This window comes from Alligator mississippiensis, chromosome 5 (assembly GCF_030867095.1).
Source record: "Alligator mississippiensis isolate rAllMis1 chromosome 5, rAllMis1, whole genome shotgun sequence".
NCBI classification, from domain to species: domain Eukaryota; kingdom Metazoa; phylum Chordata; order Crocodylia; family Alligatoridae; genus Alligator; species Alligator mississippiensis.
The window spans coordinates 9432291-9533949 of record NC_081828.1 but is presented as its reverse complement, the minus strand read 5'-3'; the positions used below and the strand labels follow the sequence as shown (position 1 = coordinate 9533949).

At 45.6% G+C, this 101659-nt stretch overlaps 2 protein-coding genes across 6 annotated transcripts; both read right to left on the bottom strand.

Moving 5' to 3' along the window:
• Positions 1-720: 720 nt before the first annotated feature.
• PODN (podocan) lies at positions 721-33573 on the bottom strand. The gene is made up of 11 exons (XM_006267748.4): positions 32948-33573; positions 29115-29377; positions 26020-26113; positions 22735-22799; positions 16404-16513; positions 14118-14274; positions 12080-12195; positions 9549-10206; positions 6161-6309; positions 2620-2809; positions 721-1437 (listed from the first exon to the last, which is right to left on the bottom strand). Exons 1-10 carry the CDS (start codon positions 32982-32984, stop codon positions 2656-2658), a joined length of 1803 nt encoding a protein of 600 aa, XP_006267810.1. The 5' UTR covers positions 32985-33573; the 3' UTR covers positions 721-1437; positions 2620-2655.
• Positions 33574-40128: 6555 nt separating this feature from the next.
• Positions 40129-96517, bottom strand: SCP2 (sterol carrier protein 2). Of its 5 annotated transcripts, XM_014598696.3 has the most exons (16): positions 96365-96517; positions 90842-90899; positions 87313-87384; positions 86497-86628; positions 85776-85840; positions 76739-76865; positions 75548-75611; positions 75182-75268; positions 74295-74445; positions 73329-73476; positions 68230-68337; positions 57134-57287; positions 51492-51585; positions 49281-49410; positions 43017-43096; positions 40129-41108 (listed from the first exon to the last, which is right to left on the bottom strand). In XM_014598696.3, the coding sequence occupies exons 1-16, from the start codon at positions 96500-96502 to the stop codon at positions 41013-41015; spliced, it is 1704 nt and encodes a 567-aa protein (XP_014454182.3). In that variant the 5' UTR covers positions 96503-96517; the 3' UTR covers positions 40129-41012. The 5 variants fall into 5 exon arrangements, 4 of the variants coding, with proteins under 4 accessions (XP_014454182.3, XP_059583823.1, XP_059583824.1 ...); XM_059727840.1 differs by lacking the exon at positions 90842-90899 and having other exon boundaries at positions 96365-96446; XR_009462315.1 differs by lacking the exons at positions 40129-41108; positions 57134-57287 and having other exon boundaries at positions 43031-43096; positions 96365-96479.
• Between the last annotated feature and the right edge of the window lie 5142 nt (positions 96518-101659).

The window sequence follows — 101659 nt, the reverse complement described above, 5'->3', positions numbered from 1 at the left end:
TTCCCCCCCCACCCCGGAAGCTCATGTTTATAGTCTTTGTTAACATTTAGTTTGGGGTTTTTGTTCCATTCTGGAAGTAATTTTTCCTTGGATGACTTGTGGCCATGGTGAATTGTCCCAGGTGGGAACTGGCCAAAGCCTTGGAAGAGCTGTCATGTGCTAGAGAAACCAAAAGGGAGAATGTATAAGTAGACCTTCCCCAGTAGGGAAAACAGCTGGTGAAGAACCAAGCCAACGCGGTCTGAAAACAAATCCTAGAAACGCAGTCTGCAAAACAACGTGTCCTCAATCAGAAAGCCTCAACAGAACGGACAGCTTCCTCGACCTGGCTCAGATGAATGACATGAAAACCACTTGAACGCCTCGTAGCACTTACCCTTCGCCTTGTGTGTTGGTTTATGTTCTGCGACGTCAGTAGAAATTAAGGACACACCATATTGCACCACGCAGCATCTTAAACAGAACGGCAGAGATGGGCCCCAGGTCTCCCTCCTCCTCCTTACCTGGGTCTCAGGCTCTGCTGCCGCCGAGATCCACAACTCTCTCCTGTTTCAGCAGTTACAGCATCAGGCTCTTATTGCAGATAACAGGTAACATGCAGCTAACTGAGAATAAGTACTACCGTCCATCTTTTACACATTGCTCGGTCCCTTCAACTGGTCCCTGCTCCAGGGTATTTGCAGAAGCGCCGCGTGGACAAAGAACAAGCCAGACAGAAGCTTTAACAAAGCTCTAAACGGCAGATATAAACTTCTTTATAGATATATCTATATATTCACGTGAGTGAGTGATTTGATCTTAAAACTTTCTAAAATAGGCATATACTGTAGGCTTTTACACAGTGGGGATAAAATATTATGGGATCCAGCCTTAATTTGCTTTTCTCATCCAAATATACACATTATACTAAACAGAGGAATGGATTCATCCAGTCTGGTGGTGATTATTGCTGCTCAATGACCCAGCTGCCTCATGTCCTGCTCCACACATGAAACTACTGTAAAAATCCATCCCACCCGATCAAACAACAGCCTTTTTGGGTAGTGTGGGGGGAGAGAAGGAGCATGTACATGGTTCACTTAAAAATGGAGCGACAAAAGCAGAGTTTGAAGGCATAAATTCAGAACAGCCCCGTATTGTTATTACAGATGGAAACAGTGAGGGAAGAAACAGAAAAAACAAAAGCCAGCTTTTGTGAGTTCCCAAGCAATCCCATATGATCCCATCCAGGGTCTTGTACGTGATGTTTTGGGAGTTTTGGAATGACATTCAGGGTCTCCCTGAATAAGGCACTGAAATGAGCCATCTTCCTCAAGCCTGGCCAAGCGCCATGATAAACAGTCTGTGTGTAATTCATTGCACATTTTGCAAAGTGTTCTCTATATATCTCTGTAGATATATAAATATAGCAATACATGCCACTTTCCATATGTCGGCCTGCAAAACATATCAGAAAGACAAAAATCAAGACTTACATAACATTGAACACGTGACTCAACATACAGTCAGCTTAAATGTATGCCAACTGAAGTCACAGGCGTGTCCCAGGCCAAACCCGAGATGTGTTGACTACAGGATTGAACGAATTCTAAATTACGTTGGAGGCAGAAGAGACTGAGGTGGCGGCGGCAGCGGTGAAGAGAAGCCACAGGGCAGCCCAGTCGCGGGCTCCGGGCGGCTGCAGCAAAAAGCACCTGGCAGCAACAAGGGGGAGGCTACTTTTCCCCTGCGCCAAACGGCAGTTTCTGCCCAGCTGCTGGGGGGGGCTCTCGTCTCTTATGGAGGAGCTCAGCCCTCCTGAGCCCCTCCACAATTTGAACCCTGGTACCAACAAAGATCTCTACTGCCCAGCCATAGCCACAGTGCATATAAAGCCCCCTACGGCTGAAGCCCCCTGCTAGTGATTGCTGCCAAAGGTCCCTGGGTCTGCAGGCCAGATCCAATGGCCTCTGAACACATCTAAGAGGGTGAGGCCACATCTTTGTTTTCACAATTGATCAAAACTTCAGTTTGAGCTTGGGTCTCCAGAGATGAAAAGCTAGCATTTTGACCCTCCCCCTCACCTGTGCAATTCTTTTAAGAAGAGCACTCTACAAAGCAAACCCAAATCCATGCTCTCCAGATAGTGCTCATTTTCCACTATCTTCTACAGTAGGAGAGGAGATGGCTAATCAAATGGTGAGGAAAAAGAGAGCTCTTCATTTCCAGCTCATCTCAGATGCTGGGATCTGGAATTACGTGGAGTGACCCTACTTGAAGTGAATGCTGGTGGACCAGACCACAGCTGCGGTACGGAAGAGGAATAAAGTATAAAAAGCAAGTCCTGCTGCCACTGCTGCTGCAGACATTGCTGCTCCTTCTACCAGAAGAGGCTTTTAGGATTAGCCCGGCACATTTGATAAGCACCAGATTGACATCTGTTACTCTATTTTAAAGTGAGATTCTTCTACCAAGCTGATGCCATCTTTGCCCTGGTATGGTTTTAAGAGGAGATTTTGAGCCCAGTGCATCAGCTTTTCGTTTTCTCCAAGTCATCCCACCAATTCAATGGAGTGCCTTTGTGAACTAAAGTTTACTTAGGTGGGGTCCCCAAGTGGGCAGAGTAGGATGGCTACCTACCACAAGATGTGCTTTTGTTTGTTCACATTTTAATTTTCATTCTTCCTCCTCTTCCTCCTCCTCTTCTGAATTGTCCTTGTTCTTTGAAGTGTTGCTGAATTCAAGGTTCCCCTCAATGTCCAGCACCTGCAAATGCTTTAGGCTTTGGAAGATACTTTCCTTCAGCGATCCAACTGCAATCTTATTAAACCTTCAAAACAAAACATAGAACCGCTGGTTTTAAAATAACTCCTTGATGCAGCTTTGTTAGATCCCAATTCTGAACTTTGTTAGGACGTGTGATCTGCAGGGAGGCTAAATACCCTTCATTTCTAAAGCCAGCACAGGAGTGTTTGAAGACTGCCCAAGTACTAACATATCCTACCCTTGCATTGGCACAAAGTACCATCCCAGGTAGTACAGGGCCAGCCTACAGACCTGAACTGCTGACAATATGAACACTCACAGGCCTGACTCTGCTGCTGACAGGCTATTTCTAAAGTGTCTCCTTAACATAGAAACAGAAGTATCCCAGATTCAACAGCCTAATGGGAAATGGTGCATCTAAGTCCAAGCGTACATTGGTTTTCACTGGGAGCGATGCCAGCTGACCCCAGGGAGAGCTCTGGATAGGAAGACAACAGAGAAATAAGGTAGGGATCTACAAGCAGCCAAGTGGAGTGATAATTTACACATCCTGCTGACTTCTATGGCAGACAAAGGACCTTATAGCAGGAAAAGACGATGACTATCTGAACATGCACAGAATTCACCGATTCCAGCTGATCTGGCTCTCGGAAAGACTCTCAGTCCAAATCCCATCTCTCACCCTGCCTTCAGCCTCAACAGCTGTATACAACAGGCAAAAACTTTATTGGAATTCCTCCTTCATAAATCCTTAATCCTGGCACGCTGCCCTTTCCATCCTACATGCAAATGTTACCAGGCCCTTCAAAGCTTAGTTTGCTTTTCTCTGATTTTTTTAGATTCCTCCCCTTTCAATATTAGATCAAAGTCTCCCTGTATAAACAGGAAAATTCAACAGTTGTTTATCTGTCATTTTTGTTTCCCAAGGGTAAGCACACTAATCTGTAATTTAATAATCCTTTACATGTATTGCATGGCTCACCACTCTTGAATATGATCACTGCTATATCCTTCTGAATACCCCCAGATGTACATGTCACTCTTTTGTAATGGCACAGTGACTGTTGCGAAATAAAACTCATCTGGTTTTGCAAATTGTGTGTGCGCACCTGGACGCACATATTTCTATAAAATGACCAGTCTGTATCAAAAGTGCCTACTGCGTTCTTCTAGACCGAACCTGGTGGATTCTACTTAAGCCAGACTTTTTAATCTTATGTGCTCAGTATGCCTTGTTTCATCCAGAAAGAAATAGTGCAGCATTTTCTTAGATACACAGGGCAGAGTAGGTGCATATGGAGGGAAAAAAGCTTAGAAGGCATACATTTCATTGTGCTATGCACACTGTCAGTTTTGAATGCATTAACATGGGGGGAAAACTGAGACTAACCAAATATTACACACTCTTGTGGGGAAGAGAAGTTAACAAATCTAATCTGAGCTGTATTGTTGGAAGCACTTAAAAATGAACATATTTCCAAGACTAGATCCTGATTTTACTTGCACTGACAAATCCTGCATAACTCAATTTAAATTGTTTGCATTTGTCTGGATTTATGCTAGGCGTAACTGAGATTAATTATTAATTCTTTATATGTATAGAGTACATAGTTAAAAAACACAACCCCAAACAACCCACACTCCTTATTAGGTGGCATACCATGCCGAAGCGTGGCAATTTAGCCTTCTCTCTCACAAGACTCAGCTGCCACAGTGTAACTGCCACCTAGCACCAGGTAAAACCGTGCACCTGGGCACTTACGACAGAACAGTTGATGCCCAGTGACACTTCACCCCCTTTTGCATTACGGCAATTATTGGAGAAGGCAAATCCTCAGTCATTTTGGTTTCCAGGGCTCCATGCCCTTTGAATTGTGACTCGGAGCAAAGCTCAGGTGCTGCAATAATTCAATCCAAATCTCATATATAACTAGTTCTTCGCGCAGGTGTCCAGACAGCAGAGTGCCCCCAGCCCAGGTTTTGGCTTCACCATGAAAACTGGTGAGTTTGAGGTTTCATTCTGGAAGTTTCACCAAGTTTTAACCTCAGGTTGGAATTAAGCTAAGTCGTCAAATATCAGGCTGTGGGATAGATTCAGCCCCTCTGGACCTCCCTCTGCCACTTGGAGGGCACTCTCTTCTGCAGATGGATTTTCAGTGCAAACAACAGCAGGGATGCGTCAGAGAGTCACATCCGAAAATCACAGAAAAAGTAGGCTGGAAGGCACCTGCATTGGCAGCGGGTTAGTTCCAGCAGCCCAGAAGCTGCTCTGACTTACACCACTAGTGCACTGAATTCAAAGACCGAGTCCAGAAGAGACTGTCCTGACCGCAGTGTGACCATCTGCATAAACACAAGCCACAGGAGTATACTGAACAGTTCTCATCATAACTTCTGGCTGAGCTAGGGCATATCCTTTAGAAGCAGCCAGGATGATGTACGTCACTCTGAAGTGACCATATGGAAATGGAAGATTAGAAGAGCAGGGATCACCCTGGCATGCTCCCTTGCTGGGAGAGCAAGATGCAGCAGCTAATTTCCTTGGCTTTACACAAGCTACAGGCACTCTCAGCAAGCCAGTCAGTTATGGCTCCGGTGCGCTGCCTAAGGAACCAAGGTCACAGAGGAGGATGTCGGCTTCCATGTTTACATACAGTAGAAGTGACCACATGACGACGATTTGCTGCAATACTGATAATTGATGCCCCTGGCTCTCTCCTTCACCAAATACCCCAGTCCCAGCTTTCACTTTTCCTGTAATGATCAGAGTCTGAAAAAGCTGAAAAAGTGTATCATGTTATGCATGTCCCCAGTGTCATGGGCTCTGCAGTTTCATGAAAGAGGCTGCAAATCAGATTGAATTTGTTAGCAAAGGGTTTAAAATTCTCTTTCCCTAAAGATCCCTAGGGCACAGTTTATTAAAAATCAACAATTTCCCATCTTCTGGACAAAAAGATCAATCTGCAATAACTGCAGTGACCGATTACAATCTAAGCACCAGGATTATCACAGCAGCCTGCTCTCATCCCTCTTCTACGCAATTGTCTAGGCAACCCCCCTCCCCTCCCAGTTAGGGTCATGCATGCCCCACTAACAGGTGTCCTTTTGGTCGTGCATGACCTACTAACACGTGTCCTTTTGATACACTGGACATATTCAGAACTGAAAAACACTAGCAAGGCTGAAGGGCTTATAAATAAGCCTAACTTTTAGCTTCTGGCTACATGTGGGTACATGCAACCGGCACATGCACTGGCTTCCTAGCCTGACCCATTCTTACAAGCACTACAGTTTGAAAGGATACCGCCCTCCAGGCAGAGAGAGCATGTGATGAGCACACTCCCTCTTTCACTGCATGTAGAGCTGGCTGTACCCCGAGCTCCCCATGAGAGGCGAGGATTTCAGATTCACTTACCTGAGATAAATTCCCTTTATGTTGGGCGTGGATTCAAAAGCACGCTCCGACACGGTTGTGATCTTGTTGTTCTGCAGGTACAGGTACTCCAGAGATGCTGGCAGGCCTGGCGGAATATAAATCAGCTGATTGCCGGCCATGTCCAATAACTGAGAAAGAAGAGATAGACAGCAAGGAGTTAACTGAAGAAATGAGTTCAGATCCATAGCAGCACCAAGCACGATTTATCACTCGGAGCACGATTTCTCACTTGTCATTGGGGACCGAGGCTAGCAATGGGTGAGCTTTAAAAGTGTAGCACAGATAACTATCAGCCCAGCAAACTCTTCAGAAGTTAGGTGTCTGTGCAAAGTTTAACCAGGCTTTTGGGGTTTCATATCACTGGATACAGGCTTCCTCGCCTCTCCCATGGGACTGCCATGTGTCTGCTTGTGCGCTGGGTACTTCCAGGCGAGTCAGCAAAATGGCTAACAGCGCTTGCTGCAGAAGTGTAATGGCTATTCCCAAGCCCGTACAGAAGTTCAGGTCGAGTTCACCGTGAGGAAGGGAAGGGATTTGTGTTGTTTTCTAAACCGGTTTTAGCCAACTTAACTCACGTCACAGTCAGCAGAGCCAGGGGGGATTCCAGGCAAGCAAACAAAGCCATAAGGGATCTGCCCTCCCACACGTGAGATGTGCTGTCTGGCACCAGAGCCCCTGTCCTTCTCTCCCTGGCCTCAGGGCTTAGTCCAGCCCTGTTTGAAATGAACAAAAAGCAGCCCGGGTTTCAAATCTGCAGGAGGGATTCCTGCAATGTTGCTCACAAACACTTCGGGGAAACAGGCAGTTACTTTTAACGTGGCATGAATTTTTTCTTCTACAGGTCAGCCTATTCAATGAGTTCAGACTTGATGCCCCAACCCTCACTTACCGGAGCGAGCAGTCCCACAGAAGGAAACGGGTCAGACTCGTTCTCTGTCTGCCGTTGCTAGTACTTGTCCGGCACCGAACAGCCACCGGATCTAAGCCCTGCTCCCAGTTACTTGCCCGCACATCTGGAATAACTCCCGTCACTCTGGTGACACGCTTGGATTCAAGACCCAATTTTGCAAATGCCTAACTTTATACATTGGGGTAGTTTTTCACGACTTCAAGGGGGCTAGTTCTTTATGCCAAGTAAAGTATATTTGAAGTTATGATATGTCAAATCCCTCCAGTGCACCTACGCATCCAAGAGCTGAATAGCCAAGCCCCTAATGATATAGAAATGAATAGATAGAGTAAGGGAGATAATTGAGCAATGACAGCCACTCAGAATGCCTTGCCCAAATGTGCTCTAGAGTAGCTTCCCCAGCATTTACTTGAAAACACAAAACAAAACAGGCCTATTTTAGTAACCTCGTTCTTATCCAAACAGACTTTACAGCACAGCTGCATACAGCTGAACGCTTGGGTCTGATTCTGCACTACATTTTTCTGGTCTGATATCGACTTCTGTGTTGTGGCAGTAAGGGAAAGCCAAAACGATGCCAGTGTGAGCAGCAGAAGCTTGCTTCCTTCCAGATTAAGCCTTCCAAGTTCAGATGAGCATTTGCTTGCATCTAAAAGCAGAAGCAGGGACAAGCGAGATTTCATGGGACTGTTACAGCGAACCAATCCGATCGGCTGTAATCCCCCTCGCTCACCAGCATCTTCCCTCTGACTGAAGCAGCGTCGTTGTACTGCTGACATACCTGCACCATGTCTGGGTTTATCCCCCTGCATTTAAAGCACCAAGGTAACAAGCACATATAAAAGGTATGAAAGAGGTATGAGCAAGAGCTTCAGCTGGTGCACAATGCCACAGCTCCGGTGACTGCTGCTTTACACCAGCAAAAAATACAACCTGCTGTTTTCTTGGGGAGGCTTTGAGAGCAGAGCTGCCGTCTAAACAGCGGGACTGTTTGAGGCCCTTGCAGTGGAGACCAGCACGACATGTTCTGCATCCCTTATCCCTGAGCTGCTTTCAGGTACAGAATCTCCCACCCGAAAAGTGCCCTCATGTATGTACAATAGATAGCAGCCACATGACAGGGTAATGCCTTTTACTGCAGGGAAGGGGCTGCTGCCTACAAGGAAATGCAGACAAATCTGTCAGCTAGCACACGAGCTGAAAAGTCACTTTGCACAGCACAAACGGGATCGTTCTTGCCTGCCTTATGTTTCATGTTCAGCTTTCCCCGACAATTAAGCAAATGACAAGGCTGCTGATTAAATCCAGACTCCCCAACTGTTGTCGAGGTGCCTCAGCCAGCCTCTGCTGAATCCTACAGCTTGGCTCGGGTGACAACACGCTGCTGTGGATGTTTTGTACATGAAGTGCATTTTTGTTTGCACACTCCCATCCTCCCGGAGACCCTCCCTTCTGAGCTCTGAACAAAAAGCAGATTTAAAACACTCTGCAGAGATGAGGGGCATTGCTAGGAGTGTCAGCTGAACATGCAAATACAGGAGAGCTTACCACCAGTGACCTACTGGCATGGAGCAAGGGTGTCAGCTCTTTTGGTCCCACAGGCTGGATGAGTGACCCAGGGTCACTCCACAGGCTGGATCAGGCCAATAGGCCCCAGAGCCCCTCCACACCCCCCATGCTGGATCCAGCGCCTGCTCTGGGATCTGTGCTGCATGCGGTGAGTGTCCTGGAGTGGCACCATGTGTGGCATGGCCGTTGCACTACATGTGGTGTCACACATGGCACCCCTAGCAGCTAGCCCAGTACTGCACGGCACATGGCGTCTGCCCCAGCTGGCTTGGGACCTGTGCTACACATGGGCTTCACGTGCTGTGCTTGTCCTGGACTCGCTAGACCAGGCACCGTGTGCAGCCCATGTCCCAGAGCTCCTGGGGTGAGCACCATGTACGGTGCAGATCCTGGAGGGGCTGGAACGGGTGCCAGCATGCAGTACACTTCCTAGGCACTGCTCAGAGCCAGGCAGGGTCAATTCAGACCCAGGGACTGCACTAGGGAACAGATCATGGGACTCCACAGGCTGGACCCAGTCCCAGGTCGTATTTGACACCCCTAGCATACAGGACTCCAAAGGGACTTCTTGACTATCAAACCTAGACCCCTGCTATTACAACTAACCACATCCTACAAGCCCTACATCAGCTCAGTTCAAAAGCTAGCCTTTATGCATCGTCTAAGAACAGAACGATGGAGAACACGTCTATTCTGCGGTGGATGGATACATCTACCACAAGTGTTTGCAAAACCGGGTAGGAGACCCTTTCCACCCTCGAGCCAGGAGGTCCCACCCTTTAAGTGCACGTCTAGAGAATAATAACCAATGCAAACCTAGCATTTTAACTGGCTCAAGCAGACAGATACAGCACATCCAAACAGAAGGAGAGAAGGTGATGTTTCTACCTGGAGACTGCTCAGTTCTCTCCACACTCCCACGTAAATGGAGGAGACTTTCAGTTTATTGTGGCTCAAGAAGAGCTCCCGCAGCTTGGTCATCCCAGCCAGGGTTCCCTTCGGGATGGAGCTGATCTCATTCTCCTTCAGCTTCAGGATCTGCAAGTTCTTGGGAAAGCCAAAGGGCACCGTGTGGAGATTATTTCCAGAAAGATCCAGTGACTTCAGCAGCCTCAGTTTACGAAAGGCCTCGCGATGGATCTGGGGACTCGTGACCTTATTGTAGCTCAGGTTGAGCTCCTCCAAGAAGTACGTGTTGGCAAAGTCATTCCTGTTAATCTCCAAGATCTGGTTATGAAGCAGCATAAGTGTTTTCACGCGCCGGGGCAGCCCGCTGGGAATCCTTTCCAGCATGTTGTTGTACAGGTGGACCGTGTGCAGCTTCTTCAGACCCTGGAAGGCGGACGGGTGGATCCCTCGGGCCTTGAGCTTGTTGTTGTGCAGCAGCAGGTACTCGAGGTTCTTGACTTGGGGCAAGACATCCCTGGCAATCGTCTTAATGGCGTTCTTCTCCAGGTGAAGGAGGACAATCTTTCGAGGTAAACCGCTTGGGATTTGCGACAGGTTATTGCTGGACAAATCCAGATATTCTAGGCTAGACAGTTTCCTTGGGAAAGAAAACAGATAGACTCTCTCCATTTACTTATTGCCAGGTGAAACCGTAAGCTAGCTCCCTGGCAGCTTCAGACTCTTTCCCCAGCACAGCCCCTCTGGTACTTCCCATCCAGTCTGGTGCAAAAGCCCTGCTGGGGCGTACAGAACATGTGGGCATCTCGCTGGCTATTCAGAGACAGCCAGTGCCATTAGCCACACCACCGGGACAGCCACCTGGGCTCATTAAGCTTTGAGAATGTGTCACCTGCCGAGGGCTGAGGTCGGCTTTGCAGCTTGGCATTTCCCTCATTGACACCTCAAACCAAGCAATATGGCAGAACAACCAAAGTGACTGCAGAGAAAGGCAGGCAGAGATGCAAGGGAAGCCCAAACAATATGCACTAGCTCCCGGGTCATTTGCAAGTTAGCACAGCCTAACAAACAGCAACTCCTGTCTCCCTTTTCAAATTAAAGAGCTTTTTTCACACTGGAAATCAAATTTTGCCTTTGAAATGGTGCTGCATTATACTTACAGAAGGGAGAAACACAAGCTTGGAGGCTTTTTCCAAAATAATGAACTTCCTGTGACCTTCCAGGATTATGGAAGTGATTTAGGGCCAGATCTGCTTTGTGTAAGCCATTCACACTGGATACCAAGGTCTCAATTGAAACAAAACGAATCCTCAGCCCATCCACTTACACCAACTGGGCGCAGATCAGTGGTAGCATTTACCGGCCCCAAGGACTCTCAGCTTCTGTGTCTCGGGGCACGTATTTCTAGGGCTGGAGAAGTTCAAATGACATGCTGGAGGGTGCTGCATTGCCTATTTTCAATAGACACAATGTCTTTGGGTGATATGGCTTTGTAGGTTAATTTAGAGCAACTATTGACAACCAAGTGCAAAAATCCCCACCCATCCCCACTGCAGAATGGGATCTGTGCCTTAGCCAGAGCAGCCATGCTTGCTCATCCAGCCGTCATCAGAAATGTTACAATCAACAAATTAACATAGCAAAATCAAATATAAGTTCCTAGGCAACTGTGAGGCTGCCAAATGGTCTGGAGGTTGAAAGGTGAAGGTCAGAGAGACTGAGAAGTTAAGAGAGTCCATAGGAGCTTACAGGCAGGACAAATCATGTCAGCCAGATTCTCAGTACAGCCAGCGTAATGCTCAGCATAACTGGAGGCAAAGGTAGTGTTTTGACTCACTGATCCCCAGGGTCATGAGGGATCAAACTCTCCTGGCATGACCTGGAGCAGCCAAAGGACTACTCTAAGTTGTACCAACTTTTGTGGGCCCATTTGGCTTGTGGGAAGGACCAAAGTCCAGCTGCCTCCAGCTCCATGCCTCCCTCCCCAGCGCTCCTCCTACACTTGGGTGGACCCCTACCCAGCTAATCTTCAACTGCACATCAAGGGCAGCTTGCTAGCCCCTGTGTGACACAGAAGCAGCATAAAGGGCACCTGTCAGCATTGAGCATCTGACCTTGATGTTCAGACAACTGCACTTGGATCTGGAAGGCGCCAAGTGAAACAATTTCCTACCGGGAGCTGGGCCATGACAGTCCTCAACTTCAGCAGGACTAAACGGTGGTAAGGCACTTGGTACATTGCATTAGCAGGCTTGTAGCTACCAGGGAGATGACATAATTTGACATGAAATAGGGTATCCCTTAAGGACACCGTGTGATGCCAACTCAGACTGCTCACCTATATCCTCATCTTTGGTTAGCAGCATCTGCATCTAGGTCTTTTCATCCTGACCCAGTAAATGAATGCATGTGTTATACATGGAGCCTCTGTACCTCATGGTACATGTACTGCACCCAGGAAAAGAGCCCACTATCCCCCACCCCAGCCCACCCACCAAAGGACACATCCTCACCAGAAAGTTTCATTGTCCATCCCTTCATTAGACAGGTAGTTGTTCTGCAAATACAGCTCTCGAAGGCCTGAGAGTTCACTGAAGGCTCCTTTGGGAATTTTCTCCAGCTTGTTGTTCTGCAGCCACAGGAAGCACATGATTAAGCTAGAGGGTCCTCGGGCACAATGACGAGCAGTTTGTATTGTAGGCTTCACGTTCACAGACATAAGGGGCGCCTATAAACAAGCAGCGAGGCTGCGCCAATGCGCTGTAATTACAGCACGTTGGAGCAGACTCGATTAATGGAGACTGCGTGCTCCAGCAGACTCCAATGTCTTGTGTATCAGCATTACTGTGCTTAAAAATGGTGGCGGGGGCACTGTAAAGCACCCCGGCACCATTTTTAAGCACAGGGATGCTTATACACGAGACACTCTGGGTGCTTTAATTAGAGCTGCTCTTGGAGCCACTCTAATTAAAGCACCTCCCCAGAGCATGTATATAAACACCCAAGGAGTAACAAAATATCAGTAGGGGCAACAGCTGAGATGACACAAAGATGGTCATTGGGTCTGTCAGAGGAATAAACCCATACCCCACTGGGCTTGCACTCTTCTTGCCACCTCCTCTGGCATACTTCCCTGAGCGAGGGGAACCACAAGATTTGGCTCATTAATGGGGCCTAATTAAGTCTATAGGTTCATATTCCCTCCACCTGTATGTAAGTCTATCAAAAAGGCACCTCAAGAAAGCCCAGCCCAAGACTCCAGATCCTGCAAGCCAGATTTCACTGGAAAAGCAGAATTCCAGCTGAAGGTGTACCAGCCAGTCCTGCTGCATTACCAATACCCACGTGCTCCCAAAGGGCATGCCGTCTAGCCAGTATCCCTAAAGATGCTCTTCCTTTCATGCAGTTCCTGAGTAGCCAGCAGGCAGCAACAGGTGAAACCTTGCTGTTGCTCTCAGCCAACAGTAAAATGTCACCTCATGTATACTCCATTTACAAGCAGAAATAATAAGTTGACCTTAGTATGTGTATGTTCTCCTAAGGGAATTAATGCTTAATAGAGCAGACACAGAAACATTCAAGTACACTATATTAAATAATCTCATGTATCATCTTAATCAACTTGCCTGTACCAACAAGGGCTCAACATCCAAGATATTCAAGAATGAAGAGACAGACATGACTGTATTGCATTAAAACTAACTCAGCCTCTCCCTTTGGCCTTCTAGCTCATTGATTCATTACTCTGCTCCTATTATCAAGGGGCTGATAATATGTTATCAGCCTCTTCCACTCTAAGGAACATCAGCAATAGAAATGGCTGGGCCCAGGATTTTCTGCCACTCAACCTGAATGTTAGCAATGATGAGAGCACCGGTGTAAACGTGGTACAGGTGTTTTTACCAGAATTGGATTACATGGAGGTAAGAATACCAGAGTCCAGCAGAGCTCGGAAACAGAATTATAGACAGGGTGAGATACTAGGTTAATAGCAATTAAAAGTGAAGAGTCTTATGTGCAATGAGCTGGCAGGCAAACAGAGTACCTACTGGAAAATCAATTATGTTGGGAAAAAGCCCACCGCAACTGGTCTCCTTGCTGAGCCTGCCAGATTTGGAGCCTTAAGAGATTTATCTACCTTCTCATCCCTATGTGTGATCCCTCCAGATCAGAGTAGTGTGAGAACACTTGCGCTGCCCCTATCCAAGGTTTTCCTGGCGTTTGGGTACATGCAGGAGTGAGACCAGCAAGCCTGCCAGCCAGCATCTGCAATAAACTCCCTTGGAAACACAGAAAAGACATTTTGTTCCCTGCAAACAGCAGCTTGCTGCACTGCAAAAGTACCATCACTTCCCATGTGGTAAGTACAGGGGAGATCAGCTGCCCTCAGCCTTGCTTTTCATACAGCCCAAATTTAGCAAGTCAATTATAACAATGGGCCTGGGAGTTTTTCCAAGTGAACTGAAAGGGGCTGGCTCAGCAGTTTGGATTTTGGACACACGTGGGTCTGTGCCCCAGATGGAAGAAAACACGTGACGCTGGTTGCATTACCTTTAAATGTAGTTTATACAGAGCGGGGGGAAGATTCTTCGGCACGTACTTGAGGAAGTTGCTGGACATGATCAGTATCTCCACATTGTTAGAGCCATTGAACATGTTATCAGGTAACCCCGCATCCGAAAGTTTGTTGTTATGAAGATATACGGATCTGCCAGAAAGAAAGAAAGCTTGAGTCAAGCAGTGGGGTCTGCTTTCCTAGACTTACCCAGGGCATCCCTCTGGAAACTACATCTCAATCTCATCCCCCTCTCCACCCCCCATTTTAGGGGATACACATATCTATATTTTAAATGTAGATGGGGTATTCAGAAAACATCTAGACTGACTTATTTACTGAAATGCTGGGGTCCAACAGATTTCATTGCCTGAAGTGCCATTAGGTGTGTTTCTTTGCTAGCAGACTTGTGTTTTTGTGGGCATCTGTGCAGGAAGAACTTGTGCCAGGACATGTCCACGGGAGTCGGTCATTATAAAAGTTGAAAAATGGAGAAGCATGAAATCCATGGTGAGGAAGCACCTCCATAAGAAGGGGTTTGACCCCAAAAGAAATCCATGAGGACAGGTGGCAACATTGATGGATGATATCCCTTCACATACCACACTAAAACACTAGGCAGCTGACTTTAAGCAAGAGAAGATCAGCAATGAGGATTAGCTAAGGTCAGGATGTCCCTGAGAGATCACCAAAACAAGCGGATGCAGTCCACAAGAGGGTAACAGGGGACCCCTGTGATCAGTTGGACACAAGCTGAGACACGTGGCATCAGCACAGTTTCAATGCATGCCATCCTCAGTGAAGACTTGGCCCTGAGAAAAGGGTCAGCAAGGTGAGCCGCTAGCTAGGATTTTGTGTACTGAAAATAATGAAAACACAAGTTGCAAAGAGCCTCTGGCATAGTTTCAAGCCAACACAGAAAAAAAAATCCTGCGCAGGATTATGAATCATCATCAGGATGATGCATGACTTCACTGCTTTAATCCTGAGATTCAACAGTATAGTATGTGCACAGTCTTGGTCTCCCAGGGAATTCAAGAAGATTGTGTCCATTGGTTAGGTCAAGGAAAGGATAACTGACCTTGACTGACTACCTTTCAAAAGGCAAGATCAGAAAGTGGAGAATACTATGCTAGCAATCTGCTATGCTTTCAAACCCATCAGAGAAGGTCACTAGAAAATAGAATCAAGTTTTGTTTCACCTGGACAATGTATCCCCCCCATACACGACCCCAGTCACGGAGACCACAATGAGCACATGAGGCTTTGAACTACTCCCCTTCCAGCCTGTTCACCAGACTTCCTTTAATTTGGGGGACATGTAGAAGATCTTTATGGGAAGAGGTTTTTTTTATAGTAATGAGATGATTGCAGCAGTCGAAGGGTCGCTGGACAAGCAGGGCAAGGCCTTCCACAAGATGGGCAGTCAAGCTGCGGCTGCACTGACCCAAGCGCATAAATGTCAAGTGGGATTACATTGAAATACAAACAATGGCAGAATCTAATTCCTGGTCCTTTCTTTGTCAAGCCATAGTCAGAAAGTGTATGCCACATGCAACAAGAGAAACACTGCCAAACTAAAGCTCTGGGCTCTAATACTCTCTGAAATGTTGAGCTGTTCGAAGTCAAGACTTGAACCTGAATTTCACAGACTCTCTCACCTTAACAAAAGGCTGAACAAAAAGCCTGAGATCTGTGTCCGTTCAAAATCTCTGTCTGGATTTAGTGGTTTGAGCTCAGCTTTGTGTTTGGCTAAAAGGCAAAAGGAATCTTTTGGCGTTCTAGCCAAGCCTCAAAACTCTTGGCATGTGGTTAAGGAGACAATCCCCAAGGTTTGGTTGCAAACCTCAGCTTCTCAAGATTGCAAAGCAGGGCTGTAAACATCTTGAGGAAGAATCATCTCCCTCCTTTCTGTTTCCACAAGGGGTGGAGATAACTCAAGAACAGCTTCCAAAGAGCAGCCAAAAGCTGCTGCCAATTTAGCAGCAGCTATGACAGCGTTAAACCTTTAGCTTTGCAGCAGAGAGGGTGAGCGATGCCAAGAACTGGACTCCTCCCCTCCTGCATGTGCTGGGGAAGGGAGCACAGGCCCCAGCAGCCATTTAGTGGCCCCATGTTTCAACCTGGTGCAAAAATCAAGTTCCTTGCTTAAAACACACACTCCAATTCTGACTGGTGAATTTTTGGGAAAGTGATGGGGATAGTATGCAAGTAAATATGGCAATTTGTCCCACTCACACATTGGCTCCCAGCAACTACAAAACATGATCATTTCACCTTACCTCAGGTTTGGCTTCTGTCCAAATGTGAGCCCATAAATCTTAGTGAGATAGTTGGCTGCAAAATCTGCACTGATCAAGGTATTTGGTAGAAATTTTGGAGCCACAGTTAACTGAAAAACAAATATTAGAAAGAGACTATTTAAATGCAGCAGGTGTGGTACTAACCCAAGCTACTTCCAAGCCAGTTTCTTTGAAGAGACAGACTAGCACAAAGTGTCTAAATAAAAACAGCAAAGTTTACTGTCTTCACTAAATAATCTCTATAGGAAAAAGGTAGATTCCCACCCCCCTCCCCAGTGTTTGGACTGGATCAGAGTAGGGCTGGAAGGGACCTCCAGAGGTCATCTAATCGAACCCCCTACCTGAGGCAGGATCAGCCCCATCCACACTACTGCACATAAACCATAATCTAAAAACCTAACTAAGACTACCATCAACCCTGACGCAACACAGACCTAGCACCATACCCTGCTGCAGGTACAGCAAGGGGACCCGCAGCAGCCAATATCCTGTTTCTAAGAAATGCTGTCAATATACACTCAAAAGATCCCATGTAGAGAGTCACGCACGCTCCCTGCTACAGAGGAAGATAAAAAAAATCCCCACCGTCTATACCAATCTTACCATGGTGTAAAAGTCCTTTCTGAGCCCAAATATTGCGACTGATTTAATCCTGAGCGGAGGGACAAGACCCCCTACCCAGCAACTTCTGGCTTTGGTCCCAATAGGAACATACCCAGTCACACCCCAGTCACAATCCCCAGCCCTGGCTATAGCCAACCCCCAAAGCCTGAGGAAGGTTCAAACACACTCTGCCAAGTAGCAAAAAGGAGGGGGTGGGGGCAACCAGCAAGGCCCAGAAGCATGGGAACTACCCATGGAGGAACAGGGGCATCGCTACGCCTAGACCAGCCCTGCCCAGTGGCTGTCCAGCCTCTTCTTGAACACCTCCGGTGATGGAGAGCCCACAACTTCCCTAGGCCTCTATTCCACGGCCTCGCTATTCCAACCATGGAGACGTTTTGAAGGATGCCCAATCTGAACCTACTCTGCTGCAACTTCAAGCCATTGGTCCACATCCTCCTCTCTGCAGCAATAGAGAAAAAGGTGCTTTCCCTCTTCTTTATGGAAGCCTTTCAAGTCCCCGAAGACTGCTACCATGTCCCCTCTTAAGCACCTTTTCTGCAAGATGAACATGCCTAGTTCCTTCAGGACTCTCCTCATATGACTTGCTTTCCAAGCCCTTTATCATCTTTGTTGCCTGCCTCTGGACCCTCTCTAATTTCTCCATGTCCTTCTTAAAATGTGAAGCCCAGAACCGCACACAATACTCCTGATGAGGCCTAACCAGTACTGGCTCGAGAGGCACTATCACCTGCTGTGACTTGCACCTAATGCTTCTACTGATGCATCCCAAAAACAACTTGGCTTTTGTTTAAGAAGAAATCACCAAGAGACAGGAGACCTTCAAGTAGCCACAGGAGCAAGGAGCTCATGAATATTATTATTAGCTCTTATTTATTCAAGTCAAATAAGGTGCTGGTGTTTTTGTAGCAAGGAGTTTATACTTCAAACAAAGATTAGTGGAGGGTTTTGTTCTTTTGACCCGACGCTCTTCACCATTATCAATTACCTGGGAAAATATATAAAAAAAGATTCTGGGTAAAGCCTGCAGATGGCGATCGGTAGAACGGTAGTTAACTATTAAGACAGGTAAGTTCTAGAGAGTGATCTGGTTTATATGATAACCTGGGATCACCAATTAACAGCTACAGATAGGGTTGTCGATCTAGAAGCCAAGAATGCAGTTCACATTCACAGGATGGAGGACTGTATTTCAGAAGAAGCTGTGCTTCAGAAAAAGATTTAGGAATCAAAGTGAAACCACAACTGGACCAAGCCTCTCCTGTGATGCTTTGGTTAAGAAAAATCGATGCAGCCTTCGGCTGGAAAGCTGAATAGAGGCGTTATCACCCGGGTATACAGCACTGTTGACACCACTACCAGAATAACAAGCCCATGCTTTTAAAAAAGGAAGTTTAAAAAAGAGCTACAAGAATTAAGCCTGCCCTGCACAGACAGACTACGGAAGTTCAGCCTATATTAGGTTATCCAAGAGCAGGCTAAGCAATAACTTGATCACAGCCTAATCACCACTACGAGGAACTGAGAGCAGAGGGCTCCATAAGCAGGACACAAAAGGCAGAGTAGACTCCATCCACTGGAAGCTGAAGTTAGACGAATTCAAGCAAATAGTAAAAGGTGCAATGTTTTGGTGAAGCTGGAACAACTTGCTAGGATGGATGAATTCCTTTGTCACTGGAAGCCCTAAAATTGAGAATGGTTATCTTTCTAAGAGACGCTGTTGCTCAGCTAGAAGCTGTGGCCTGATACAGAAGTCACTTGCTGCTATTCTGTGGTTTGGGTTATACAAGAAATCAACCTTCTTGATCCTAATGGCTCCTCCTGGTCTTCAATGCCTTGAATCTGCGAAAGCACCTCATACACCATTACCACACCAGTACTTTCCATCAACTGTTGATTTCCACTGGTATAATTATCAAGAGAGCCAGGCCACAGGGTAGACGAGACATGACAGCCCAAATCAAGGGATGGCAAGGACTTAAATGGTTTACAAATTACTATTAAGATGAACACATCATGCAGGCTTTGGGGGAGAGCAGTTATTTCACCGGAGCGTGGCCTGCCTTTACACTTTAAATAAGAAAAGAGACTATTTGAGCTTCTCTCCCTGGTGGTGTCAAGCACAGGCTGGTCAGAGGTGGGTTTCTGTCACTTTGTAACGTGCCAGACTTGCAATTCAGACTTTCTTTTATGAAACTGAAAATAATTCAGATTCATTTTTCTGTAGCTGCCTCCTGTGATCGAGTTGGTGGGCTTACCTTGCCTGAAATTGTTCAACGGGCACCAGTGCAAGCCAGAAGACACCTCCTAGGGATGTTACCTCCTCTGAGCCTTTCCCCAATATCACCAAGAATGGGTGAAAAGCAGAGACCATTTGCTAGCAACCAAAACTGAAAGCACATGGCCTTCAGCTCTGTATGTGTCCTCTCACTTGCTGATCAGACGGGGGTGATCATTGGGAGGAGTAGATGCAACGCATCGGGAAAACTGTTTCTACCGTGGCATAATTCACAGGAATCAAATAGGCAGAACATCTGTTTTATGGACAATGGTAGGCTCAAGCTTTCCTCCGAGTGCAGTCAGTTGGGTCATCTCTCTTATATAAAACACAAGGGTATTGCTTACTCGGGTGGGACACAGAGAAACATTACACCTGCTGAAAGTGGAACAGGAAGGAACGGGAAAGGAGGTTTTCTTTGTTTAAGAAGAAAACAGTTTCTAGCTGCTCTGCCTGGCTATCTGCCAGCGTCCTCTCCACCCAGGGCTGGTAACAGTCTGTGTCCTAAATACAGCTCGCCTCAGTTATTGGGGATTGTACTGCTGGCAATGGCTGGGAAGATCGGAGGACTCAGAAGGCATGGCCTGATATGTCAGAGAGAAACAGGAGGCCTTCTCCAAATCCATTTCATCACTGGATGTCAGCTGCAACAGGAAGGCCAATGCAGATAGAAGTGACATAGCAAAAACTGTCCCATCGTGAAAACTTTCCCCCATGAACTTGTATAGTAATTGATGGGAACACAAGAGTCAGATATCTGAAGATAGATGAGGAGTCCCAGGATCTCTGTGCATGTTTCCAGTGATTCATTAGGACAGGAACGTCAATACTGCACCTTCCCATCACCCACTGCCTCCTAGCCTCTTGATAGCAGCTGACATCAGAAAAATATGGCTGCTCCCAAAAGCCTATAAAACAAATTATTCTGATGCTTAGCATGTTCCTCTCATCTGCCTCAGGCACATTAGAAGCCTGTCCAGAAAAAGGACAGATCTCTGAAGAGAAATCCCATTCACTTACTAGAAATGGAAAATACGTTCAGTGGAGGGTACATTGCCGTTCTGTTTTCACCTGCTATCACCATCACCAATCCACAAATCCTCCTTCCAGCCATGTGCTCATCTCCCAGATGTTGCCCATTAGAGGGGGGAGGAAAAAAAACTGCTCTCAGTGCAGAAGCTGCTGCGGAGTGACATCAGAGCATTTGGCTCGAGACACGTTTGCTATATCTGCTTCTGCGGAGCGCGCTGAACTTGCCAAACCTTTTGCTGCTTCCAAGGGAGTTCAGAGGATGGATGGTGTACTGGATGTACTGTTTTGGGGTGGATGCTATAGCAATGAATGATGATTTCAACAGGTTTGATCTTTGGACGACTAATGCTGGGGTTTTCATAAAGTTAAGCAGATTCAGTCCTGAGACGACCCGTATTTTACTTGCCTAAACAACAATAGACTGACTTCCAAAGGTTGGGTTTTTTTTTTGAAGTCTTGTTGCTGGACTCCCCTTTATGCTGCCGATTTCTTTTCTCCGTGGTTAACTGACAGATTAACCAATAAACCCCACACACCACCATAAAAACCTGTTTCCAGGATTTGGAACCAGTTTCCTATTTGTCTGCTACAGACCTGGGCAAAAGCAGAAATGAGTTGGATCCAGCAAATCCCATAATACCAGTGTAAATATTAGGGTAGTTAGAACTTCTCAGCAATAAGAGGTTGATGATGAGCTTAGAGCAGTCAATACAGTAGCTTAGCACCTGCCCCGTGTTTTAGCAGATGAGGTTTTAATTATAAACGTGGCTTGCTCTAGATGCCTGTGGCCGAAACATGGTGTGGAGGTTCTTGAGGCATTTAAAGGAAATCAGTATGAGTTATTTACCTTCAGGACAGCAAGATTTTAACCTATTAGGATCTTCTGTCTGCCTGACTTTGCTAATTTAGAAAAACTGCACCTTGCTGATCTAGCTATATCTGAAGCTATCAGAATCAAAGCCAAGGTAACATCAAGATAATCCACAAAGCGAGAAGTAAACTACCAGCAAATCCCTGCTCTCCTCCAGACACCACAGTTGGTTGATTGCAATGCTTCCCAGTGCAGCAGGGATTCAGCTCAAAGCCAATCCAGTTTGTCCCGGCTCAAGATTTATGAAGAAATGTGTGATTTTTGTAGGTCAATAACTTCTCACTATAACTGCTTCTGACATTCACTGAAATTTGCATTTTTCTCTTGGATGCGTCTCTCCCTGCAGTAGTGTCAGGAAAAACCAAGCACTGGTTTGTCACACAGGCAAAAAACTGGAGTACAAAGTTTTGGAATATTAGTCACAGTCTGGCTTGATCTTTTTCATGGCGCTACTCACTGCCAAGATTGTTACATGGAAATGATGCTAGAAAGAGAAGGAGAGAACACGATGTTACTGTACTAAGGAGCAGGTCCAGGTCTTGGTCATCCCAGGGTAATTCCAGATGGAAAGTCACAGGAGTCATTCTGGATTTGTCCTGGCACACCTAAGAACAAGAACCTGGCCATCTGCATGCAAGTTAAAGGCCAAAGGGTCACAGATATTTATATAGAGAGATAAATGAATTCAAAATGCAAGATGGTCTCCACCTTCACAACTGAGCTTTCCATTTTCTCCACTGACTTCAGGCATGACAGGTCCTCCCAGAGCAAGTAATTCTGGGGATTCACTAAAAAAACAAACCACCTTAACGAGCACAAGCAAGGGTTTCTGGTGACATGTTATACTGGAGTAACTGTATAGCTGGGAAAGAGATTAGATCATCTTTCAGGCACAAAGTACACTTCCTCTCTACAAACCCTGTAACAAACAGAACCCCTTTAATAGCTGGGTGACGTGAAGGCATTTCCATCCCTGTTAGAAGACCAGCTTCTTCACTGTCCTCTACCATGGGTCATCAGCTGGGCAAGAACTTGGGATCTTCGCTGCTCAAAGAAAGACGTCCCTTTAGCTGAAAGAGTAACTGAATTAACTGCTAGCAAGAGTAGACACTTACCAGTAACTTCTGATGTCAACCCACTATAGGAGTGGGATACAAACACACAGGGAAGCAGTGGGGCACACCAGCATGGTCCCAAAATCTCAGTAGAACCAGCTCATTTCTAAGACACATTTCCATTTGCTCCATAGTCCTCCAGATCACTGGCCCAATGGGCAGGGGACAGTTTTCAATGAAGTGAAAATGGAGAAAGCTGTGGCAGTTTCCACTTCTCACTGTTCATCACACACCGCTGTTTCTCACTGCCATTACCCACGTTGAAGTCGCACACCCATGAGGACCCATGTGCCTCAGCACAATATTAAAGTCATATCAAATACTCAAATCTTTTTTACAGTCATCATGTTCTTAAATTACACTGGAGAGCAGCTTTGAAACCCCTCTTACCTTATTGTTCGCAAGGTACAAGTAATTCAGGTTCTCCAGATGTTCAAATGACTCCTCTGGAAGCCCTTCAAACAACAGGAATGATTTACAGTCAACACCACCCTTTCTGAGTGAGAATATTACAGGGGCTGGGTGTTTCCCACAAGATATCTATAATGTAAGTTTTAAGTATTGTTCAGTGCAACTGAAATAACCCAACTCATGCTTTTTTTTTTTTTTTTTTTTTTTAATTATTTCTATAAAGGCCAAGAAAGTTTTCTCAAAGAACTAGAAAAACAATGAGCATGTTTGGCCTTTGGTAACAGGAGTGATGATGCCGAGAGATACAGTGAATAACCGGATGTTAGATTAGTTGTTGCACAAGATATATTGCAGCTACACAGAGCATCCACACTGCCTGGCAAGAACGGGCAGAAGTCATACATGGACTCTCTTTCCCCTTCCCAGAAATCTTTTACAACAATGGTGCTCAACTTTTTTGCCCAGCAGGACAGATGAGCAGTGCCCAGACCGTCTGCAGGCAAGATCCAGCCAGTAGTCCTGATATGGTGCCTGGAGCAGATATAGCAGGGTCCCACCCAGGCCAGGGGACAGCCCAGCTCTGACCCACTGCATGGAGCTTGGGGTTTGGGAATTTGGCAGGGGAGGGTGGCTGTAGTCATTGTCACCACTTCCCCACTGCCAAGTATCCCGACCCATGGGGAGCCCCATGAGCCAGATGCAATGGCTTTGTGGGCTGCATCTGGCCCACAGGCCAGAGGTTGAACACCCCCGTTTTATGGAATACTCTGGGTAAATTATTCCTTGAAATAATTCTTTCCACAAAGAAAAATGCACATCATGACATAGCTGTTCCACCCCCTTCCCCCCACTTTAGCCTTGCTCTGTGCTGGGAGGCTTCACCCCCATTGTAGCCTGGGGCACTGAGCACCACCCAGCCCAGACACAGTAGGAGCTGCTCCAGGGCCAGGCTGGGGCCATACTCAGTGCCCCAGGCTGCAGAGTGCACAAAGCCTGCCGGTGGGGGGGAGAGAGGCAGGCAGGGGAGCAGAGGCTGCATGTGGGAAGGTAGCGGGGTGGGAAAAGAGGTGGTAGGGGGGAGATGGCAGCATGCAGAGGTGGGGCTGGGAAGCTACAGTCCCAATCCCAGGTAGGGACTGGAGCCTGAGCCACAGCAGCTGCCTGCTCCCCACTCCCTCCCCAACCACCTTTATACTTGATTTTAAGACACGGGGCTTTTCTTCCCATGTTAAATGGGCGGGGAGAGAGGGACTTCATCTTAGACTCGAGTAAAAACAGTATTGTTTCATTTGCTGTGTGTTATCAGAGTATAAAAGAGCCATGTTTTCAAATCATGTCAGTTCAATCTGCTGAAAAGCAACCTCCTTTGAACATCGGGATGCATGTCATAGGCAGGGGAACACACCAGCCAGCAGCAAGAACAGCTCCTGAACTGCACGCCGTCACAGACCCACAGGCAGAAACGCTCTGGAGGAGTCTCTGGCTCCTCTGTAGGCAGGTGGGAGGCAGGGGAAAGCCATGTGAAATGTCCTGGGGGCCAGAGACCAGACGGGAATAAACGCCTAGGGAAGCTATGGACTCTCCATCACCAGAGATGTTCAAGAAGAGGTTGGACAACCACCCGTCAGGGATGATCTAGGCGTAGGTATGCCTGCCTTCTTCTATGGGCAATTCCCATGTTTCTGGGCTTTGCTGACTGCCCCCACACCGCCACTGTCGGCTACATGCATCAGGATGTTTTCAAGTCTTCTGCAAAGGCATTATATGTTGGCTGCAGCCCAGGCTGGGGATTGTGACTGGGGTGTGCCAATACTCCTGCTAGGACCAAAGCCAGAAGTTCCTGGCTAGGGGGTCTTGCCTTGCCTCCACTCACAGTCAGACTAATCACCATAGTTGGGGTCAGGAAGGAATTTTACCCCATGGTCAGATTGGGGTGGACTGTGGGGCTTGTTGCCTTCCTATTTAGCAGGGGCATGGCCCTCTACTTGGGCCCTCTTGAGCGTCTACTGACAACATTTCATAGAAGCAGGACACTGGCGGCTGAGATTCCTCTGCTTTACCTGTGGCAGGGTAGGGTGTTAGGTCTGTGTTGTGCCAGGGTTGACAGTCATTTTATGTCGATTTTAGATTGTGGATTTATAGGATGGCTGGGATAGGGCTGACCCTGCCGCAGGCAGGAGGTTGAACTAGATGACCTCTGGAGGTCCCTTCCAGCCCCACTTCACCAGGGACCGCATCACAGAATCGGAGAGGAGGGGGCTGGCTGAGACCGAGGGGAGGGCGACCCCAAGAGATGTTCACAGGAATATTTATGAGAGTTAGAACATAAGGGAAGGATTTTGTCAGGTTTCTTTTACCACATACCATTGTCAAAGCATTTGATCGCTTCTTTTTTTATACTATTTGTTCTGCTTTGTAATAAACCCTTTTGTTTTTCTGTTACTTTACTGAAGTACCTGTAGTAAATCATGCTTCCTGAGCAAATTAATAACCTGGGCATACCCATTCAACAGAGAGGGAGACCAATACACTTACACAAACCCAGGGTATAGCTTTGGGAACACACCGGCACCCCAGGGATTGTCACACACACATCGTCTCTTTTTATCACAAGAAACTTCCCCAGATACTTTCTCTCATTCTTTGAGAATTTGGCCTTTTCTGTGTTAATTAAATGACATGTTTCTATAATAAATGCATGAGTTATACAGCAAAACCCACAGCCATTAAAGTGGGTTGAGAGAGGTTGGGACCCACGTTACTTTTAAGGTAAACGATATGGCTCCAGAGGCTTTGAGCAAACTAGACCTAGGATCGAATGAACCAAACTGAACACAACTGAAGGGGCAAGGTAAGAGGCCGGCCTGGTGGTAGGGAGCTTGCTCAGCATGCAGACATCCCTGGCTTTCCATCACATTGCAGTGGGGAACCTGAGGGATTGAGGAGAGCTGCCTGGACACGTGGCTGTCATGACAGTATGCAGCATGGCTGCCAGGTCTCCTCCCCTGGTTCATCAGGGCTGCATTTTTGTGTCCTGAGTATTGTTTCAGATGATAAAGTGCCTCCACATTTTGTGCACTGGCCAAAGGACAGATGCAGCTCGCCAGTCATTCCAGGCATTTCTAAACACAAGTACACCCACTAGTCCTCGCACCTCCTGCTTGAGAGCGCCAGCAGGGTTATTATATAAGCTCATGCTGCACTGTCTTTAAGCAACAAGGTCAACGGTTCCTCTCCACTCTGTTCTCAGGTTTTCAAGCTTACCTTTTGACGTGAGCCTGTTGTTCTGCAAATTGAGTGTTTCTAGCCTGTAAAGACGAGCAAGCTCTTCTGGAGAGATTTCTTCCAGTTGGTTATTCTAGGGAAAGGGAGAACATTACTGATCATCAGCTAAGTAACTCAAGAAGTCTCCCAACCAAACCCCAGGCTTTGAACCTTGGGAAAGTCTGGATCTGGATCCAAATGTCAGGAAAGGCCCTTTCTCTACAATGGACCAGGCTCATACCCTGAATCCAAAGCATGTGAATGTACAGTGTTCCTGTGCGCAGCGGGGTTTGAAAACCTGGATGAATTTTTACAGCTTGGGCTCTTCTCTAGTAACACTCAAGACCCGTTCTGGTTACTCATAAGGAGCAGGTTATAGTAAAGCTTTGGCCACCATAAGCAACAGACAAAGCTAGACCTTGTGGAAAAGCAGAAGGACCCCTGTAAGGCTGGCCTCATGGAGCCTCATTTGCCTTGCAATGAATTTTCTTCTGATAAAGCACGATCACTTGATAAGCAAACACAGGATTTGCTAACTGCAAACTCAGTGGAATCTGCACATCAAGCCGGCTCTGATCTGTGACGCTCTCCCCCTAACAAACAGCCTGTCATCAGGCTTTCATTAACAATTCCCTAAAACTGCACAAGGCTGAAAATCATCCATATCATTATCCACCGTGTATATTATAGAGGAGCTTAGCGGCCTGGTCAGCATGAGGGACCCACTGTGCTAGGAGCTGTACAAATATGTGACAGTCTCTGCTTCAAAGAACATGCAGCGTGGAACCAGCTTCCTATCTAGTGGGCTAAACAAGAGTGAAAGGTCTGCTTTTGACAGGAGGGAAAGTGGCTGTGACTGGAGCACGACAGGAACAGACCCGTTAAGCAAGAAGGTACCAGTTTGTATTACAGGTTTTCTGACTGGAGCTGCACTTTGAATGACAGCTCTGAATTACCTGTTGCAAACTGCCTCTTCCATCTACTTATCAGTGGCACTTACCAAAGAATAGCTCATGAAAGGCTTTGGGACACGTTCTAAACGAGGGGTAAAATGTGGAACCACTTTAGATCAGGGGTGTCAAACTCATCTGGCCTTGTGGGCCCGCTCCATGGGCTAGATGAGTGGTGTGGGGCTGGCCCGCAGGCCGGACTGGGCTCACAGACCTGGGCATCCAATCTGGCCAGTCTAGGATTGCACCACATGATGCCTGCTCTGGCCTAATTGGGGCATGGGGTATATGCGGTGCCTGCTCCAGCCGGTTCAGGGTGGATGCCATTATGCAGTGCAAGTCCTAGACTGGCTGGAGCTGGCATCACCTATGGCACAAGTGCCAGATCTGGCATGTGGGGGACCCACAGAGCCTCATCCCCTGCAGGCCAGACCCGGTGCCTGCTCTGGTTGATGCAGGACTGTGTTGCATGCAGTGCCTGCTCCAGGACCAAGCGGTGCCTGCCCTGAACCAGCTGTAGCCATCTCCATGTGCAGCAGTCTCAGACTGGCCAGAGCTGGCACTGCAAGTGCTGGATCCTGCATACGGAGGAGGGCCCAGATTGGCACACACAGGGACAGCAGTGGGGGCCAGGTGACGTGGCTATATGGATCCAGTCCGTCCTGCAGGCTGTATCTTTGACACCCCTGTTTTAGATGCACGCTGTTGTACTAGAGAACTGAATCTGGTTCTCTTCCTCCAATAGAAGAGAGTAATAATTATGGATATATTCCCCAGGGCTAGCACTGCACAACACTTCAAAGTTGACAAATGACCAACAATCCAACTACAGCCTTATGGGGAGCAACACCTTCACCCTGGGGTTGAGAGAAGAAAGGAACGGTTTTAGTGATATGGACCTTAGTCAGGATTGATTTATACTGGCATTAATCACTTTGTCTCGTGCACAGATGCCTTGTTCTGCCAGAATCCTCATGTAGTAGATCAAAGGCAGGAAAAAGATGCATTTAATAACATAGCGGTATGTCAAACTGCAGTACAGCCTCAGCTGGGAAAGATGAATCAACTGCCAGGATGCTGTTGCTTGACTCCTCAAAGTGAAGTTTGGGCTCTCTGCCCTCACACACACACACACCCTTGCCTGGATGAACAGGCTGTTTGGTAGAAAGGTGAGTTCACTACACTTACAGCCTTGCAAATAAAGTGACCTGACAAAACTACCTCCTGGTTGCACTGGGCTGGGATAAAGGCCAGCATTAGCTGTCTGAGTTGTGAGTGCCTTGCCAGAGGAATTGGTGTTTTGAACTCCTGCAAGTTTTTTCTAAGTGCATCATTTGGTTCATAACTTTCCTTTGCTTCCAGCCACACTTTTGCACAGACGGGGGCTGGAGGGAAGTTTGGGGCTGCAGTTTGGAGCCTGTAGGTGACCAGCTGCCCCCATTTCTGGCATTTCAATTACCACATGATAGATTGCTTGACAGCTACGGGGAATGATTAGGGATGAATTATATTAGGGATGAATCCTGCAAACATCCTCCAAAGTAAGGTCAACACTAAGAGCCTTCAGTAAACAATACATCTTATTTGGAATAAAATTCTCCTCTCAGAGCCATAAGGAGCCTCTCGGCTCTAATCACTTGCTCCCTGTATACGACCCGGTCACTGTGGAGAGCTGAGGTTATAGCAGAGCTCAATGTTCTCCTTTACCGGTCCAAGAGAAGAAACCATTTTAAAAATAAATTAACATGAAGTTAATGTGATTAAGATTAGCCAGGCACAGCTTCTCTCTGCTGGTAAGATTCCCTGAGCCAAGAGGGCAGAAGAAGAAACAGAAAGGACAGCTAGGGACAGGGCAAAAGAAGCACTTGGATAGTGGAGTGGGCTGACACTGGCATTCAATGGATTGCCAAGGCTCAACCCTCAAGATTGAGGGCAGCACAAGGCAGTGCAGCCACGGCCCAGGTGGGCCTTTTGACACTGAGCAAGAGCAAGAACATAGGGTTGCTCTGGCCACCCATCCTCCCTGCTCTCAGCCAGGCCCAGAGCATCCGAGTGCCCTGCAGCCGGGACGCAAAGAAGCAAAAGGATGATGCTGAAAACAGACCCTGGCAGGTTTGTAACCCAACCTGCTGGGTACTCTCTTACCTGCAGCGAAAGGTGGTTCGTTAACTCTGGTACGTTCATGGGGAATTCTTTGAGATCAATCCCTCCGCAATCCACAACTCCTTCCTGAGTGCAGCGGCAGTCTTTAGGGCAGTCAAGAGCTGGGAAATTAGGATCTGGATTCAGCAATGCGGATGAATTTTCCAGAAATTCATTGTCTTCGTCATTCTGACCGTGGATCACGTTGGGGCTAGAGACCAACAGCCATAGCACCAGCAGAAAGCTGCTGCCTGGGAGCATTTCCCCTAAAACCAAACAGAAAGCATAGGGAGCTGGGTGTCAGCCCAACACAACACAGCTCAGACTGCTTGGAGTCACAGGCACGACGGGCCGCTTGTAGGAGACAAGCAAAACAACCTCATTATGCTGGGATGACTGCCGAGGGGCAAGCCTCCCAGCTAGCACCATGGCTTCACGTGCCGTCCAGCCGGCAAAGCAAACTCCTCCACGCGCTCCAGGCACCAGCCCCAGCTTTAGAAACTCCACACCTCTCTAGAGCGTTACTGCCAAAGGGCATCATGGCCATTTTACTTGTCTCATAATTAGAGACCTACTTAATTCGCTGTTTCATGGAAACCATGAAAACTGGCAATATCTGTGATGGCCGGGAAATATTCCGTCGGCTGCGATTTCTCATGATGTCAACCCAAAAAAGGAAAAACTCCGGCACATTATTCGCATATTTTGCTGTTCTAGAATCTCCCAATCCTTACCACGATACTTCGACAGTGTGGCAATCCCTGTGGCCAGTCTCACGTGCTCGAGACTTACTGACTGCTGCGGTGATGGCGGGGCCTCCCTGCCAATTAGCAATCAGTGGCAAGGGGCAGGGCCGCTGGGAAATGCCTGAGAAATTGGCCCATCGTGCTATGGGCAAGCTGTAACCATGGCTTTGTTTTGCTACGAGTTAAGCAGGTCCCTACTCATAATAGTTTACAGCAGAGCCCACCAGACCCGTGTTTCACTGTGCAGAAATACGTGGAGAGCATAAGCACGGATACCCAAGTGCTGCAGGAAGCGACTGTTAAGAGTGCCACTAAGTGAGAGCCTTTTGTGGATCACCGGTCCTACCAAATCCAGAACGATGCTACACCTTGAATATCATCTGCCGGCACTGTATTCACTAGCGACACCTAGCACAGCCCTGTCTGCCAGACGCTGAATACTCTTCGTTGACAATGACCCTAGGCGCCCTCCCACTCACTGTTGGGGTAGCATTTAAGTTTTCTCTAACTGACCCACTCGCCATACTGTCAGAGGACCTCTGTCTAATGTATTATCCTCATCACATCCCTCCGAGGTAGGGAAATGCTGCTAATCCACATGGGGAGCCAAGGCACCAGGACCCTGACACTGTACTAATGTGAGAACCCCTCATTAGTACTCCAGTGTGTCCCTAGCGTGGATCTACAGGTCCTCGGTAGCATCAGCTGAACTAGGCCTGGCTACTGAATTAGCTTACTCCCTTTCACAAACAGAGAAACACCAGATGACCAGGGAGATTTATATACAGCTTATGCAACATCAGTCTTATGTAACCATTGATCATAATGTTCCACCCAGTTTTGCATGGGGAAGTCGCTGCCCTTCATTACATGCATCTTGGTTAATGTAAACACGGTGTAGTGGAAAAGGATAACTCAGTACCGAGATGGGCCTCACCTGGGGTCTGTTTAAAGTGTCCCGAGTTGCAATAAATCTTGACCTCCTGAAAATACGATACGCCTGGACCTTATGTTGCTTTTGGAAAGCAGTGCTGAGCTGAACCCGAACGCCTTGGCTAACGTTCAACTTTGATCTTTCTGGCTGCAGGTTGGAATAATGCAAACAGAAGTTAAATCTCTCTCAAACGGGCCAAGTGGCCCAGGCCCAGCTCCCCTGCCTCACTCGGTGCTTCTCAGGTTTCACAGAGGAGGATTTGCAGTAATATAGCTGCTAGTGGCTTGTGTTTTATCCCTTCCCTGTCTCATAGCGCTGCAGAAAAAACCCAGCATTGTGACCCATCAGTGTGATCTAGGCTCTACCATGCAACTCGAAGCAGCTCTAAGTAGGGGAAGTCATGGAACAGCTTTTCTGGGACGGTTCATATTTAGACCAGTCTCGCAAGATGGACTCTTGATCTTAAAATGGCACAAATACCCCATTCATCTCTGACAAACTGCTTCTCCTTTGCATTTAGAAACAAGAACCTCACCACTGATGTGAACTGCAGAGCTCCGGAGATATCAGTGGACGTGTGCTGCCTTGCACCAACTTGGAACCTGGCTCCCGATCTCCTACATACTCTGAGCGCCCAAGCAGCCAGATCCTGTTCTCAGTGCAACTTCACTGAATTGCTTGAAGTTGCTCTTGATTTCCTCTTGTAAGAGCAGAAGATGGAGTGGCCTAGTGGAGAGAGCCCTGGACTGTGACTCAGGAGATTTAACTTCAATCCCTGACTTTGCAGATGATCTGCTGGCTGGCTCCAAGCAAGTCATTTTGCCTCCCTGCGTCTCTGCTTCCCTCTCAGTAGAAGTCCATGTTAAATGATAGCGGTCTCCTTTATAAAGCACTTTGAGTCCCACTGCTGGAAAGCCTTATAAAGAAGCAGCTCCTACAGTGTGTGGGGTCAGACAACCTCAGAAATCAGTTATGCCGTTGCCTTCACTCGCTGAGTTGTTACTGATTTCTTCTTCAAACATGCAAAAGCTAAAGCGCAGCACCTGCTGATTGACTTCCCATCATTAGAAGGTGTTTTTACGATAGCTAGATAGATAGATATACATGCGTTCCCACGTGTGCATATATACACACACACTTTTTTTTGGCCAATGACAAAAAGTTGAAAGTTTCAAACATGGACCAAAGGCAGCCCTGGCCTAGGTATACTGATGGCACTGCAGCAGCACCCACTGATCCTAGAGCTGGTCTGGGCTCTACTTCTGGGACTAGAAATTATGGCTGGCTAACACTGTAGGGAAACAGTTGAATAAAGACTAAAAAAAAAAAAAAGAGCTGTTAGCATGAAATTTGGTATCCTATTCTAACATGCAAGAGGAAATCTCGCACTGCTGCCATCAATATGTGCTTTTTCTGCAGCTGGGCCTTTGAAGTGAGAGTTGCTGTGGTGCCACAGAGACACTCTGGGTAAGGAAACATCTGCTTGCAGCTGGAGCACAGGCAATAAATCCTGGAATGATTTTGATTTCTCTGAGTTCAAAGAAAGCTTAAAGAAACTAACTCCATTTAAGTTCAAGCTCAGTCAGTTCACAAAGAGCCTGATCCAACCCAATAGTTTCCTACGAGTCTGATCCAAAGTGCACGGAAATCATTTTAAAGATCTTAATGATCTTCAATAGACTTGGGACCGGGCCCTACACCAAAGAATAAACTTCCAGTTATGCTGAGAGCTGATGCAGCATTTCTCCCAGCTGCAGCTTTCCCATTTCATTGCGCGTGACCCCTCTCAGGACCAGCATTCACTCCACCGTGCCGCAGCGACTCTGACACTGCAGCACCAGAAGCACAAGTCTCAAGCATGGGGACATTTCAAGAGTTGCTCTTTACCCGACAAAGATGAGACTGATCTGAACAGCACAAACCTGCTCGGTATAATCTACCCTCAACTCAACCTGCTCTCTATCCAGAGGACTCTCTGTTTAGAAAAAGCCAACCACATCAGTAACATCATTTATTTTCAAAATCAGCAGGTTGTTGGAATTTATTACTTGCATTGAATTCATGTTACATACACTAAGGACTGGAGCTAAAAGGCTGCTCACAGTCTCCCAGAATCAGGGTGTTACAAAATAAAGCACTGAAAAAAAACAACTCACCTTTGTTGACAGAGCTCAAATGGATGGAGAAAAGCATCTCTTGCCCAGAAAGGCTCCCTCAACTCATGCCATGTCAGCTACACGCTCTGAGTGCAGAATGATTTCCCCCTTTCCCAAGTCCGATCCTTTCCAGATGTGAGTAGCAAAACTAGAGACAGAAATAGGCAACCCTCTACCAAAGAGAATTTCCTGTGCTTTCCAGTGAAATCGGAGAGGAATTTTCCAAAGTCACCATATGGGAAAATGTGAGCAGAGAGGAGGAGTAAAGCAGCTATAGCCCGAACATAAAGACTTGGGCAAAAAACAACCTCCACTCTCTTTTGTCAACACACTTTGCAAGACCCATGAGAGATGCCAGAAAGAGGAGCGTGCTGGAGCTGGCGGAAGGGAAGTGCAAACTGCCTGCTCCAGCCTTCTCCGTACGGTATTTACATTCTCGCTGCAACGTCCTTGTTCTTCTTGCTTTCTTTTTAGCAGCTTGCCAGATTCTGGATTCCAGGTTGGGATCTGGCCCCCTCCCCTCCTCTCCCCCCGTTGGGGCTGGCAGACGTTACCGAGGAGCAGACAGCTTGTCAGTTCTTCCCATTTCCCTCTCCCCGCTCCAATTGACCTTCAGGGACCAGAAATAACCCGCAAAATCCCAAATGCCTTGGGGCCGTCGAGAATCAGAGCCAAAAGCCCCATCACCCTAGTTCATCTCGCCCCCCACCCCTCAGCCCAGTACTGCACCACTCCTCAGAGTCAGGAACGCTACATTTCCTGTGCGTGCTCCCTGGGCAGGAGGGAGATGGGCTTGCAGCTTCTAACGGGGTTTAGTCCCAAGTGCAGCTGCATTTCTAAGTGGCACAAGAGCTTTTTCTTCTGTTTGCAGTTGGAAGGGTTTGTGTTACCAAGAGCCTCAAACGGGAACCCACCTGTTGTGCAAACACTCTGCTGTACCCCACACCGTACCTGTGAGAAAGCACTTCCTGGGTCCCTGCCGTGCTCCAAAAAGAAGAGACACGCCAGCTGTCACGTCCCAGCACCAACAAAGCAATTTGGCTGCTTTCTCGCCCTCTTCCTCAGGCTTGTATCAGCTGGAGCAGAGCCACCTCTGGACCACGCGCAGGTCCCCAAAAGTCAACTTGGGAAGTGTATGGTTTTGCTTAAAAGAAAAATTGGCTGCTTTGTGTGAAATGATTCAGAGATCCAGGATTTATTCCGCGCTCCCCACCCTCCTCATCCCCCTGAGATACGACATGGCGCTCAGACCACACACAACAAAGGCAACAGGCAGCGGAAGATGATAGCGGTGGGGTGTGGTGCTGGATGTCAGCGGCCCAGGCTGCCCCAGCTTGGGAGAGCGGTGAAGGTGGAGGTGACTAGTGCAGTGCATTCACTAGTCCAGTAAAGGACAGAAGTGAAAGAGGCGGGCCTCGCCTGCTTTGGGAGACTTTTTTTTTTTTTTTTGAGCTTTGTATGAGTTTTAATAAACAGTCATCCTTTACTCTTCAACAGCATTTCCACCTATCCTTCCCAAGCGCTCAACAGAAGACATCATGATTGTGCCCACTGCACAGAGGAAGAAACCAAGGCACAGAGAGGAGAAGCAATTCTCAGAACCCCGCACTGGCCTGTGCAGATCCAGGTATAGGCTGCAGGCCTCCAGCTGCCTAGCCTAATGCTATATCCACTAGGAAATGCTACCTCTGAACTAGGGCATTTGCTTTAAGTTTCTTACCATCTAAACAGAGGAACACTCCAACACACGCCCTCCCTAGGTCCAGCCCTAGTTTCTTTTCACTTCGAACACCAGCATTTACTAGACCGGTGGGGGCCAACCTTTTTAAACCCCACGCCCTCCCCAGGTGTCACTCTGATCCCCTTTTCCTGCCTGGTCTGCTGCTCTGCTTTCTGCTCCCTGCACTATCTGCCACTGTGCAATGTTCCACACAGAGGCGGCCCATGCCACAAGCTGGTCACTGCTGTACTAGACATACCCCTCTAAAAATCAGTGCTTTAATCAGACTTAGGTCAACATGATAAGGCAGGTGCAAGCTAAATGGATGGGCAAGGCTCAAGTGGCCTTCACTACCTTGGTTACTGGAGCCCATGGCGCTGGGCACTGTACAGCTGCCTCAATTAAAGGACAGCTCTTCCAACAGTTCACGCCTAGAGCTAAGGAGTACTAGCACAAGACATTCCCAGCCAGACTAATGCTAGCATACCCTCCTCCCCTGTGCAAGTCAGAGTGGATCAAAAAGAGCATCTTTGACTTGGAAAGCTTCAAGATGACATTGAGATGTTGCTCCAATCCCTTCTTCAGATAGCAGGGGGGGAAGCAGAAGGGGGTGTTTAGGCAGTTGATTTTTGATAGGAAACATCAGAAGCCAAACAACAGCTACCATAGCTTGTATTTTTCCAGCAGGTCACAGTGTTTTTGAGAAGCACATGGACCAGAAAGAAATACCTGCGATGGATGCTCCCTCATCCCTGGCCCCTGATTGCCAGCAAAACCATTCAAGTGGTAAAGGGGGCCCCAAATCCCCACTGCTGGTCACAGAAGCGCTCTGTTCTTTAGCCCAAACACTGGGGGAAGGCAGGCATAAATCTGTAGGGGGTATGTCACTTGCAGCACGGCACTACAGGGATCCTACCCTTGGAGAGGGTCACAAGGCACCCCCAGTATTGCCAAAACTGGGATAGGCCCAACAGGCTGTCCAGACTCCAGAGAAATCCGGAGTCAGGAGAACACAAAAAGTGGCTAAAGATCATGACAAGCTCCCTCCCTTGGATTGCATGGTCTGGCCTGCACCTTACTGGCTCAGAACAGAATCTCACCGTTGTCCTGCCCTAAAGAGATTACCATCTACATTCAGATGCAATGTGATGTGATTAGCTGGAGCGACAAGAGCAGGCACAAGAGATGGCTGGAGGGAGCAGAGTATAAGCATCTTCCTAGGAACCATGGGGATAGTTCATTTAAAAGCAGTTGTATAGATGATTGCTGCCTTGCTTGGGGTCAGCCCAGAAGGAGCAAGTCAAGGAGGAATAAACTAGATTAAAACTAATTTTAACATACGCTAAAATATTGAAAAGTTGCCTACCTCATTTCATCTTACCCCTTGCCTCTATTCTAGTCTAACCTGGCTTGTTACAGAAACATTGATGCATCTGAAGAGTCCATTAGAACTAGCTAAGGGCAAGCCTTATTTAACGGGAGGGAGGAGCACATGTGTGTGTTTGTGTGTGCACACACATTCAGGTGAATTGTTATATTTTTTCTTTCATAACAAAGATGTGTAAAGCCTTTTAAGGCTCAGTGACCCATGGCAGGTATTCTTCAATTCCCAGCACATACCATAGAGCCCAACCCAAAATCCATTAGTATCTTCCCACTGATTTTAGCAAACCTTTGCTCCGGCCATTAATTTCCTTACATAAGCCTTAAAGACTTCTACCTTACCTGGTATAGCTGACAAAGCTAACCTAGTCCTTGCTGCACTGCAGATTTTACACTTCCAAACTAGCTTGCAGTAGCCTTATTAACATATTTCTGTACCTACATCACAGTAAGCGATTATCATCTCCTGAACTACAACACTGCACCTCTTATCTCAGCCCATAGGACACCTTTTGTTTTCAGGAAGAACTTCCTCTGCTTAAAACCATGGCACAGTATAATGCACTGTCACTTCTGCCAATGATGGACTTCTTTTTTGAAGTACGGGAGGGACTGCTTCCATGCAGCATCAAATCTTTCTCCCCATTTGTCTGCCACATGAGATTAGCTTCCTCATGTGTTGATTTTCACAGCGGAGAGACGTTTTCCTGTCTTTTTTCTGGCAAGTTAAGCCAGAGCCTTCTTAATGTTCTCTGTGAGATGAGACCAGACATTTAGCTCAGCATCCTGTAAGACAAAAGGAAGAACAGTTTCTGTCCCAAGGAGCTGGAGACCCGAAGTGGCTCTTTATGAAGTGCGAACGTGGCAAGGGAGAGTTGGATCCAGCCTTGTGTTTGTTTGGTTTTGTACCAATGGGAGGAGGAGCACATTTGTGAAGCTCTTTCCTTCCCAACAGCCTGGAAGAAAGAGGGTTGGGGCCCCATCCCCAACCAGCTGCTACAAGCCCTTACCGCCCTCCCTACCAATGACAAGCACCTGCTCTCTCTCTGCTCCTCACCAAGTCTGAAATCATCCTTAAGCACAAGCACCTGCTGCTGTTAAAATATAAGAAAACCACAGTCCACCCATCTGTCAAATCCTTACCTCCTCACCCCACAAAAATCATGTTGTGCAGCTGCGAACATCTGCCCTAGGCCTCAGTTCTTGCATCCCATAAGGTCACAAACACACAGGGCCAGTTAATATAATTATAGCATACTGAAAAGAACAATGTGCATCTGCTGTGAGTGCACACTCATTCATCCAGGTGAGTGCTCTAGCAAAGATCCCTGATTTGGGACTTTTTATAAGCTGTCTTCAGGTCAGACAAGTCTCATTCTGCTCTGAGCAAGTTAGAACAGAAGACCCAGAACTAGTGACCAGATAGTCAGAAAGCACTATGCACCCACACCCAAACAGTCATTCTTTTGAAGGAGTTAAGGTTTTCCTTCTTAAGTGCAAGTTTTACACAAAGGACTAGAGAGAAGGACAGAAGGATTAACAGGAGAGATTCCAGAAACTGGTGTAACGACAGACACATTTGCCTTCGGCCCCATACTTTGCTATTGTTTGGTGCATTAAAGCACATAATCCCATTGACAGGGTAGATCTACCCTGCTTCTTGGAGAGAAAAATTAATCTACACTGACCTTTGTGTTGTCCTGGCAAGCGAGCTACTTCTGAAGCTAGCTTGGGGGTGTCTACACTACACTACTGCCACTTTCTGAATGCAGCCTAGGTGTACCCTCAAAGGCCTGGGCCTTGTGTAAAACTGGAGGTTTTTCTTCACATTCAGCTCTCAGATGTGATGCACTTCATCTTGGGGACATAGATTTTAGCCCCTCATCCTCCTTGAATAACTAGACATAAATGAGCTAAACTCTCTTCAAATTGCTTTCATGTCCTTCGATATCCTTTTTAGGCTCTTTACACCATTTCCATTTGCAAGTGTCTGTCTCTGTCTACCCCTACTCTGTCTCTTACTGTTAACAATACCTAGCTGTGATCCACAAATTCAGAACCTACCTGGTTTAAATGGGAAGTTTCCCCATAGAGGACAGCTGTACCTGAACAAATTCAGAAAAAGGTTAAACTGTAAGCATTGCCAAGACCTATCCATTTTAAACACTGATTCAAATAAGCTACTGCACTGTACTTAATATAAAATGGAATTTATCCCAGTGTTTTTAGAAATGCACCAAAAGGTTAAAGTTAATATGCTTGGTCCTACAGACATAAAAGAAGCTATCAGCACCACATACACATTACAAGATCCCCAATTAGGCAATGGATTTCTTTTACTGGGCTGCATCACAAAACCAACTTTCTGCAGAAGACTCCCAAAGCAATTCTGCTCAAATGCACTGAAAGTTAGGGTTTGCATTACTTTGGGCTATGGACAAACAGATTTGGAGAGGTTTCAGAAGGAAAAGAGGGAGCTGTTATTTGTAGGAACCTGTAACAATACAACCGTAGCAAAATCCCTCCAACTTTAAACTCGGACAAAGCAGGGTTAAAGGGGCAATTGAGCTTACTTACATCACCAGGTGCTTCTGCACACGGAGCAGTTACAACATAACAGGTGCCCAAACAGCAGCTCCTTTCCCCCTTCTGAAAGTGATCCAACTGAATGCTTGCCCATGCCCTCTGTTCAGCTAGATACAGCATTTATCATTATAGTAAGAGGCATATCAGAACACACTGTATATTCTCTTTAGAATAATATAGGACAATGATGAGCATACAAGCCTGCACATGCAGAGTAAGTATTATGAAGCTGCTAGAAGTCCAAAGAACTGAAGCACCATATGGTGATTTTTTAATTTTTTAATTTTTTTTGCTTTTTAGCTTCTTGTTCTGAGAAAGTTCAAGTCAACTTTGACCTCAGCTTTGTTTTTCAAAAATGCTCTGAGGGCTAAAACATAAAAGGTACGTTCAACATCTGCCTGTAAAACAGAAACTGTTACTCACCCATAAGAGGATTTCTTTGACTGCTCTTCCAACTTGTTTGTTTGCTTTGAATTTTTTGATGGGGAGGGGTGGGTGTGGATGCAGGTGTGAGAGTGTGTGGGGGTGGGGGTGTGAGAGTGTTCACAGAATGGTTGAGATATTGTTTGCACATTGACCCATGATTGAAAAGCCATCCAAAAAATCATGGATTATCCATGCTCAAAATTATTGGAATTGGGAGGTTCTTCATTTGCCTAAAGGTAACTAGTTCAAACCCCACTGGGAGATGCCAACAATTTCAGAATGATTCCAGATGCTCATTTGGATTTACTACAAACACCTCCCAGGAGCAACTCCAAAAGGTGAGAAATCAAGCACTGCCACAAAATTCAATTATGACACCCTTGCCCTTGTCTGCAGCTGCTGGTCTCTGGCAATGCCACCACACCCATCAGGGGCCTGGGCTTCGCCTTTCCAACTGCCCAACGGGAGAACAAAACACACAAGTTAAGGATTGACATCTAACAGCAAGTTCTCGCTATAGCTAGGCAGCAAGACCTTCAACATTAATTAGTCGACCTGAGAAATGCAGAATTTGGCCCCACAGAATGCACATCAGCTAGTCAAAAGACCTAAAATAGCCCCTACATGAAGCCAGCCGCCTAAAAGCTCAGATACATTTCAGGGCTGAGGAGTATATACTGAAAACCTGGAACTTTTCATCTTGTTTTCAACCAGAGACTTTTAGTTTAAAATGTAATAAGAACTGTGTCTTTCACTGCATTAGATGGTTTCATCTTAACCCTAATCTTGGGGCTGGGAGGCAGGTTATTTCTGCCTAACCTACTGGGGCAAGTCCTTCATATAGCATCAGTGAGTTGATCTCAACATTAGGCTCACCCTTTGACTTCGCAGTTTCACCCATTCTGCTATAATAAATACACTGATTGGTACCGAGATTGATTATATGCTATTAGATTTTGGCTAAAACTGCCTTCCTTTAACGTAGGGTTTATGAGTGCTTTGCGCGTGCACACAAAATTTTTTTTTATAACAATGAAATCCTATTTAAAAAAAGCCACACAGAAAAAACAGGAAAAGTATGTTTAATTTTCTATTAAACATTCAACCAGAATACATTGTATCTGCAAAACAGAATGCCAAGATAATTATCAACTCCAGAACTGCTTAAGAGATAATCATTTAAACAAAATAGATTTTAAAATGTTAGATGATCTCCCCCCATAATTATTTCAGGGCAATGAGACATTACAAGCAAATGCTGTGAATCTCAGAGCAAATTCTTTGTCCTGACCACTATTTTTGGATGCCTTTATTTAGTTACATATTTGTTCACTTCCAAAATGGAATGTTCTTTAAAAGCAGATCCCCAATGTTTGTTTTAAAAAAATTCTGTCAAATGTCTAGATCCTGCCCAGAAGGCATTTATAAAGAAACACTTTTCTGTTAAGTAAAGGAAGTCTGATAGAAAGTGTCCCCTAAAATCCCATTACAGGTTTTTAAACATTGTTAACAAAATGAACAAAGTAAAAGAAACTAAACAAGTTATTACCAAGTTGTCTTCATGTTTCCATTGTTCCTTCCATGTATCTGACTAAAACTGATAGTCAAAGGGACTTTATTAAACACGTCCCAAACATTATTTAAATAATTTCATTAGTCAAAACTGATTTCACTTGCATAATACCTGCTAGTATATTGTTCATAACCACTGGTGCCCTAGCTCAGCCTAAAAATCATAATTAGTATATTAACTTTCCATAGACAGAGTTATGGAATTCAGCAAGATAGCACTGAGATCTCTATTAGCACAGGATTTAAGAAAGATGGACCTGACCATCCACAACCTGTGTCATGTAATTTCCAATGTCTAATTCCATTCTAGCTTTGACAAATACATGTACACACCAAATGTTGATCGTGAAATGTAGCCAAGTGAGTAATTTAATGAGTTCAAAGTTTAGCTTTGCCTGGCTGAAGCTGTAGGTTCTGAAGTTTCATTGCCAAACCCATGTTCCCAGCCACCTTCAATTTACCTTGAAAGAAAGCCTGCAAAAAGATGAGAGAGAAAGGTTGTTACACTGTCCTTTATTTTTGATTACTTAAATCAACCATTCAGGTTGGTATTTCATGTCCTCATTGTACCATTTCATGCAAGTCCCTTCTTCAGCCCTCATTTTGAAGCTGGCTCTCTGGGTAGCCAGGAGAAGGAGGTATGTGGGAGATATGTAGTGTTCCTCCTCCTGACCCAAGCCAGACTGTGCTCAGTGAGGTGACTGTCACCCTGGAACGGAGGGGACCCTGGGTTCTAGTCTAGGCCTTTGCTCATCCCTTACACTGTTCTCTGTCCAGTCTTTTCCCCTCTATGATTAGCAAATACAAAAGGGCAATGGCTGAGTTTCCAAAGGAGGCAACACCTGGCCTGTGGCATGATGGTTGAAGCACTATGCTCAGAAGTTAGAAACTCAGGTTCAAAGGTTTGAACCTCCACCTGAGCAAGGGGGAAACCTAGAGCTTTGGTCTCTAGGGGCACCCATACATGACCACAGAGGCTGCTGTGATGGACTGGAAGTCCAGTGTCGGAGCAGACTCAATTAATTGCTGCTATTGCAGCACTCCAGTGGCCTTCTGCATCTCGTGCACCGGTGCTTAAAAATGGCAGCAGGGGTGTGTGAACTATAGTCTGTCCAACAGGCTTTAGTTCAAGCACCCTGCCACCATTCTTAAGTACAGGGACGCTGATACAGGAGACATGGCAACGTTTTAATTAGAGCAGCTCCGAGAGTTGCTGGAATTAAAAAGTGCACCTCCCCCACCACCCTTGGAGGACATGTAAAAGTACCCTACTTTCCCAACTGAATGCCCCAACCACTCAGCTATGGGGGGCAAACAGCTCTCCTTCTCTTTTGTTTTGTTGCCAGGGCACATGCTCAGTCTGTGCACAAATGTAGTCATCTTCACGTGCAGGCTTATGTATCCAGGAACAGGACTCCTACCTGTGTATGAGAGTTATTTTTGGCACTTATGACCAAACCTGGCTACTTAAGACAACCGGGAAGGGAACTGAATGCCACCCCAAGTATTCAATTTATTTATAGGGACTATTTTAAAGGTCTTTCATCTGTATGCTAGTCAACAGAGCTTCCTTTAAATACTCAAAAGGCTATACTCAAAGGAGTAGAGATGTAGTTAGCTGTCTTAGTCTTAAGTCCAGTGGGGGGAGTTGGGGTGGAGAGAGAGACTGTGTGTGTGCGCATGTGTCCATCCCAAGCTTACTCAAAGGAGTAAGCAAAGGATTTTTTTTTGTGGGAAGTCACTGTATTCTTCACACACAAAGTAGTTGAATCCTGCTTTAACTGTAGAACACGCAATTCAACCATAACTACTGAATCATAAATAGTGCTTCAATAAAATGTCTATATGATCAGGAAGTCCAGTACTGCAAAATGAGAAAGAAAAAGTATCTTTTAGCCTTCTTATATTAGCAAATTCAAGAGCCACAAAGAAACAGGAAATAATTTTTTAAAGAAAAGATGTAGCTGAAATATTTATAGAACCTTAGGACGCCCGTGGCACAATAACTGCTTTGTTTTCGACTGTTCAGTACTTAGGCATTCCATGATTAACGTACTTTCTACTCTTCACTTCTTCAGCCTGTAGCTCTTATCATAAAACTGAATACCGAAGTAATCCCAAAAGAGGAAGTTTCCTTGCATGTGATTTCCAGCTAAGTATTTTATCAAGAACAATAGAAGCACCTTAGTATAAGAGTTTAAAATTTGCTATCTTTTACATCTGAAAGGTGTTCAAAAGCAGGTCTGGCATAAACATATTGATCATTTAGTCAAAAGAATCTAGAATAATTTAAAGTTCTCTCTGTTGGACACTGTTTGTAAAATGAAAGGCTAGAACAAATGTATCCAAGAAATGTTATGATTTTATCTTTTCTGTACTTACTGTCTGAGGATTCATTTTACCCGTCATTAGAGCCAGCAAGTCAGCATCAGCCATTGTAATTGTACAATCAGCCTTCTTATCTGTAACACAGCAAAGTTGGACTGTTTAGCATCAAGTGGAGAAAGAGAGGTGAAGTTTATTAGCTTTAGGTGAGAGTCATTTCAAAGCTCTTGAGGATGCAGGTGAGTTATGGGAACAAAGATGTCAGTTTGCAGGACCACATGCTACTTCTTAACAACTCAGGAGAGGATGGAAAGAAGGGGCATAAATTGCCAACAGGTAATGGCATCATAACTGATCAATATATGTGAAGGGTTGTGTCAGCAGAAATTTTGATCAAAGACTCCCTGTTACATAAGAATCTGATAGAGCCCCAAGCAGGACTTCTACCATATAACCTATGCAATCAAGCAATATTCAAGTATAAACACTGTAACTTCATTAATAATAAGGAACAGAGGGATTAGAAGGCATTGAAACCTAGTCTTTTTTCTTTAGTCTCCTGGGACTACTAGGGCATAATTAGAGCTAGGCCACGCAATGGGGAGTTAACATCTGATGGCTGCTGGCAACCTGTAAAATAAGCTTGCAGTCACAGTCCAATTCCAAAAGGTTTAGGAGTCCTAATACCAAGGGGGCAGGAGGAACAGAAACAGAGGGAGAGGGAGAGAGAGAGAGAGAGAGAGAGAGAGGGGGAGAGAGAGAGATTGAATACACACTCCTCTTAATGCTGGTCAAAGGACTTCAGTGACATTCAACTGCCCACTAAAATCCCTGGATATTTCTACACATGCATGCGCCAGGCCCTTTCAATTAATCGAGTCTACTCCGAAGCAGGGGATCTCCAGTACGTCACTGGAAAAAAGGTATGTGTATAAATACCCCATGGCTCTAATGGGGAAGGTTCTAACTTGGTACAGGCAGTGCAGAAAAAAAGCCATAAAAATATCTTATGTGGCAGGACACCTTTGGTACCTTTAAGAGGCTTGAACAGGCTTTGGAGCAGCCAACAGATGTGGGCAGCCTAATGAGGAGGTCACATGATCGCACGAGGGCCTCTGGATTGGAGGATGGAGCTGGGCAGCCTCCCTACAAACCCAGGCCCTCACAGTTGAGCTGGCAGTTGCATCTAGGGAGGCAGAGTGACAATACTGCCCAGCTAGAGCTGCTGCTCCCAGAACACCTGGAGGACAAGGAGGTTCCTGGTCTGTGGAATGACCTAAAACTACACTCTGCTGAGGTGGATGGTATAGTGGGGCTGTCCATGGCAGGACGGTCCCCAGGAAATGCCACACCAGTGCCTCCCTAGGGAAAGATGAATATGGGGCACCATAAAGCCTCAGCCCCCACGACCTGGTGCATTACCCTGTAGCGGGGACAGGTGATGGGTCCAGGCATGTCAGAGGCCCAAGGGGCATCAGGCCTAGTAGCCCTGGTGAGGGGGTGGTGCAGTGGCACCAGTGAGAGGGTGTGTGCAAGTAGGCTGTGTAGAGCAGGGTCTGAGCTGGGGGGCCTTAAGGACTGTGCTTAGGCTGGCCTAGAGATCAAGTGAGCTGTCTGGAAGAGCCCAAGGTGGACCTGTACGAGAGGGAGAGGGCTAGCTGCTCAAGAACCAAGCCAGGAAACCCTCAAGTGGTCAATGCTGAGGCCAGGACCAGAATGGTCAAAAGGCAAGGATGCCCACCACAAGGGATAGCCAGAGCCAGGGGTTCCGACTGGTCTAGAGGCGACGCCAGGGCCTGCAAGGCCAAAGGTCCCAGAGGGGGCCACTGCCGAGAGGGAAAGGTGTCTAGGGAGTTTGCAGCATCGCATGATGGTGGAGGTTAGGCCGCCTGACTAGGAGGGATCCAGGTTGGGGTTCAACTTACCAGACTGGAATGTAATGGGGCTCAGTGTGGGGCCAGATCCATATAGTGATGCCATCTGCGAGGCATGGGACACAGTGTAGGAGTAGCACAGAGCTGTGTATTATACCTTTGGCACTGGGCATTAAATGGGAAGCCTCCCATCTATAAACTATTTCCAAAGTTACATCAAAGGCATGGCAGGCAAGGCAGGTGGGCGGACTGCCCTAGACATATGGGCGGGCCAATGATTAGACAGGCCTCATGGTGGCCCCGTGTCAGATTTCTGAGCATCTCTTTACAAACCCTGATAGAGGAGATATGCCAGCAGGGGGATGAACATATTCCTGGGCTGAGCTTAGCATGAACCATTATAGTTTAGAAGTAACACAACTAGTCCCTAAGTTGTCCTAGTTCAAGTGACTTAGTCTTATCATAGCCTCTTCTGCTCCTGGCTTGCAAGCACTGTGCTACTTAAGTGCTACACACATTTTAGACAGAATAAAATCACCCTGAACATTCATCACTAAACTAGTTTGGATAGTCCCTCCAGAACTAGCCTGATGCATACTTGAAGAAAGCAGATTCCAACATAGCACTGGCTGTTCTTTATCCTGGATTATATGGAGTAAAATTTAGTAATTGTGAAAGGTGCTTGAGAAGTTAACTTCTCAATTGAAAGGCCTTTCTTCTTTCCTTAAGACACTTTTGATTCTTATTATCAAAGTTAATTTCTGAGTAAAAGTAACAGTCACTTTTTATTCTCTCTCTAAGGCACTTCCTGGAGAAACAAATCACTAAAACTTCAATTTCAGGCATTTCCTGCCCAGCACTTCTCAAAAGGAGCGGTGTGGGAGTGTTTGTTCCAAAAGTTCTCAGAGCTGCAGCTGCTGAACTGGAAGGCCAGAAGTTTTAAGGAACTCCAAGACCATCTGAAAATGTCTGTGTCCATTATTAATTTTGTGGATGGATTTTGATTAAAATAAAAAAGACAAACATATTACACAGTAATTTTAAGCAGCTTCTAGAATTCTTAATGCCTGGACTGGCTGCACATTAACACCTTTTAAGTGGCTTAAAGCACTCATTATTTTGTTTAAATTATGCCACTCCAGAGGGCAGGCTTATCTCTAATGTGCCTAGTTTTGCTCCTGTTTTATTAAGGTGTGGCCACTCCAGGTAGCTATTCCGCCCAAATCGAAGTCCTTCAGCATCCCAGGATGCAGCGGCACCTTGGGAAAATGGAGACGCCAAGGTGCAACGGGGCAGGCACGATGCCCTGTCTCCTGGGCATGTCGGACAGAAAGAGTACCACAGCCGTGGAGCTCCTGATGGCTGTGATGGCCCCCACTGCCACTGAGACCAGCTCTGTTCCCATTGGCCCAAGCACAGCAGCATGGAGCACTGCCACCCATTGCTGCTGGGATGGGCTTGCTCTGCCCAGTGGGAGCAGAGCTGGTCCCAGCACCAGCAGAGGGGACTGCCCCCCCACCCCCATCCCTGCTGCTGCACTCAGACTGACTTGTTTTGCCCAGCAGTGGTAGAGACGGTCCCGGGGGGAGGGGGCAGTGCTCGCTCTACTGCTGACTGGCTCATTCTGCCTGGCAGAAGCAGAGCTGATCTTGTCCCCAACTCCTAGTCCTCCCCAGCCCACCAAGCCTCTAGTGGCAAATCACAGCTGTGCAGGTGACAAGCAGCCAGAACAGGTTTTCTGCCTTTAGGTGCAACTGCTCCACTAAGCCAATCAACACTAAGTTGATTAGTACTTCATAGTTTCATAGTTTGTAGGGTCAGAAGGAACCTTGACAGATCATCAAGTCCTACCCCCTGCCATGGCAAGGGGTCAAACAACCCCAGCAAGGTGTTCATCTAACCTCCTCTTAAAGACCCCCAGGGTAGGAGCCAGCACCACTTCCCTTGGAAGTTGGTTCCAGATCCTAGCCACCCTGACAGTGAAGTAGCGCCTCCTGATGTCTAGTCTGAACCTACCCTCTGCCAGCTTGTGACCATTATTTCTAGGCACTCCTGGTAGTGCTCGGGGGAACAGGGACTCCCCCAATACCTGCTGGTCCCCTCTGACTAGTTTGTAAACGGCCATTAGATCCCCCCTCAGCCCTCTCTTGTGGAGGCTGAACAGGTTCAGGTCCCGTAGCCTCTCCTCATAGGGCCTGCCCTGCTGCCCCCTGACCATGCGAGTGGCCCTCCTCTGGACCCTCTCCATGCTGTCCACATCCCTCCTGAAGTGTGGCACCCAGAACTGGACACAGTACTCCAACTGCGGCCTGACCAATGCCGCAAAGAGGGGGAGGATCACCCCCTTGGACCTGCTCGAGATGCATCTGTGGATGCATGACAAGGTGTGGTTGGCCTTCCTGACCGCATCCCCACACTGTTGGCCCATGTTCATTTTGGCATCAATAATGATTCCAAGATCCTTTTCTGCCTCTGTGCTGACGAGAAGGGAGTTCCCCAGCCTGTAGGTCTGCTGCTGGTTCTTCCTCCCTAGTTGCATCATCTTGCACTTGTCAGTGTTGAAACCCATCCTGTTCTCATCTGCCCACCCCTATAACCTGTCTAGGTCCAATTGCAGCCTATTCCTCCCTTCTAGCATGCCCACATCCCCCCCACATCTTAGTGTCATCAGCAAATTTGAATAGGGTTCTTTTTACCCCCTCGTCCAAGTCACTGATGAAGATGCTGAACAGCGTGGGTCTGAGGACCGAGCCCTGGGGGACCCCACTGCCCACATCCCTCCAGGTCGAAAATGACCTGTCCACCACCACTCTCTGGCTGTCAGCATAACAAAGCCATAGTACAGTACAGTACAGTACAGTACATGAAATTGCTCTTTGAAATGCCTTTGTAAGCACAGCAGCATAAAAATCTCCTTTGAAGTAACATTATCTTAGTGATATCAACTTCAGTTATATAGTTGTACTGTTTCCAATAACAACATTATAAAAGTCAAATTACCCAACTCTCTAAGGTACATTAAGTAAACAAATTCTAGGCTTGCTTTCTTTTCTCCACTTCAGTGCAAAAAAGACATTTGTCAAATGCTTACCTCTCTCTTTTTCCAATGCCTTGGATGCCTTTTGTAACACTCTAAATTCACCAATCTAACCAATGCTCATGTGTATTCTTTCCCTAATCCATGTACTTTTACATGGAACTTGAAATCAATGCCTACTTTAGTTGATAGCTAGGAAAGTACCTAGATGGCCAAATGTTATCCTGTTTCACTGGATTTGGGAAATAAAGGCAGTGTATACATACTGGCCCACCACTAAGAACAGTCTAGCTCCATCCTCTTTTGAACCCCCTTCAGGGAGTTGAAGGCTGCTATTAAATCTCCCCCTCAGTCTTCTTTTCTTGAGACCAAGTAAGCCCAGTTCCCTCAGCTTCTCCTCATACGCCATGTGTCCTGCCCCCAACCATTTTCATTGCCCTCTGCTGGACTCTTTCCCATGTGGGCCTCCCACTACAGAAAGGATGTGGACAACACTGGACACAGTACTCCAGATGTGGCCTCACCAGTGCCAAACAGCGGGGAACAATCACTTCCTTTGATCTGCTGACAACACGCAGCCCAGTACGCTGTTAGCCTTCTTCACAACAAAGGCACACTGTTGGCTCACGTTCAGCTTATTGTCCACTGTAACCCCCAGGTCCTTTTCTGAAGAGCTGCTGCTTAGCCATTCGGTCCCAAGCCTGTACTAGTGCATGGGATTCTTCTGTCCAAAGTGCAAGACTTTAAACTTCTCATTGTTGAACCTCATGAGATTTCTTTTGGTCCAATCTTCCAATCTGTCAAGGTCTCTCTGGATCCTAGCCCTACCTCCAACCCTCTCTCTTACTCCCCCTAGCTTGGTGTCATCTGCCAACTTCCTGAGGGTGCGCTCCATCCCATCTTCCATGTTGAACAAAACTGGCTCCATGACTGACCCTTGGGGCACTCCACTTGGTACTGGCTGCCAACTAGACATCAAGCCTTTGAGCCTGACAATCCAGCCAGTTTTCTATCCACATTACAGTCCATTCATCCAACCCATACTTCTTTAGCTTGCTTACAGGGATTTTGTGGGAGTTAGTTCCTCCCCAAGTTATATGGCACTATTCGGGTTCTTCAATTATTGCATACTTAAACTGCAAAACCTTTGAAAAGAGCCAACATTTTAAAATAATGGGAAATAGGAAAAACAAACTTGACAAAGAACAATGAATCTTTGCCCTACAATGGAAATTTAAAAACAACTTCAGAGATGGTTGGTGACTATAATAATAACGCAGTTCATTCCCATTTTAACTAAGCAAGTTCATATTTTGTACTAAACCTTCAGGGGTTTGATAGCCTCTTTTGATGCAACATAGCAAATCAAAATGAAAAGATGCATCACAACAGAAAAGTATCATCACTGACCTGAATTAATGTCCACAGAACCTTTCCCATTTTTCACATCTACGATCCAAGTTGCTTCTTTACCGCCAGGACCATCTTTTACTTTGAAGGCAAAAACACCACCAATTTTCTTGACAAATTTTTCTCCTTCCTGTAACAATTATGGATAAGAACATTTACGAGACAAATCATTCCTTTCAGTTAATCTGTCCTGGCACAATTTCTAAATAATTTTATTTATATTGATACATTAAGGTACAGTAAACAAACCTTTCTATTATTCTGCTAAGCTTCATACAAAGTAATATAATGCATATGGTACTTTTCAAAAAGTGAAAAATCCATTAATTTTAAGATCAATGGAAACACAGTTGCTATACTTAAAGTAATCATTCCCTATTTTTTAGGGCTTAACATCTCCAAGCATATAGAAAAGTTTTTTTTATGAAAAAAGGGTAAGTAAATCCATTCTCAGATAACCACTTGCAAGCCCTCTGCATTTCAAAAAGCAAAACTAAAACAAAACAAATGGAACACATGGGATGCCAACAAGACCATATTATATTACTGGACAGGAAAATACTAATTCTTTATAAACAACAATTGTTTTTTAAAGACAACAACAGCTTGTTCTGTACTTCTTGCTTTCAGTTTGCAGAAGGCCATATGATCCCTCCCTATTATCATAGCAAGAAGCAAGCAGCAAACAAGAAAAATGCTGAGAATTACTAACAGTAACTAGGTAGCTATTATGTACATTCATCAGCTATAAATGAGGTACAGTTTTAAAAAGACAAAAAAAAAAAATCAACCTGAAAGTTTTGAACTGAGCAAAATCTCTAACTCATTTTACCCTCTGTGTGTTTCATGTATAAAGAAATTTTTTGCCGTTTCTGCAAATTAAAACTTAATTTTAGTGGAAGAAAAAAAAAAAACCACTTTCCTATAAATAATGATCTAATAATAATCATGATTTAATAATGACTTAATTTAATACCAATTTAATTGATTTAAATATTAATACTAAAAGTTAGACCACTTTGATTTGTACATGCATACAAATCTGTATTCCTATTATTTCAAAGGCAACATTTAATTCAGAGGAGTGGTTTACCCCACACATGCACCAGAGGTTCCAGGAAGAGATTAATATCAGGTGTTTGGTGCAATTACAAGATTCAGAACACAGATTCAAGAGTTCGCCAAAGGCAAGAAATCTATTTAAGCAAAACCAATCCAAGAAACACCAAAGCCGTTTCCACAAGTAACTGGAAACTTTATTTTACTACTTTGTTCTTCTGTAATGAGATATTTATTCTTTGCCTTAAATACACCAGAAGTCACGCTGGGGGAAGAGTACTTCTCTCCCTACCTCCCCACCCAGCCAGGAGAAAGTAAGAAAGCTTCTCTGGTGAACGCAATTCTGGGCAATTAAATCCATTACAAAGTTCATAGCAGTAATAAACAGCAAGACACATATCTTTGAGATATTTCAGTGCTTTGATGAAGGGTTGCACATCAGCCTGCAGGATTGAGCAGGTAATAAACAAGTCATCAGGGCTAAAGGGATGATGATTTAAGTCTGCAAGGTTGCTGCCACTACTGTCATCACTTCAGCTGACGTGTTAGGAGCTTCCCAGAGTCCCACCAACACTTGCTGGGGCAGCAGATTAACAGAGTGAAAAGGAAGAGGGGGAGTGGAAACAGCTCCCAGCCTTGAGACAGACAGCTCTTTTACCCAGGTCCAAAAAAAGAAAAAGGCGAATCCCTGCCCCTACACCAAGGCAGCCTCCCTACCTCCCCCACTCAACTAATGGCAACCAGTTTCTTCCATGCCCCATATAACTTATCCTTTTGGTAGACATACAAAGGAAACCTACTTTCCATTTTAAAATATGCTGAAGTTCAGCAAAAATTGGTAACTGTTGCCTGGAAAGGATTCCTTCCTACTAAAGTCCTCGTTTTAATAAATATATAGCAAATCCATCTAAATCTCAGTAAAATATGGCTTTAATGGTAGCTGGAACATTCATTCAGAGGAAATCTACATTTTATCTTTAACTTATCACTTACTTAAGTTGTTAACTGATATGAAAACGCAATAAGCATGACAAGGATTTAAGGAGTGAATTAAAGGCAGAATTCTAGCCTCTAAGCACAAAGTACAACTGAAATAAAAAGTTAAATTGTCCTTTAAGATGCTTTTTAAAGAAATGAAGTGAGGTTACATACCTCTTCAAGTTTCTTTTCAATCTCTTTGAAGACGAGATGTGCTTTAAATCCATCAACAAGTGCTCTGGTGGGAATAGCCTGGATGCGGTGGTTGCTGAAATGAGAGAAGAGAAAACCCCTCATTTGACTCACTTAACTTTTAGACAATGAAGAACAAACCTGTCTAGACTAGAGTCAACTCCTCTTGAGCTACTGTAGCTTGAGATAGAGCAGCCACACTGAAAAACATTTGAGTAAAAGAGCAGCCATGTTACCAAATGGCCAAGGTGTGCTAATGCCAGCTGACACTTGTACCTCCTGGAGCAAGCGACTCAAGTTAAAAGCACTCATCTCACAGGGACAAGAAATGAACTCAAGGAAGGAAAGACCATCCATTAAAAATAATCCATATAAGCAATATCATAGCTTTATCTTAAAACAGCAGTAGTAGTGATTGATGTAACCATATGTATTAGATGTTATTTTGCTGTAATACATATATTTTTGTTAAAATGCTTAGACAGTTTGTAAAAACAAAAACAGCCTTGTCAGAGAAGACCATAAAGTAAGGTAGGGAAGAAGCAGGAACGGCAATCCACAATGCTGGAAAGATTAGATCACAATAAGAAACCCACCCACTTTCCTAAGGATATAAATCCCAACTAACTGACAACTTCCAAGTCCACAAGGGATCTGGTTCAGTCCTGTTCCCAGTTTCAGTGAAACAAAAAAATTAAATAAAACCAGAGATCGTTTATTAAAATATTAAAACCAGCCATCTATAAATATTGGGTATAGGCTGGAAGGCGATTTGGAGAACTCAGCAAATTCAAAAAGGCATGCTGCCAATCTGTGTGCCACCCACTTCCCATCTCAAATTTCCCCAGCCAGTATAGGTGAGAACCGATGGGCATTTATACACATACTTTTCTGTCCCGCGCTGCACTGGAGGTCTGTCACTTCGGAACAGACTTGATTAATCGAGTCTGCTCTGCATAAAAGTGAAGGCAAACTGCGCTGTGCCACATGCGGTTGTGTAAATGGCAAAACGCACATCAGCACACAGAAAATGGCAGCAGGGCACTTTCGAACTAAAGCACCTCCGATGTGTTTTAGTTCAAAAGTGCGCCACCGCCATTTTCTCGGCGCTGACACATTTTGCCGCTTATACAACTGCACGCGTTGCAGCGCCAGGCACTACTGAAAGCACCTGACGCTTAGGGCATTTCTACACATGCATCTGGCTACCCACAACAGCACAATGTAGACTTTGGGATAAATGTTTAGTTTTACATTTTTGGGTGCAAGCAAATAAAAGTTTGGGCTGTAGACTTGTTTCTGCCTCTTTTACCAGTAACCTACCAACAAGGTAACTTGTAATCTGGGTGTCAGTCTCATCAATGTGGAATAAGGAAAAAGGACTGTTTCCTGTCACTTGCACATGGCCTGCCTGTTAGTACACCCCAGTATGCCTCTCAGCCTTTTCCCCCCACAGAGCAATTAAACTGCTACTGACATTCAGCTTGTGACACACTATAAGCCCCAAGTCCTTCTTTGTAATACAGGCAGTCCTTGGACTTACGACAATTGGTTCCTGAAAACCGCATCTTAAGTTGAAATGTTGCAACTTGGAACCAATTTTCTCATAAGAAACAATGTTAATGGGGGATTAGTTCTTGAACCAAGGCCCGATACCCTATTTTCACCAAAAATGCCCCAGAATTTTGTACTCGATCAATTGTAGATGAGTAATATAGCTACATTAATGCATTTATATTGTAAATAGCAATCATATTGATTTGGAAGGACTTCTTTTGAGGTGACTTTGCTGGACTTTTTGAAGGGCTCTTGGTTGGACTTTTTGAAGGGTTGTTGGCTGGAGTCTTCTCAGGAGTCCTGGCTGCAGGTTTTTCTGGAGTCTCATCTGCTTTCTTAAAGAAAGCGTCCAAGGAAGCTTGGACAGATGTTCTCCAAGGAAATAAGCGACACAGCGAACATCAATCGGATCAAGTGTTGTAAAGCTGAAGCTGATGTCATAAAGTTGAAACAGGGTGTCAATTTATAAACGTTGTAAGTACGAAACGTTGCAACTCAAAATGTTGCAGGTCGAGGACTGCCTGTACTGCAGCCTCACAAGTTGCTCCCCATTTTAAGTTCCTCCTCTCTGCTCATCTGCAAGCTTTCCCATCCTTTCTGCAATGTCAGCATAGAATCCCTTCGTTTCTACTGTTATGCTGCAGCTGGGAGTGTGCAGCCCCTTCTCCCCAAAGGCCAAAGACATCCAGAACTTTTTTCCAGGCTCAGAAAACAGCAGGAGGTTTAGCTGGTGCTCTGTCACTGCACAGAGCTCTGAAGAGATGGGCTAGAAAGGAGACAGGCATGCTGAAAACATGACAGAGATTTTAAAAGATGGGAAAGGACAGGCACTGGGATCCTCTAGCAGTAGAGTTCAAAACTGCCAGATATTACAACTGTTAAAAGGTAGTGCTATTATGAGACTGTTGCTAGAGATGACATGCCCTTCAGGGAGGTTGTTTTCTCTTACTGACAAAAAGACAGGGTTTTACAGGCAAGATCAAATTGGATGTGGACAAGTGTAAAGCTGTGCCAAAAAGGCATCTTTTACTTGGGAGGCTTTGTAGAGTGGATGAAGCCAAATGTATAGCCTATTATAAGATGCTGCATTATTAGGATTATAATAAATGCATTGTGTTTTCCTAGAGGCAGGGACTTTTTGGTGATATCTTATTAAGCTAACTGTATAGCAGGGGGAGATTAAAACAGACAAGCCTTAAAGCCCATATTTCCGTTTATCAAGTCACTTCAAGCCTGCCTAAAGTTGTGCTCTTATTATCTGGATGTATTTCCAGAGAAACTCATTAATAAAGCCACTAATCATAACACATTTTAAAATGACTTTTTAAAATCAGTGCTTTTTACACCATTGTGAAATAAAAATCCCAATTAGGCCATTTCCAACCATGAAGTGCAGCTACCTTTCCCCCAGTTATGCAACCAGTTGCACCACAGTTGCATAACCAAACGACGCAAACGTCAAAGAAGTGCAGGTCTTCGCTAGGCTAATCTCTGGCATGCCGAGCCTGTGGAAGAAAGTTACATAAAAGGCAGAGAGCAACAGCTGTCCACACTTTGTTTGCTATACTTTGCTTAAGAATAGGGTGACCATACATCCCAGTTTAACTGGGACAGTCCTGGATTCTGCAGGCTGGTCCTGGCCGATTGGTCAAAAGTCCCAGGCCGTAGTCTGGCAAGGAGGTGGCGTGGCACAGTGCGCCAGGCAGGCGGGCACCACCTCCACTGTGCGGGAACAAGGCAAGAGGACATATGGTCACTCCAAGATGCCATATCCACACACAAGGAGAGCATACCCATACCAACATATCTTGAAAGACATGCCTGCCTTCAAAGAGCCTGACATTTAGGAAGACTAAACAGATAAAAGGATGTCAGAAAAAGGGCAATATGTAAACCATTTCTTGTGTTGCTTTATTGATGCCCACTGCCAGATCTTCTGGGCGTCTATAAATTAAATCAAATGTAAACATAAATATTAAGATAGCAACTCTGCCTGTTTTTACCAAAAATCCTTGTTTAGTACTGCAAAGGTTAACCAACACCCTGGGCAAACACAAATAGATACCTCCTGCAAAGTACCCTAAAGGTGACTGAACTCTGGCAGATTGATAAAAGGGATCAAACACTGCTAAGAACACCAGGCCACCAGTTGCCTTGTATAATGTTTTTGTTTTTATTTTCAGCTTTTCAAGTCTCCACATTAATGAAAATCAAACTTTGTTTCAGCCACCACTCCCCTCCCTAAAGTGACTTAGTGTAATTAGTTTGCAATTTAACTACATTGCAAAAACATATTAAGAACCAAGAGAGGAAAGTATTCCTTGTCTCCCTCTTTGGGTTTGTGTACTTAACAGACTAATCTATTTCAATCACAGCCTCCATGAAGATCAGCATTTTAAAACTATATTATACGACCACAAAAGATTCTGAAACAAAAACATTTTGGCCTGTTACTATAATGCCACAGCTGCAGTGTTGCAGTACAACAAGAGTATGGCATACCACTAGCCAAGACTGGATAAGACACGGGAAGGTTTAAGACTGCCACAAGGAGTACAGCCATGTATATTACAAAATGGGGGAATTTCTTCATGACCCTAACCAGTAGGCACACAAAAACAAAGGCTGTTCATTCTGATCGTTTGATTTCCTATTTTTTAATCTTTCTAAATTCTTGGCCGTGATCACCTGTGTCAGGAGCTCCTCAAATTGTTTACTGCATTCCCCCCTCCCCTTCAGTTGCCTTTTTTCACCATGCCTTTGTCCATAGATCATGGGACAGGAAAAATATACCAATGTAAATGGATTTCTGGGTAGTTTGATTAATGTGTACATCTTGCTCTTAATTCTTGTTTACTTAATTAAGAAATTCTGTAGCTTATCTCCCTTGTATAAAGACTCTCACAAGCCAATAATTCAAATTCTCTCTCTGTTGAAAGAACATGGTTCTTTAATAAAGCTATTTGGTATCTATAATACTTTTTTCAAAGGGGAATGTTCTTGCAAATGAGCAGGAACACCAAGAGCAAATATTCTACATACATTAGTTACTAAAGCCATGGGATAACTTCCTATCCACAAAAGTATACAAGAGCTCTACTGCATATTATTAATCCTGTCTCACTTATCAAGATTTCAAAAAGCACTAACGAACCTGACACTTCCTGGACTTTGAAATACAAGCACGTCTCTGCAGTGAGGGACACAATCCTGGCCCCAGTGAAGTCAATGACAAAAGTCCCTTAAATAAGAACTGCAGGGTCTTGCTGGTTAAAGTATGACACTTGGGTGTACTCAGTAAAAATAATCTTAGTCTATCACTTGTCCAGAAAGTGTCGGCAGTTATTTTTGTTTTATTCTATACTTTACATCCAAATAAGCCTAAAAAAATATTAAAATACAAAATCTGACAGAAATCTCCAGTTACTGACTATTGTACCAAGGAACTAGCACTTGTTACTTCAACAGTTTAAAATGCATTTCTTGTCCATGCAGTCTAGAGGATTTTGAAGTGCAGAAGCATTAAATGTATAGCTTTTGTGCTGCTTTATGGCAATTTAAATTGCAGTCTCTAACTATCTGGATTTATTTTAGTTATAGGATATCAGTGCCAGCTTTGCAGATCCCTTTTCTGACTAATTTAGTTGGGATCTGTGGACATGGAGGCTCATGCAAGAACACAATTCAGAAAATACAAGTAGCCTTCTAAACTAATGCAGAAACTAAATGAAAACTTTTCACTGAATGCAAAGTCAACAGCTGCACCTAAAGGCTGAGCCAGGGGTTTCCTTCAGACCTGTATTTCCTCACGTTGCTAGCGAGCATAAAAGTCTAAGCAGACTGTTTAAATGAAATGACACTAAAATGTGCAAAAATAAATACATTAAAACGTCATCCAGTGCACGTTCTGGTTTCAGAGTGCAGAACCTCAAACCACACCACGATCAGGATCTGACAAGCTACAATTCAATGTACTCGAGCAAAATGTCGCCTGCGTTACAGTGCAACGCCACATGCTCACACATCAGGGAGGCACAGATTTATACAGACAAATAAGACAAGCTTACCCTGCTGCTTCAGGGAACCCCATTCTGTACAGGGTAACAACTACAGCCCCGCCAAGGCCTATGTTATGCTGCAGAGCAACCTTTGCACCAGGAACTTGCCTCTTCCCGGCTTCCCCTCTCAGCTGCCAGCACAGTTCAGCACACTGAGCCAGACCTACAAAATCGAACACAGAGAAGCAGATCTTGAATCACCTCGGACGGCTGGAACAGCAGGAAGGACAGCAACCTATTACATGGCAGGACTTCAATAAACTAAGGACTCAAGCGGATCAACAGATTAAGAAACAAACCTAACAAGTTGTTTTTGACGGGTCTTTGTGCTCTTTTCCCAAGATGGAGGGAGAGATCGCACATCAGATCTCGAGTACTGCAGAAAGCATTGCAGTATCAGATCGCGGTGTCGACTGCCATATATCTGTTCTCTCCCCCTCTCTGTAGGAGTGTGTGCAGGGGCCGGGCTTGGGGATATTTGTTTCAAACAAACATACCATCCCAGATGAGGATACACCTTGTTTCAATAATATTCTAAAAGGGAGCACTAACTGTGGTCTGTAGATAAGATGCATCCCCCCAGTGTTTTTATTGTTTTGTTTTTTTCCTAACGGGGAAAAGAAGAAAAATCAAGACAGAAGCAAACACTCCATATACGTAACTAAAACATGAAAGAAAAAAAAAAGATTTACAATGCATCCAACAGCTGCTAGCCTTGCACTTCTAGAGAGTCATATCATGTTATAAATATCCATGTTCTCATTTACTTGGAGGTCAGATACGTTGGGAAGAAACATTCCCCCTGCTTTCTAACTCCTGGCACAGGAGTCGGTCATGAACAATTATAAACTTTCTTGAATTCACTTCAGCAGAATATTCAGACTTTTAGGTTATTTAGATCAAGGTTGCTTGCATCAGAAACTTCCTTCTTCTCCAGCGATACTGCCAACTACTCAAGTTGTTTCCAAACAAAGCCGTTCTGGGAATATTTAAATATGTATTTTATTTGGATATAAGTATCTTGTTTAGAAACAAATGGAGTGGCTCATAAAACAAAATCTACTGGTGGGAAACTGAACATTTCCAATCTAGACAGGATTTAAAGTGCAGCTAAACATCAGTTTACTAAAACACAGCAGTTAAAATTAAAATCTCACATATTAGTCTTAAGGGAAAAGAGTACGGGAAATATGTATCCAAGCTCCACCCAATACGGAATTAAACTGTGCAAATAATCATTTAAAAGGAAAAATGCAGCTGTTATATTGGCCTAAAGGAATTACCAAAATTAAGAAACAGCACCAGAGTTAAAGCAGAGATGGAGAACAGGACCAGGCCACAAGTCATTTAGGTGGCCTACACACATGCTCAGGGGTGAGGAGGCTGTTCTAATTACAGCGGGTTCTGGACAGCCGCTCTAATTAAAACGGCTCACTGTCACATGTATTAAGCCCCCTCACATTTCAAAATGGCCGTGGGACGCTTTATCTAAAGCTCATTCGACAAGGTTTAAATAAAGCGCCCCCGCAGCCCTTTTAAAACATGCAAGGGATTAATACATGTGACGGTGAGGTGACACGGGACCACTGTAATTAGAATGCAAAAGCATGTCTATAGGCAGCCTTAGTTCTGGTTAACCCTGTGATGTGGAGCTAGCATGACTGCCAGCAATAGTGTCTAGACACAATGGCCAAAGTGTAAAAGCTTTTATTTATGCTGCATCTCCTGGACCAAAAATGGTGGTTCCAAAAGGAGGAAAAATCAACTCCACTCCAGCCTAGGAAAATGAATACCTGTATGCTTTCCTGTGGCTTAACTCCTCTCAGGAACCCGGGCAGTGCAGCAGCATGGGGAGCTGAGGGCGAGTCTGGGGCTGTGCAATTTATTTCACCGATTTAGAAATAACTGGCTTTAAGAACCAATATTATTTTCTTTCAAAATGAAATGAGAATAAAGCTTCCATATGCTGAATAACCTGTTTGAGATCTCAAAGTCTCTTATCTGACAAAATAAATGATTGGTTGCATTTTTTTCAGGGGATCCTACGCAAAGTCTACAAATCCTATCTGCTTAGAACACTAGCCACTCAAGTAAATTCCCAAATCTGCTTGGTCCTGGTCTTTTAAACCCAAGCAAAATTATTGCATCCAAGTAATTTAGCAAAAGCGAAATGCACAACTTTGGAGAGGAATTCAGTACCAAATCAATATAAAAAGATTGGGCATACTCTGCAACACTAAGTATGAAAAAGAAATGCAGTGGATTTTCAATGTGGCTAAAAACGCAATTATCTTAGATCTGAAAGAATATGATGTGATTAAGTGACATGACCCTGGTGTCCCGACTTAGCTTTTTGAAACCTACATCCCAGCCTGTTATTCTGCTCATTCTACTCTACTCCAGCAAAGCAGACTACAATCACTACTCCGTTTCCCTCCCCTTCGAGGCGCAGGCACAGACGCATGGCATGGAGCACCAACTACAGCTACGTAGGAGTGTAACAGGGAACCCTAGCCCTGTTACTAGAAAGCAGGGTGGCCCCTTTAAGGCCAGAGTCCTCAGAGTGCAGCCTGCCAGCAGAGCAGGGGTTAAAGGGGAGCCCTGCAGAGACCTGAAAAGGGCACTGTCCACTATCAGACCAAGGGCTACAGTTCATGAGAGCTACATGAGACTAGGGAACTGTACAGGAGGAGTTGCTCGGACATGGGGAGCTAATCCTGAGAGCAGCGACTATACCTGTTGGGAGAGTGCTGCAGGTGGGAACTGTTCAAAAGAACTGCTGGTACAGCCAAGGAAACCTGTCATGAAGAAGGCTCATGCAATGCCCCCAGATAAAAAAGGAAGAACCAGTTCAGCCACAGCACACCAAATCCAAGAACAAGAAGTTCTGGAGAAAAAAAAGCTTGGCATGGATAAGACTTGCAAGCGAAAGGTATCTAGGAAGCAGATCACTACAAGAAGCTGTCTTACAAAATCCCTGGGGTGAGGGAAGTGGGAGAAGCTGTCAGGAGTAGGACTGTCAGAGGGATGGGGCTTGGTACTTCAGGCACAGAAAATTGAAGAGTTTTAACGATACAGTATCTCATTCTGTTCTTGGAGCAGAAAACCCCCTTTTCCTCTTGCCTGCATTTGCTCTCCCCTCTTTGGATATGTTTCTCTTTTTCTACCTTTCTTCCTTCCTCTTTCTTTCACTTTAAGATAAGGAATTGTGTTTTAAAATTTGTATGTGTGCATTTTGTGTCTCCCCTTGTATTTTGGTATTTTTATCTATTTGTGTGCCATGGCATTTGTAGCTTATATTTTATACTCCTCACCTTTCAACTTTCAACTAAATGTGTTTTAGTAAGTTATACATTGTAACATTGTTAACAAGGGCAGGAATCAAACTGCCCTTCCCTGTATCAGGCTGGCCTCTGAAACAGTGAGTGAATCAGTGATTGAATGTGTAACATGGAAGCAGGCAGCAATTATCACCTGGAAGCTGAACTCAATAGAAGACAATGTAACAACCGGGAAATCTCTAAATGTAACAACCGGGAAATCTCTAAACTTCACTGATCAAGGGCTAGAAGCCCTGGCCTGACTTAATCAACACCAGAGACCAACTTTTGGGCTGAATATCTCCAGATCGACCACTCCCAGAGCCCTATTCTAAATTCATCAACGGACTCCCAAACCTGCACGTACATGCAGACGACCCCTGGGGCTGACAGATGCTGTCCAGTAGCCACCGAGGGGGGGGAAGTCCCACGAGGGTCAATGACCCCTGGATTGGGCAAACCAGACACCTGGGGAGTCACCAAAGTCTGCCAGGGACAGATAAAAGGCAGTGAAAAGTGACCCTCAGTGGTGTCCTCTTGATCTCCAACTCGACCAGACCTGTCCAGACGGAAGGACCAGCCAGCGACCCCTTTCTGGAAGATAACACCACGCTGAAAGAAGCCTCAACGACAGACTCCAGCGCTTGTAGGATAGGTATACCTGACTCTGTAGCCTGCTACTCTGTGTGTGTGCGTGTGTGTGTGTGTGTGTGTGCGTGCGCACGCGGACCAGCCCCAAGGTTTATGATTACAGTGTTTCAATCCGCCTAATAAACTAGAATTTTAAGGATCCCAAGTTGGACATTTGTAGCCAACATTCTCATAAACAAACTGACAAGCTGTGATGTAGATGATTACACGGTCAGGTGGGTGGCAAATTGGCTTAGGGGTCGCACCTACAGAGTGGTGGTGGACAGGTCAATATCTACGGAGAAAGATGTGGGCAGTGGAGTCCTGCAAGGCTCGGTCCTTGAACCGGTGCTATTCAGTATCTTCATCAGTGACTTGACAAGGGCATGGAGAGCACCCTGTCCAGGTTCGCAGATGATACCAAATTATGGAGCAAAGTTAACACACCAGAGGACAGGGAATGGACAGGTGGATCTGGACAGGTTGGAAAAACGGGCAGAACAAAATAGGATGCAGTTCAACAAAGACAAGTGCAAAGTGCTGCACGTGGGCAAAAAGAACCACCCACACACTTACAGGTGGGGGGACGACCTTCTCAGGAGCACAGCAGTGGAAAGGGATCTTGGAGTCATTGTTGACTCCAAGGTGAACACGAGTTGTCAGTGTGCCAAACTGAGCAACAAGGTTAACTGCACTTTATCATGTATTAGCAGATGCATGACGAACAGGTCCAGGGAGGTGATGCTTCCCCTCTACGTGACACTGGTCAGTACTGCATCCAGTTTTAGGTGCTGCACTTCAAGAGAGATGTGGAGAACCTCGAGAGGGTTCAGAGGAGGCCATTCATATGGTCAGAGGCCTGCAGGCAAGGCCCTACCTATAAGGGGAGATTGAAGGACCTGGATCTCTTCAGCTTTTGCAAGAGAAGGCTGAGGGGATCTTGTGGTTGCCTATGAATTCATCAGGGGAGGGCAGCAGGGAATGGGAGATGCTCTATTTACTAGGGCACCCCCTGGAGTAAGTAGGAACAATGGCCACAAATTGATGGCGAGCAAGTTTAGGCTGGACATTAGAAACAACTTCTTCATAGTAAGGGTTGCCAGAATCTGGAATGGACCTCCAAGGGAGGTGGTACTCTTCCTACCCTGGGGGTCTTCAAGAGAAGACTGGACAAGCACCCAGCTGGGATCATCCACCCCCCCCCAGTGCTCTTTCCTGCCCAAGGCAGGAGGTTAGACTCAATGACCTACTGAAATCCCTTCCAATCCTAACATCTATGAACTCTCAAATCGAGGATTGGAGACTGGGGTCCTCCAACAGGGAACAGCTGAGTCTAACCTGTTACAGAATTTAAGAAATGTCCAAAGAATCCACCACTGATTGCATTTAAATAAGTCAAACCCTACTTTTAGACCCGATTTGGACTTGATGGAGGGACAGTACTGCTCTGTTAGGTGAGGAAAGATGATCAATTGTATGAGCCAGGGTGCTGAATTAGTCACAGATGCTAGAGAACCCTCCAAGGCAAGACTCAGTTCCCACAGGCGTGCACTGATATGACAAAAAATATCCAATTTCCTCTCAATCTCAATAGAAATGCTAATTTCTGTGGTTAGTCAAATCACAGTTCTGTTAAATATGGGATTAGGAGTAAACAGCAGCAATCCAGACTATCTGAAGGAACAAAACTAGTCTGCTTTCATCCACTCCCTACTGCCTCTCCCTAGAAAATAGAGCATGGGGTTGTAGAGCACAGACCTTCAAAGGAAAACAAACCCCAAAAACCCAAAAGTTCAAAGAAAAAAAATTCATTAAGGAGAGCCATGGGCCCACAATGTGAGAGGCCTCTTTGCAAGCACAGAAATGGCTGCTAGAAAAGCAGGGGCAGCAGAGCCAAAGACAACTCATTAGCTATCAAGACAGATATCAGGGAGTTGATCCAAGTTTAAGGTCCCGAGGAACGATCTGTAGGGTTCAACGTTCTGGAAGTAAAGGGAGAGGTGGACTTGGAAGATCAAATTCCCATGCTTGTGCAAGAGAAACAAGTGAGAGCCAGGACTGCAGGGCTACATGGCATTATTACACCAGAGGGAGAAAGAGACCCAACTTAATTTAAATGACACAGAAAAAGACATGACATACAACATTAGATTCAGGGGCTGCCTGAAATGCTAAAAGGATAAACCCCGCTCCCTAAAGGAAGAAAATTGACTCATTTTTAAATCTGAGCTCTCTTGAAGAACTGAGAGAAGAGAGAATACAGGCTATGTTATTTGTTCCTCCAGGGCCCCTTAACAGAATGAGAGAGCCAATTGTGAAATTTCATTATCAATAGAAAACTTGAAATATAAAAAAGCCTGAAAGCAAACAAAAACCTCCCCCAAAGGTCACAAGCTGAAGTTTTCCCAAGAGGTCTCTGCCTCAGCTTAAACACAAGAGAACACTAGGGAAAACTACAGCAGATCCCAGACAGAAAGTCTCTATAAGCTGGGATTCCTATTTAAAACTCTCAACTTAAAAAAAAAAGAAAGAACAAACAAAAAAACCCTCCACATTATACAGAAGGAATATTTACAACTGAGCAGACATCTCAGACACAGAAAAAGATACTCCAGCACCTGAAACACCTAAATTAGTAGCTCAGAAATTTATGGCAGATAGTGACACCCAAAAAAAGGATAGGTAGGAAAAGACACTAGGGAATATTTTGGCAACTGCAGAAATGACGAGTGATCTGAAAATAAACCAAAAGGAAAACATTCCCTCAGTGGAATGGGCTTTGACTTGGAAAAAAAGACTAGTGCTCTGAATCTGCACTATGATTACTTAAGGTGTTTCAATAAAACCATTTATTACGTTACAGGCAGATGTAGAGTCAACTGTTGGCAAAATTGCAGCAAAAAAGAGATTTATGTATTTACGGGGATTGATCCAGCCAAGGATACTGGGATGCCATTTGTAAACAGACATTACAGATTTTTTTGATTTTTTTAAAATCAAGTGATTCTATATTAATCCCTCTTGGGCTTCCTAACAGGAAAAGTCACACTCAAAGAAATGAAGAATGAATCCCTTCTGTTACTTGCTTCCCAACTACTGATAGCCTCACTGGAAAAAGAAAGATACCTACAACTAGCAGAACATTTCCAAAAAGATGTATGAGACTTAATGGAAAAAAACCCAAACACATTAGGTACGTAGGCAGCAGAGCAGAGGATACCTAGGTATCTGATTATAATTTATTGAATATTAAAATTACACTCAGTGCTCCCCCTCAAAAAAACCCATAGATCACGTGTCCAGATATTTTGGGATATTAATGTTTGATCAGCATGCAAAGTTGGATAACTAAGTAGCAAGTATGATCACTCATTTCTCTAAAACTCCCAATAAACATGTCCTAGATGGTACCTAGAAATTTCACTAATATGGAATACACTAAGTATGTCTGCCAGATAGAGAGATGTAATGGTTACTACAGAATATTCATCTAAAAGATGAAACTCAGCTTCAATATAACTTTATCTGGTGTTTACATGGCTGATGCAAAACACTGCTTAGCTTCCTAAACAGTCACTAATGAAAAAAGAAATGCATGTGATCTTTAACCTCAAATGGCTATTTACCAAGTTACACTGACTGAACTATTCAACATTTCTTCTCTGCTGTCCCATTTTTTTTAGTTTTAAAACTGTATAATTAGTTGTTGTTTCTGTTTTAAGACACTAAGAATTAATCTGGAGGTGTTTACACTCTTCACAGACGATAACTAAAGCAGGTGCGTTTCACTTTTGGCCTAGGATTTGTTAGTTTGTTTGAAATCCTCCCAGCAGCCGGCTTCTAGACTAAAAATCTAAAATCAGCAGTTTGCAGACATATGGCATATGTTTAAATCTGAAAAAAAAATATGAACTACATTCTTACAGACCTGAAAATTAGATACCAATCTATATTTAAGCATTAAAGTTTGCAAGCTGATGTTTAAAATACCTGCAAAGCCAACGTTATTTCAGGAAATTACATATAAATACTGCAAGAGGTTCTATGGTACTCTAAGACGAGAATATTCTTTTAAAGAAAGTCCCCAACTGGAAATATGTCTGTCAGTGGTAATATATGAACCTGAAAAGAACCCAGTTTACAGATTTAACTTATGTCTCATTTGTCATAAACCATCATAATCCATCACTCAATACCAAGATGTTTATAGGGCAACAGAAGAGGGAGAAAAGTTTGGCAGAAAGGAATTAAGAAGGGGAATTAATAACCTATGACACTTTCTTAAGAATAGAGAGGGGTGTTTTAAACTGGGCATCATAGAACTCAAAGTTCAATGACAAATGAAAAGCTCTAGTTATGTTGGCATCACGTACAAATGAATGTACAGCAATAACAAGAACACCCCCATCCCAGCCAAATAATTGATAAGAATATAGGGGAAGGTTTTGGCCCTGCAGTTATTTAAGAAGGTGACTGATGTTACAGATTTTACAAAGGGGTTCCATATATATAGTATTCAATCATTACAAGATTAGTAGTGGTCACTCTCCTTATGCCAAATACTAACTTGCATTTTTCAGTAATAAAATGAGGGAGTTTATTTTACTTTAGGTACTATTCCTCAGTAGTGAAACTACTTTCTGTTGTTAGAGCATGCAAGTTTTACCTCCAAAAAGGAGTCTGTGCATTCATCTTCATCAGTCCTAACAAGACGGACATGTTCAGAGAAGGTACAATACGTTTGAATGCCAGTAACTTTGTGAAGTAATGTGCTTAGCTGATAAAGATTAAATAAGGAGGGCAACTTTGCCAAATTTAAAAGCATTTAAAGTAGTAAAGTAGAACTCCCTACAAAGCACACTGAACTAATGACAATGCCACCACACTGCACAAGGCTATTTATTGGTGCCTGTGGAATCACTAGAGAGGCAGGATGACAACCAAGGAGAAATTTCCTTCTCAGAATTAGGACTCTTGAAGGTATCATGCACAACAGCAGTCACCTTTGAAAATCTTGACCAATATATTCCACAATATTTCAATGTTATTCTTCTATTAGAAATTATGTAAATATGTTAAACATGAACTGATAAGGAAACCACAGACTAAAACATCTTTTATCACCTGAGGACAGCATAAACAAAACAGTCTCAGAAAAGCACTAAAAGTTAACTGAGAAGGGAACTAAAAATTAAAAAATGACAAATTAAACAGTAAATTGGCAGAGGATACACAAACATTTTTAAAAGCCTTTAGAAATTTTTCAAGTGACCAAGCAGATGTTAGGAATAAAGGGCATCCATACACATGCTCCAGGAGTGGGAGAACACTTTAATTAGAGCGGCTCTCTAATTAAAGCACCTGGAATGTCTCGTCTATCAAGGTCCCCACGTTTCAAAATGGTGGCCGGAGCACCAACTTGAACGAGCTTTAGTTAAAATGCCCCCACCACCATTTTCAAGCACAGGGACACTGATACTCAAGAAGCTGGAAGCAGCTGAAGCACAGTAATTATCACACTGACACGGTAATTATAAACTCACTGCTGCATTATAAATTACAACACATCAGAGCAGCCTTGCTGCTCGTGTACAGGCGCCCAAAATTACTGTAAAATGAGATTTTAAGACTACAATAATCAAGTTGGGGGGGGGGGGGGGGGGGAGGGACACACAACAGAGCATAGAGGATGGAATTGGGGGTATCAAAAAGGTGCAGGATTATTTTTACATTGGAACTGGGACATGGCTTCCAAGATGCCCTGAAGTGCTACCATCTGCTTAAGGTCAGAACTCTGACAAATGTATCCAAACATATGAAGGTTAAGAGAAATTAAATTAACAAAATTCACACACCAGAGCAAACTCCTATACTTTTATCAACTGACACAGAAGGACTAATTTAAGAACAACATACTGAGCTTCTTTCATTTAGACTATAACTCAATAAATCTTTACAGAAATATTACACTCATCCAGAAAGGTATATTATGAAATACACGAGTATGAAATAACCACATCCTGTTATAGTATGTTTTCCATATGTATACTGGAAAAAGAAAACCCAAAGAGACAATTTTGAAAAGCAGACTAAAAACCCCATGATAGACTATCTTAAAAACAAAGATAGGCTAGGTCTTGCTAAAAATTGCACTTATAAACCACAAGCATTTAACATCCAAAAAAGTCCCGTGAAATGCTAAACTACAAGTTTCGAAGGAATGCATGGGAAGCTGGCTGAAGCATAACCATAAAAGGTTTTTTAAAACAAGCATTTCAGAAGGCAAAAGAAAACATTCAACTGAAATACTTCGAACCTCTACTCATTGAGAAGGTAGACAAAACGAATACTTCATATAAAACAATAATTTTTAAATTAATAGCTTGATTGTGATTGAGGAAGTATCTAGTAAGAAAAAAAATAAGTGCTTATACCTCAATGTAAACTATGTTTAAGTCCTCCCTGCAGAGTACAAAAATATATTTTGAATATATTTTATTAAGAAATCAAAAAAAGGATAAATAATTATGTCTTGAATTTTAATGCTATGTTTTCTTTATTAACAATGTAACTTGTCTGTTGAAAATATTTACATGATCTAAAACACATTAGCCCAAGCTATGCAAACAAATCTGCTGTCGTTCTAGCTACCTAAGTATTCTATACAACGTGAAAATATCTTGTGCTTGAATTAAGTTTAAAAACCTGAATTTCATATCTATTCCTTATGAAGAATTGTTTTTGATGTAAGCAGAAGTGATATCATCAAACATCTTCTGTTATCCTGGTGGTGCTGAACTGCTTGTTTAGTTAATCAAGTGAAATGAGGAAAATAACCGCCTCTTTTGAGCTCAAAGGTGAAGAGAGATTAAAAGCAATCTATATATTACATAAGATATGACAAAAGTCAAGAGTACATGAACCTCTGTTCATGAAATAAACCGACAGCAAAACAGCACCTCAGAATGTAAGTCATTTTCTTAGAAAACCATATATATTACATTCGTGAATCCCAGTACTCCCTCTACACAGTGATTTTACAATCTTCAAAAACATAGATAAGACTGTCAGTCTAGTCAAGATAAGATTATCATATCAAGTTCAATCATCAGACCTCAAAAATCACTGCAAAAAGAAAATATACACTTGTATTACCTGTGGCACCCAGTGGGTGACCTTTTGAAATCAAACCACCACTCGGATTTATGACCCATTTTCCACCATAAGTATTGTCTCCTTTGTCAACCAGTTCACCAGCTTGTCCTATAATACAAGATATGACAAGGGAAAAAATGTGAAGACATCACAGTACACTTTTATATCTTTCACTATTGCTTTATACATTTTAAGTCAGCCAAAACTAGGAAACTAAACATATAACATTTTTGGAACAAATAAGACTTAACTGAATGATATAAACATTAACTGCTTACAGTATTTTGAGAATGAGTCTTATATTGAGGGTAGGCGATGCCAAATATATAAAAGCGTTTCAGTTTACTGAATAGCTAATTTAATGAAGGGTGGAAGTACAGCAAGAACATCACATGTTTCTGAAAATGCCAAGTTAGTCATCGTTAAATACTGCTATGTTCTGCTCTGGAAATGACAACTTGCAGTCATAACATTTACAACAAAATTGGCATAATGAAAAAGTAATGCTTTAATTTTTTATTTTTTTATGAAGCTTAAGAATTTAACACAGATCGTATTAAATGCCAGATTTTGATCCACAGGGGTGAACAAAATCTTACACATGTGGATTAAGTCATTTGCTCACTGAGGAAACGTGACCAAGTCGTTAGAGTTAAACAAACATATTAGGGTCAACTATTTTCATGGTACTGATTGAAAAACTAAACCAGAGCAGGCAAAAATAACAGGGGGAACATTTTAGATCAATGATGCTCAACCTCTGGCCTGCAAGCCACAAACTTCTGGGATCCTTTGACCCTAGCTGACTTCCAGGGGGCTGGACTCCATGATCTTCCGAGGTCCCTTCCAGCCCTAGTGTCTATGAACATCTGACCCGTGGGTCTCCCCACAGGTCCAGAAATTTGGTGGAATGGTGCTAGCTTTAACTGCTGCCCCCTGCTACCAAACTTCCAGACCCATGGGGAGCCCTGTGGGCCAGACGATGGGAACCCTGAACCCTAGATTGTACCAGTGCATGAGATCACCCCATGGCTAGTGCCAGCATACTGCATTGCACCTGTGGACTGATCCTGTGCATGGGATCCAGTCCCATACCACTCACCCAGCCCACAGGACCAGAAAGTTGAGCATCACTGTCATAGGTCAGTGATTTTCAAGTCACAGAACACTTTCTTATCACTTCTTCTGCTGTGGAACCCCTAACCCTGGCTCTGCCAAGCGACCCGGCCCAGCAACGGCAGTGCACCGCCTCCCAGCCTGCTCCGCTATTACCCTTTGCAGAAGCCTTGATGACCTGTCCTGGAACACAGATTGAAAACCACCGTCCTAGGTTATCAACTGTAGTCCCTTGCTATGACAGATAAGCATGTCATAATGCTCCTTTGACAGATGAATCAAGCTGCATTCTAAGAGTAGTTAGACTTTGTCTTCACACACTTCATACATTTCCAGGCTAAGTTTATCCATGAATAGCTTACACCCAAGAAAAGTAGGGCTGGAAGGGACCTCTGGAGGCTATCTAGTCCCGCCTGTGGCAGAATCATCTCTATCCAAGCCATCCCATACAAATACATATCTAACCTTTTACCAACACTATACAGTCAACCCTGACACACAACTACAAGACATAATATCCTAACTTGCCATAGGTAAAGCTGGGGGGAACAATGCTGCATCCCCAACACTGCCCTTTCGCTTCAATAGCTTTAGCATTTCTCTCCCCACTTTATTCCCTCATTGCATTGTGAATTTTTAAAGAGAAATCACATCTCTTCTCAGGTTTTATTCTGCTAGACTAGCCAAGCCAAGCCAAGCCAAGCCAAGCCAAGCCCTTTTGGTTCTTTCCCTCTCAAGAGACCTGCCACTCCCCTGATCATCATTGTAGCTAGAGTTGCCAACCCTCCAGGATTGCCCTGGGAATCTACACGAATTAGATACAAATCTCCAGAAGACTGCTGAGAGTCACCCGGGAGATAAGTGATAGGGCATTCATTAAAATAAATATTAAAATGTTGACTCTGATTTATACAGTAGTCCAGTGGGTTTTTGAAGTGTAATAGTCATGTGCATTTGCCTTTGATGTAAAGTCTACGCACTATAATTAATATCATTACATCATGTAATGAAACCTTCCGGAATATATCCGAACAGAGTTGGCAACCCTAACAGTAGCCCTTAGAAGTATTCTGGATGGAATGGGCACATCTTTCTTCAACATGCGTGACCAGAATTTTAGACAGCATTACAGATGAATAGGGACCTACCAAATTCACGGCAGAAGTGTGCTGCACAGCAGCTCCTTTAATCTTGCAGGTTCCCCCACACACCTCCCTCATTACTGACTGGCTGAGGGGCCCCAATGGCCCTTCTGCTTTCCAAATGGGAGGCAAAAAACAGTGTCATATTTAAAACTGTGGTTTTTGCCTCCCTGCCAATCAGGAGCAAGTGGGAGGGTTCCTCCACGGAAAGACAGCAGGGGGAGACATGCGGGGGAACCTGCAAGATTAAAGGAGTGCTGTGCAGCCCACTTCCGCTGCGAATTCAGTAGTTCCCTACAGATGAAGTTGCACATGTAAGACAGAGCTCACCTGTACAAAAGAATTAATGGCCCTCATCTCTTTTAGAACAAACCGATACATCCCAGGCCCTTGTTATAGTCACATCACCTTGAAAGATCAGTTATCCACTGATGCACCCTAGTCTCTCTTGTCCTCTGTCATTTCTATATGATGCAGAAATTCTTACACATAAGGAAAGAAAATCTCCATATTATATATGATTCTGTATTATTGTACAGATGCTAATTAATGGCCAAATGGGAATAAATGGTAGAGTGCATTTCATTTTCTGTGTAGGTTATGATGCATTGAGAACAAAGAGCAGGCATTTCAGTTTACTGAACATGTGTTAATTCCCAAAATAAATAAAGGCCGCAATCCATTTCCTAAATGGCCTGGGGTAGATCCAGAGGGGGAGAGGAGGCTGGGTGGCAGTGCGTTTGTATCCCCATTTCAATGGTGCAGGCCCTTGTGCAGACCTTTTCAATGGTGCAGACCCTTTCCGAGTTCACTAGCATGTCAGTGCAGGCTGCTGCTAGTCCTGCAGATGTTGTGAGCAATCTGACCTCACCAGTGTGGCCTCTGGCCAGTCCCTGCTTTCACACAGCCCCACAGCCTAGGGGTGAGTACAACCACTGCTCATCCCCATTTTTTCCCAGCTGCCAAATTCAGCATGGGGGGGGGAGGGAGTAAGGGGAAAAGCAAGCAGGGGTGGTGCTTACCCTTAGGCTCCACAGCTGCATGAAAGCAGGGGCTCTGGCCAGAGCTCAAATTAATCAGCTGATGAACTCAAAGCTCACACATGCACTACACAGCCAAAGTGGGTGTTGACACTTCCCTGGTCTGTGCTGGATCTACCCAGGGGCCCTAAATGCTTAAAGGACCAGCACCTCCTTCACATCCCATCAAGATCCCCAAGGTGAGCTGAGGGGACCGCCTGGAAGTCCCATCTGTATGCCAAGTTTTTTTGGCAAAAATGCATGGGAGGATATTCTTGTAGTCACCCTTTAGTATTCAGAACTCCCTTCCCCTTGAGGCCGAGTCCATGCCTGGACACTTTTTGAAAGCATTGTTTGGGCAGGCTTTTAAACAGGCAGGGCTAAGTTTGGGGGTTCTGTTTTATCATTTACTATTTTTATTGTCATTTTATCTGTTTTTATGACTCATTTTGTTTTTAATGCAAGCTGTCCTGAGCTTTTTTTTTTTTTGGGGAGGTGAGCAATCAAATATTTTGCTAGGAGTGCCACTGGGGCCCAGCAAGTAGTAATGTGGTATACCGCAAGCGTAAGAAGCAAGGGAGGTGGAAGAAAAGTCGTAAGATTAAGTGCTTCAATTTTTTCTATGGACCTTCGAATCTCAGTTTGGTGGTTCATAATTATGACTAAACTCCACCTAGTGGTATGTAAAATCATGCCATCTTTCATAAAAATTAATAAGTGAATGAAATGAAGTTTTATGAAAACACTGTTTGTGCAAAAGGAATTATAAAATCTGAAACAAGAACATATTAAATTGTAACAATGCACCAGATTTGATATTTAGAATCAAGCAAAAAAAAAAAAAGTGTCCAGAACTAACCATCTCCATAGTCCCTAGGAGCACTCTGTTTCAGAAAACTATCTTCAGAATTTCAAAAACAGCCCCATACATCTGCTGCATTGATCAGCCATATTATTATTTGTGGCACTGTCTCTAATCCATGCTCTCTCTTCAAAGCCATTTAAATAAAAGGTTTCTAGAAGATACATATTGAATTCATACCTTAAATTATAAATATTATAAAAACACATGCAAAAAAGTTCTACTGACTAAAATGTTAAGCATCACAAAATTCCTTTTTATGAAGTTTTTGGTTTTGAAGCCACAGTTTGTTTCTGTTTCTTCTTTCAGCTCACTCTAACAGCTGAGCTAATGTTTTAAACCGTAATACTGACTTTAAGCGTTTCTTGCAGGTAAGAGGGAAAGAAAAATTAAAAGACTGTTTACTCACACTATTAACAACCAGACAATTAGTTTGTAACAATCTAGCATTGCCACTGGAAGCAGCAGGGGAGCACCAATCATGTTAGGAAGGTTGAAAAGTAGCAAAATCAAGCGGCCACAGCAGTAGCTGGAAAGAAGCAGAGTAGATGAATAGAAGTCTTGGAGCAGGAAAAAGCAGCTGAAAAGGGGAGACCTGAAGCTGAGAAACAGTCGCATATCAATTTTTTCCTCTTGTCCATCTAAACAAAAAATAAGAAAATCCTTGCAACTTGCAAATGACTTTTATACCAGTCCATGACTGTGATCTGTGATGCCTTGTGTTTTTCAACCACATGAAGTCATTTGTCAGCATTTTTACAATACATATAAAACGTTATTTATGATGGTTATGCAGAATCTGCTTTTGTTCACCCTTATGAAGCTGGCAAATCATGCTCTTAGGATATAGGATTGATGCAATAAAGCAGTAATAATGCTATCTACAGAAATAGGCTAAGTTACAAAACATTAAGTGTTTTCCATTTTATTAAGCTCCCTTTTATTAATTGGCCTTATTACCTTCAGGGCAGAGACCCAGTGCTTCATAAGTAAGAAGCTCATTAGCTGAAAAACAGTCATGAAGTTCAATAACATCCACATCTGTAGGTTTCACACCTGTCTTTGAAAAACATTTTCGTGCTGCTTCTTTAGTCATATCATAGCCAACCTACAAGAAAATACGAGTTGAAGTGAAATTGGAAGAAACAAAGCTAACATTTTCATGTTATGATTTACAGCTGAACGGGATACATGCACATTATCTTAATATGAACTAAATACGTTGTATAAACAAGCAGCGTTTTAAGTCAGTGGTTGGTAACCTATGGCCTGCAGGCTGGTTCTGGCCCCCTGAGTGATTACATCCAGCCTGCAAAGCCCAGATAGCTGTAGTGATTTTACAGTGGGTGGGTTTGCACGTGCTGTGGCAGCAGCTGGATCAGAAGCGGTAGCCAGCCAAAATAACAGAGCTTTGTCCAAGGCAGGCTGCCATTTCTGCTTCTACAGGTTTGCCAACCCCTGCTTTAAGTAATGGCAATCTATTTTAATTGAATTAGATGTGCCCAATATGCAAGACTTAGATATTCATTACAAAATTTGCATCAAGAAAAATCTCAAGGCATAGACAAATTGAAGCATTCTGAATTCCCCTTCATCTCTCCTGCCTTTAAAAGATGTTCCAAAGTGTGGAGGTCATTTATTAAGAGCTTCAGTCATTTTCTGAAGTGCTTCTTTGGCCATGAAGGTCTACTCCCACTGGCTGAAGCACTTCAAACAACATGTCTGTCTGTCTATGGCCTCAAGATTCAACACTAGAAAAAATGTAAGGTTTTTTTCCAGTGGTGGCTCTTTTCTATTTCTTCTCCCTAGTGGAAAGGCCAAGTGAGCATAAACTCAACCCGAGCAAACAGAACTGCAAGTTTCCAAGGAGTGATATGTGGTATAAAAACTGGGGAGCAGCAGGAAATGCATAAACTTTAAACCTACCAGTGTAATGCAATTCTTTTCCTCAAATGTACTTGAAAAGTCAGTAACCATCTCCTGGGCCACAATTTCCACTGCTTTTGACTGCAACCCATACTTTCTCACAAAGTCTTCACTGCCCAAAATTGCAGCGGCGGCTCCATCAGATGTTGGGCTGATTGTAAAGAAAAATATTATTTCATCACCGCATAACAACAACACTTTTTCATGCAAAGGGAGTGCTGTCACTACCAAGAGCCAGGTTAACCCTTCCCTGACCCTGAAGCAGCCAAATTCAGAGTTTTGGATCCTCCTTCACCATATACAGCTGTGACAGTTGCAAGGCCATGAAAAGTGACATCTCTCTCAGCAGCATCTTGCCCCCGCTCTGTGTCACCAGAGGCTCAAGCCTCCCTGATTCCATTCTTGCACCCCAGGACAGAAACTCTACCAAATATGCCTTGCAGGGGGCAGGGCAAATCAGAGCAGCACTTAACAGATGGGACTTAACTTTTGCCCAAAATGTTGGCCACCACTGTTGTAGACAGTTAATGGGAGCACAATTAGATTCCAAAGTAGATAGCGGAGCTCAAAGATGTTACGCACTCAGTTGGTTTAGGTATTTAACCACCGTGCAAACAACTGGTGTTAGAATGTAAGCAGTAGGCAACAAATTTAAATGGGAGTGTGTTTAGCAGTGAAGCAAGTGATAAATACACTCTGAAAAAGCATAAGTAAAGCACAATGTATCAAATTATAGTTCAAGCAAAACAGCTGAATTTTGCTATAAACTATCATCTAGCTACGCTCAAGATCAAAAGCCTACAGCTTTTAATCCACAGGCAAACTTTTTTTCAACATTTATTTATACATAATATTAAAACCCTGCTTTACTGAAGTCCTTTTCTTACCAACACTGTAAAAGGGTCAAGAATTCATAAACTTGGCGAGACTTCAACACTTCTTCCAAACTGTACTCCTCCTGGAACTGGGAATACCTAGAAAAAAAGTGCACGCAAGCTCTATTTTTGCATAATCACCACCAGTAGCCACATCAATCAAATCACAGATGCAGGCACTGTAAAATTACAGTACAATACCAAAACTAGAGTAGAAGGCACTGAATATTGCATATGTAGGTGATGATAATTTCACCGTGCAGAATACAAAAGCATCTAGTTTATTGTATAGCTTTGTTTTTTACTGTTATATTATGCAAACATTTTCCCCAAAATTTTTGCCCCATCATCATTACTAAGATACAGGACTGCACTTACGGGTTGTTAGTTGAATGCTTATGATTCTTCCAAGCAATTTTTGCAAATTGTGCTAATGTTGTTCCTGAAAAAGTGGGAGGAAAAATTAAAGTGAAGCTGTAGTGAGGTACAATAACATTACCCCAAACGAACTATTAACAAGAGCTGGGTATGTTGCAGTTTAAATTCTTATGGCACTAGCATATACATCTCTGCATTAATACTTCCCGCACCCCCCCCCCCAAAACAAAAATCTGGTCAGCAAATTGTTTCAATTACTAGATAAAAGAAACCATTTAAAATTGGTTTATCTAATAAAAAGTCCTACTTGGATAAACAACGTCTGTGCTGTATCAGTAATAGAGCAAAGAAAATGTAAGTGAGGCTACTGGGAATTAGATAAGCAATCTTCAACAGACACATGTTCATACTTTAAAATGTAGCATTTATCCATTGCACAATAATGCCTTTGAAATATTAGCTTCTCAGTTTAAATACCAGATGCCCACTAGTTTGGCTGACAGTATATATACTGCCAAGTAGGAGACTAAATTTTAGATCCAAATTCCCTTGGCTAGTTAGAGCCAAAGGAACAGCAATGATGGTACCTTAAATACATATTTAAAAACTAGATTAAGATGCAACATTCCATGTGAAATAGTTGCAGTTCACATACAACCTCCTGCCTTATGCCAGGTGCAAAAACAAAGCAGCAAGGAAATGAAGTGTTATGTCACCTTATAGTATGTACCCGAGTTAATACAAACCTTACTACTACCACAGCTACTGTACACCATAAAGCAGTGGTTCCCAACCTTTTTTTGCTGTGACCCGCTGCTGGGAGCAGAGTGTGGCGGCAGCTGCCTGAGGGCAGGGGTGCTCCTGGCACATGGCACAGCTTGTCGTTTGTGTGTGGCACCACCGGCATTGCCCCCACGACTCTCATTTGGGTCACGACCCAAGGCTGGGAACCACTGCCATAAAGCATACACCACAGCCTTAACTGTCTACTCCAACAATTTTTTGTTTATGTAATAACCCTTTATCAAAGTACAACCTCCAAACTCTAGTAGTTGTGCATATTTGGAGCAGTAATGTTGTTCTTAGTGAAAGGGAAGCATGGAATGAATGCTACTTCTATTTATAAACTAGCATCCCAATACACACATTTTTCTCTCTAATGTGACTTCCCCCCATAAACGGAACCAGTACCGTATTTCTCCATATGTTCTTTTCCAGCATTTCCAAACATCTGAGCTGCTAATGGAGCTGTTGCTAAGCCGTATTTGTTTATCATTACTTCCACATGTTTGTCTAGTGGATTGGTCCTCTCCTTTTGCTAAAAATAAAACAAAACAAATAATAATTATAATATGACAAAAATCCAAAACAGTTGTATATTTAGCAGCTGGCAAGTTAAAAATGGATTTGTCTTTTTTTTTTTTTTAATATATAAACACAACAGAATTCCTATAAAAATGTCATGGACTACAAGCAAAACAATATATTTATTTTAACAGCTTAATTACACATCATGCTGTGTTAGAGAACCTTGATCAAATACAATAACCTTTCTACATGAGGAAAGGCAAGCAGGCATATGATATCCAAAGTACATAAATGCTCACAGTGGCTGTACAGCAGGGGTGGGCAAAATATGGTTACTGGATCTAGCCCACCAAGAGATTTTGTTCAGCACATGGTGGGTCCCTTGGCCCTGCCCAGCCTAGGTGCAGGGGGCAGCCCATGCTGTGATGCATGCAGTCGGTTCCACCACCCCAGGGCACACAGCAGGGCTTGGGTGGCATGGCAGTCAGAATTGCTTCCCAGCAGCCCTGGCACTGGCAGCTCATTCTGGCTGCCACCATTGCCGGATCCAGCCCAGCTGCCCAGGCACCGCGGTCCATCTATCCCACCCTACACCCACTGCTAGGGGCAGGACCTGTGCAGGCAAAACACACGGCCAGGCAGATGGAATGGGGCTGCAGGCAGGCAGGGAGTAGTATCTGGGAACAGGACGGGTGAATGGGGCGAGATCACAGAGCCACGGAAGCGTAGGGCAGAGCTGCGATCTGCTGCCCACATGTCCCCAGAACGGGCACTGGTTCCAAGGGCAGAGGCACGCTGGGAGTGGATTGCAACTCAGTGTCAAGCAGAGCCACTTAGGGAGTTTTGGTGTGCTGTTGTGGGCGAGGAGGGTGTCGTTCCTCCCCCCTTGAAAGGTGCTGACCCAGCCTACCAGATCATGAAAACTCCTTAAAGTGGCCCTCAGGCCAAATAACTGCCCACCCCTGCTATACAGGTTACACAGAGATTTTGTTAATGTTTCAGTCCTTATTTTGAAGAAATGCTTTCATTCTTTTTATTTCATAGAATATCAGAAAGTTAGGGTTAGAAGGGACCTGAGAAGGTTATCTAGTCCAACCCCCTGCTCAAAGCAGGACTAGCCCCAACTAGATCATCCCAGCCAAGGCCAGGTCTTAAAAACCTCCAAGGATGGAGAGACTCCACCACCTCTCTGGGTAAAACTGTCCCAGTGTTTTACTACCCTCCTAGTAAATTTCCCTTGCTGCAACTTGAGACCATTGCTGCTTGTTCTGTCATCTGTCACCAAGAAGTCCAGCTCCACCCTCTTTCGAACCCCTCTTCAGCTACTTGAAGGCTGCTATTAAATCCCCTCTCAGTCTTCTCTTCTCTAGACTAAATAAACCCAGATCCTGCAGCCGGTCCTCAGAAGTCATGTGCCCCAGGCCCCGAACCATTTTCACTGCCCTCCAATGGACTCTCTCCTTTCTCTAGTGGGGGGCCCAAAACTGAACACAGTACTCCCGACGTGGCCTCCCTGGTGCTGTATCGAAGGGAATAATCACTTCGCTTGACCTGCTGGCAACACACCTACCAACACAGCCCCGGATGCCATTAGCCTTCTTGGCAACAAGGGCACAATGCTGGCTCATGTTCAGCTTATTGTCCACTGTCACCCCCAGGTCCTTTCTGCAGAGCTGTTGCCCAGCCAGTTGGCCCCCAGCCTGTCCTGGTGCATGGGATTGCTCCATCCTAAGTGCAGGACTTTGCACTTGTCCTTGCTGAACCTCATGAGATTCCTTTTGGCCCAATCCTCCAATTTGTCTAGGTCACTCTGAATCTTAACCCTACCCTTCAGTGTATCTACTACTCCCCCCAGCTTGGTATCATCTGCAGACTTGCTGAGGGTGCACTCTATGCCATCTTCCAGGTCACTGATGAAGACATTGAACAAAACTGACCCCAATTCAGACCCCTGAGGCACTCCACTCAATACCAGCTGCCAAGTAGACATTGAGCCATTGATTGCTACCCTCTGAGCCTAAGGTTCCAGCCAGTTTTCTATCTACCTTACAGTCCATTCATCCAGCTTGTACCTCCTTAGCTTTTCCTGTGAGAATGTTGTGGGAGACCATATCAAAAGCCTTGCTAAAATCAAGGTACACCACATCTACCAGTCTCCCCACATCCACATAGCCAATCACCTCAACATACAGGGCAATCAAGTTGGTCAGGTATGAGTTGCCCTGGGAGAATCCATGATGACTGTTCCTAATCACCTTCTCCAAGTGCTTAGAAATGGATTCCTTGAAGATCTGCTCCACGATTTTTCCAGGAATCAAGGTGTGGCTGACTGATGTGTAGTTCCCTGGATCCTCCTTTTTCCCTTTCTTAAATATAGGCACTATGTTTGCCCTTTTCATGCAGGACCTCTCCTGATTGCCATGAGTTTTCAAAGATGATGGCCAGTGGCTCTGCAATTACATCAGCCAACTCCCTCAGTACCCTTGCGTGCATCCTATCCAGCCCCACGGACTCGTATATGTCCAGCTTTTCTAAATGGTTCCTAACATGTTCTTTTGCTACTGCTGGCTGCTCACCTCCTCCCCAAACTGTGCTACCCAGTGCAATAGTCTGGGAGCTGACCTTGCCTGTGAAGACTGAGGTGAAAAAGGCATTGAGCATTTCAGCCTTTTCTGCAACCTCTGTCACAAGGTGGCCTCCCCCATTCAGTAAGGTACCCACACTTTCCCTGATCCTCCTCTTGCTACCAACATACTTTTAGAAACCCTTCTTGTTACCTTTCACATCTACTCCTAGTTGCAACTACAATTGTGCTTTGGCCTTCCTGATTTAATCCCTGCACGCGCAAGCAATGCTCTTATACAGTCAGTTATTTAAGTTTCCACTTCTTATAAGCTTCCTTTTTGTGACTTAGTTTACGGAAGAGTTCCCTGCTAAGTCACGCTGGTCTTCTGCCTCACTTGCGAGTCCTCCTGCGTATCGGGATGGTTTGGTCCTGCAGTCTCAGTAAGGCTTCCTTAAATTACAGCCAGGTCTCCTGGACTTCTCTCCCCCTCAGTCTGGCTTCCCAGGGGATCCTGCCCATGGAGTTCCCTAACCAGAAAAGACTGAATCGAAGTCTGAAGTCCAGGGTCCTTACTCTGCTGCTCCCCATCCTTCCTTTCCTCAAGATCCTGAGCTAAATCATCTCATGGTTGCTGCTACCCAAGTTCCCATCCACTACTACACCCCCCACCAATTCTTCCATTTGCGAGCAGCAGGTCAAGAAGAGCACAGCCCCTAGCTGGCTGTCCAGCACTTACACCAGAAAGTTGTCCCCAGTGCGCTCCAAAAACTTGCTGGATTGCCTGTGCACTGCTGTATTGCCCTCCTAGCAGATGTCAGGAGGACTGAAGTTCTCCCATGAGAACCAGGGCCTGTGGCCAGGAAACTTTCACTAGCTGTTTGAAGAAAGCCTCATCCACCACTTCCTCCTGGTCTGGTGGTCTATAGCAGACCCCACCACGACGTCAACCTTGTTGCTCTTCCCTCAGGCCTGTAGACAGTCTGGGTTAGGGTCAATCTCCAGTTCCATCTGGAACGCTGAGCAATCATATGGCTTGTCTACATAAAGTGCAACCCCTCCTCTTCGCCCCTACTCGTCCTTCCTGAACAGTTTGTACCCATCCATGACAGTGCTCCAGTTATGCAAGCTCCCACCAAGTCTGTTATTCCAATCATGTCATAGTTCTGTGACTGTGGAAGGACTCCTCATTCTTCCTGCTTGTTTTCCAGGCTCCATGCATTTGTGTACAGGCACCTGAGGTAATTAGACTACGCCGACCTCTCAGAAAGCATGAGAGCACCTCCTTTCTTTCCCTGTCCTGCTTGCTCTTTCTCCAGGTCACCCACTTCCCCAGGGCTTTGGTTTCCATCCACCAGTGAACCTAGTTTCAAGCCCTCCTCACTAGGTTAGTGGGCCTGTCTGCGAAGACACTCTTCCTTCTCTTCGTCAGGTGGATCCCATCAATCCTCCTTCTTGGAACAACATCCTGTCTCATGATGAAAACCTAAATTTAATACTGATGATGAAGCGAGTATTACCCCATTCATGTGTCAGAGGCATAAAGGCCAGAAAGCCAGCGACAGGTAGAACAGTCAATGTCAATACAACCGTGGGTGCCCAAAGGAGGGCCATGAGGGCATTCATAGACAATGTGGTTAGCCATCTAAGTCTGAGCACAACTGCAACCAGCATTGTTGGAGAGGTCCCAAGATGCATGCTCACCTCAGAACAGGCGTTGGACAGTTTGAGACGGTTAAGAGCAGTCCAGGCCCTGCGGGGCAGCTGTCAACCTGAGGGGCAGAAGCTGGCATTGGGGATGAAGTTCTTTAGCCACAGTCCTTGTGCAGCATGTTGCCTGCTCCACTGATGGGAGGTCGCTGCAGTGGGTAACATGCCATCTGTGGATCTGATGAGCTATTGGCCTGAGTGGAGAACGGGTTCTGAGACTTCAGGTGATAGCTGGTTTTCTGTAGCGGTGCACTAATAAAGACTTTTTGGGATGATACCAATGGCTGATTTTTGATGAGCCATACTGGGCAATACCAATCCGATTGCTGATGCACAACCCGGCAGCTTGGAGAGCAGCGTCCGGCTGGTAAGTCTGCTGTGGGGGCATGATCAAGACCCCTGCGGTGAGGGAGGGAGTGGGGCTAGGGCTAGGCATGGAATGAGTGACTCGTCAAGGGGCATGGGAAGGGTGGGGCAGCTCCTGCCGCTGCACACACCCCAAGGGAGCCACGTGCCCCCTGGATCTGTGTGCGGGGCAAGGGCGGACTGCTGGCTGTGGGCTTGGGCTGGAGGGTGGCACCAGGCTCTTACCAGTGGGGGACTGGGCCAGGGCTGCACCATAGCCCACCCCAGCCCATTACCCCTGCCCTTTTCCCCCCAGACTTACCAGCTGGACATTGCTTTCCAAGCTGCCAGGCTGGTCACGTGCATGCTGCAGCTGCGCATGGTATTTATTGGCATCATTAATCGGCCACATCAGCCGATGTCAACTTTTCTTTTAATCGGTGCCAATACAATATGGACTGGTGTACTGGTGCACCTCTAATTTTCTGGCTTGTAGCTAGTAGGCTGAAGTGCAGACAATGGTCTGGGTCTTAGGCTTTGAGGCCTAAGACCAGGGTGGTGGAGATTCATAGATTCATATATGTTAGGGTCGGAAGGGACCTCAATAGATCATCAAGTCCGACCCCCTGCATAAGCAGGAAAGAGTGCTGGGTCTAGATGACCCCAGCTAGATACTCGTCTAACCTCCTCTTGAAGACCCCCAGGGTAGGGGAGAGCACCACCTCCCTTGGGAGCCTGTTCCAGACCTTGGCCACTCGAACTGTGAAGAAGTTCTTCCTTATGTCCAGTCTAAATCTGCTCTCTACTAGCTTGTGGCCATTGTTTCTTGTAACCCCCGGGGGCGCCTTGGTGAATAAATCCTCACCAATTCCCTTCTGTGCCCCCGTGATGAACTTATAGGCAGCTACAAGGTCGCCTCTCAACCTTCTCTTGCGGAGGCTGAAGAGGTCCAGTTTCTCTAGTCTCTCCTCGTAGGGCTTGGTCTGCAGGCCCTTGACCATACGAGTTGCCCTTCACTGTACCCTCTCCAGGTTATCCACATCCTTCTTGAAGTGTGGCGCCCAGAATTGCACGCAGTACTCCAACTGCGGTCTGACCAACGCCCTATAGAGGGGAAGTATCACCTCCCTGGACCTATTTGTCATGCATCTGCTGATGCACGATAAAGTGCCATTAGCTTTTCTGATGGCTTCGTCACACTGCCGGCTCATGTTCATCTTGGAGTCCACTAGGACTCCAAGATCCCTTTCCACCTCCGTGCCACCCAGCAGGTCATTCCCTAGGCTGTAGGTGTGCTGGACATTTTTCCTCCCTAGGTGCAGCACTTTGCATTTCTCCTTGTTGAACTGCATCCTGTTGTTTTCTGCCCACTGGTCCAGCCTATCCAGGTCTGCCTGCAGCTGTTCCCTGCCCTCCGGCGTGTCCACTTCTCCCCATAGCTTTGTGTCATCTGCAAACTTGGACAGAGTACATTTTACTCCCTCGTCCAAGTCGCTGATGAAGACATTAAACAGTATCGGTCCAAGGACCGAACCCTGCGGGACCCCACTGCCCACACCCTTCCAGGTCGAGACCGACCCATCTACCACGACTCTTTGGGTGCGACCCTCTAGCCAATTCGCCACCCACCGGACTGTGCAGTCATCCACATCACAGCCTCTTAACTTGTTCACCAGTATGGGGTGGGATACCGTATCGAAGGCCTTCCTGAAGTCCAAGTATACGACATCCACCCCTCCTCCTGTGTCCAGGCGTTTCGTAACCTGGTCATAGAAAGAGACTAGATTGGTCAGGCACGATCTGCCTGCCACAAACCCATGCTGGTTTCCCCTCAGCATAATTTGTCCTGCCGGGCTCTCACAAATGTGAGCCTTGATAATTTTTTCAAATACTTTACCAAGGATGGAGGTGAGACTGACCGGCCTATAGTTGCCCGGGTCCTCCTTCCTCCCCTTTTTGAAAATGGGGACCACGTTGGCCCTTTTCCAGTCCTCTGGGACTTGGCCTGTGCGCCACGAGCATTCGAATATTCCCGCCAGTGGCTCTGCAATGACGTCAGCCAGTGCCTTCAGCACCCTCGGATGGAGCCCATCCGGGCCTGCCGACTTAAAGGCATCCAGTTCTTCCAAGTGACTCTGCACCATCTCAGGATCTACGCATGGAAGTCTGGCGCCTTGCTGCTGCCTCTCTACAACCCCAGTGAGAGACTTGTCGTGCCCCTCACTTAGGAACATTGAGGCAAAGAACTCGTTGAGGAGTTCAGCCTTGTCCCCCCTGTCTGTCACCAATTGCTTCTGCCCATTTAGCAGGGGTCCTATTCCTCCCTGGGCCTTCCTTTTACTCCCTATATATCTAAAAAACAATTTCTTGTTGTCCTTTACTTGGGTTGCCATCCTCAGCTCCATGGTAGCTTTGGCCCACCTAACTGCCTCCCTACAAGCACGAGCAGAGGAGGTATATTCATCTTTAGTGATCTCACCCTGTTTCCACTTTTTATGTGCTCCCCTTTTGGCCCTTAGGCTGCCCTGGATTTCTCTGGTCAGCCATGGAAGCCTCCTGGCCCCTTTCCCTCTTTTGCCTCGCTCGGGGATCGTCTTGCTTTGTGCCCAAAGGATCGTTTCCTTAAGGCACAGCCACCCTTCTTGGGCACCCATCCCATCAAAACTCCTACTCTGCAGTGCTTCCTTGACTAATCGCCTGAGTGCAATGAGATCAGCTTTCCTAAAGTCTAGCACTTTTACCCTACTAGTTACTCCTAAAGTCTAGCACTTTTACCCTACTAGTTACTTTACCCTACTAGTTACTAGTTAGATGTACAAGTGGGTGTACCGCCTCCACACGGCCACTCTAGAAGAAGCCAGTAGGAGGGCAGAGGACTTTCTGGAGGCAAAACCTAAGTGTCAGGACCTCTGGGAAAGCCAGCCGCTAAGCAGTAGGGGAAAGCCCAGTGGGCGCAGAGTTGTAACAGGTTGTCAGATAGCTTGGCTTGGTATGGCTTAAATTAGTCCTTGAGCCTTTTAATCTGGTCCCAGCAACATTTCTTCTCTGGGCTCAGAAACACTGGCTGCAATGTCATGGGCTCTTCTGCTCCTCAGGGCTCAGTCAAAAGCAAAGCACTCCAAATTCATATTTCAAGCCCTGGGTCAATCCATAACACAGAACGCAACAAAAAAATACAAAGAGTCCACAATGAACACCCACAAGCAGGGGTTAGTTCAGAAGATAAGAACTAACCCCTGCTTGTGGGTGTTCAGTGTGGACTCTTTGTATTTTTTAGTTCTTATCTTCTGCTCTCTTTTCTCCCTTGGTGAGATCTGCCTCTCCCTGTGAACAAGTCCACCTCCAGGTCCTCCTACCCACTTCCTCTTCCCATCTCCTTTATTTCTGGGCCAGCCAGCCAACTTCTCATTACTGACTAACTGAGCCAGATGTGGCCCCCAAAGTGGGTGGCCTATTACCAGTTGGCCAATTGCTCCAGGGTGCCAGCCTGCATCCTGTTCAAGAGGGACAATCAGAAGACCTAGATTCTCGTTTGGGAAATCATTTCAACTGCTCTGTGCTTCAAAATTACTAGCTGTAAATTTTCTGCACCTCACATCAATCCTTCCTTTAAGGTAATTTAGGTCATGTACTGTCAATAGGTATGAAGCCCTATGAGGAGAGACTGGGGCACCTGGACCTCTTCAGCCTCCGCAAGAGAAGGTTGAGAGGCGACCTTGTGGCTGCCTATAAGTTCATCACAGGGGCACAGAAGGGAATTGGTGAGGTATTATTCACCAAGGCGCCCCCGGGGGTCACAAGAAATAATGGCCACAAGCTAGCAGACAGCAGATTTAGACTGGACATTAGGAAGAACTTCTTCACAGTTAGAGTGGCCAAGGTCTGGAACAGGCTCCCAAGGGAGGTGGTGCTCTCCCCTACCCTGGGGGTCTTCAAGAGGAGGTTGGATACGCATCTAGCTGGGGTCATCTAGACCCAGCCTCTTTCCTGCCTATGCAGGGGGTCAGACTCGATGATCTATTGAGGTCCCTTCCGACCCTAACATCTATGAATCTATGAATTTCTGAACATAAGTTTTCCAGTAGCAGAATCTATTGGGATATTCAATTTCTCATTGTACAATAAAAAGATATGCAAATATTCTATATTTTGATACTTAGTCTTTAAATTTGCATTCGTACATCTTTATCTAATAGATCTTTAACTAATGGATAGATGTGAGAGGACCTGGAGCTCTCACTTATTTTAAAAACAGGATTGTATTTTATACAGTAAGTTGTATAAACTGCTGGAGAAACTTACCACAATACTCAATGACCCCTTCTCCATCTTCTCAAAGCCAAGAGCCAGAGCACAGTTTGCTAGACCTTAAAATAATACAGTATATTAAAAAACCCAGATTTTTATTAATATGAGTTTTTGCATAAGAAACACACAAAGATTGGTATTATGTTCCTTCTTCCTTTTCTTCACTTCTGAATTTATTTATTTTTTTTGGTAAGAAAGAGAGATGAGAGAACTGCCTCAAGGACTAGAAAGAGATGAGAAATGGAACAGAATCTCTCATTTGAGAGTAAGTTAGTGTAGACTTTTAAATGAAGAGTTCCCTTCTCTTTCCCTCAGCAAAGAGAAGGAGTTTAGATTGACACTATACAAAACTAAAAAAAGGCATTAAAACAATCTCAATAGAAATCCCTCCATATGAAGGTTCAGCTCTCTCATGATGCCCTAACCTCACTAAGCTTCAGTCCTTCAGGAACAGGAAGTTTTTCCAGCAAAACTGGAAATCAAAATCTGATACTCATGTTGGGAGGTGGAAGAAACCCCTGGCCTAAGTAGTACTGATCATCCTTCCCAGTCAGAGGGAAGCAGAGAATGTACAGAAACAGAATACATACGATTTTTTAAATCTCCTTTACTGACCCCAAGAGACATTCACAAAACTAATTAAGCATGTGTATTACATTGTTAATTGAATTCTAGACAAGAAAGTAATTCATTCATTCTAAACAAAAATACTTACCTCCCTGAATCAGTTGCCGGGCCATGAACAGAGCAGTGGATCCAGTGGAACAGTTGTTGTTGACATTAATGATAGGGATGCCAGTTAATCCCAAACTGTGATAGATAGCCCGTTGCCCACAGGTTGAGTCACCTTTATAGAAAGATGCAATTAGAAGGTGCAGAATCACATGAGCTTCACGATAAGAAATTCCCTACCATGTTCACATGATATTCTACCTGAATTCTACTGAAGCAGATTTAAACATTTCTAAAATCTTTGTAGAGGTTTCTCCAATTCACCTTATCACCACAAGTAAACCGAGGTAGCACTTTTATCCCCATATTCGTCAATCAGTCCATTCATTATTGCCAGGTTGCAAATATGTTCCTAAAATATTCTGTATTAGAATCTATCTTCCAGATATTTATGTTCATAGCATTATAGAAGTTTGTCTCAGATGTATAATTTCCAGTATGTTACTTGGCCCAGAAATTAAATACAATTGGGATGGACACACTAAAAGGAAGAGGAGTGTGTGATCTTTGAACAGCCCTGCACAAACATAAATATCTGGAAGACAGATTCACAATGAATACAAATTCTCACAAAACCTTAATCACAACAGGACATGAAGTATAACTTCCTACAACTGACTAAGATGTGAATCAGTGCTCATTAAAAAAAAAAAAAAATCTAATTTCTCAGCCCTTCAGTCTTCTACAGATGATTAAGCATGTGTGTAGACCCATTAAAGTCAGTGGGACACCTCATATACATGAAATTAATCACACGGATGCTAGCAAACTAGAGCTCTAGCCAGATAGCATTACTTACCATAAACATAACCCACACATGCTTGCTCCACTGCTGAATATGGAATACCTGCATCAGCTAAAGCCTTCTTCCCTAGAAAGATTTAAATAAAAACCAGCTGTAAAACTTCAGTAGAAAATGAATGTGGTAAAGGTGTCTCAAACAAACAAAGTTTATAGAATAACAATTTGAGAATTTAAATCAAGTGCAAGTGTATTAAGTATTTTCAGGACCAGGACTTTTTCAGCCTTTTGTAATGCCCTAATATAAAAAGTTCTATGATACTGTTATTAGCTGTAGCTCTTATTTCTGGGAAAAAAGCTTAGATGCAACCCCAACAAAATAAGTTCTAGGATTCAAAAGAAAGAGTCACGTCGTAAATTAAACCTTGGCAGCTCATTACTATACCAGAAATCTATAGATCATTTTATTATAAGTAATGTAACAGGGAACCTATGGTTCCTGTTATTGAAAGAGGAAAAAGGGAGCAAAATGAGCTCACACAGCCAAGAGGGAAGTTAGCGACAGAGTAATAGGCAGCCAGGGCTCTTTTAAGATGTGCCTACAGCAATAATTTAACAAGCAAGTAACCAGGGCAAGCAGCAAGAGAACGGCTGCATAGCTCTACCGCCGTAGGCCATCCTGCAGGCTGATCGGCAAAGCACGTTAGAGAGACCTGCATGCTGTCCAGGGAGGACTGGGCTCTGGGGCATATAAAGCCCAGGCCAGAGGCAGAGCAAATAGTCTACCCCTGCAAGCTGAAGAGAAAGGAGCTCTGCAGGGAGTTGCCTGCTGCTGCTGGACTGTGAGCATGATTTGCTGCGAGACAGCAAGTGAAGGAGCTGGGGAGCTAGCAGCGGACTAAGGCCCAAAGCTGGATAGAAGGTTTTGGTATACAGCCAAGGGGGCTAAAGGTTTAGTTACAGCAAGAGAGCTTATGGTGTTGGTTTGAGTTTAACCAGTGGTTTGGGTGGAACTAGAAAGGGATGGTTTGGAGGTCTCGTTAGTGCCCGAAAGGCACTTGACTGCCATGAGCCCTGACAGCGGTCAAGCTCAAGGTACAGGTTGGGGATAGGGGGCCCACAGCCCAGGAAGAGGTGACAATTGGGGCCAGAAGGCCCATGAGTCTAAAAAGGGGCAGAAAAAGGGCTAGCAAACCCACAGCCCTAGAGAGGCAGAGATTGGGGCCAAAAGCCCATAGCCCAAGAGGGGCTGGAACAGGGCTAACGAGCCCACAGCCCAGAGAGGGGCAGAGCTTGGGGTCAGAGGCCCATGAGCCCAAGAGGGGTGGCAACAGGACTAGAGAGCCCACAGCTCAGAAAAGGGTAGAGACTGAGGCCACAGGGCCCACATTCTGGGCATGGCTGAGATAATAGCCCCAAAAGGGCAAAGCAAAGGCAGGAGCCCAAAGAGACAGATCCGGTATAATGGGTCTAGGCCAAGAGGACCAGCCAGAGTAGTCGGGGCAGAGGCCAGGATAGCCAAGGACCCAGCAAGGGGGTGGAGGCCTAACGCGGCCTGATAGTGTAGAGCAGGGGTCGGCAACCCCTGGCATGCGTGCCGAGCGTGGCACGTGAGGCCGTTTTGCTTGGCGCGCCACGGTCAGCCCGGGCTCCAGGTAGCTGCTGTCAGGGACAGAGCCCGGGCTGCTCCCAGCAGGGCTTGCAGCATCCCAGCTGCCTGCTGGGAGCAGCCCGGGATCCTGGCTGGCAGCAGCTCCCCAGTGCCGGGGCCAGCTGCAGCCGGGAGGCTCCGGCATCAGCTCCGCGCCAGCACATGCAGGCACGCCTCGGAGCAGGTGGTGGGGGAGGGGCTTGAGGCAGTGCAACCCCAGTCTCTCCCCGGCTCCTGGCACAGAGGTGATGAGCTCAGCACAGCTGTTTGTATCCAGACCGGGCTCTGGGCAGCGGCAGCAAGCAGGCTGCAAACAGCTGCGCCGGGCTGCACATCTCCAGCATCAGCTCCGTGCTGGTGGTGACTGCGTGTGCACCTTGGGGCGGACAGTGGGGCAGCGCAGCCCACACCGAGGTGCCCGTGCAGTCACCGCCAGCACAGAACTGATGCCGCAGCTAGCTGTGGAGCCCAGCGCAGCTGTTTGCAGCCTGCCTGCTGGTTGCTGCTGCTGCCCAGAGCCCGGGCTGACTACAAACAGCTGCGCTGGGCTCATCACCTCCATGCCGGAAGCGGGGGAAGGGACTGGGGCTGTGCTGTCTGAGGTCCCTCCCTCCAAAGCACGCCTGCACGCAGCAGTGTGGAGCTGATGCCGGAGTCCGGCACAGCTGTTTGGAGCTTCCCGGCTGCAGCTGGCCCTGGCTCTGGGGAGCTGCTGCCAGCCAGGATCCTGGGCTGCTCCCAGCAGACAGTTGGGAGCTGCAAGCCCTCCTGGGAGCAGCCCGGGCTCCAGCAGCTACCCAGAGCTGGGGTAGCTGCTGGCAGCCACAGAGCCCAGGCTGCGGGCTGGCAGGGCATCCTGCTATGTACCCCTTGTCCTCATTTTGTTTTTCTGCCATGCCGGCACTGGCACCTTCCGAGGTAGGCATTGTGGTGTTTTTTGGCACTCCGGCCAAAGAACATTGCCTACCCCTGGTGTAGAGCAAGGCTCCCACTTAAGCGATGATTGGAAATACCTATGAGGCACTGGCATGGCTGTAGGGGAGGTTCAGAGGCTGTAAAATTAGTCCTTAAGGTGATAAGTAATGACACTGGTGCTCACAAGTGAGATCTTGCTTGGGGAGCATTGCGGCAAGCTGCTTTTTCTGAAAGTATCCTTTCATCAAAATGTGGAAGGTTAGGAGGAGAGATGTCCTCTTGCTTCCTTTGGGCAATAGGCTAAGAGGGTATGGTAGGGGCATTACAGCCACCCCTGGAGTAGGACCCTGTTACAGTAAAATAAATCTTCTCTAATAAATAAATACTTCTATAGAAGCGTTAAATTACCTGTGTACGGTTTAGAGATGAGATGATAGTGCTGAAATATGATAACTATTTAAGATCTGTAATGTATCCCAAATAGTTTCCCCAGTCACACTGTGTTGCAATAGCTAGGTTAATAATACATATTACCTCCATACAGGAAAAAAGATAGGCCATAGGATTTTCATAATTGTATCACATGAATGATTCAAGTACTTTGGCTAATAATGGGTAGTGCGAAATACCACAGAGAAGGGACAATTTTGCATTAACTGTTATATAAAAGTTTCCTCCTGATAGTTCAATCATGTTTTATATTTTTCTATGAAGTTTGATAGTCCTTATACACATTCATTTTACCTAATGCAACTACATATTATTCATATAGATTTATAATACATTTTAATCCTATACCTTTACTACAAGATGAAGCAATTATTTCCATAAGTCAATTATGCACTATATACAAATGTATTTCCTTCCATCAGTTTTAAATTTTGCTGCATTTTACATGCATTGGTTTTCTCTTTGTCTTTGTATTATGGGAGAGAGAATCTACACAACTCAAAATAAGTTTAAGATGTTTAAAAAAAACAAAAAACAAATAAAAAAAACCCCTTCATGGTTGTTAAATTACCTGCCTCCTCAGCCATGTCAGGGTAGTCAAAGTTGGCCTGCGCCCCAGGTTTTTCAAACTAGCCAACAAAAATAAGATTTAAAATTAGTACAAATATATTTTATTGAAGATGCTATGTTTAAACATCATATGAACAGTTATGAGCACTCAGGGCAGAAGTTCAACACAAAGTCTCTTTGCTCCAAAAAGACAATATGGCATAAGTAAAGCGTAGACCAGAGAGGAAAACTCTAGGGGTGCACCAATAAAGATGTTCTTGGCTGATGCCAATAGCCACTGATTAACCAACCATATCAGCTGATGCCGATCCGATGACCAATATTTAGTAATAGTGCAGGGTATTTTAAACTACTGACATAAATAAACTTTTTTGTTTGTTTTACATTTCACACGCACATGCACTGCCTGCCCACTCTGGCCATTGATGAGGAAGGCCGTAACCGCCTTATTCCCACGCACATTGCCACCCTTGCCCACAGCTCCTACCTGCAGCCCCACTCCCCACACAGCCCGTGCTGCCGTCCCGGGTAGGTGGGGTGGACCCTTGTATGGACAGTGGCACCACATACATTTGGAGCCCCAGAGCATGCCACTACTTCAGCACCGGTGGGCCCCAGGCAGCCCAGCTCCCGTGGCTGCTAGGGAGAAGCTGCTTTTGTAAGGGCACCTGGTGCCTGGCAGAGTTGAACGCCCCTCACATGGCATCTTACCCCACCTAAGCACAGTCCAACATCTCCACAGCAGCCCTGGCACTCAGGCCCCTGCTGTGCACACAGCATTGCCATGACAGCAGCAGCAGGAGTCACCATCCTGTGACTGCTCCCCGGTGCCCCCTCCCCCTCCTAGCCAGGACCTGTAGTCTGCCACAACCTTGGGCTGGCAACACAGCACAGGAACCAGACTGCTCACCATGGTGCTCCAGACACACAGCTGTAATTATCAGCTACAATGGAAAAATTAACCTTCACCAACTCAGCTATCAGCTGAAGGTGCTGTAGAGCACCTTAGGGAACTTCTATGCAGTTCCTTGTAAGGGTTAAGGTGCCATGCCCCTGGTCTGCCATACAAAGGAGGCAGAGTCTCTTCTTTCCCACCTGCCTGGAGACAGTCAGCCAGCATTCATTCCCACCTGTGGGAGGGGCTTGGGGACTCCCCTCCCAGGTGTGGCAGATATGATAATGGACATTCACCAGAGGCAAGGGGGGAATTTTTCACAATCAAGTAGTGCTTGCTGGGAGGTCATGGGAATGTCCGGACCATTTGAACCCCTGGTCAAAACAGAGGGCTCTCCCACAGCTGCTGGAAGGAGAGCAGGCACATAGCAGGACCCACACTTCTATGAGTCCCATGCTACTTCCAGCAATCCTTCCTTCCTGAAAGATCCCAATGTCTTCTTGGTGTGGCCCAGCCATCCCGTCCCAAGCCCTGGCATCCTGCTTCCCACACTCAAGCAGGGAAACCCAGGAACAGTGTTGGGTCTGGCTGATCACTCTGCATGACTCTTGCTGTAGGATGCAGGACATCGTGGACACACAGCTGAACCCGATGCTGTGAAGCCCCAGCACATACCCTGCTGCCAACACGCAGGACTGATGGCTTGGTGCATCTACCCCACTTCCACTTCCCCTCCTCTCCCTGCTGAGCATCCTCAACTATCCCTCCAGGATCCTCCTGGACAATGATGATGATGAGGCCATCCTAGATGCCATAAATGCCAAGGTGCTCTAGGAACACCTCCACACAATCAAGACCAGGGTCTGGGCACAACCCATCCACATTGACTAGTGGAAGCGGATCATCCTTGGTACTTGGGACGATGAACTGTGGCTCCAGACTTTCTGCATGCAATGGGACACTTTCATGGACATCATCACCCAGGGGGTCCCCACACCACATCCCAGGATATAGTCATGTGCCATTGTCATGTGTCAATGGGTAGACATTGCAGTCTTGAAGCTGGCAACTCCCAGCAGCCTCCGTTACATTGCCAATCAGTTTGGTATAGGCATGGGCTGGCACCCTTCCCCCGCCACCAGGATCCCAGTAAGGAGGGGTGCAGGTTGGGCCAGGCCCAGGCAGCCTTGGGGCTTGCATTCATCACCCTGCCCCAGCTGCCAGCCTTTGAGTGGCCCCAGAGTGGCAGCAAGGGCCACTGTCAAGCACCAGCAGCCAGGGTGAGGCATTAAATCCAAACTTCCCTGCCTCGTAGGCATGGGACAGCATTCTCCCAGGACCCCAGCGTGGGTAGCTGGGCTGGGCCTGCACAACTTGGGGCTTGGATTCAACTCCCTATCCCAGCTGCTGGCTCTTGACAGAAGCCTGGGCATAGCAGCAAGGGCTACTATAAAGCACTGGCAGCCAAGACAGGGGGTTAAATCCAGGCCTCCCCACGTCACAGGCATAGGTAAGCTCCACCCCCCACCCAAGACCCCAGCAAGGGTAGCCAGGCTGGGCCTGCATGGTGTTAGGGCTTGGATTCAACCCCCAACTCCACCTGCCAGCATTTGACAGAGACTGTTGCCACCATGCTGAGGCAGGGGGTTGGATCTGAGCCTCCCAGCCTTGCAGGCACAGGCTGGCACCTCCAAGACCCCAGCAGAGGTAGCCAGGCCCAGGATGCGACTTCCCACTAATGGGAAAGAGAGCTCCTACCCCCACTTCCCTCCCCCAAGCCATTGGGATCCCTGCTGGCCAGAGGGAGAAGGCAGGGCTAGGATGAAAGGCTGTTGCTGACAGTCCAGGGATGGGGCTACATCTAACCCTTCTCCATACTTTCCCCAGCCTGGGACACACAACGCTGGGAGGCATGGGATAGTGCCCTGCCTCCTGGCCTCGGCCAGCACATGGTGGCTCTAAGACCCCACCAGCAAATGCCAAGCATCTGTTAAGTTTGATCACACTGTAACTGTAAGCATTTTGTGTAAAGTCCAAAATTTACAATGCGATTGGAAATCTCTTCCAACCACTTGTGTCTGTGCCCAGTGATAGAACAATTAAGGCATCTTACTATGGTGTGAGAAGTAGAAGCGCAGGCCTTATTCTGGACTCATGCTGAAGGCTGCTTTTAGTTGACCCATCTGTAAACGGTCATTTTTGCAGGAGAATCAAAAAGGACAAGTCATGATGCTAGTCACATTACTCCTTTGTACGTCATGTGCTTCAGAAACACATCTCAACCATGCTAGCCCAAAGGGTTGCCAGACTTGAATAGACCTTTGGCTTTTTGATGTGCATATGTAACATGATAAAATGCAAAGAATAAGCCTCCCTTCCCAACCCTGGTATCATTTCATTATGCATTATATCATACCCAACTCAACCCTAAAGCAAGGACAGTACTTTTATTTTCACTATAAAGACTTGTGGTGCTAAGCAAACATTTGTGGCGTTCTATAAATTTTATCGTTATTTGGTAAACATTTATATTATGTCTACAACTTTCCATGCTTCCATAATTTGCTCAAGTGTAATCCCTAAAAATGTCACAAGCTCCCTTTATTGCACATTTATAGTTCTACAAAACATCAAAGTTCACCAACATCTAGGACTACCAAAATGCAGTCCTAGATCTGCTTGCCTCCAACTCCACACATTCCGTTAAGACTTGTTTTTTTTCATAGAAGTTTTTCAGAAAACATTTAAGAGGAAAAACTAGAAGAATTGGCGTTATTTAGTCTGGAGAAGAGAAGACTTCTGTCTTCAAAGCCCTGAAGGGTGTTAAAAAGAGAATGGAGACAGAATAGGATTTGTAGGAAACAAGACAAGAATTAACAATCTTAAATTGCAACAAGAAAAGTTTTGGTTGGTTATTAAGAAGAAATTTCTAAATGTCACCCACAAGAATTCTTACCAGTGTATCTTTTATTGGACCAACAGTAGGGTTGGTATAGACATCAGCTACTGGACCACAGAGCTGGTCCAATAAAAGACATCACCCACAAGAATTCTTGCCTTTTGCATGTCTCCAGGAGTATTGTGGCAATACCATCACCTCACTACTGCTTAATTATCTTGGTGTCATCTGTTAACAAGGGCAGGAGTGAAGGTTTCTTCACACACACTCCAAAACAAGGCTATTGTGGTCCTGCAAAAACAACCCCTATAGGAATTCTGCAAGTATTTTTGACTGGTCAGATACCCAAACCCTTGTTGAGGGTTTTCAATGAGCTGTCAAGACTTGTGGCTGCAAACATGGTTTCCATTCTGGACTCAAACATTCAGATCCTTGAATTTTCTAAAAATTAATTTTTTTGAGACTGGAATTCTCCACAACCGCTCTTGGCCCAGAAATAATTTTATTTGCGAAACTGGGAAAGAAAAAAAAAAAAATATCCATTCAGCAGTTTCCAGATTACACAATGAAAAAAAAAAAACCCACACTGAGCATTACATAACAGTACCGAAAACAGACAAACGAGATTAGAATTAACCTGCAACAGGCTCCTCTCACTAAAAGAGTATGATTAATTCCTGGTTAATACAAAAATGGCCATATTACAAGACATGAAAGTTGTCATCTAAGTAGCCCCATGTCAGCATATGGGTTTTTGAACTTCAGAACACCATGCCTTTCGGTCCAATTATTTTCCCTTGCTCTTTAAAGCATCCAAACATTTCATAGTATCATAGTGCTTAGGGTCAGAAGAGACCTAAATAGACCAGGTCTGACCCTCTGCCCTGGGCAGGAATGGGTGCTCGGGTCATAACACCCCAGACAAATATCTGTCCAGCCTCCTCTTTTAGACCCCCAAGGTAGGGGAGAGCACCACCTCCCTTGGGAGCCCAATCCACAGCCTGGCAGCCCTAACTGTACAGTACAGTAACGTCTCCCGACGTCAAGCCTGAACCTGCTCTCTAACACTTTCTGGCCGTTATTCCTAGTAACCCCAGGTGGTGCCCAGGGCTTACTAGGCAATTTTCCCTCGTTGTTTCAAAACTTCTGAACCTTGCGCTGCCTCGGCTCCAGGCTCTGCTCTTAGTCCCCTTACACGTGCCTATTTTCCTTGTAACATGGGTAAAGTCTTCAGCACTGCACCCCCCCCCACACTGGTCAATCATCTACTAGACGTTGCACCGATCTAATCCAACCCCTGCCCTTTGGAACCACCCACGCCTGCCCACGTAGCCTTGAGGCCAGGACAGGCAGCGCTGCCTATCCGACACCAGCCAGGCTGAAAAAAACAACCAAACCACAAAACCGGTTTGGATCTGCCCCCATGAAGACGGAGCAAGGGCAGATTGGCTGCACCCCAATTTGATTCCTCACGCACCCAAAAATGTAACTGCCCACCCGCGGGGCAGCGTGTTCAGTCCGGCATCACTCATCACCCGCCTGATCCAGTCTCAACGGCACAACGTTAAGCCGCCTAACGAGTGCTTTAAGCCGCTCAGAGAGGCTGACGTGGGGAGGCCCCGGGTTGAGCCACCAGGAGGCAGCACCGCGCTTGTCCCGGCCCTAACGGCAGCTCCTTCGGACGGGCCGCGGGCTCCCGCCTGAGGGGCCGCGCCGCCGCCAGCCCGTACCTTGGTCATGCCGACGCCCACCACGAACACGCGCCGCGACATAACGGCGGCGGAGAGTGCGCGCGCCACCAGCTCGAACCGTCCCAGCGCGACTGGCGGCGCCCTCAAGGTGAAGGAATCAAGCACCCTCCTGCGCATGCGCACGCACCACCCCGCCCCCTCCGCTCTGGAAGGCGAGCTAAAGGGAGGCTGCTCCTTTAAAGGAAGGCCAGTAGTGCAAGATCAGCGGGGGGGGGGGGGGGGGGGCGGAGTCAGCATGCCCCCTGCGGGGAGACCCCGTGCGGGGTGGGGCGGGGCAGGACTGGACTGAGGGGCTCGGTTTTTTTTCTCCTTCCCCACACGCCACCGGGCTTGGGGATTGGGTAATAGACGTGTAGTATGACGTCACGCATCAAGTGCAAAGACCCCCCCCCCCCAGCACCCTCTGGCTCTGTGCCCCATGGCAGCTCCCTAGACCTGCCCCCAGGACCATGGCACCGAAGAAGGAGCGGTGTTGGGCTGGGATTATCGTGCCAAACCCACCTGGGTCTTTGCCATCACCGCGGAGCCAGGGCTGGGTGTCCACGCCCGCTGGGCTTCACACTAATACCCTGCGTCGGCACCCTGCGGGCTAAGACCAAGCGTAGTCACTGCACCGGTCTGTTCCCCGAGCCGAGATCGCCTTGAATGGCGTTGGGCGTGTCTACACGTGCGCTTTAATGCAGGAGTTAATCCAAAATGGACTTAACGCGCAGTAACATCCAAACCTGTCCATCAGAAATTGTGACCTTTTTCTAACGCACGGTAAAAGTCGACTACACCTTAAGCAGCGCTAAAAAAGCGTGCACGTGCACCGCGGTGCGTTCATTCGGTACCTCGCGGTGGAGGTACTAAATTTAATGCGCATTAGGCAAGGGGCGTTCGTGCATGTGTAAACACGCCCATTGTGCGGTAGAGGGGGCAGCCCTGTCCAAAGTGCTGCGGACACCTTATGAGAGTCTGCTACAGCCTCCCAATGGCCACGCACCTGTTTTTATGGAAATGGGGGATTTCTCCCCCGCTTGCTCCTTTGGGCCACGGGCTAAGGGCCAGCGAGACTCAAGAGCATCTGAACTCCAAGTCCTCTGGGCTTGCATGGGGCTGAGCCCTGCCCACTCCTGCTGGGGCAGCCCCGCGACGCACTGCTGCCCGCACCTGCCCCATGCGTGCCAACAACCCAGCCCAGGCCCCAGCCAGCGTGCACAGCGGCTCCTGCTGCAGCGTCCAGCTACGGCAGCGGACAGACATCACTTGCACCGCTCTGCCTGGGCGAGCTCTGTTGTACGTGTCCCCTAGCCATCCCCTCCCTCCCTGCATCCCCAGCCAGCCAGTTCAATTTTAGCGTATGATTTGTTTTTTTACCTATAATTTGTTCAAATGATATCTTCTGACAGATTTTGTGTGTGTGGCCTTGGCAGTGCAGCAAAACTCATTAAGGGGCCCACCAGCGGAAATAATTGCCCACCCCTGCTTTAGCAGTAAACTCTGGGGAAGGGACTACCTTAAATATACGGCTTGTACAGCACAGAGCTCGCTTTTGGTGCTTAAAACATAACAAATTTGTTCGAGTGGAAAGGTCTATTCTGTCAACCAGAACATTCACCTGATCCTGCAGGATTGTTCCTAAAACTTCCATTTAATTTTTTAAATAACAACTGAGCTAGCAGGACAGCTAATTTCAATTTGGGTTTATTTATTCCTGAAGGTTCCCTGGGTCAAAGGAGAAAGTTTTATGCTACAGAAAACTGGCCGAAGATTGAGCAAACAAGGCAGCATTCAGAGGAGACTTGGGTCTGAGATTATTAATTTATTCTAATAGTTAAAAGAATTGCGTCATCCTTTTTGGGTGTTTTAGGTGTGTTGTAAGTACTGAAGTCTCTGGAACTGTTTGCAAATTCACAGCCAGGAGATCCCAACACCAATCTTGTTTTAAAGAATGACTGCAGGCTCAGTTTGGTAGCAAAGATTTGGCAGGTTTCTCATCTCTAAGCACTGCCTTACCACATTTTGGCCCAACAAATACATCAGACCAGGAGTTAAGGCATTTGTACTTGTGACAAGGAAGTTGGCACAGCACCACACGGGCTCCCTTAGGGCTCTACAAAGTTCCCATACTTTCCAACCCTCCTTTTATACCGGGATCAAAACAAATTATGTATTATATTCCATCTGAATCTTTGCTTAAGTCCTGGGTCTGACCCTAAACTGCATGTGACTGGAGGGCTTTGTGGCAATGTGGTGGGGCTATTCATGGCAGGGTAGCTCCAATAAAATACCACAATGTTGCAACCTCCAGAGTAAGGCGAGTATAGGGCATCTCAAAACTGCCACTGTCTTGTGGGTAGGCCTTGGTTGGAGAAAGGCAAAGGGACATCGCCCTGGCAGAAATGCGCCCTCGCTAAGGCATTTGGCAGTGCGTTGCCTATGCTTCACGCTGTGTTGTTCATGAATCGCTCAGAGCTAACAGGTCCGTGCTTTTCAGTGCTTGAGCTCTAACCGACCAGCATCGTGTCTCTGTGCACAACAGCCAGTTCCAGGAGAATTTTACAAGAGCATTTTAAGCATGCAGTTGCTTGGTCTTCCTTTCCCGGGCAGACATGACAACAATAATCCATAATAACATCACACAGAATTTCACATGCATTAATATCCTACTGATGAACAACAGACAGTTCATGTCTGAGATGCCCTGTACTGTCACATTGACCTCCACATTTCCTCTAAGACGTCAGCTCCACTGTGCGGGGATCTCGCACTGTGGTCGCTGCCTCTCCCCTAAAAGTCAGGCCCTATGCAAATTCCCCAGGTGCTCATTTGCTTGGCAAATTCCACTTGCTTCATCAAGGGCTAATTCTGGGTCTCCCACTGGTTCCTGAGTGTTTGCACACACAAAGTGAAGTGATGTTTAAACCTTCTTCATTTGTCCTATACATTTCCAGAGAGTTTCAATTCCAGCGGGGCTTTTCACTGCTCCATTTTCCCACTCCAGGTAGTTTCTTAGTTCATTTTACTTTTGGTATTGTGTGTTGTTCAAAAAACACTCAGACCAAGGAGTCTGGCAGGCGTCAGCTTCACTCAGCATCCCGAGGTCTGTCTGCACCTCTCATAGCCAAGCAGCACCATGGAAAATGCCACGCTACTCTGGGTATGCTGCCTCCTGGCCCAGAAGCAGCACCGCTGTGTTATAAGGGTGTCTGAACTAATTAATTACTTCTTTTGGGAGGTACAACCAATTAGTCAGCTTGCAACATGGAACAAAGACAGCTACACAAGTCCAGGTGGGAAGGAGCAGAGCAGAATGGCATGGTGCCCACCTGGCACCATAAAAAGTACAGACATGCCCTTGATTTTAATCAGAAATGTGTTACATGAACCTCTCTGTACATTCAGCAGTTGCAACAGTTGCTTAAATGCATCTTACCCCACTTGGGCTGAGTATTTCCTTAAGTGCATGACATCTCCTTGCCACAGAGAAGAAAACTACTGGACTTTCAGCTGGATAAACAGTCACAAGGTTGATTTTCAGGCAGCTTTTCACCTGTGTCATTTATACGACATGTTCTTACTAGTCAACTTTAAATTCCTGCTTAGGGGCCTGCTTCCCTCTGGAGGTTTGCTAAATGCCTCTAACTACAAACAAGGAAATTAAAAGTCAGCTGCTGCCAATGGCAGCTGTTGTGAAATTCAAACAGCAAGTGTATCTAGAAATATCTTTTGGCAGCACATTGAGCTACCAATATACACTCTGCTGCTGCAACCCCCCCCCCCCCAGCTTAATTACATTGCTTGGATGTGCAGGTACAGCTTAATAATAGGAGCATCATAATTAGCACTTAGCCACCATTACTTTACTGATCCTCACAAAATCCTGGTTGGGTAGCTAAATATCACCTCTATTTTATGAGTGAACAGGCAGAGACTTGAGTTATCCAAAGCCACAGGAGGAGTCAGAATTGCTGGCCTCGTCCTGCCCTGCAACAGAAGCTCCTTCTCCCAGCCCTGTGCTTGGGGTTGCCAACTCTACTTGAATCTATTCGGAGAGTTTCATCACATGCTGTAATGACATTTATGACTTTATGTCAGGATGGCAAATGCAACATGACTATGACGTTTTAAAAAACCCACTGGACCACTGTATCAATCAGAGTCAACATTTAATATTTATTTTAATGAATGCCCTAGCATCGATCTCCCAGGTGACTCAGCATCTCCTGGAGATTTGTGTCTCGACTCCAGGGCAAGCCTGGAGGGCTGGCAACCCCACCTGTGCTCTCACGTGGCCTCCATCACCGCCCATCTGAGCACCGCACAAATGCCAGTGAAACCATCTCCAAAACCAACACTGCCCAGCAGGAAACTCATTCTTTGGGCTTTGCAGCTGGGAACTCAAGCCCAGACGCTTCAAGGTATTCAGGTATCCAGGTTGTAGCCATATTGGTTGGGATGCAAAGGCATCAGGACTCATGGTAGAGATTCATAGATTCATAGATGCTAGGGTTGGAAGGGACCTCAATAGATCATCGAGTCCGACCCCCTACCTAGGCAGGAAAGAGCACTGAGGTCAGATGACCCCAGCTAGATGCCTATTCAGACTTCTCTTCAAGACCCCCAAGGTAGGGGAGAGCACCACCTCCCTTGGGAGCCCATTCCAAATTTTGGCCACCCTTACTGTGAAGAAGTTTTTCCTGATATCCAGCCTAAATCTGCTCTCTGTCAGTTTGTGACCATTGTTCCTTGTTACCCCAAGAGGCGCCCTGGTGAACAGAGCATCTCCAATCCCTTGCTGCCCCCCGTAATGAATTTGTAGATGGCCACAAGATCACCTCCTCAGCCTTCTCTTGCAGATGCTGAAGCGGTCCAGGTCCCTCAGTCTCGTCATAGGGCTTGCTCTGTAAGCCCTTACCCATACGAGCGGCCTCCTCCAGACCCTCTCGAGTCTATCAACATCCTTCTTGAAGTGCGGCGCCCAAAACTGGACACAGTACTCCAACTGCGGTCTGACCAGCACCCGATAGAGGGGAAGCATCCCCTCCTTGGATCTATTGGCCATGCATCTGCTGCTGCATGATACAGTGCGGTTAGCTTTGCTGAGGATTTTGCCACACTGCTCTCTCCCACTATCGCAGCAATTCAGGTCTCATTTGACTCAAGTCAAGGTATTTGATTCAGGTCAATGGATCCAGGCACTGCACTCCCTCTGGACTCGGGGACTAAAGCCCTGTTAGACTCTGCACCTTGTCCAAGGACACGTGGCAGGTCTGCGCCAGGCCAGGAAGG

What these genes read in the sequence shown, in the direction of transcription:
- PODN (XM_006267748.4), bottom strand. Translation starts at nt 32,984, where the DNA reads ATGCTTTTCTCCATCCATTTGAGCTCTGTCAACAAAG. An exon ending in TTTGAGCTCTGTCAACAAAG is followed by an intron (nt 29,378 to 32,947) that starts GTGAGTTGTTTT and finishes GTTTGGTTTTAG; the next exon opens with GGGAAATGCTCCCAGGCAGC. An exon ending in GGACAGAAGCCAAACCTGAG is followed by an intron (nt 14,275 to 16,403) that starts GTAAGGTGAAAT and finishes TCTTTCTGGCAG; the next exon opens with ATCCGTATATCTTCATAACA.
- SCP2 (XM_014598696.3), bottom strand. Translation starts at nt 96,502, where the DNA reads ATGCGCAGGAGGGTGCTTGATTCCTTCACCTTGAGGGCGCCGCCAGTC. An exon ending in TGACATGGCTGAGGAGGCAG is followed by an intron (nt 87,385 to 90,841) that starts GTAATTTAACAA and finishes AAATCTTTCTAG; the next exon opens with GGAAGAAGGCTTTAGCTGAT. An exon ending in GGGTTCCCTGAAGCAGCAGG is followed by an intron (nt 51,586 to 57,133) that starts GTAAGCTTGTCT and finishes CTCTCATTTCAG; the next exon opens with CAACCACCGCATCCAGGCTA.